Source organism: Prinia subflava, chromosome 1 (genome assembly GCF_021018805.1).
Source record: "Prinia subflava isolate CZ2003 ecotype Zambia chromosome 1, Cam_Psub_1.2, whole genome shotgun sequence".
NCBI lineage: Eukaryota > Metazoa > Chordata > Aves > Passeriformes > Cisticolidae > Prinia > Prinia subflava.
The window spans coordinates 7,760,672-7,882,567 of record NC_086247.1 but is presented as its reverse complement, the minus strand read 5'-3'; the positions used below and the strand labels follow the sequence as shown (position 1 = coordinate 7,882,567).

Below are 121,896 nucleotides of genomic sequence, written 5' to 3'. Positions count from 1 at the left end.
TCCTAGAGCAGCTGACTGTCCAGACTGCCACACAAACAAACTGATCTTTTAGAGCTCCCTGGTCCAGCTGGTGTGAAACCATAAAAGTGCCCTTGTCACCCAGTATGAAGGGATGGAAATTGCTGTGTGACCAGGAGTTACTGGAGCAGATTTCTCACCCTCCCCACCCCATCCACTGTCAGGCCCAGCCTTGAGCATTCAGCTGTGCCAAGCCTGCAGAGCAAACCCCACAGAGAACCAGATACTCAGGAGGGCTGGGATAGAATGATAGAATGGTTTGGGTAGGAAGGATTTGATTTTAAAGATCACTTGGTTCCAATCCCCCTTCTGTGGGCAGGGACATCTTCCACTAGACCAGGTTGCTCAGAGCCCCAATCCCCTGGTCTTGAGCACTTCCAGGGATGTGGAATTCATGGTTTCTCAGGAGAACTTGTTACAGTCTCTCACAATTCTCACAGGGAAGGATTCCTTCCCAATACCTAATCTAAATTGAGCCTCTTTCAGCATAAAGATATTTCTCCTCCAGTCACTACATGAAGGCCAAAGAACCCTCCCCTGCTCTCAGGGAGCCCTTTACAGACTGGAAAGTTCTAAAAGGTCTTCTTGGTGCCTTCTCTTCTCCAGGATGACCAGCTTGAACTCTCTCTTCCCTTCCTCACAGGAGAGGTACCCCATCCCTCTGTTCATCTTAGTGGCCTCTTCTGGATTCATTCCAGCAGCTCCCTGTCCTTGTGTTGGATGGCTGCTTGGGGTGAGGGGGTGGGAGTGGCTCCTCCCAACCCCACCTGGCCCACCTGAGTTCCAGGTAACCAAAGCTGAGCAGAAGTTAAGGAAACATCTCAGTCCTAGTTTGGCCATCAGAGTGATTCACCCACCCATCACTGCCCAACCTGTCACATGAAGAAGGTTTGCCTACTTTTAAATTTACCTTGACACTTATATTAGCCCATGAATAAACTCTTACATTTAAAACCTGTGAAGCTGTTTAACAGGGTTTTCCTTACCTTTGCTAGCACTCGTTTTCCTTATAATATTCTATTTCAGTTTAAGGATGAAGGAGACTTTAAATTCCTTCAAATTCAGATTTAGAATGGCTGGGAGGGAATCTATGCCTGTACTTAAGCAAAAGCAGAAAAATACATCAGACGTTTCTCAGCTAAAATCAGAGCATACCTTAGGAGGGATGCAGGTGATCAGAGAGTTTGGGGTGAGGTTTGAGTTCTGGGTGGGGTTTGCACTCCCATGTACCTGGACAATATTTGTCATGCCCACTGCTGGCACAGGATGGAAGTGTAACTGGGCCCAGGGCTGATGCACACTCCTAAAGACTGAAATCATGGCAGGGATGTGCAGCATGGCAGGGGATCCTGTGAGCCAGGGTTGCTCTGTAAAGAGAGGAGTCCCAAAGGAGTCGTCAGACTGCTTCCCACAGGGTGTGCAGGACAAATGTCTTTTTGCTCTTCAAATGAAGTCGCTCTTTTAAAAACACCAAACAAATCAAACATCTGTGAATAATTCTATACGTTTCATGTCATTGATTGTAACCAGCAAAGCCAGATCAAACGTTTCGTGCTGTACTGGCTGCATTGCAAGAGTCAGAACGCCTTCAGCACCAGGAGGATGAGCCCTGAGCTCTCGGAGCTGTGCTGAAATCGCAGCTTTCCCTTTAAGAGCCCTTTGGCTCACGGCGATGCACTGAAATGCAGGAGGTGGGACAACACCACACACAAAAATGAAGACGTGAAGGCAGGAAAAGTTTCTCCAGAGGAAAAATGCAGGGCTTGTCCTTCAGCGTGACGTCAGATCTGTCTTTAATAAAATCCCCAAAGAGCCAAGAGAAAAAGGCAGAGTGCCTAGGCTAGGTTGCCAGTTCAGGATTGCTCTGCATTCCCCAAAGTGGTGTTTTTGTTCAAAACGGCTCTAAATCTGGGTTCAATCAAATGCATTTAATCCCGGCTTCCAGGGATGAGGTGGCTTTTGCCCTGGATTCTAGCAGCAAGCAGCATTTTGCAGGTGAGTTTGGAAACTGCCGGCGAGAGCCGTGTTCTGCAAAGACACCTGGGTTCATTGCAGGGTGGGCTGGGAGAGCCCGGTGCGTGTGGGAAGGGGGCACTGGGAAAAACTGAGGAGAGGAGAGGAGAGGAGAGGAGAGGAGAGGAGAGGAGAGGAGAGGAGAGGAGAGGAGAGGAGAGGAGAGGAGAGGAGAGGAGAGGAGAGGAGAGGAGAGGAGAGGAGAGGAGAGGAGAGGAGAGGAGAGGAGAGGAGAGGAGAGGAGAGGAGAGGAGAGGAGAGGAGAGGAGAGGAGAGGAGAGGAGAGGAGAGGAGAGAGGATGCAGAAGTGTCTCAGAGTTGAGCCCTTCTCAGCATCCAGGTAGACCAGCACAGGCAACTGTAAGATTTTAATTTTTTTTCTTTGTATTGTTAATATTTGTGCCAGGAAGCAAAAGAAGGATGAGGAGATCGCGCTCTGCTGCCTGAAGCAGCACGGCTGAGGCTGTCAGGGGACCGGGATGGAGGGGAAGGAGCAGGTTCGGACGGGCGCGGTGCCCGGGAGTGCCGGTCCCGAGGCAGGGCGGGTGCGGGTGCCGGGACCGGGCCGGGCGGAGCCGGGACGGAACCGGGCCCGGGCTCAGGTCCCGGAGGTGCCGCCGGCCGCTCCCTCAGGTGCCGCCGCTGCCCCGGGGCGCGGGAGGAGGGTTTGATCCCGTCCCGATCTCTTGGAGCTGCTGCTCCACGCAGCAGCAGCCGCCGCTTTTCTGCCCGTCCTCTTCGGAAAAACCGGTCCGGGGAAGCCGCTTATTCCCCGAAGGTGCCGGAGTTTTGCTTTGCTTTTCCCGGTGAATTCCCGGGCGGGAGGGCTGGGTGGGAACAGCGGTGGGAAGCGGTGAGGTCCGGCGGGAGGAGCAGCGCCTGTCCTCGGAGAGGAGCGGTCCCTGTGCCCATCCCAGCGCTGCGCTCGGGGCTCAGGGAGCCTTGGGGACCCTGGGAGTGAGTGCGATGTTAGAGACCCGTTTGGGCCACCCAGCTTGAGGAGGGGTGTTCCCGGCGGCAGACACGTGTCAGCCGTGTCTGAGCATCCCTGAGCCGGGAGCGGGGTGACATCAGCTGCCCTGCACCAGGGGGGTTGGCTGCTGGCATCAGGGGCTGGCTCGTGTTTCGTGGGATACAGCGGCGCTTTAAACCAGGGCAGCAGCACCCGTGGCGCCAGGCACACCTGTGTGACAGCAGAGGGCACCGAGATAAGTCCTGCGTGGATGCTGAGAACAGGGCCTCTTCTGTAAAATAAAACACAGCACAAAACTGACAAGAAGCAAACTGCGCCTCTTGCACTTCTGCGGGGAGCTGGTTCTGACCACAGCTGAGTTTTGTTCAGCAAGGAAAAAATCAGAGGGACGTGCCTCCCACCCCCCAAACACTGCCACCAGAGGAGATCTGTGCGAGCCTTGTGAATTGTGCAGTGGTTGTCCTGGGTTCCCTTGGTATCAAAGATTTTTGTAAAACGCTGCTATGGCATGAAAATCTGTGTGAGTGCGTGCAGGCACATGCGCTTGCTGAGGGGGAAGGCAAGTGAGTCCAGATATTGCTAGCAGCATGTTTGGTCAAAAGATTATCTAAAAAGTGTTCAAAACAGTATAAAAAGACCCTAAGAAATCTCCAAGGTCTCAACAGTTCCAGCTCAGGCTCTCCATTGAACTGAGCAGGTGAAGCTGCTCCTTGGAGCATTCAGGGACACTGTCACCTCCTGGACACACCCATGGGGTTGGAATTTGAAAGGCTGTCCTTAGAAACCTCTGAGTGGGGATAACTTCTCCCCAATAATGAACTGGCTTTCTCTGGACCCTCTCCATGCCTGAACTGGGATGTGATTTGGGATTGGTAGGCTGGTGAAAAGTGGGTTTCTGTTTGTCATATCCAAGGGAGTGGGGAAACAGGGATGAAAAAAGTGAACAGCATGGATCAGTGAGGGGGGTGGGAAGAGCATCTGAGAGGGAGGATTAGCCTATGTAGTATTGGAAGGACTTTTGGAGGCAGAGAAAGCTTAGTTTGGTCTGATTAAGGGTGCTGTATGGAGAAACAAGGAATATTGCAATTATTTTGGGGTATTGTGAATATTTAGCTGGCATGGCCACCCTGCTCATGAAATATTTTAGTTAAGTCATGAGAGTCATAGCAGATGAGTCCTGGTAAAGCTCCTACACTGCCCCACCTCATCATCCATGGTTTTTGTCTTTGCTGGCATAATGACAGGAATAATAAAGATCTTTCTGACTGCAGAGACATCCATGGAGTGGTAGCAGCAGGCAGGTCACTGTGCACAGTGTGCAGAGCCCTGTGGTCTCCCTGGTGACCTGTCACTCTTCACATGTAGGAAGAACTATGCACAGAAAAAGATCTTCCACTGGGAAAGAAGAGGGCTGACCCTCTGGGTTAGATATAACATTGTTCCAGGGAGAAAGGCAGAGGAGGTAATATATAAAGGTCAGGCAAGTCTCAGAGGCATTTCAGATGGCAGCTCTCAGGTTCTGCATCCCCTAGGACTGTTTGAAACTACAAGCAGTTATTGAGTTCTCAAACAGCTTTGTCAACAGGAGGTTTTATTAGAGCAAAGCTGCACAGGTGATGGGCTTGTGAAGAGAAAAAATAACTAAACATAGCTGGAATTTTAGGCATAAGTTTTGAAAATTTTCTTTAAATTTTTTTTTTCTTTTTTTAACATAGATATAAGGACAGAGACCATGGGATCCTAAGTCCTTCAACCAGGCTGAGATTCCTCAGTGTCTGAGTCATTTTTGCAGCAAGGATTTTAGAACTGGATGTGTTGGCTCCTTTCAGTGATGCACATTGAGGAGGCAGAGCCAGCATCTTCAGTCTCTAGTCCTGATGACTCAGAAGTGTGAGACCACTTATTCAGAAAGGACAAAATGTCCCAAACCAGGGTGATGATTAAAGAAAATATTTTGCACTTCGTAGAAAATTAGTAAAGAAGTTTTTGTATGAAGAACAGCACTGGCAGTTTCTAAAACATTTGAGGTGGAGGAATGGGTGGTGTGTGGATCTGACAACCTAAAATAAAAAAAATAATATGGTGAATGCAGACCTGAAGACTTCTCAAATAGAGAAAGAAAGCAAAGAATCAAGTTGTTCTTCATCACATTTAGAAGTAGGCAGGTATTGATTTATCTGACGTGATGGCAGTCACGGTACACAAACACAAAGCTTTTGGCTTTGAAGGATGGGAAGGAGGAGAGAGATGCTCAAAGGTGGTTTTACTTTGCACCATCTCTTTTGTGGACACCTTTTTCACTACAAAGTAACTGACAATGACTCAGGCTCAGGGCTGCCTCAGGCAGTGTGTTAAGAACCAAAATGTGTCCTTTTCCCTTCTTTTATGGATTTATCTTACAGCTATAAAGCCAAGAATTTAATCTTTAAAATATATGGATTTGGTAGCAGGAAAAAAAAATTAAATTTCTTTAGGCTCTTCCAAGAAAAAAAACTCACATTCTGACCAAACATAAAAACAAAACAAAACAAAAAACCAAAAACCAAAAACCAAAAAACAAAACAAAAAACAAAAAACAAAAACAAAAACAAAAAAACAAAACAACAAAAAACAAAACAAAACAACAAAAAGACAACAACAAAAAAAAAAAAAAAACAAAAAACCCAAAAAACCAAAAACAAAACCAAAAATAACCCCCAAAAAACCAAAAACCAAACCAAACCAAAAAAACCAAAAAAAAAAGGAGAAAAAAAGTGACACCTTTATTCTTCCCTGCAAAAATGCCATGGCTCTCCAGGAAGGATGAGCTGAGGTTTACCTCTTAAGTGCTTCTTAACAGAAGGCTCCTGGATTGCACCATGGCTAAGGATGCACAGATAATCTCAGGCAGCACAGGTTCAAAGTTGCTGTGCCTTGTCCTTCTAACCTTCCCACTATTCCCTGTTGCTTGACAACGTCTGGTTACCAGAGATAGACTGGATACACTTGTCTGTAGAGGGGCTCTTATCCTACACTTCCACAAATTGTAGATGACAATTAGAGTTGCTCTGGATTCAGCTGTGAAAATGAACATCCCGAGGCTGGGGCTGGCAGACACAGCTCCCATGGGCACGGCTGCAGTGTGCACGGGGCCTTCCCCAAGCTGATCCTTCCTTTGGCAGCCCCCCCTCACACACCCACCTGCAGAATGAAATCAGTGCTAAGGCAACGTCCTGAAGGCAGCACTGAATGTTCTTCACACGGATCGGGGCCCACAGCCATGTCTGGGTCTGAGGAGGATGCTCCCTAAGTACACACAGACAGACAGACAGAGAGAGACAGACACACAGACACACAGACACAGACACAGACACAGACACAGAGACACACACAGACACACAGACACATGCAGACACATACACACAGACAGACACACAGACACACAGACACACAGAGACAGACACAGACACACAGACACACACAGACAGACACACACAGACAGACACACACAGACACATACAGACACACAGACACACACAGACACACAGACACACAGACACACAGACACACAGACAGACACAGAGACACACAGAGACACACAGAGACACACACACAGACACACACAGACACATAGACACAAACACACAGACACACACACAAACACACCCACACACACACAGACAGACACAGACACACAGACACAGACACAGACACACAGACACACAGACACAGACACACAGACACACAGACATAGACATACGCACAGACACACAGACACACAGACACACACACACACACACACACACACACAAACACACACACAGACACACACACATACAAACACAGAGTTTCTGCTGAGAGAAGCAGGGCCTGATGCATTTTCTTTCATAATTTCTCCTATAAGTGTCTGAATTTGCTTTGGTAGTGTGAAACAATTGCTTTTCCAGCATCAACAACAGAGCTGTGGACAGGGATTGGCTTCCTCACCCTCCTCACAGTTGTGCCACTGCCTGTTTATGTCCCCTGAGTCAGGTCTTTTCCCCATTCCACACTGCAGCAGTCCTGCCCTCAGGTGAGGCTTCTCCAGGAGAAGGCATTAGTTAAAAGTGATAGCCATGGATTTTAGCAAAAGTGTGAGATCTATATGATGATTCTGTGTGTCTGTCCTTTCAAAGTTTCATGCATGTTTAGTTTCTCCTGCCTTCCCCAGGTGCTATGGTCAAAAATTTCAGAAGTCCTCTATACCCATACGGGACATTTGTCTTCTCTCTTCAGAAGTTCTGGGTTCCCATTATAGGATGTTAAGAGTTGCTTCAGCATCTTGCCAGGGCTCAGCTTACTGAGAGCTGCTCTTTTTGGATGTCTCAGTGTCCCAGAGGGGTCTTGAGCATTCCTGTCTGGACAGCCCTGGCTCTCATGCATGACTGGGATTGAAGCTGTTTATAAACCCAAGAAATAATATCATGTATGTGAACTTTGGCAGCCGTGGCTGGCAAAAGATGGACACCCACAGCTTCAGCTGAAGATACATTTAAATATTAAATCTGACACTGTCTCATGGTGTGGGCCAGAAAGCAGGGTGAGATTTTACTCAGTCTTTCAGATTTGTCAGCAGGAGGTTTGTGTGGGTATCCTGGATTAAGTTCTTCCTCCTGCTCTTCCCCCTTAGCTTTCATGTGATATAGTACAAGCATCGTCATTCTTATGGTCCTTATTTTAAAAGCACAGTTTTCCCTTTCTGTTGGGTAGAAACACTGACTGGTAGTTGATAGGTTCAAAGAACTTCTACCTCTTTGTTTCCTTTCTGTGTTCTGATGTCCACCAAGTTGGACTGGTCTTCAGTATCCAATTTCCCTCTCCCTGTGTTGAGCCACCCAGGGTTTGCTGCATCCTGAGGTGAGTTATCTTTGGCTTCCCATGGCTGCAGGTCAGCAGATCACAGATCTGATTTTTACAGATGTGCTGCAGGGTCAAGGGGCTCTCACTGCTGCTTTAGGAGCTCTGTGCAGGTATTCTCCAGTGCTGCTCTGAATTTTCTACCTATGGGTGAGGATCACGGGTTCTCTTACAGCCTGGTGGTCTCCCAGCTTTGGGATGTGTCTCTGCTGGTGCTCTGTTATTTATTGCATCCATACTGAAACCTTATGTGTGTTCTGGCATCCTGGGGGAAGCTTCTGAAATCCTTTTAATCCCTTGTATCTTCTCATAGACTGCTGCTGGGCTTTGCAATCCTTGCATCTGGGCTAGGTGTGGGAAAGTAAAAGGGAAGAAAGCATTTTTACCTCTGTGGGTGCCAGCCACTGGCTCTGTCCCACAAGCAAATATCCTCGTGGTTGGGGAAGGGAAGGAGAGCCTTTAGGCTGAAACAGCTGTGGAAGAAGATAACACTTAAGCTGAGCTTTGTGGCACAACTCAAATAATGAATTTCTAATACTTGGGTTGGTAATACATTCCAGGACTGTGTGGTCATCTCAGTTCCTCTTCTCTTTCTCAATAGCTCCCACGTTGTTCTTCTGTTTTATTAGTCTGGGTCTGTCATTCCACTTAACCTATAAAGCAAATGAGAGATGAGCGAGTTGGAGGGCCAAGTTTCATGGAATCCAGGCTGGTGTGCAATGAGCCCAAAAGGAAACCTGAGAGGTATTTGCAGAAATAATTGTGGGCTCATCCACGGAGGATTATAAGTGACCTGCACAGTTAAGCCTTTGCTGTCACAGAGCAATTCCAGCACTGCAAGAGGACCTTATCCTATGAGCTTGCCTTGCAAACTCACAGCTTTTCCTAGAAAAAAAAAACAACAAAAAAAACAAACCCTCATGCTTGGTGATAGGAAGGCACAGCAAGATCTCTTGGTCCAGCATTTCACTGACACTCAAATGTAGAGAACTCACAGCACCTGCAGTGTTTGACTGCTTTTATAATTTTGCTTAGAGCTGAAACAAACTTCTCCTACTCAAAGTAAACTTGCCCTTTTCCTTCCAAACATATTGAAATAATCTCCAGTGAAATTCTTCCAGGTAGGATGGTTGGTTTTATTATTACATCTCTAACATGAAACTGTGTAGCTTGACTCAGTTAGTATTAATATTAGATTCAGAAATATTTAAATATCATGTGTAGTCATAGAGTTATAGAATGGTTTGGGTTGGACAGAACTTTTAAAGGTGATACTGTCCAACCCTGCTGCAATGAGCAGAGGAATATTCAGCTTAACCAGGTGGCTCAGAGCCCTCCAATCTGACCTTCAGTGTTATCAGGGATGGAGCATCCACCACTTTTCTGGAAAACCAGTGTCAGTGTTCAACCATCCCTCCAAAAATCTTCCTTATGTCTAATCCAAATTTACCCTCCTTCAGTTAAAAACCACTACCCCTTGAACCCTTGCAGTATCTGTATATAAGAGACAGAACTCAGTAAAGTCAGGAGTGGTAGCCAACTTTGCAATTCTGTACAATACCTGACAGAAAATTACCTATATGCCACCAGGAACAGTGCAGCCCACACAGGCCTCACAGCTTCGACCAAAATTGCTCTGAATGACTCACAGACTATCATTATTAAACACTTCATTTTTATTTTCATTAGAAGGTAACAATAATTTATAGCTGCATGAACTGTTGCACTTTCCCTTTTCTAGGATTTGTAAATGCAACTTACACTTTTATTTCTGAGTGGCTCAAAAGTTTTGATTTTTTCCCACACTTCACCTGTTTTCCACTTTATAATCAGGCTTTCTCTTTTTTTTTTGTTTTCTTGCTGAAGTTTTTTGAATTACAAGTGATAGCAGGATGGGTAGGGGGTTGTTTTTTTCTCTTGCTGAAGTTTCCTCTTCTCCACACACATATCCTTGGCCTATCAAAATAAGAATATAGTGAAAAAAATGGAGCATGGCTTTGCTGAAACACAGTTTGATGCCTTTTGGGGACAACACTAACCATCCAAAATAATGATTCTGTGAACTTGTTTTATCCATGTAGGGACCAGCCTTCTTGGACTGGGTGAACAATAATATACCAGGGCCCTGCAGAGAGACTGAGAACTTCCCCAGAAAGTGCCATGGCTGTCCTACAGCATCCTACAGCATCTCCTGGCTGTGCCCTACACCCTGTGCCACTATCACTGCTGTGCCTGATGTGTCCTTGGCATTCTCATAGCTGTGGGTACATGAGGTCAACTCTGTACATGAGGATTTTGGACTTGCAAATCCTCCTTTCTGTTTTTTCCAAGTCCACCAGTATATTCCTGGGTGTATGTGATGACCAGGCAGGCTGTAGGTCACATTTATTGTGATCACCAACTTGTAGCGGCTGTGACAAAGGGAACTCTCTGTATCTGGGCTGGTGAGGAGGCAAAGACATTGAGATCCATATGGGGAGAATTAAGTTCTCCTCTGAATGGCTGGAACATGTTTCTGGCTGCCCCCAGGCTACCACGTCCCTGGGTAGTAGCTGGGTCATTTTAGCTGTTCAGCAAGGAAGAACCAAACCACAAAGACTGCAGCCAGTGCTAAGGATCTGCAAGTGGATTACACTATAAAACTCTTGGGTTACATTTTAATGAGGGGGGGAAAAGGGTGGGAAACAACAATTGGGAAAATATCCAGGTTTATTTAACTAGTTTGGCCATTCAGCACGTGATTCATTGATAAGTACCTCTGGCAATATTTCCTTCTGGATCTTTGACTTACAAGAATGGATCGTACCCACAGCATCTGTGTGTGGGCTGATAAACATTGATGCAAGGGAATGAGGGCAAATTCATTTGGCTCCTTTCTGTGAGTTTTATTTCCACATTTGACCCTAGCAGTTAAATATAAAATGACATTCCTGCTATTTAACACTGCAGTTCATTTACAGAGTCTGTTCCCTATGAATTTTCACTATTCTAGTAGAGTCCCAAGGGCACATTTTTAAAATTACATTTATTAGAACATTTCTGTGAGGCACAGCAGTCCATGAGCCTGACAAAGGGGTCACAGACAGTGGAATTCTGGAGGTTGCTTGACTTATATTTCCAGATTTTGCATCAAAACTTTTGCTAATTTTGCTCATTGCACTGTGGTTCTCCACAGAGGGGGTGTGATCCTGCTTATGAAGGCTGGTGAATTCCTTGCCCACCAAAGCTGCTTGGGTGTGGGTGAGCTCCTTGGGTTCGTGGTGGAACAATGCATTACATGCCTAGTTTCATGCTCATTAAAGATGCTATGTTTAATTCTGGGTGGTTTACATGTGTGTATATATATCTATATGGTACTTATATGAATATACTCGCCCCCTACCCCTTTGTATTTTCTTGGTTTGTGTCAGTTTTTCCATACATATCATACAGAGGGTCTGCTTTCACTTGAGGAGGTGCTTGTGCCATATTTTTCACTGTCTCTCCCTGTCCCAGCTCTGTTAAATTGCTTCCCAGAGTATCATCTGGGAGGCTGGAATATTTGATTAGAGGAGTAAATGGATACTACAGCTGCAAGGTTGAGATTCTTTTAAATTCCAGAGATTCCTCTGCATCCTCGATACCTAACATTTTATAGAGTAATTATTATATAATTGAATTTGTTTCATTCCCCTGTGACTATATGACTACAGAGGGGTTGATTGTGGTTTCATTGTTCACCCTCTAACATACAAGGGAATCTTCCTTAGTAAAACTGCTTCTGACAGGGTATAAATATCTTGGCTTAACACCTCCCTCCCCCTCTTCTACGCTTCTCAAATGTGTTTTTTCTGGTACAAAAGGTGTTTTTTCCCTGGGGCAGCCTTGGCCCGGGGGATGCTCGGGAGAAGCTGGGCTCTGTGCAGCGCTGCTGGGGAGCGTCATTTGTGCACCAACACTGCCCTCGCGTGTCGGGGCTGTGGGAGACCGAAATGTTAGTAACGAGGTAATTAGCAATTCATCTTTATCATCCCAGAGACAAACCACAGCGCCGGTGTCCCCCTCTGTGGATCGGAGCAGCAGCGTTAACTGTTTAAGGGCTGGGATGCTGCTGCTTTCCAGGCTGGCATTGCTCGGGATGGGGAGGTGGCAGCAATCCCGTGGCTTGAGCCAAGTTCTATTTTGTTTTGCTTTGTTTGGTTCTGTGTTATGCCATTCAGGGTGTCAGCAGGTCTCTGGATCACAAACAGAAATTTTGTCACCTGCTTGGTTTAGCTCTGGGTTCCAGCAGTATCACAGCTGCCTGGAAGCAAGAGGGAATTGTGTGAAAGATCCATTTCATCACTTTGCACAGAGCTATAAACTGCTGATCACCACCGATGTGTGGGATTTGAAGGTGTTGGAGAGGTTCTGCCCTTTTGCAGGCATCAGGAGCATGTGAGGGTTGAAAGCCAAACACTTAGAAACAGGCTTTGCTGAGCTGACAGCACCTGGGAGGCAGCTCAGTGGAACCATTGCTTTTTAGCATCCAGTAAGAACTCAGTGATTTAGTTTGTTAGCTGTGTGCAGGAGGAGGGAACATGGTATGGTTACAGTGTAGGAACAAGAACTCTAAATGGTGTTTCTGGCTCTGCCACAGATATCCTGTGTTCCTTTGGGACAGTCATTTCACCTCTGGGACCCCAGATTAAAACAGGACCATTTAATAATATCACCCTCATGAAAGCTGCTTCTTTGCACCATGACTAATCCCTCCTAGAAACAGAATGTGACACACTCTTTTTGCTTGTGCATGTGATGTGTGTGCATCCCAAGTTGGAGAGCTGACACCTTTAAGTACATCAGCCTTCATATTTAATTCTTGCAGCTTTTTAGGTTCATTTTCTGACATCTCTTTTTACCAAAGTTCTGAATTTCAATTCTGTTTCCACTGACCTTGGGATCCAGGAGTTTTAATTCTCCAGCTCGATTCATCTTTTTTCTATATTTATAATTTCACCCCTTTTCATTTTTTCTTAGTGAATTTGTGCCAGCAAGTGTTCTTTTTTCCTTACTTGTGGTTTCCACTGTAATTCAAAAGCTATGGTTTTACCCCCAAAGTCCTGTAAAAGTCAAAGCCTCTCTCTATTTTGTTCCTTCCACATTTGCAATGTATCAGTTTTTGTTAGGGGTGGTACAGCTTTTGTTTGGAAGGTACAGCTGCTTTTTGGGGCTTTCTGTTATGTATTAAAAGAGGATCTGAGCCTCAAGCATCTCTGGAATAAAATCTGTAGTGCAAAACCCAGGCTGGCTCAGGAGCTGGCTCTGACTTCTTCTAAGCTCCCTCATTCCCACTCCCTAGATTTGCTCTTTTTGCTGTTTCCAGCTCAGATCTTCAGGCACAGCCTGTTCTCTCTGTCCAGGGTCTCATCACCTCTGCTCTCTTCTCTTTCACTGCACATGGAACAAGGTGCTCCTGTAGCCGTAACTCTGCTGACTGCTCCTCCAGAGCAGCTCTCACTAAAAAGAAAAAAATATCCCTTAGAAAAATGCTTTGGATCAGCCCATCTGCCAGGCCCCACTCAGTGGGAGACTTGTCCAGGTGATTTTTCTCCAAGCTCCCTTTGGCTGTGTCTCCCTGCTGGCTTCTCATCCTCCATGCCCTGCTCAGCTGCTGCTCTGGGCAGCCAAAACGTGGCTGAGAGAAGCCCCTGGTGTTGTCCTGTCAGCACCAGGGACTCTTTGTGTCCCAGGGCCACCCTGTGGGGCTGCCAAGGCAGATAAACCCCAGTCAGGGATTTATCTGGGGGCCTGGGCACCCACAGCCCCACGTGGCCCCACCTTGATTCAGAGCTGCCACAATGCAGTGGCCCTGAGCTGACACGAGGCCTTAACCAGCTTTATCCAAGCCTCACATGCCAAATATTCTCAGCCAAGTGCTGCTGGTTTTCAGAAAGGGAAAGGGTTCTCTTCCTAGCCATGAGGGAGCAGCCAAGAGAAGGAGCTTTCCCCTGCCAGGTCTGTTGAATTTAAAAAGTGAGCTGAATGGAAATTCAGACCAACACAGACCAGATGTGGAGAAATTGCCCATGACAAAGTAAGGAAACTTTAAAAATCTGAGAGAACATCAAGGTGAAAATTTTGAATTCAAGGTTTTCTTTAAAGAATGCTATCAAATAGCCAAACTATTAAAAAGAGATTTCCCTTAAACCTGAGATGCAGAGACAATCTCAGAACATCTGTTGATGGGAACTTCCTCATGAACCCCGGTTCAGTGCTGAGGAAGCACTGCTTTGGAACAAAACCATTCTTTTATTCCCTTCTCACGAACATTGAATAAATCTTTCTGAGATATTTGAATAGCAGACATTCCAAATGATCTTAGTGTTATGTACATACCTGCTGCCTCCTGGCAGTTGCCCTGGATTTTCAGCCTCTGCCTGTGGAAAGCCCTGGTGCTTTTTGGTGTTTTTTAAATCTCATTTTATGATCATCTTATTTCCCTTTGATGCTATTAAAGTATAAGACAGTTGCTTCTTTTTCTTTTTTTTTTTCGGTTTTGTGGGTTTTTTTGGTGTTTTTTTGTTTGTTTGTTTGTGGGTTTGTTTTTTTTTTTTTTTTCTTTGGTTTTGTATGTTTGGGTTTGGTCAATCTATGTGCATTATTTGATGCTATTAAAATCTATGGCATGAAAAGATACATGACCATTTAACCTGAGCTGAGTAATTACCTGAAATAAACTCCCCAAACAAACAGGATATGGATTCAAATCCCTCTTAATGATTGAAAATAAGGTAAAAAGGTAGCAGAGTGAATGTGAAACCCAGGCATCCTTTCTCCAGGGTCACTACCAAGCAGGCAGTGTCTGTTTTCTCCTCTGAACTGGAGGGTTGATGGTTGTGGGCTCTGTGAACATGAGGGCTGAGACTCTGGTCCCCAAAGGTCAGCCTTAAACTCCCCCAGCCACCATGCAGTTTGTAGCAGAGTTGAAATTATGAGTTCTTGGCTTGCAAAATGAGTGTATTTGGAAAAAGAAAATGTTTTTCCTTCTCATTTTGCATCAGTCTCTTTGCAACAGGTTGGCTTGCTGGTGTGTCTGTGGTTTGCTTTTTCTAATAAAAGAGCCTGAGTAGGAAGGGCACTCCAAGTGCTGTTTAACAAAATTTGCAGTTTTTTACTCACCTTCTGATAAAAATGCAAATGCACTTCCTGCCATTTTTGTAGAGATCTGATGAACTGTATCAGAAGTGGGGGGTGGGGAAAGAGGGGGAACAGGAAGAAAAGTCCTTTTGTATTGCAGTTAAAATGCTGAATTCAACTGTTTTCTTGGAAAGCTAATGGGAGCTCTGTGCAGGGTCAGGAACCTGAGACAGGTCCACACCAATGTTCTAACATCTCTTTATTTTTCTCTACTTTGTGTCTGAGTTTTATATTGAAACCAATGAGAGTTGGACACTCCTCTGAAGCTTGGCTGAAGGAATTGAGAAATAGGAAATTGAAACTATAACTTCTTAAGGCTATTCAAGCACAGAGAGTATGGGAGAGAGGAGAAAAGTGGCCTGGAGACCAGGCAAAATGTGGGGGTGTGTGCTGAGAGATGGACAATCACAGAGGTCTGGTCCACAGCCCTTTGGCTGCTTCTGGCTCAGCTCGACCCAAGGGCCTGTCAGTCATCCTCATGTCAGTAAATTCCCATCATGTGAGAGTTCCTTGAGCCTTGAATAGGCTTCATGTCTTCATGGTGGGCTGGAAAGTGGATGCTATTGCTGATAAGTGCTGTGCCAGCACTCTGGAACCTGCTCTCTCCCCTCTCTGTCCTTTGTTGCTGCAGAGTTTGCACACTTGAGGTCTTTTATGAGTTAAATCTCCACTGGTAATCTCCTTGGTAGGTTTGAGAAAGAAAAGGACAAGTTTAAAAATGCACTTCTGACTCCAGATTCTGCTTCCTGTTGATACAGCTGTGTTTCCTTCTGGATGGCTTTGTAAACACAGTTTAACCCTTCAGATCTTGCAGTTATGTTGCTTCAGCATCACCAGTTTCTCTCCTTAAAGGAAATTTCCTACCTTCTGTGTCCAGAGCATCCTTTTTTTTTCTCCTTCTTTTTGTACATCCCCACACATTACACATCCTGCTGTAGCTTAACACTTCATTCCAAAGGAGCAGGATTTGCTCTTGCTGTTGGTGAAAACATTTCTGTCCTTCACAATCCCCACTTTGTCATGTTGTTTTTTGTGGAGATGAAATCATTACATCTTCCAAGTTTAATCCACAGTAACTGAAATAATTAAATTCCCTGGCATGAGCATCAGCAGAAAACCAATGTACCAGAATTCTGTAGAGAGAAATTTTAGTGCATGAGTTGAGAAAGCCTCTAGTAGACCTCAGCTTGGGATAAATTACATTCCAGGGGTGTTTCAGCCCTTCATACCAGAATAAAATCTTCACCTGTGGCTTTTCATTCTTGGTCTGCACAGTATTCCATAGATGGCATTGGAGGTACCACACCCTATTTAACTGATGGCATTGCTGATATCATACCCACTGGTGAGGGCCTGGTTGCATCTGACTGTGCCCTCCTGAGTGAAACCTCTCTGCTACAGGAGCTACAGGCATATCCATCCTCAGGAATATGCTGGCTGCCAGATGATTGTTCTTATGTGGACAAAATGGAGAAACTCTCTTTTTTCTAAAGTAGATTTCATGAAGCTGCTCAGCTGTGGTGCTCCACCATGTTTGAACTCTTCCAGACATATCTGAAAGTCATATTCAGAAAAATTCATATGCTAAAAGCTGAATAAGGATATTTCTGTGGGTGAGTGGACAGAAATTTGTTCTTTCCAGGCACAGCATCAGCAAAGCCCTGGGGTTAGAGCCCTTGCAGCAGCTCTGGGTTTCCCACCTCTCCCTATCCAAAATGACACCTTGGTGAGGAACTCTTGGGATCTCCCTTGCCCGTGTTCATTGCCTTCTCCCTGGCAGCTGCATATTCCTCCATGGTCTGGCAGCTCACAAACTTCAGAGGTTGTTCCTTGTAGCAAAAGAATTGTTACCACTCCTCTTCTGCAGACACAGAGAGGTTAAAGCTGAGTTCAAATAGAAAAGTCGTGCCCTACTCTTCCAATGTAGAGTTTATGTTCTCTGCCTTTGGCTGCATTAAAATCAGGCATTTTAGGTAGAGTTACCAAGTCTCCTGAGGGGTCAGTGCAGTGATCCCTGCATGGAGCAGAGAGGGGCCCAGGGTTTGCACCCAGCTGCTGTGGGTGCAGCTCCTTGTTCAGAGAAGCTGAGGACAGTGGGTGGGGTTTGACACATAATTTCACCAGTGCCAAAGATCCCAGTGATCTACTGAGTGTCTCACAAGTGTGGTCACTGCTTATAACCAAACCTGAAATCTTCCACAGCACTGCACAGAGAGCTGGTGACCTGCTCTAGTACATTTTTGGAGCTAAGATGCTCATACATTTGACTGCCAGGGGGATTTATCTTGTGGGCAAGATCAAATTAATCTGTCTGTGCAAATTATCTGATTTTTATTAGCATAAATATTCTTTTAAGGCATTGATGTTTTAGTCATGCTGTTGTGCCTGTCATTTACCCTTTGCAGTGACTATGAGAAGTGAACAAGGTGCATCCATGTGCAACAACCACACGGCTTTGTGGTCTACATTAGAAAAGGAACTCTCTTTTGTAGTTTTATTTGTTACTATGTCTCACTGCATGGGAATCTCACTGCATGGGAATCTCCAGGTCCCAATCAAAACTGATTTCCTCCCTTTCTCCTCCTCTCTCCAGCTCTGTGTCTCCAGCTGAAAGATTTTGGATTGTTCAGCCTGGAGAAGAGAAAGCTTCAGATTGGAGTCCTTTTGGCCTTCTATTGCTTATAAAAAAGAGAGACAGAGACTTTTTACATGGGCAGATAGTGACAGGACAAGGGGGAACAGTTTTAAATCAGAAGAGGAGACATTTATGTTAGATATTGCAAAGAAATCCTTTACTGTAAGGGTGGTAAGGCACTGACTCTGTTGCCCAGAGAAGTTTTGGATGCACTGCCTCTGGAAGTGTTCAAGGCCAGGCTGGATGGGGCTCTGAGCAACCTGGTCTAGTGGATTCTTGACTTTTCTGAGGGAAATCTGGTCAGAGATCCTCTTGGATGTGTAAGAAATTAGTAGCTTCTACACTCACAGAGAAGAAAAATGTTTATTTTCTACCTTTAATGGGATAAATTAACCCTCAAATGATTTGTGAGCCCCAAAACTTTTCCCTTCTGATAGGCTTGTTCTTGAAAACAGATTTTCTTTTCCTTTCTTAACAAGAAAGTGGAGGTTGGTTTGCCTGTGGTTGGGCTTCTAGCTCACATGAAGTTTATGACACTATTAAGAAAATTAGTAATATGTAAAAACAACTCATGTTTACATTAGATGCTCTCTTGGAAATGCAGTGCTGATGTTGGTTTCTGGCATGATCCCCAGATTGGTTAAAGCCTGTTATGAAGAAATTACCTCTCTCAGATTGGTGCCAGCTTTAAGGCATGAGTTTCATTCTAGATGGCTCAGTCTGTGGGCTTCTGCTGTCCCCTTGCATATCTGTAAATTCAGGTACTGTACAGCATTTCACACCTGACCACCACTGAGACTGAGCTGAGCAGCTGGGTAAGAATATCACTGGATCTGTTTTCCTAGATTTCAAAGAAAGAGGATGCTTCTTTCTGACATTGTCTGTTTTGGTAGACTACAAACTACCTGTGCAGGTTTGTAACAGATCATAAAACACTGAGCACAGGGCTGCCCTGGATCTGGTACATCTGGAGATGAGTATATCGAGTATCTGAAATTTACAGTCTCCTCCTTTCTGCTTACACAACCTTTACTCCAATCTACTTCAGTGTCTCAACTACCATCTAGAAAAGTTAACAAATGACAGATTTTTTATAGTGTTCCTTTTCATCTTTATAGCTTTAGGCCTAATGCTCTTTGATATCATCATTGGGAAGAGTCATTGTGTACAAGTTTTGGCACATAATGTCTCTCCTCCACATGTTGAGCTAGTAAATGTCTTCAGATAGGCTGGGCTTGTTCCAGGGATTTAGTCAGATAAGCTCAGAAAAGCTTGGGAAAAGCAGGCCTCTAGCTAATCACTGCTCCTGCTAAATGATCTCATCATAAAATTGTTTGTGCTGATCTCGGTTTAACTTCTAATACGAGCTTAGAGCAATTCATCATTTCTCTGGCTTCTGGACCACCCTGTGTCTGGCTTGCTGCCTACCTGCTGTGCATGGCTGCAGACTCCCCTCCAGCCATGGTCTTCTGTACATTTGATCTCGTGCAGAGCTAGAAGCTACATTTATACTGAATTTACTGGCTTTGTTTAAAAGTACTAAGTCTATTTTTGCATGTGTGTGTGTTGTTGTTTTGTAGATTTTTGCTTTTCAAGTCAGAAGAAAAAATGCCTGTGTTAGCATCCTGCTGCTTGCTCCTGTTTAGGCATCAGGTGTCACTGCAGCAAAGGACTTCAGATTTCCTTTGGAGAACCTTTTCTGCACATTCTAAAGCACTGTGACAAAATACATAATTAAATCTGTCGGGTGGATTTTAAGAGGCAGTTGTTTGACATTGCTACCCTGTGATATGGCTAAAAGCTTGATACCAGCCTTAGGAAGAAAACAGATTAGGAAGATAAAGTCTCCCCAGGGAATTCTCTACTTCAGTTCCTCAAGGATGTGATTTAAAGCAGCATCTGCTCTGTGCTGTGTATCCTTTTATATTTTCCTTCAGATCCCTGAACTGAAGTTTGTTTAGATATGTGTCTGAGTGAATCATTTTACACCACAGTATTGAGAAATGTCATGGGAATACTGCCTGGGACTTTGAAAGAGGCAAAAGGGACTTACATGGTGTCCCACCCTTCAAAGAAAGGAGAGCACCCAAGATTCTTAGGTATTCATGTTGGAAAACAATGACAAAAGTCAAAGGGTCCATGAAGCTGGCAAAGTTTATTGGTAAGTTACTCACTTTGCATGAAATTGGTGTAAGTTAGTCCCTGTTCTCCTCATGTAAGCACACTGCAGCAGGGTTTGGGTAAAGGGATAGGGTGATAGAGAAAAGAGAGAGATGGATTGGATTAAAGAAGGGGGGAGAGAGAGAAAAGGAGAGAGGAGGGAAGAGCGACATCAGCAGTCTGATAGGGTGTCCAGGTTCCTGGGGGCCACACACACCAGGGCTTCATGGGGGTACTGTTTTATTGATAAATCTTCCCTGCCCTGGAGATAAGTTTCTCATCTTCTTTGGAAATTATTTAGCACACACAGACAATCTGTTCTTCTGTCTCCTGACTTTTCTGGAAATGGTTCAGAAGGCTTTGGGGGTATTTAGTGGTCTTGATTCCCCCTAGAGTCCATGCCTGTTCCTCAGCCTCATCCCTGCCTTTGTGCTAAGCTCCAGGAGCCAGAACAAGGATATTTATCCCAGAAATGTACTATGATCCCTTCTCCAGCCACATCCTGTTCTTTCTCAGAGTATATTATTACCAAGACCCTTGGTTGGCTCCACAGCTATTTGGCTGTTGGTGTTTTAGATATCCACATTATCCCCTTTATCTTCTGTGATTCTCTGACTTATCTAACAGTGCAGGCAGAAAACATAACCCTTGGAAGCAGCACAGACCATGGTGCTGTTTCTGTCCTGCTGTCAGTGTGATCAGATGTCCCCAGAGGGTGATGGGGGAAAAGGCAGAAGGTGTTCAGTTCCCCTTTTCCTCTTTCTTTCCTCTTAACTGGACACCCCAGTTACCTCATGTTCTTGGTTTGTCCCTCACCCTGCCTTAACCATGTTATATGACTTCAACTCACAGGGAGGTTTTGTGGTTTGTCTTCTGTGTGAATCTCTTTTTCCCCTGCACCCTCAGTGTGATGACAACATTCATTCACTTCCAGATGTCTTAGCACTGCCATGGTCCTGTTTTCAGGGATTTCCAGAGGCCTGGTGCTTGTTCACAACACCAGTCAAACCTCTTGGTGTCTGGATGCATCTTCAAATTGTGTTTCCCTTCTTTAATTTAAATACAATTCCATTTGATCTTTGGAATTTAATCTCTTCTTTTCCCAGAGGAGCGCATGGTGGGGGATATCAGCTGAATTTTTCACAATACAGATGTGAAAGTATCACAAGTTGAGCTGAGCTATGGTGGAGACCAAGGTGCAAGTCCTGTCCTTGCAAGCACAACACAGCAACCACGTGGATGGGGGTTGTCATTGCTGGTACTTACAATTGCACTCTTGCCATTATTGTTTTCCCCTGCTAGCTGTAAGATGAAATCTGATTATACTCCTCTCCCACTCTGTGTTTCGCTGCTTTCTGGATTTGGTTTTCTAAAAAGAGCCACAGGTGCTGGTTAAGTTTGGCTGAACGTTTGGATTCCATGATTCTGTGAAGAGAAGCTGCTTTCCTCACAGAAGTATGGCCAGACCACACCCAGATCAGGAGACCATCCACTGTGCTGTGGATGCCTTTGCTTCAAATGTACAAATGCTGCTCTCCTGATCCTTTTGCACGCACAGAACCTGCTCACTTCAGCTGCTACAAGACTTCTGCTATGATTTTGCCTGGCAAAGGGTGAGGTAACACACACCACTGCAAGCTGGATCATCATCTTCTGCAATCAGATTCTGGATTAGTTTCAGTTCCTCAGGTCTGGCATCTCCTTTTGGCCCTAGGGATGTTGCTGACCTATGTCTTTTATCTGTATTCTCCATCTAGCAGATCTCAGAACACACCATGAGCCACAGTTACCAAAATATGCCACACTTGGCACAAAATATCCTTTCATGGTGGGACTCTATATCTGGAAATGCTGCTGTTTATTCAGACAAGTTGTAGGCTCCATCTGTTTTTTTACTTAACCACAGGGATGAAGCAGTGCAAAGACTGCTCATCTCATAGAGAGTCTAGAGGTGGCTTTGATATAATAATACAAGCTTTGATATAATGATATAACACTGTCTTAAATGGCAGCTGTGTTTCTTTGGATGAAGCCATGCATGCCGTGTGTTCCAAAGGGGCCATTAAAGCAGCAGTAGCAGCAACTTCCCTTCTGTTATCTTGAAATCATCCAGCCACAAAACCAGATTTATGGTAAGTTTCCTGTTATCAAATAAAATAATAATAATCTGTCAAATAGCTTTTGGTTGGCTGGGCTTATGATAGGAGATGGGATGGTCCTGAAAAATAGAATTCTTTTGCATTATATGCTCCATTTAACAAATAGATCAGTTTTTATTCCCTGAGCCAGATGCAGATTTTAGGTGGCACAATGCAGAACTGAACTGGGGAAGATGCCCTGTAGGTGGTTTGGATTTGTGGGCATTTCCCACACGTGGATTTGGCAAGGTGGGCATGCACAGGCTGCCAGGAATGCTGGCTGTCCGTGCCCCCGGAGGTCTGAGTGCTCACATGGGGATGGAGAATCCAGAGCCTCCCTGGATGACCTGTCCTGGTGCTGCATTGCTGTGCTAGAAGTTGTGTTCAGAACCTCCTCAGCTATTCTGTGGGTTCTTCCCATTGTTTTACCCTCTGCCACCACTGGGAAGGGTGGACTGAGAGCAGCCCAGGTCCCCCAGTGTCCTCTCCTTTCAGTCTCTGACCATCCTGGCTGCCAGGCTCTAGACTGCAAATCCCAGATACACCATTTGAAGTGAGGGTTCAAGACTTGTAGTCCAGGAAATTAGGTGGTCTATTGATACCTCACCAAGACCAGATTATTTTCCATATTGCATCTAAATGAACTTATTAAAATAACAATTCCAAAATGAGAGCACTTAATATGGATTTCAAGAAGGAAGAAACTTTGATAGATGGAAAATAAAGTGGCTAACTCAGAAATTCAGAGCTAGAGAGAAACATTTGTGGAAACTCCATATGGAGGGAAAATTCCTATTTAAGGGACATAGAAATGCATGACTTCAGTTAATTAGCAACTCCAGGGAAGAGCAGATATTAGGTTAAGCAAAATATTTCAGAATAGAGAATTTAAATAACATTGAAATTTAAAAATGAAAAGTCATTTTAAGTCAAAGTTCTCTGCTTTGGAACAGAAACAGAAAATTTAGGATACTTAAAAATGCAAATTTATATTTTTTATTTTTAAAAAATCATGAAAACCAAGATGATTTTGAAGAACTTAATGAAATCTGCCCTGTTCTTGCCATGGGAAAAATAACACCACAACCAAACAAACAAATAAGTGGAGCTTTAAAATTTTTCTTTACTTTTTATGCACAGCGTGGAAGAATGTCCCCAAGGGGGTGAGAAGATGAAAAGTATCTTCCTTTTGATTTCAAAGCCATGAGTGCAAAGGAGATAAGCAAGTGCAGAACAAGGCCACTTGTAAAGTAAAGCTGTGCCATGGCAGTCTGCTCTTGTCTGGCAGCTGGAACTGATACTGGTTTTGCTATCCAGCTTGTGGCTGATACAGCCAGATCTTGTGCTGTACAGTTTTAGGGTGGTTTCAAAGTCTATAATCTTGGATGGTCCACATGCATTTGCCCTTTCCTAAGTCTGAAGTCTGTCTGCTTTTACCTTCTGGAGACATTTCCCATTGCTCCTCCAGATGTTCCCTGTTACTTTGCAAACTCCAGTTCCAGCTTGTTTCACGGGATGAGCTCATTGCAGCACAAGACACTAAAATGCTCTTGGAGCACAGAAATTATGCTGTTTAATATCTCTATTTGTCAGTGGTGACAGTGTCAATTAGTTAATGATGCCCAAACATTTTTAGGTCACTCTATTTCTAAGTGCTTCCACCAGGGCAACAGTTATAAAACACCAGGTTGCTTTCTAACAGGGCAGGTTTTTTTCCCTCTGACTACTCCATGGAAAAATATGAAGAAAATGTGAGGTCACACTGAGTTTGCCAGAATAAGCAATTTTTTGGCAAAGAGATGAATGTATGTAATCTTTACTCTGTAATTGTCTAAACTGACTTAGAAAAGACTATTCCAAACATCTGTCTACATTCTTCCCACAGATACATTTCCCAAAATAAAGTTATGGGAAGTTGATTGCTCATCATTCATGGATCCACAGACATATAATGGTTAGCTCACTGGGGATATTTTATTTTCTTAGGCTATTGAATGTTTTGCTTCATGCAGAATGTTCTTTTCTGCTCAACCTTCCATGCACAGAAAGAATGAATCCAGCTGGCACCTGACATCTTTAAAACTGTCTTATATTTCCTGGGTTCAAAGTCTGTTATTTCACAATATGTCCAGGAGATTTCATGTCTGGGATCAATTTCAGTGAGGTATCTAGAACCTGATGCATGGGGAAACTGAGCCGTGCATAATCATATTTTCCTCTGACCATTAAATTATGTGTACTGCAAAATCTGATTTATATGTCTGCCCTGATGCTACTTGTCCCTAGCATTAGCTTGTGAGAATTTATGACCATTCATGGGGACTTAGGGATTTGTTGCAAGAGTTTAACAGTGAGGAAGTCCTGATGGTACTGTGATTACTGCTGATCTCCCTGTAAGAACTGGCTCTCTGTTAACCCATCTGTTTTGGGTATAATAATAATACAAATATTCAGAAATATTCAGCACAGAAGTTTCAGCTGAGCAAAATCAAGAACAAACTTCTACCCTGAGGGTCTGATTTAAGCCCACAGATGTAAGCCAGGTCCTGTTTTACATTGCCATCTCTCTGACAAGCATTATGAGTTTTTAACTTCTGTCAGTTCTGGGATGAAACTAAGGCAATCTCTGTGCTTGCCCAGAAATACAAATGAGGGATGGAAGGGTATGTGGCTTTATTTAATGGACTGTTTATATTTCATTTTGTCTTTTCATTTTTAACTTATTTATTTGGCTCCAGATGCTGTATTCCCCTGGGAATGTGCTACATCAGGTTGGTGTTAGAAACTCTGGGAATGTGCGTGAGTCTCCTGGGGTGCCTTTAAAACAGTTCTGGATAATGGGAATACTTAGGGTGGTTCTTGGAACTGGAATTGACTCTACAGGCATTTCTGCTTGTGCTGTCTCAATAGTTCAGCCAGTAGGTGGAACCCGGGGAAAGCAGATGTGTTCTATGTACAAATGCTCAGCCCTTTCCTAGGACGTGCATCCCAAAGTGTCTGTATAAAACTGTGTTTTAACTTCAGTGCTCTTGTTTAGAACAGTCAAACTCCAAATCTGGAGTTACTTCTAAACAGTGACAGGATGACGTTAGACCTTGTAGTACAGAGAATGCTTTAAAATTTCCTCACTAATCATTTTCACTTGTGAATATGTCAGAGACAGAGAATGGGATAATCCAGATGACATCGTATCCCTCCATCAGCAACATCTGGCATTTGTTCAGAAAGGCAGTATCAGAAATGTAGGTTAAAAATATTTCTTTAATGTGTTCTACTGCGAGAAATTGAACAACACGTATCCTGCAAAACAGCTTGGGCAGCTCTAACTGAAATAAAAAGTTCTCCTTTGAGATTAATTACCACCAAGGAGAAAACAGTGGAAGCTGATAAAGTACTAAGATTTCTGCTACTATGGAATCACTTTTCCAGCTCTCTTGGCAGCCAGAGGAATCTGATTGAGAAGTCATCCTGTCTGAACATTTCCCATCGATAAACTGGAAGGGAGGAACAGGGGTAGCTCTTCCCTACCTCCACCCAGCTGACTAGAAAAATACATGAATGAAAAAGGTTTTAAGGGTAAGATCTTGCAGCACTGAACCAATACAATCAATACGCATTCATATATTTTTAAACATCTGTAAAAGCTGGGAGTAAAGGAGTATATTGTGGCTCTTTGCTGCTTTAAAGCAAAGATATAGACTTCTCATGTATTGTGTAAAAGTGCTGCAATAAATCTGCCTAGATCATAGTTTGCATACACTTCTATGATTTCAACACCATAGCTTGGTTCTTCCAGTTTTCAAAACTAAAACTTACTTATAATTGCAGTATTTTTCAACAGATTGAAAATATATGTTGTCAGTAGGAAGAATGTGCTGCTAAAATGCTGCTATCCATTTTGTATCTTGAAACTTGATAGTTATTAAAAATACTGAGTTTGTGGCTATGGCAGCCAGTGGGTGATTCTTTTCTTTTCTTTTCTTTTCTTTTCTTTTCTTTTCTTTTCTTTTCTTTTCTTTTCTTTTCTTTTCTTTTCTTTTCTTTTCTTTTCTTTTCTTTTCTTTTCTTTTCTTTTCTTTTCTTTTCTTTTTTTTCTTTTCTTTTCTTTTCTTTTCTTTTCTTTTCTTTTCTTTTCTTTTCTTTTCTTTTCTTTTCTTTTCTTTTCTTTTCTTTTCTTTTCTTTTCTTTTCTTTTCTTTTCTTTTCTTTTCTTTTCTTTTCTTTTCTTTTCTTTTCTTTTCTTTTCTTTTTTCTTTTCTTTTTTCTTCCCTTCCCTTCCCTTCCCTTCCCTTCCCTTCCCTTCCCTTCCCTTCCCTTCCCTTCCCTTCCCTTCCCTTCCCTTCCCTTCCCTTCCCTTCCCTTCCCTTCCCTTCCCTTCCCTTCCCTTCCCTTCCCTTCCCTTCCCTTCCCTTCCCTTCCCTTCCCTTCCCTTCCCTTCCCTTCCCTTCCCTTCCCTTCCCTTCCCTTCCCTTCCCTTCCCTTCCCTTCCCTTCCCTTCCCTTCCCTTCCCTTCCCTTCCCTTCCCTTCCCTTCCCTTCCCTTCCCTTCCCTTCCCTTCCCTTCCCTTCCCTTCCCTTCCCTTCCCTTCCCTTCCCTTCCCTTCCCTTCCCTTCCCTTCCCTTCCCTTCCCTTCCCTTCCCTTCCCTTCCCTTCCCTTCTCACAGAAATTAGCTGGAAATTGTTGCTAGCAATCTGTTCTGCAGATGCAAAAAGAAAGTAATTTTGGAGTTTGCCAAGCATGAATCAGGAGTGACTTTAATAGAGATTTATCAGGCATAGCAGGGTGAGAAAGCCTTCATATTGTTTTAATGAGAATGGGCTTGTATCTCCAAAGGCAGAAAAATTAGAACTCATGAATAATTTTGGTGGAATATTTTCTCCTTGGTACCCAAGATAAAAAATCTGCAGACTCCAAGATTCAAGAATAACTACATGAAACAGGTTAATTACCATTCCTGGGAAAATTGTTTTCCTAACAGGCATATTCTTTTATCCTTCTGACATTTTAAAATAAGCTTGTCAAATCCCCACTACTGTGACTTTTGGTGTTCATTTTGTCTTTGCTCTTATTTCAGATTTCTTACAAAATCATTGTCCTCCTAAGCATTATATTGACCCTACATACATGATTTCTGAAACCTTAAATTACATGGGCAGAATTGTTTGTTTGTTTGGTGTTGTTTTCTAGTGAAGTGGGGCTTTATTTGTTTGTTTAATGTTTTCAGATTTGTTTTGGTTTTTTTTTCTGGCCATTGAGGAAGGCTCTTACAGTGTGATTTCCTATTGATAGTGCTTGTGGAAAGCATTAGTCATGATGATTTGACCAATATACTCATTAAAATGGAAGAGTTTATTTTCTAAAATGTTCTGGGACATTGAAGTAGTAGAGCTGAATTGACTTTTCCAAAGAGACTTAGGTATTCCAGTGACAACAGCTGACTATGGAAATGGGAAACCAAATAATTTTATAAATCTACAGAATGTTTTTTTCCTATAGTGAAGGTCTGAGGGACTTAAGAGGGGAGAGGAGGAAAGCCTGCAAGGCTGTACTGGTTGTCCACTCTTACAGACTTCAGTAGACAGCAGTTTCCAAAGGCTGAGTTTTCTTTGCTAGGACATGATGTCTGCTCCATCCTTCCATGCCATCCCTGTTGGTAAAATCCAGGAGTGATGGAGTGATGACACTTTGATGCCTGCACACACTGGTTATCTGAAGATGCTCATGTAGCCCAGCCAATGGGCTCAGCCACACCACTGGACAATTCAGGCAGCACATCCAAGGACCACAGCAGTTCCTCACTGTAAGGACACTGGAAAGGCTTCCCTGGCCAGCTCAGGTGTCAGACCTGGAGGAAGAGCTGTTGAATAATTTACTCTGAACTCCTGTCGATCACAAACCTCCAAATGTCTCCCAGCGATTCTGTGCTTTACAAGAATTCAGCCTCAGCCCTTCACATGTTAACTAAACCCACAGGAGTAGGAGGGCTCCTCTTTGCTGCCTGTGTTGGCTCACAGACACTTTCACATCTGCACGGGGAGAAGCTTGCTCATGTTGACAATAGAAACAAGGGACGGTGAAAGGATTTACTTACAGGGTTGGGCTGTGGCAATGAGCTCTTTAAATAGCTGTGTGACTTTTGTCTGTATATCTGGATCTGATTATTAAGCACTTTTTTAATGATCAGCAACAAAGTAAATAGGTTTATTGCACTTGAGGAGCCCTCTCTTCTCAAGTGGCAGATTATTGCACCTACTCAAGTGATTGTGAGTGGAATGAAAAATCCTGTGATTAAATGACCAGTGCTTTTCATCAATCTGAATGTTCCTCTTTTAACAGCCTTGACAGCATCAAGGAGCCTTAAAGTGGGGGTAAATTATATTGGTATGTTTTAGTTTAAACAAGATTTTAAAGGTGTTTTTAAGCCAACTTTAAGGCCAACTGTTTGTAAAGGGGGCCTTAATGGAATTGGGAATTATGCCCAGAGCAAACACATTGTCTATTTGGCAGTGATTAGCAACGTGTTCACAATTTAGTATTCTAAATATAGGATAACCAGTTACCAAGATCTTTAAATACACTTTCAGATACAACAGTAGCAGGCTTAGAAATGCACTTTAATAAAATCTGAACCTGGTAACAAAGAAACTGTAAGTGACAGCAGAAGATCTTTGCAGAGATATCCAGATGGATAGCTCACCAGCTGTGGGGTTCTAATTTTTTTCTACAGACTCTTGGGTGAGGCATTTTCTTCATGGAGAGTTTTTGGAGAGTTTTTGGAAAGCCTTTTGTTTGAGACATCTCAAGCTACACAGAGGACAAAACACTGGGAATATAAAGTACAGTACAGGGAAGACAGCAAAGGATGGAATTGCCTTAGCAATTTTATAGTCTGACTTTCCTTGTTTGAAGTTTTTAGGGTTACACACTTATTTTTTTGCAGCACTAGAAAGGGTTTCTAGACCACATGTGCCCAAGTAGTGTTGAGGCCATGTGAATAACTCCATTTGTTTCTGTGCCTGAGATACTGTGCCCTGCTTGACCCCCATGTACAGCACAGGTTCTCTGTGCAGTGATCCTCTTAAAAAAATAAAATCTTTGCTTTGTCACTTGTCTGATTTGCACCTTTCCTGCATCACAAGCATGGCTGGTGCTGGTAAATGTCATCTGAAGTTTGTTGTCCAAGGATCTGAGAGCTCAGAATGCAATGAGCCTCTACCTTCTGTGGGTTTTGAGATGAAGTATGGCATCCCAGTACTCCATGATCTCGGTAACAGTGACCTGGAATCGCATCACTGTCACATGAAATCCCTTTTCTACCTTGATTTTAGCCTTGATCAGGTTTTTTTATCTGATCATCAATTTTTGAATTGACTCGCAGGCTGGTGTTGCCATGAATTTTCCTGGTTTGCTGAGCGTTCATATTAAAGGAGAAACGTGCAGTTTCTCACGCTGGTGAATTGTAAACACAGGACCATGTTTTGTAAATATTGGCAATGTTATGAATACTTTCTCCAAGACAAGGGGAGGTTGAATGACAGCCTCCTGGACCAATGTGACAGGAGAGGTGGCGATACCCTTCTCCAATCCATGGTCACCTTGACACAGATATATAATGGAAAAATAAACTAAGGGCAGGGTCTTCTGCCCTGCTGCTGTTGTTGCACCTGTGTCAGATCTGTGTCCCCAGTCTGTTTTCCTGGTTGGGCTCCACGGTGATAGGCTGGTTTGTTGAAGTTCTTTTCACTCATCATACCTAAAGGGATTTTAACTGAGCGCTCAGCAGCGCCGGGTTTGCCGCCCCCATTTCTCCGTGACGCTCTCCAAGCCGCGTTTCTCTGTTTGCAGGCCACTGCCCAGACCTCCCTCGCCATGCCCAGCAGCGTCCCCGCCACGCCAGAGCCGCCGGCCCGGGCCCAGTACTGCCGCTGGCCCTGCCAGTGCCCGCGGGCCCCGCCGCGCTGCGCGCCCGGCGTCAGCCTGGTGACGGACGGCTGCGCCTGCTGCAAGGCCTGCGCCCGGCAGCGCGGAGAGAGCTGCACCGAGGCCGACACCTGCGACTTCCACAGGGGCCTCTACTGCGACTACAGCCGAGACAGACCTAGGTACGAAATAGGAGTGTGTGCACGTAAGTCACGTACATATATTTTTGACTTAGACACGCGCTGGCGGCTCCTGGCAGGCTGAACAGGGGGTGAGGTTTATCTCATGGTGGATACCTGGCTGCACGCTTATCAGCTCCTCTGTGCGTCCTCTTCCGTTCCCTTGTAGCTGCCTTTGTTCTCAGGGCAGCTGGCTGGATGAGAAATGACATCTGAATTTTGATTTGGCTGCAGCCAAGAGCGAAGACCAACCGGCATTTGAAAGTGTCCCTATGTTGTAATTTAGATTTTAGGGGGGTCCCCAGGAGCCCCCCGGGCTCTAGGGTCGCGGGTGTTCGCATGCTGGCAGGCAAAGAGACTCCAGACGGCTGGTGAGGTGCTGATGAGATGAGGATTTATTTGGATTTCGACCCCGGGAAGGCAGCATGGTCACTGAGGGAGAGGGGGAAGGGAAGGGGAGAGAGGGAAGGGGAGAGAGGGAAGGGGAGAGCAGAGCCTCCGGAGACTTCAAGGGCAAAAGAGGAGAAGCCCTCTCCGTTTGCACCCTTAACAGGGAGGTTCAAAGTGGGCGCGGTAACATTCTACGGCCAATAGAGTTACAGATACACGATACTGCAGGGAGGGTACAGACTTAGGATAAACCACACACTTTCCAGGGGTGAGCCAGAGCAAACCATTTCCATAAAATGCAATTCCACATCCCTATGTGTAAATAGATTACTCTGTACTCCCTGTAACAGGAGGAGGTGCTGTAGTGGGTTGGGGATGAAGGAAGGATGGGCAGGCAGCTGGATTGAAAGACAAACAATATGGGCCCTTACATTGAAACCGATGACATCAAGGGAATACTTTTAGCTAATTCCCTATAGGGGATTGTAGGAAATGGATTTGTAGAGAATTCTCAAAGCCTGATAGAAGGCTCACATAGTATGTATCTGTATGCAAACTCTGAGATAAAAAATGATGACTTAAAAATTCCATGGAATAGGACAGATATTGTTGAGAGAGAAATGGAACTGGAAACAAGTTTCAAATAATGGCCTTGCAAATAAGACTAGATATTTTGGAAAAATAGAACTGTGAAAGATGCATTGTACTAGCAGCCATGATATTTTAGGGGTAATTTTAGATAATTAGCTTTAAGGCACCAGCAGCATTGTGTAGCAAAAGCTGATAGGTCAAGAAACACCTATAATGTATTGTAATTAGGAAATAGTTGGCTTCTGATTGTGGTGGTGTGAATTGTAACATCTGTATTGTCTCACCCTTCATATGAGACTGAAAATGGAATAAAAGTTTTTGAAACACCTCTCAGTTACCCCATCTCTGGGTCAGAAAAGGGGATAGCTTGGAAGGATAGCACGTGGTCTATAGAATACCCTGTCAAGATGGTCAGGAATTAATCATCTCCTATCAGAGCTTGTCAGTTACAAATGGAGGTTTAAGCCTTAATTTGACAATGGTTACAGTCACATTAGCTGTCATGAGGTAGAAGAATTTCTTCCTGCCTCTCAGCACAAACTCTTGGTTCCATGACACTGGAATGCTTTTCAAGAAGTGCAAAAAGAAATTAGCTAGTGTTCTATGTATTAAGAGTATATTCACTTCTTCTGAGTTCCAGAACATGAGGAGGAATCTGATCCTCTCATAAAAGTCAGAAATTATTGAAAATTATGAATGATTAAAAGTGAAAGGATCATGAGCACAACCACACAGATGCAGATCTGAAAGGCTGCTTTTTAGTAAGTTATTAGAACATATGGTCATGGCTTTAGGTTCATAAACAGGAAAAAGCCATTTAAATGGAGGGACTTCTGGGCTGGAAGATACAAACAGATGATCTAAGAGAAAATGTAAAGGTGAAACGAAACCTGGAGGAGAACTGACTGTGAGATGGACTGATAGAATAACTGATCCACAGAAGAGGAAAAAGCTCCCAAACTGTGGGCTTCAATAAACCTAGAATACAGAGCAGAGGTTACACAAGGGACAGGTCTGAGGAGTTAGGAAGTTCAGTGTAAGCTGGCAGATTCTCACAGAATTGATACTAGGTGTTGCTCTTCCTCAGCAGAAGGGTGGGAAGTCTCATAAGAAATGACCTTCGCTTTTTGCACTGGCTGAGACATTAAAAAAGAAAAAAAAAAGAAAAAAGAAAAAAAAAAAAGGAAAGAAAGAAAAAAAAAGTGCTGTCCAACAAGATTTTTGTAGGATAAAGGCAAAACAACAACAAGAGAAGTTACGTGCTAGGAGCTGTAAGCTTAAACAGTGATTTTCAAGATTAGAAAAGATTAAGGTTAAGAAAGGAGGATATGAGATCATTTAAATGTATTGTCTGGAGTGTGTGTAGAACATTGATGAGAGGTCTGCAAGAGCGGGTTAGACAAACACTGTCAAGAATAACATCATTACAGCTGGGAGAGGAAAAGAGGCTGGATGTTGTCTCAAAGCTATCAGCCTTCCTAGGCCTCTTTAAAGGCCCTCGTGTTGCTTTGCATTTGTTTATTTGTTTAAATGGTTGTTTTCTTACTTGGATATCTTTTGTTTTTTGCAGTGCTCCCACACGTCACAGGCACTCGGTGTACCATGACAGTACACTCCCTATTATGTGACATTTATGGTCATTTGGTGGGGGGCATTGTGGTGTGCACAGCTGAAGGGAAAAAGAGGAAAGACTTTCCATGGTTAGGATGTGAGGGAGATTGACTCAGGTAGAGGTACAGGACAGGGTGTGCTGCTGTGTTCTACATAGGCTGCATCAGCCCACCCTGAGCCCACCAGCTTCTGTCCTGACCTGGTGACTGAAAGCTCCTGGGAGTGGGAATCCTGTGCTGGGTGTTGGGGACTAAGTGCTGTGAGGAGCTGCATAGGGGGAGGCTGCATAGAACTGCATAGAACTGAGGCTTTGCATAGGGATGCTTTCAGCTAGATCTAGAGAATCCAGGGCACAAAGGCCCACAGGAACAACATAATTTATGAAAACTAAAGACCCTGAAAGAGTTAGGAATATGTGTTGGGAAAGGGAGTGGGGTCAAATAGGGGGAAATTCAGGCTGTATCTGGACTGCCATGCTGAGGTGTGCCCAGGATCTAACCTCACAGATATCAAATGAGAACCTGCTGGGAGTCACTGCAGCTCTGCTTTTGTTGTTGGCTTTTCTCTGCAGCAGAGCAGAGGCAGCAGAGTGCTGAGCAGAGGCCCGGGGGTGAGGCAGGTGTTGTCCATGTGGGGCTGGGAATAAAGTTGTGCCTCCAAGTCTCTTTATTTTGATGCAGACTCAGAAAGGTTCTTCATGGAGGCATTCAACAGCCCTTTTGTCTGTGTTTGGGGATGTTTTCACGGTGAACCTCTTGGTTTATGAGACCTGCAGGGGACTAAGGTAACATAGTCCAGGAGAAATATACTCATAGGAAAACACCAGGAGATACAGCATTTTTTAAAACTGTCATAATCTGTGTGCATACCTAAAAGTCTCTCTGAATTCTCAGGTCCAGCTCCAGCACTGAGTGGTTGCCTTTTCAGTACAAAGGCTTAGGCATTACAAAAATTGGAGCTGAGCATGAACTGGAGATCTAGATCTGTGCTTGAAATTCCAACAGCTCTCATTTTTGTGCAGAGGAAGGGATTTGTGCTTGATGTTTTCATTCAGCTCATTCTAAAAATAGGAAGCCCTTGCTGAATTTTAATCCAGCATTTCAATTTGTGTTCTCCTGAAGCAGCTCAATGTCTGACCAGACTCAAAACATAAGCAATTCAACCAATGCGTGTGCAGTGCCTCCATGTGACCAAACAAGAAACTAAAGTTTGATTTTCCACTGCAAGTCACTGCTTCCAAATAACTGTCTATAATTTGAAACAAACAAACAAAAAATGCTGCTCTGTGATTCCTGCTCATGAGCAATCAAAAGCCTTGAGTTTTAAAAGTAATTTTATATTAAAAATTATACATCAAATATTTATTTTCGTGGCTTTATAACATGTACTTCATTTTCCAAGAAAACGGCTCTGTGATAAACTGGGCAAGATCCAGTTTCCTAAACAGAGGAATTCAGTGTCATTTAGGTGCTCCTTTTGCTACATTGTTTGTCCTCCCCTTTTGCTTCAGATATACACAGGTGTTGTGAACAGCTGTGTCATTTGTACGACTCCATGAAGTCCCCTCATGTGTCTCTGAAAACCTAAAATTTCACTAAATATCTTTTTTCATTGCTTTGATTTCTTCCCCTGTGAGTAATTCCTACAACTATGTTGTGAAATTTTTTTGGGTTTTTTTTTAAGTAAGCATTTGTGGATAAAACTTGTTTTATTTTTTAACATTTTTTCATGGAAGCATTAAAAGGTTCTTTTTTTTTTTTTTTTTTTGCTATGATTTAGAGTGGAAACAGTTTCCTAGATGGTGTGACTACACTTGGCACAGCATCAGGCTGAACATGTCCCTCCGCAGCACTGCCAGCACAGGGATCAGCTTGGGGAAAGAGCACATTGGAGCTGTTTGTTGCCAGCATTATTTTAATGGTGCTCTGTGTGGTTTTCTCTCTTTTTCTTTCTTTTCAGAGATTGTTGGTGTAGGATGTGTCCTCAATGGAGTCAGGTATAAGAACGGGGAGACATTTCAGCCCAACTGCAAATACAACTGCACGTGCATTAATGGGGCTGTGGGTTGTGTTCCCATGTGCACAAACTCACGTCCTCCACTTGTCTGGTGCCCAAACCCAAAGCTGATTAAGATGGCAGGGAAGTGCTGCGAGCAGTGGGTTTGTGATGACTCCAGGAAAATCAGGAAGACATCTCCACGTCACATCTCCTCTGCAGGTATGGTGAGAATGAGGCAGATCTCTCCTTTGCCATCTGGCAGCATCTACAAGCAAAGTATCAGCTTGTACTGCCAGACCTGGCAGATGTCCAACCTTTGTGAGGGACACAGAACCTCCCACACAGCACGTGCTGAAGGACAGGACAGGCCAACACCAGTGGAACTCATTAGTAGCAACACGGGTTTGGATGCCCCATCCCTGGAGGTGTTCAAGGCTGTAGCAATGTATCTGCTCAACTTAGGTCATTCTGTGTGCCAGCCAAACTGTTTGTAAGTATTTTCATCAAACCACCTGTGATTATTGTTATCAAGACTCTCAGGAATTCCTCAAAGTTACTAAGACAAAAACAGGGCTAAATTAAGAATGAAGAGCCTAAGAAACCAAAAACCAAGAATACAAAACCTAGATAAAGGAGGCCTAACATGATGCTAAACAGTGACCAGTTAGGTGTCTTGAAGGATGCATGCTGGCTGCATAGACAAGATAAAACCACCAATCAAGTGTTGCGTGACCACATGAACAAACAACCTTAGAATGTATAATTTTAGCTTAATGTAAACAATAAACAGCTTCTTCTCCATCATACTAGTAATTGTTCAAATGTCCCGTTCTCCTGCACAAGGCCAGGCTGGATGGGCCCCTGAGCAGCCTGATCTAGTGGGTGCTATCCCTGCCCATGGCAGGGGAGTTTGATTGAGATGATCTTTAAGGTCCTTTCCAACCCAAACCATTCCATGATTCTGTGAATATGATAGTCATCAAACAGGCTTGTGCAACCATTCTGGAATTCTGTGTGCTAAAGCCCCCTTTGAAGGACACATCTGCTGCAGCTTTGAAGATGTCAAAAGCCCTTTCTAATTCTTTTTTTTTTTTTTCCTCAGTCTGGACCCTCTGGGAAAGAGAATGGACTCAGTTTAATTTGAGACTGAGGCTTTCTGTCCAGGGTATATTGCTATTGTAGTGCAATATTAAAGCCCCTGTATCTTAGGAGTCTCAAACTTACACAACACCTTGAAGGCAGTTATTGTGTTGAAATTTCACTGTGAGCTGAGCTAAGTTGTCTGTGGTAGTACAACTTTTCATCAGTTCTGAACTGATGGCATCATTAAATGTTCTGTCCTCACACTCCCATTTATAGTAATGATCATATGGCCCACTGCACAGAGGTGGTATCATTTGCCTCAAACATGGTCTCAAATGCTTAAGATGGACTCAACTTGCCATATGTCTTAAATTTATTGTCAAAATGTCCTGTGACACACTGTAGTAACGTTAGCCACATTAGCTCCATGTTTTAGACCATCTCACAAAAGCAAAGATCAAGGAGAAATAGGATTGTTGTAAACAAAGATTTTGGCTCCTTGGTGGTAAGAGTTTTTTCCCAACCTTGGTCTGTACTTTTGCTGCACAAAAAACCCCCTCGGTCTTAATTTGTGAGTTAAAACCACCAGAGCTTAGCCCTCACTTCCCTGTCCCCGATAGCTCTGAAATGTGTAGGTCTAAATTCAAAATATCTACTACTGAAACTGGCCTTATGTCTTCATGGCCTATGCCCCAAAATGGGCAAAACACAGCTTTGCTTTCCAGACTTTCCTCCTGTAAGAAGAAGTCTTATAGAAATCAGGCTAGAATTTATTATATTTAATATAATAATTAATATAAATAATAAATGCAACAGTGAGCAAACCCGATGTAGCAGTTTCTATCAGAATTTTGCCTGTGGACTGTCCTGTGAGCTGTAAAGTGGTGGGGACTTTGGCTGAGCCTGGGACAGAACCATAACTGGGGCTGTTGTTGGTGCTGTTGTTGGCTGCTTTCAAAACAGAGCCCACCCTTTCTTCAAATGGCTGCAGAGCTCTCTGAGAGCTATTGAAGCTGTTCTTCCTCCCAGTGAAAGGCTGTGGCTGCTTCCCAAGCCCTCTGCCATCCAGCAGAGACTGTTGACCACTTTCTGCTACAGGGAATCAATTGAATGGGCTCAGAAATAAACCTTCATGGTGAGATCAGATCTCATCCCCTTTCTCCACCCGCTGGCTCAGGCTTCTGTAATTGTTTATATTGTGGCAGCACCTGGGGGTCTCAGACAAGGACCCCCTTGTGTGAGGCTGTGAAGAGGAATAAAGGAATGAGCCCCTGCCCCGAGCTATGGAGAGTCTGACACAAGTAGGTCAGCACAAAGGGGGTGGGATGAGGGAGTTCACAGGAATGCTGAGCCACTTCGCTGTGGTTTAATTATTTGGGTTAGTGGCCTGAATGTGCAATGAGCTGGGGAGAGGGTGTTTAATATGTAAAGCTGCCCAGGATGAATAATGTGGGGTTAATCCATGTCCACAGCGTACGAAGGAGAGGATGAAGCCTGGCAGAGGAACTGCATTGTGCACACCTCACCCTGGAGCCCCTGCTCAAGGACCTGTGGGCTGGGCATCTCCACCAGGATTTCCAATGACAACGACCAGTGCCAGCTCCTGAAGGAAAGCCGCCTGTGCAACATGAGGCCCTGCGAGGTGGATATCACCCAGCACATCAAGGTGGGGACTCTTTCTTTGTGCACCCCTTCAGCTGGGCACTTCAGCCTTTGTTTGGCAGCATTCAGGCCTTGTGAGTCTGCACTTGTACATGAACTCACTGTGCTGCACAGAGTTCCAAAATGTGTCCTGCCTGTGCTGGTATGAAAACCTTTCTGTGAAAGTTTTAGCTCCAGCCAAAAGGTCCTTGCAAGGAAAGCCAAGCCAAGCCAAGCCTGCTGTGCTCAGACAGCCCTGTACTCAGCTGGCAGAAAAGCAGTGCTGCATGTCTGGCCATGGCTATAAACTCTATTACACAAGTATTCTACCTGCAGTCTGGGTTCAAAAAAACCCTACTTTTGGGTTCATATGTCTAAACATGTAAATCTTTCACACTGCCTAGGTCAGCGCTGTAAAGGTCTTCCTAACAGTACAAATCCCTTTAAACATCGGAATCATAGAATAATAGAATCTCTAAAGTTGGAAAGGATGCCCAAGATCAGTAAGCCCAACCTTCTTCTACTGAATGCCACCATGCTTGATAAACCACACTGCAAAGTGCCACATCTGTTTGGTTTTTGAATACTTCCAGAGACGGTGACTCCATCACTTCCCCAGGGCAGCTTTTTTAAATACTTAACCTCTCTTTCAGTGAAGAAATTTTTCCTGATATCTGACCTGAACCTCTCATGGCACAATTTGAGGCCCTTTCTCTTTGTCTTATCACTGTTTACCAGGTAGAAGAGGCTAAGCCCCCCCATCCTCCAATTTCCCCTTCCTTGCCACAGCATCCTTTCGGGTGGTTGTATAGAGCAAGGTGGGTTTTATGTCCTACCTGTATCAGCACTGAATATTAACCTCTTTGGTTTCATTTTCTTCTCTGATTTAGCCTGGGAAGAAATGCTTGGCTGTGTACAGGGCGAATGAAGCCATGAACTACACCATCTCTGGATGTGTGAGCAAAAGTCCATACAGGCCCAAATACTGTGGGGTCTGCACAGACAACAGGTGCTGCACACCCTACAAGTCCAAGACTATTGAAGTGAGGTTCCAGTGTCCAGATGGAGCTGAGTTTTCCTGGAAAGTTATGTGGATCAATGCTTGTTTTTGCAACTTGAACTGCAGGAACCCCAATGACATCTTTGCTGACTTGGCTCATTACTATGATTACTCTGAAATTGCTAATTAAATTGGCTGAATGCTGGAATTGACCCTTTGCTCTGATTTTACAGAGGTTTTAAAATAAAAGGAGAATCTTCATCCACTGCCAATGTGCAGTTTGCTTTTTTCCCAGCTTAGGATGTTGATGCATTGAGAGGCTATTTAGAACAGAGGCTAGACAGTGTTAAAGGAATAAAGTAGATATTTATTAAAAAAGCCTTCAAAGGATACACCTTGGGTGGTACAAGAGCCTGGCCAAGGCTACACCCAAGATGGACCATGGGTCACACATTTTCATGCTTTTATAAGTTTTGGCCCATTTACATACTGGGGTTAGTTGTCCAATTACAGCCTCAGGTCATGAAGTCCCATCCTCCCAGATTCCTCTCCTCAGTTCCCTGTGGTTTATACTTCTGGGGCCTGAAGCTGCAATGGTATCCTTGATTCTGGAGCTGGAAAGGGATTGTTTTGTCTAACTACTCTGTGAAGAGAACTTGCTAACACTTTATATGAAGTTCAGAGTTATATACTAATGCAGTACAAAATCTGGAAAATATGAAAGCTAAAACTTAAGGCATTAATGTAAAATCTCTTTGTTTTGCCACACTGTTTTTGAAGAGGCCTTGAACAAACAAGATTTTTAACTTTATCTTCATCCATTAACAGCCAGAAATTCCTTTATGCACAAATGCTGGGATTTAAATGACACTTCTGTTGGCACTGCCATTTACTAGGCCAGCAGTTTAATTGCCCATAGAGAAGAACAGTACACTAGTATGACAGCAAAAATATGGGTGTCATTAGCTTAGACATGAGATACAGACATCCTTATTGCAATTTCTTGAATGTTATTGTCTAAGCTGGAAAACTGACATATATGTTTTATATTCAACATTACACACCAGGATTTGATGACCTCTGACCCTTGGAGCTAAAGTCTAGCATCTGAGATCAGTCCTAGAATCACCTGTCATTCTCAGTCAGATTCTAATCCATGGTGAATTTCATGGGAAAAGCCTAAGGAGAAGAATGTTTCTCCTGAAATCTCTGTGTGATGTTTCCATCTCTCACTGCATTAGGCTAGGTCCAAGAACTTCTGTGTCCTACTCTCCTTGGACTCATCTCAGTCTCTTTAAGTATCTTATACCAGGAACATTTTCATAGTTCTCTGCCTTCTCTGATCTTGAATAGCCTGAGTGAATCCAAAACAGCCACCCCAGAGCTCATGTTTTCAGGATAAGCCATCTAATCCTCAGGTGATATACTGCTCCAAGGCTGTCTCTGCAGATGAAATGTAGAGAGCCAGATCAGAGGTGAAGGACAAGACCTCATGCATCCATTTATTTCTACAGAAATAGAAATTGTGTGGCCTGTGCTTGAGGACCACCACCACCTCCTGCTCCCCACAGTGTTACCAGCACACACGTGCCTCCTCACACTGCCACCTGGCCAGTAACACAAATCATTGTTTTATGTGACTGGGGTAGAGGAAAGGAGATGTGTTAAATGAGAAAACAGGCATTAGGCTTCACGTCAGCTCTGAAAATACGGGGATGCAGAAAGAGAGGCAACCCTTGGCATAGCTTGTGGTTCATTAATGCCAGCTGGGCTCATGCTTAGAGTAAACATAAATGTAAACATTTTCTACAGAAGTGGTTTCACATGCAAATGTCAGCAAAGAGTAGAAAAAAAAAACCCTGTCATTGCCTTTCCAGGTAAGAAATTTATCATCATTGAAGGATGTTGAAGCCAGTTTTTTTCTCCAATAAACTGTCAGTACAGCAGCCACACCCCATGGCCTCGTTTGCCGTTCTTGGGAGAGCCGAATTGTGTTTCTGTATGAAAAAGAGAACTGTAGTATCCATTTCAAAAATCTGTGGTGGCACAGTAGAACTGCTGAGTGACACATGATCTGGAGATCTGACCAGTACAGGCTGAACTTGGGATGACACAGTTTATTTTGCTTTCGTTTCAGCTGGGAAATTGTCCGTCTTCATCCTGATAACCCAGCAGAAGCTTGATTAGTTTCTGGAAGACAAAAAATTTTCTGGCTATAATGAATTAAAAATTCTTGTGAGTGAGCTGAAAATAATGCTATGCCTGTGTAAAAACAATTAGGAAAAAGGCTGTCTATCTTCAAAAGCCGTTAACACAAATAGTATCTTAATTTGTATGCAAGGATTTGGCCCATGTATTCTTTACAGACCTAGGTAATTCCTGAATTAAAAGCTCCATTTCTTTTTCGAAACTTCCATGAAATCTCTAGTGGCAGAAAGGAAGGGTGATCCCTGCTCAGATGTTCCAATGAAGGTGCAAAGCCCCTCTTCTCTTTGTTTCTCTGGTGATAAGGAACCTGAGCCCACCAGGATTTTGCAAGATTCAGCCTCATGACTGCCTTGGCCTGGGTGATGTGAGAGGTCATACCTGCCCTATCTGCCTCCAGTTAAATGAGACCTCAGCACTTGCAACCCTGAGACTGTTACATTTCTAACTCCATCCCTTGGTAAAAAAGTTCCATGTGAACATACAAAAAGAGGCTGTGGTCAAGAATTTGAGAATGTTTTCCAAAAGGGAAAATGGTTTGCATTAAGAAGTTGTAGGGAAGACATACTAGGACCTCTCTCTTGATCAGGTCCCCTAAATATGACTTGGAACCCTGTGTTCTAATTCTTGCCCATCTTAAAATACTATATGTATGCATGTGTGTATATATGTGCATGTATATACATGCAGGTATATGCACATATAAAAATAAATACATATATACACATTGATATGTAGATGTATACACACCTATAAAATATTCCGTGCAGGCGTCTATATAATGTTGTATATAATATATTTAAAACCATATGGAAACTTGCCTGTGAATATATATGTGTATGTATATTCCTATGGTGCATAAAATCAGTGCATGTATGTTTACAGTGTGTGTTTAAAATGTGTGATTATAAGGAGAGACAGTCTTTCTCGGTCTTACAGGTACACATAAGGAAGCAAGAAAACAGAACTAGATCATGTATTAAAAACTCCATCCCTTAACTGGCTTGCTCTGCTTTGCAATTAGTTAATGCTGTAACCACAGCAATCAAATGCTGCAGTGGCTGTAACACAAGGCTTTCATTGACAGATAAAAGAAGCTATTGAAAGCTAATGCATGACCAGCAGCTCCAGTGTGTGTCAGTGTTTAGTGAAGTGAAAGCCTGGAAACCACAGATCTTGCCCAACGCACCCAGAATGTTTCTGTCTCTAGGCTGGTTTCCTAAGGAAACCGAGTGTATGCAGCCATACTGTTCATTTGTTTGTCTGTCAGGCAGCCCCTTTGTGGGAAGTGTCAAACAAAGCAGGCAGAAGTGTAAAGATCTCAGAAGCACTGCAATTCCTGCAGTGAAACATTGACTCAAAGAGCAGGGCAGGGATGAGGTTGACCGTCTTGTCCCTGTCAAGCCCATGCCCACCTGCCAGGTAGTCACTGCACCCAACACGTCTGCAGTGTGGCCCAGCCACCCCAGCAGCAGCATAAAGGGGTTTTAAACAGATTTGCCAGCTGGAAACAAGTAGCCATGGAGGAGGCAGAGCTGAAGGAATCACAGATGGGGAACAGTGGTTATTAAACTGCTGTAAAGGAGTTTTGTGGGGACATTGGACACAAATCTGTAGGAAACCAAGTGCTGTTAGTTCTATGACTCTGCTTGTGCCACTGGTTGTCTGTCCAGTGGCTCTGAATGTGGAAGAGCATCACTTGTAGCCAATTAATTTGATCTGCAGTCTGTGATGTATTTGAGATCCTTTGTTTTAATGGATGTTTACAAGCAGATTAGCCCTAGGACAAAGGCAACCGTCCAGCTTTAGATTCAATCCCCTGGCTCCCTCTGAGCCTGGGCAAATCATGTATCTTTTACAGAAGTACTTTTGTGGTTACTGTTTTAATTCATTGAAGATCTAGATCCCCAAAGGCTTTCATGGATCCAGCCCTTTGCTTCACTTTTCCTTGGGATTTCAGAGTCAGAACAACAAGGCCCTACTGTTCATAGCCTCTGTTGAGAGTGAAAACTCCTCCAGCAGGAACTGATGCTCATTGTACATTTGTGCAATGGGCCCAGGCCTCTGCTGGGACCTGAAAGTGATGCCACCATCCAAGGAAGAACAATTACAGCATTGAGGAGACACCAGGATCAGATCCCTCTGCTGCAAGGGGCAAGTGAAAGGCTAAAGAAAGGATGAGAGAGCCAATTTTGCAATCCACATAAGCCAAGACAGTTTGCCACACATTCAGCTCATGACAATCATCCTGTTGGTCCTGTAAGCTGAGTCAAGGATGAAGGGTGGGATTTAGAAGGTCTGGTCATGCTGGTATGAACAGCAAGCCTCCAGCTATCCCCAGTGACCATAGCCATTAGCCTTCTGTGAAGGCTTCACCAGAGTAAAGACAGTAGCTCAAGCAACCTTGTTTGGGAATCCCAAAAAACAGGATATCTACTCACCAAAGAAGCAGGCATGAAGCTTTTTAAAATGTCTTTCCATGGAGTGTTGGCTGGAGTTTAAAACACTATTTTGGTGTGCATGCAGCTGGGAACAGGGGGTAGTGCAGTTGCCAGGTTTTTGATATGTTCACTAGGGTTGTGCTGTGTACATGTAATATTCCAGGAAAACCACAACATTTAGAAAGGCTGTGTCATTTTGTAAATTAAACCCTGGGATTTTTTTTGTCCCAGCTTTCTTGAAGGAAATTTAAAACTGATAGAGACAGTGTTTTCACTATCAGAGGCACATGTTCATGCATTTACCTTCTCGAGTTGTGACTTTCCAGTTTTAACATTTCTATAGAGTTATTTCTATAAGTCTCATATACTGAAATATATGGGCAAACCAGATTGGTTTGGCAGTCTGAGTTACACCAGCTATTTGGTGTAACATTACTTGTTTGTAAAGCAACATGGTGAGGTCTTTTAAGATGGCATGTTGCTACTGTGGTTTAAAGATATTAAATAAGTCGGAAATGGTTAATGAATCTATGACTGACACCTTGTTTAGAAGTTTAGGCAAGCAAATGAAGGTGAAATGTATCTGTGACTGATATTTCTGATCTTCTTGCCTGGCCAGTGTCAAGGGGGAATTTGCAATCTGTGACAAAGCCATGAACTGGAGGACATATAAAAGTAAAGAGACTGTACTGTAATGTGGTAAAAAAGGATGATCTGAGAGCATCTCCTTCATTTTGAATATTTTGGCAGATTGGAAAAGCCAGTTGTTTCCCAACTTACATTTCTTTGCTGGTCTGATTCTGGCTGAATATTTGGAGTTTTTTTCTGCCACACTCTTATTGGACTTGGGTCTAGAGTCTTTAAGCAAAGTGGAGTTTATTATTCAACCTGCCTGAGCATGTCTTCATTATTGGCTCTCTTGAGAAGTTGCAGAAGTAACCTCTTTGCCACAGCCATACTTACTGAAATTATTCAAACATGGTTATTAAAGATGTGGGGAAAAACCTTTAAATTAAAAAAACCCCACTGTTTTCTGTACCTTCATTTACATACCCCCTGAGCTCACCCAAGTAAGGATCCTACCTTTTAATTTAAAAAAAAATACCTGTAGTGTTTTCCCACAAACCGAGCTTGCCTTCCAGCCTGAAGTATGTTACTTGCCTTGATAGGAACTTAAAACACTTTGAGTGGCCTCCTGTCCTACTGCACCTCTGGCAATAGTTTTCAACAAAGGTATCATATTTCCCTGCTGTCTCTACAGAAGTCCCATCTGGCCTCTGCGACCTCTGCTCACCCATGTGGCAGCTGCCCAGAACACAATCTTGCATGAAGGGCTTCCTGGCTGCTTTCACTAGTCTGGGAGTGCCATCATCTCCTCAGTACTTTGCCCTTCCAAATGAAGTGCTGACCCTTTACAAGGCTCCACTTCTGTAGGATCTCCTCTGCCCCAAACACACATGAGCAGCAGAGAAGGAATCAGCACAGGATCAGATCAGTGTTTAACATCAGCAGCTGGTGATAAAGAACTAAGATTTTTTTTTATTTGGCCATATTATCATTAAAAACAAATGAAAACATATTGCAGTCATTCAGTAAATGACAATTTCCTGGCTGAGGGGATCTGTGTGGGTCTCAGGTCCAGCAGGTCGGTCAGACACTGCATCTCACCGCTGTGTGAGGGGCTGGGTGGCACCTTGGAACAGGGTGGGCTTGCCAAACCCTAAAGGCAGATTGGCTTTTCCCTGTGGCACTGCCAGGACCAACGGGTGGGGCAGACCCACAGCTCAGCAGCCCAATCTTCCCTGCCCATCTGCAGTGGGGAGTGCTGAGCCTTGTGCACACAGGGGGTGCATACACACACAGAGCCAGGGGAGGGAAAGCCCAGGTTGGTGCCATGCCCTGCTCTTTTCTGAGTGCCCTGGCTCGTGTAGGCTTTGCCTAGAGCTGCCTCAGCCCTTCTCCAGTACGGCTGCCCAGCAAACAACCCTGCCCTCTCCCAACCCCCTCCTCGCACTGACCTTGACCTGAATACCATAATCCAGCCATAAGCAATTGCAGAGAGTGGCAGGTCACCCAAGGATACTTTTTACAGCCATACTGCAGGTCACAGCTCACTATGGTGCAGCTGCTTGTGAAGGAAAACTGCCTGCTCTCCCCTTTCCCAACCCTTGGGCTCTCTGGACGCACCCAGTGATGTCTGTCTGTCTGCATGATGCACATGATGTCTGTGTTTGATGCACATCCCGCCAGTGCCAAAATATGTCAGGGTGTATGGGATGTGGGGCTGCCTCTTTAATGACATCAAAGTAATAACTCTCCTCCAGCCCAGAGGAGTGCTGGGTAAGCGAATAATCCCCACGCTGAATTGCAGAGAACAGACATTGAACTGTCTGGCAGTTGCAATCAGAAGCTTTTTTTTTTAACCTTTTTCTTCCCTCCCAACACTGGTCAGCAGCTGTGTTGTTTATAAAATGAATGGAGCCCTTAATGAAGCAATAGATAGAAACTGTGAGAGGCTGTGTCTGTCTGTTACAAAGGGCTGAGGGGGAAGGGTTGAGCTCTTAAAATACCCTGACATCCTTTCTGTCAGTTATTTAAACATTAGGCATAGCAGTGATCAGCTACCAACATAAAGTCTCTGTTTGGCTCAGTGGAAACGCCATATCCACACATCAGAACAGCTGTTCATATAGACAGAGAGAGGCTTTCTGTGAATGTGAAATAGTGCAAAATAGTGCAAAGAAAGAAAAGAAGCCGACAGCATGTGGGAAAGGGGAGGGCCAAGCTGCAAGCAGCACTGCTCAATGTGTTGTGTTGGTGGATGCAACAGACCCCATCACAGGCACATTGAGGATTGCAGCAGATACTCTGCCCAAGATGCAAAAGCTGACAGGGAGAGGATTCCAGCACTGGAGAGAAAAAATAAGCAGCTTTTCTATAAACAGTTTTCACTCCAGCTCAGTCCATCACTCACAACACATGACATTAATCATAAACCTCGAAAACACATCTAGGTTAAAGTTTCCAGCTGTTCAGTCAACAGAGAGACTTTTAAAGAGGAAAGCAGCAGCATCCTTCAGCACAAAAGTCCTGCTGCCACAGGACGTGGTATTGGCACATCCTCTCCCCCTCCCCCTCTGCAAAGACAGGGAGGGGGAAAGAGAACATGAAGCTTAGCCAGATTTTTGTACAGTAGATGTCGAGGCCCAGGCAGAGGTGGAAATAATTTGGATTTCAGCAATGACATCCCTTCTAATAGTGGTTTTGAAGAGTAGCACTGCAGCAAATTTTGGCATTGAGATACACTAATGCAATCAGGAAGCCTCATGGTCCCTGGGAGCCCATCCTGTTTTCTTTCTTTATAGCCCCAAAAGCACGATGAGGGGTGAACTGGTTATTTTCCGGAAAACTCTTGTTACCCAGTCAGAATTTCCTCTATGCCACAGTAGCTTCTTGCTCCCTGGTGGCCATTCACACTTGGAAAAAAGTGAAACCCCAGCTCCTGTTTTCCAGGTTAATGACTCTACAATATCAAGGCTAATTTTGTCTCCAACTCTAATGCAGAAATCAGCTTTTGCAGGTCTGCAAAGGGTTTTTATAAAAATTTCTAATAAATCTGCAAGCCACTTGCATCTTTTCAGTTACAACACAAGTTAAAGACGCCAGGAGATCGGTACTGCAGGGAAAGAGGAGCCCTAACACCTTGTAAAAGGTGAGCCACCAGTCCTCTGTGCTGCCCTCCAGCTTTTATGCACAGGAACACAGCGTTCTGTGCCAAATGAACACTTGTGATTGCAAAGCTGACATTTACAGTGATCCTAGCAACTCCTTGCATCCCAGAAGTGCTCACAGATCCCTTTGTGCTGCAATAAGGCTTGGATGCATTCTTCCCCATTAAACCAAAATAAACTGCCTAGGCTTGACAGGCACACCAGTGTCCTTGTGGAAGGAATGATTAGCCATTCCCAGAAAAAGCTCAGCAAAGAATGTAACTTTGCCCTTCTTTTGTAAGATGAGCTGGCATGGAGGTTCCTCCTGTTTTCACTGGCACTGGCTGTCAAGCCCTTTGCTGGTATCAGTCCAGTCCTGACTGCTGAATCATCACATCTAGCAGAGCCTTGGCTCAGATATGACAAATATTTGCTTTTGCATCTTTCTATCACAGAATTTTTTGAGATACAGGAGGAATGAGCAGCCCAAAATAGACCCAGCAAAGTCATCAAAGCACCTGTCCCTGAAAACTCCAGTATGTTAAGTAAGTCACTAGGTTAATCTTTGCTTTCCTGAAGTTACATTCTTGTCAGAACTCCAAAAAGAACCACCTTTAGAAAATCCACTGGCATCTGCAATTTCAGTCAGGAGACTGAAATATGCCAGCTATTCATGGGGAACTCATCATGTCAATGGATTTAAAGATAAGAAAGGATGCAAGGAGAGTGGCACCAACCCCAGTGAGGAGGTCAGACCCCAGATCTGTGCACTGGACAGTACTTTATCCAGGGAGACAGAAAACATTGAAACAGCAAATAGTACTCTGTATCACAGCTCAATATTTTTCTATATTTCTATACCTTTTAGTACTAAAATAGTAAACAACTATGCTAAGTGTGTTTTCTTAGAATAGCAGGCTGTAGGAGGGAAACCTCTGAGCACAAAATAGGGAATGAGAGCTCTGAGCAAAATCAAAAAAACTTCATTGATACAAAGGGATGACAAGAATATATTTGGACTGAAAAAGATTATTGTACTCCTGGTAAAATATGAAGACACCAGACATTGCAAAGTTACAAATTTATTTGTTTTGAAATAAATACAAATACTTCATTAAGAAACTTTTCTTGATAGACTTTACACAATAGCTTTATTCTTTCTGGAAATTGTCTGTTCTTCCCACAAAATGTTATGGATATTCTACACAAGAGCTGAAGTTAGTCAATAGAAAGGAACCTAGATGATGTTCTTCTGAACAAGCAATCCCAAAGTATTAACATTTGCCATTTAAGTGCTCGGCCTTTGAGCTTTTTGTCTGTGTGAGGACTGCAATTCAGCAGGTATGCACTGGAGCTCTGGAAATCCTGTCCCACTAGCTATGGAAGGACAAGCTTAAGAACACCCAACTGTGACATTCTGAGTGGCAGAAAGGTATCAAGCCACTAGCTTCAAAGAAAGCAACCCAAGGAGGCTATGCAAAGATGCAGAACCAGCAGATCATGACATTTACAAAGTCATTAGACACTGTATTTCAGAGTTACAGTGTTGCTGCTCCACCACTTCGTGGAATACACTTTTCAGCACCAGTGAGATCGCATCAGTTTCAAATCTAGTAATTAGTGGCAGTTGAATGTACAGTATCTAATTACATGCCCATCCCACAGTCATTCATCTCTCCTGACAAAGAACAGCTGGATCTGTCCTTGCTTACAGAATTCCAAATTTATCACAATTGAGCTGGACACAAAAAAACTTGAGCCGCAAAGATAAGAAGCTTTCCGAAGGAAATATCAAGCTGCTTCTGTTTACCTGGCCTGTACAGCTACCCTACTCATCACAACTATACCAGCTCCTGCAGTTTGGTAAACCCTTTGGCCCAAGTTCCCAAACAGGAAATCCTACCTTGCTTACCAAATTTAAATCCTATCCTCATTTGGCTAAGCAGGTTTTAGGGGCTAGGAGGCAAGGGGAAGGAAAGGAAGACTGAAACTAAATTTCAAAAAAGTGAAATGAAAAACCTTAAAGATTTAGTTCATCTCAAAGTCACATTAAAATTGCCTATTTTAGTAGTATATTATTGTACATAGGAAAACAGGCTTGAATACTAATGAATTAGAAGGCCTATAAATGCACGATACGTTAACTTCTCTATCATTTGAAGTCAAGCTATATACAATGAATTCAACTCCAGCTTCAACATGAGGCCATAACACATTTGTTTCATTTCCTCTTCTTAAAGTCATCCTTAGAAGTTATTTTTTTCTCCCCTGCTCTGAAACTCATCTCAAATTGTGCCAGTTTACTTCAAGAGAATAAGAGATAAAGGGGCCTGTAACAGCTTTGATTTTAAAGGAGGGTATTGAGCAATTCTGGTTTGACTCTGAAGTGTTTACAACCACATCAGCTTTTGGCAAGTATCCTTTAGAATTTGGCATCCACTGAAGGAGGGCACAATAGCAGCAGCTGTCTGAGATACAAGAATAATGATAGAGCAAATGAGATGCTTCTTTTCTTTGGTCCCTCTCAGACCCCGGTGAACAGAGTTCATCCTACAGAATAGCTAGAGATCAATACCAGTTACATTTTTGTGATACACAGGGGGCATCCATTGCTTTTTCACACTGTGACCAGTTTAAAACCTCCCACAGCCATCTAACAGGACACTTCCATGGACTTGGGGCTGGATTGTTCAGCGTTGCTGGCCGAGTTGGGTGTGAGCTCGATGCGCGTGTCCGTGTGGGAGCGGTTCCTGGAGCCGTCCCCGGTGTGGGAGCGGCTCCTCGTGCCCTCCCCGGTGTGGGAGCGGCTCCTGGTGCCCTCCCCGGTGTGGGAGCGGCTCCTCTGTCCTTCCAGAGAGGTCACGCTGGAGCCAGAGGCCGTGCGGGACCTCATCAGCCGGGTCATGCTGGCCGAGGGCACTGCAAGAAGAGTCCTGGGTTAAGCCCTCGCTGCGCGGGCTTGAGAAGCCCCTGCCCTCCTCTGGGCCTCAACCACCCCTGGAGGAGCCCTCACGGCTGGACAGGCGCTTTTCAGGGAACAGGCAAAGTACCTCCCCTGCTCCAGGCACGCAGTGAAGGAGACCAAATTACTGCAGTGGAATTAGTGGCCAGGGCTGAGGGATTCAAGGGACTCTAGGGCACACTGCTGTGGCTGCAAGGATCCAGACAGAAACTGGAGAGATTCATCAGCCCTCCCATTACAGTCCAATATTCAACCTTTGCTGGCAGCCCAGGCTCACAGTGCATCCTCACAGCAGCTGTGTGAAAAACAAACAGCCACAGCTCAAAGGAGTCTCTGAGCCAAATAAGGTTTTAAATGTTGTGTCCAGTAGGTGAACCACATCCTTTGATGCCATGAGGGGACACTTACAAATAGCCACCTTAAAAACACTGAGATAAAGTAAAAGAGGTATTGGTGGGTATAAGCTCTTTACAAAGCTCTCTACTATTTAATAACATCACTTGGTCCAAAAACCCTTTGCCTAGATACAGCATGTGTTTTTTCCCCTTGCCAATGCATATCCAAAAGGGAAGAGGTGACATATCTGGGATCAGAGACTCTCTGGGTGCTTAGATGCCCAATTAAATTCAGTTGCAAGATCAGCCATTCAATAAAACCGATACTTACTGTATCCCATTCCCTGAACAAAGTATTTGAAAGCTTCAGCAAGCTTGGCAGGCTGCAAAAGAGAGACCGAGTTATCGTAGGCAGTGCTCAGTAGGTGATATTACAATGTTACAGATTCCAAAGATGCCCTATCTTAACAGGGATGTATTAAATATTCTCTGGGTTCTATTGACGGCATGAAAACTTCATTTATAAGAAAATTCCACCATTCCCATGCCTAGTTGTCTCCCCATTATTTTACAAAATGGATACATGCGTTTGAGTTCCAGGGAGCACAAGTGGTCTAAACCTGGCTCAAAACTTGACTTGTGCAGTTACTGAGGCAGGTGAACCAAAGTAAAACCACTGGCCTCACAAAATGTACAAGGTAGTTCATACAAGACTAGCAACTGAGTAACTCCTAATCAGTAGAGAACAAATTCAGCTACTCAGAGCTGATAGTTGTTTGTATAGGGCAAGAAAGCTCACCAGGAATACACAAGCACAACTGCCTATAATTGACATTCTTGCAGTGAGGCACTCCCTGTTTTTCTCCTCTGCTAACAGTGTCCACATAAGCTTCCCAGTCTCAATTATCTCACATGAAATATTTTTTGCATAATTCTCTGAACCACTGCAAAGAATGGACTCTCTATAAGAAGAGCAATGCACATACTACCATTTAGCTTTAAAAAAGCCTTTTCCCAATTCCCACTATTGCAGCATACACTGCCTGTACAGGGACTTTAAATTACAAATTTAGCTTTTCCTGAAGTTCACAAACACCACTTTATATTGCTTAGAAATCTGTTTACATGGGAGATCACATTCCAAAGCTGATTTACAAATCAGCTCTTTTGGTGAGGCAACACAAGGGCATAGGTGAATTTTAACTTTGCCAGCCTGGCTCTATTAGCAGCTTGGAAGTTATGCCTAAATGTGTTTTAGAAACTCCAGTTCATCAAGCTGAGCCAGTGCATGCAATAACCTAGCATTGTTATTTCCTGCCTCCCACTTTCCTGATGTATACTATAAATAGTCCAAGTAAGAATATTGTTAAAATGTCAGTGGCTCAAGCCTTAATCCACATTTTCTTAGTAAACAGGCATAAAATAATACCTCTGCATTCCCATCTCAGTTCTTTACTTGGTTAAGACTCTATTAGTGAAAAGAATATCCCCTCCTAATGTTAATTTTGCGCTTCATTGCTCTTTAAAATAAAAAGGAAGCTCAGATGACCAACTGACATCATTACTCATGAAATCATAACCATCCTTTTGGCTGACATTTGGGAACAGCAAGTACCCTACAGGAAAACACCCATTTTTTGCAGCCTGACATGCTGCAGAACACAATTAGTGGGATTTCCACCAGCCAAATCCTACCTGGGAAACTTGGGGGAGCCCACCACAGTCAGCCATCTGAAAGAGGATGAGAACAGCCAGTTAGCCTCATGCCAGAGGAACTCACTCATGCTCAGGATATATTGAAATGACCTTTTCAGCTATCTGGCAGAAAAAACACTTCCTTTTGTTGTGTGAGTAACATACACGTGGATAAACGTATCAAAGCAAGCTGTTAAATGTTTATGAAAGCTACAACTGCACCCCAGAAAACCACAAAGTGTCCTGATGCTCAGGGAAAGCATCAGCTGGAGCTACAAATGCTTTTTGCTGAGCAGCAATTACCAGTCTCTTAGAAACCAGTCTACTAGTCCTGGTTACAAGTTCAGCTCTGAATTACAATAATATGACTGTGTATTGACCTGGATGACAAACAAGGTGGAGAAAACAAACACCTAAAGCTCAGAGGTGAGAGGGGAAAAGCTATTTGCTGAGATTGCTGCTGGCAAGCATCAGCTTGACTTGCCAATGGAAGCAGGGAAAACCAAATGAGAAAAGCTATCTTGAGTGCATGAAATATTTTTGGAGCCTTTCATTTTTCCTGCCACTCCACCCCTCAAAGTCAACCCAACAAAAACAGTCCTGTTCCAAGGAACACTACAAGCTGAAAACAGTAAAGCCGTAAATTACAGGAAACCCCAAATCCTACCTAGGATTAGTTAGCAGCAAAACAGGCCTGCAGCAGGATATCCCTGGACTGAGCAAAGGCTGGCCACTGATACAAGGTCTGAGACAGTGTCAAACTTTCTTAGGGTGCCTGCCACACCCACATTATAGGGCAGCAGTGTAACTCCTCAATGTTAGAAGGAAAAAAAAAAACACCTTTATTATAATTTTCACTGACCAGTTCACTAAAGAGAGATGAAGTAGAAGCTCTTGGCAAAGCACAACCAAACTTGTTTCACTCTGCCTGCTATTACTTCATCAGTAACAAGCTGAAGATTGCACTCATACTCTGAATGCCAAATATCAGCCAAAGCATTTGCATGGTGTTCTGCTGTTTGTACGTGCATTTTATCAGTTTTTCTGGAAAACAGCAGTAAGATGTCCTGGACTGTACCCTCATAAAAGGCAGATTGACCAAACTGTGGCTGATAGATCAGCTGTTGATTCACCTGACACTACTGCTGAGAGGCAAGCACAGGAGCAGAATGAACTGATTTGCACTCCTACTCTGTTCACAGCTTTTCAAACCTTTCAAAATATCTCAAGATCAGCTTTGCCAGCTCTAGTCAAATTCATTATGGGTATGTGAAATACTGAACATTTCAACTCTCATCCCTACTGTTCCAAAATAGAGGAGCTGAGAAATTCCCTGCTGAAATTCTGACAAGAAGCCCCTAGTCTTGTTTATCCCACTAAAATACTCTCACCCTGAAGGGACTATATTTTTAAATCAGAACTGGATTCTCACAGTATTATCAGTATTGCAACACATCACTCTAGTTCTGCTTTTTTAGCTAATCCAACTGGTTTAATGTGAGAGGAATGTTTATTTTTAAAAGCACAGTTTTTGTTATTACCTTCAGAAGTGTGGTCCTTGTTGGATCCAGCTTGGAGTTGCATTCAACCTACAGAAAAGAATAGCAGCATAAGGCATTGCACACAAAATTTTAAGTATGAACTCTTGTATGAAAACAGATCCAACACCTTGTTTTGTGGCTTAATACAGACTAAAATGAGTGTCTTGTGATTCTGTGTGAAGACTATGTATATATACATCTTTAATCCCAAGTAAATCAGCTCACATTTTTAACTGCATTTTTTTTCCATGTACAAACCCATAGTTGGGAACAGGAGACTTTTTTTTGCCATCTGTTTCTGGGACTTCAGTGGCAACAAGTGTTGTTTATCTTGTGATTTGGGGTCATCTGGTAGCGTCCCAAGTGGTGAGCAGCCATGTGGCCACGGGCCAGCAGACTGGGCATGCCCATTAAGGCACAACATTTGAAGTCATCCAGTCATCTGGGGAGAGTTATAATGGTCAAAAAGGAGCTCTTCACTTCCAGAGTGACCCAGGGCACTGCTCCAGCACCACACAGCAAGTTAAAATACCAGCAGCAGATTCCTCTCTAAAGGAAAATATTTGCGGTTCAGTGGAACTGCTGTGGTGATTGTTCCTACCGTGGTAGCTATTAAATAATAGTGCACAGGCAGAGGGGACAAACAGCGTGGAATTAATGGCAGCTCTCCTGCGGTCTGGGAGAGGAGAGCCCCTGGGCTGGATTGCTAGCCAGCAGGGCTGCTGTGTGCCAGGGGCTCTGCTGTGTGCCAGGGGCTCTGCTGCCTCTGGCAGCCCCTGGGCTCGCCCACCATCCTCAGCAGGGTGGCAAGGCTGGCTTGAGGTACCCACCACAGCATCCACGGCTGGGGAGCTGTCACCCACCACCAGGAGGACAGGACACCTGCAAAGAAGCACAGAGAGTGCTGTTACCTCTGCCACCCAGCCCAGACTTGCCCTGAGCTGCATTTTATGTCCCTGGAAGGGTGAGATATTTAAGTGTGCAGAAATGACTCAGTTTGTATTCCAGACACCTTATAGATACATCAAATCCTGCATTAGCTGCAGATCTACTGACATGCTCTGATTCCTTGCCTGAGAACCCTTTCTTTTCCCCAGCTGGCAGCAAATCAGCCCTTGCCAGTGCTCTTATTCCTTCCTTGCTTTGTAAAAAATTGAATATGGGCATCAGCATCAGTCTCACACCTACCAGCCCCCAGGCCCCTGAGCTCCAACTTTTGGATCTGTCCATCCAATTCCGCGAAGATTCTCAGAGGAACAGAGTCTCCTGTGTACAACCATCAGCAGCTGAGCTAGGAAGGACTTTGCAACTAATGCTGCACAAGTAGCTTTGCATAAACAAAAGGCAGATCTGACAGTCAGTCATTCCCATACCTTTCTGAAGGTTTTTGCTCTTTGGTTGATTTTCTAAATGGTTTTAGGCTGGGGTTTTTTGCTCATATAAGCACAGCTCAAGGGCCCTCAGAGCTATAGTTTCCATTAACTATAACATAATTCTGCATGAATCTAAATACACTAACTTTTCAAGTACTTTGTAAGCCCAAATTTTCAAATTCACAGTGACAGGAACTACGTAACTCTCAATTTCATTATGTTTGCCAGGTCTGAAGAAAGGAGTTCTTCCTAATGGCAGTGCCTGACTTGCAGTAAGCTCTCCAATAAAATACTTACTGAAGGGTGACAACATTCACTCCGGGAACAGGGCGCTCAATCTCTAGATCTCGCCGACTAAAACAAAATAGAGAGGACAAAGGCCTTTGACACACTGGAATTTTATAGATACTTCTATATGCTTCCAGTTTGGAGAAAGCACGGACACATGTTAATTTAATCTGACATATGTTGTGGCCTCCATAACTGCCACAGAGCCACATTTAGACTGAAGAATCAGTGCCATAGTTCAGTTCCCTGTGTAGAACCTTTCACCCCACAAATGCACAAGGTCCTTCTCCAATAAGCAAACCACCTGAGATCTCTAAAGGCACTATTAAGCAGAACTTCATACTGGGGGAACACATGTAATCCCACCACACAAGAAATACTGTGTCTAAAGAGCTGGACATCCTCTTAAAAGTTTCCAGTTAGAAATCAGGTAAATGTATTTACCTGTTGTAAGAGTTGACAAAGAGATGAAGGTTGGTTTGATTCATATCATTAATGATATGCTGACGGTAAGTATGGATCAGGTCATGGTTGCTGTGAATCTCTTCCTAAAGTGGAGACAGAATTGTTCAGAACAGGGGCTATTTTCTGAAAGGATCTGAAGACATGGCACAGTAGTTGTGTATCAGACTCACATCTGCACAACAGGAGTGCTCCTTGAGGGAAGGGCTTTTAGCACCCAGTGAAATCAGCCAGAATTAATATTAGCTTCTGATTGCAGGACCACAATTTTCACTTTAAAACTCAAGTATGTTGTAATGTTAAAATCTCACAATTGCAAAACACATTATAGTGCAGATGGTTACAGTCAGACAAGTGTGAGGTTTTAAAACAAACAAAACAAAGAAGATCCAGTGTAAGAAGCCTAATAACTGTTTCCAGGGTAAAGCAGATGTTGAAAGCTTACAGACATGTAATGTGGAACTCAATTTCACAATAGTAAATAACTAAGCTTTGAGGACTTCAATCAGTAACATTTTCAAACAGTTGGGTTCTAAAGTCTTTATAGATTAGATCCTTGCTCTGCTGGAATGGAGTTTTCCATTGTATTTACTAACAGTTTCAAGCACTGCAAAGCAGCCTCAGAAAACAGTCCAGCACTTTGCATTAGGCTTGCACTGGAGAGCACCATTAATACTAATAAGCACCATTAATACTAATAACCAACTGTCATAGAGTTGCAAGTACATTATATTAAAATAAATCTGTGGGGTTTTTCAGCTCAGAACACGAGCATATACAACTCTCCTACTCGTGTTTAAGTGTTGGCTGCCTAGACAGGGAGCTACCCCTATTAGAGTTGTCACAACTGAGATGCACTTGAGTACTTAGGACACAGAAAACCCCATGGCAGAATACTGCCCAAAATGCTGGGGACACAAGTATGAATCCTATCTCACAGTTTATCTTTTGTTGTTTAACTGAAAGCTTCCACACTCTTCCAAGCCCCAGGAGCTAAATACAGATGACTGAATACATCAGAGGAATCTTTTGAACATTACCTTTCCAAATAGATGTGAAATGACCATGTCTGGCAAAGCATTTGTCCAACCTGAAATCTGAACAGCAAGATTACCTAAGTATCTGCTATTAACACAGCCCCTGAACAAATAACACCTTTCAATTACCCATAAATAGACCAATGGATGTTTCTCTGGTCTTTGTACATGTAAAATACCCTAAAGTGATATTTCCCCCCTCAATCCAACTAGAACACCATTAGATGTTTATGTTTGACTCATCCCCATCAGATGTCTTCACTGATGCAGTTTTACAGGGAATAAATACACTGCTAGGGGGATAGGTGTGTAGGGAATCACTCCCTGCAGGAGCACCAAGCAAACCCCCCTGCCAACTCTCCTCCCTAACCACCCACCCTGACAATGCAATGGAACTGGCACCAGAAGCTCATAACCCACAGTAAATGCTCCTGCTTTGGAAGGACACAAGAACATAAGGCACCTGCAGTGCTCCTGAAGTGAGCAATTGTCACCTTGAGAGGTGAAATGCATGGAAGATATGGGAGAATTTAATGCACTGAGGCAGTGGGTGAGAATCAAAATGGGTCAGGAGGTTCATTTCAGCACAGAGAAGTTACTACATTTCATTTAAATAAGTTTGTCTATCAGTTTATTTTGATAAGTTTGATATGGGAATATATTTAGTAACTAAGCCTTGAAAGAATGTTACATCCTGGCTCTGCAAGTTTCTCCTAGGAGTTTCTTTTATGTCAACATTTTCTGGTTGTATGAACAATCTGTAGCCAAAGCTTTTTTCTGAGTCCTTTTGGTACCCAAGACTCACAGATGATTGAAACATGGGGAATACTGTTCTGGACATTTTTCTGTGCTCTGCTTCATATTTTGGAGTGTGTTGGTAAACACAGCCATGGACAAGAAAGTACTGAATGCTACACTACACTTGAAGTTTTCTTGAAAGACGTTCCCTGAACTACCATGTCCAGGTAAACTGTTCTCCCCAGCAGTTACAAGCTCTTAAGAATTGTCCCAGTAGCTCCACTGTGCCCCATGAATCTATTTTCTCAAAGAACCTATTTTTATCACTAGCCCTGTATGAAGTATTTTTGCAAATGGAAGAATAAACCCCAAAGGAATCAGGACACCCAGGATGTTTAGTATCTGCAGCCATGCCTTGACATACAAGACTGCCAAGTTCCTCATGTCCCACAGGCTTAAAATAAAATTTATTTTTCTAACTTGAAGATTTTTACCTTAGTTGCTGCCCAGTCCATCCAGCCTTCAGCACAAGGGTTTACATTAATGAGAACTAATCCCTCTACCATCTCTGCATGATTTAACTGCAAAAGAAAAGATCTAAGATTCATCTTTGCAACTTGACAGTCAGCAAAAAAATAAATTAGCAGGTTATGCCACAGGGAAGAAAGTAGTAGGTTTAGTTTTATCTTGCAGAAAAGAAGTATATGTGTGGAAAAAAAAATCCATTAGAGCAATTCAACTGAGCAGCTGGAGAACATTAGAATTTAACTTTTTCTCCACCCTCAGTTTAAATAGAGAACTCCCATTATAAAAACCTTCTGCAAATTAACTGGGTAGAGCCCAGGCCTTAAAATGGAAAATCTAGGTCTTCTGGATTAGCTATCCTGCAGATTGTGGTATTTCACTTAAAAGCCTGGCTTGTATACTTAACAGGGCACAGCAGAACAGGAATTCTCCATGCATGCTATGGGGACAACAACGTGCAAGGGAAATCAGGTTTGAGGCTCTGGGAAAGCTCCACAAAACTTACAGCAAATCTGGTTAAAATGTAGGCACCAGCTCCAGTTCCCATTCCTATGATGGTCTTCAGCCTGCACAGCAATAAAACAGAAGAGACAAATGAGGAAGAGTGCTGAAAATAAACCTCACCCGTAGCCTTCCTCTTTCACACTCCAGTGTGTGTCTGCAGAAGGGTGGGCTCAGCTTGGGCAAGCTGTGGAGCCTCAGCAATGTCAGTAACATTTGCAGGACCCTGGTCTTCATGCATTGCAGGGCAGCAGCTATCCTCACTTATCTTTAAGTAAATATATTGAGTAACCACAGCATTGTTCTGATCCTGGGAAGAAATTATTAGTCTCTGCCAGAAAAACTTACAAGATACAGACCTGAAAGCTGCAGCCTAAATCCAAAGCTCCCCCCTCCCCATCACTGCTATCCAGCTGGGGCACTGGTTCCTCTCTAACAGGAGGCTGGCAGGGAAACATCTCCTGCTATCCAGTCACTGGGGTGATGAAGTTTAAACTTCATAACCAAACAGGGCAGAGACAAACCAAATATTTGCATTAACTGAAATCAGGTTGAAAGCATCACCTACAAGGTCATAGAAAATACATGGAAGGGGAGGCTAGACAAAACCACTGAGAAAAACAGGTTATTCAATGCTTTTAGGAAAATACCTGATGACAGTTTTGATTCTCATTAGCAATATTAAATCAAGACTTTGTAAATACACTTCAGTTTAATTGATTTTCAAGGTACTGATGTTATTGGTCACTTTTTTTTTTTTTTGGTGCAGGGCAACAGAACTGATGACATTAGGCAGGTCAAAAAAAACACACTCCCCAAGGAGGTAGTGAGGTAAACTGGTCCACAGCACTGTAAGAGCTGGTGATAACTGTGCAATGCCAAAACTGGGGAGATGCTCCAGCCTGTGTTTTCCAAAGCTGCCTAATCCTGAATGCCAAGTTGTCTCTGCTTGTTCTAAAAACCCCTTGGAGGTGTCTACCTGCCCTCTCCACTGTGTACCAGGAGCATCAGCTCCAAAGAAAAGGAACCTTTCTCAGCTACAGCTCCTGCTAAAGCTGAACTTTAAGGGAGCACAAATCCCCAAACGTGGTGCAGGTAGACAACCCAGGCACACTGCCACTAAGTCTTTCAACACTGGTAAGCTGGGTCTGCACTTGGTAGTAGAAGAGGCTCAGGAGGTCAGACTGACCCCCCAGAACACTGAAACCACGGAAGCAAAACAGTAAATGTCTTCAGATGGGACTGATTTTGTTTTTCCTGCTTAACCACACAGGAAAACGTGGGTTGTTACAGTGGGAAGAACAGATTGTCTGTGCCCTGCCCCTGTGAGGGCGATGCACAGAGAAAAACTGGAGGAAGCCCCTAAATTAGGCACATGGGATTTCTCCTAAGTTGCTTCCTGTTTAAAAATAAACAGACATCTCAAAAAGGGCCAAAAAAAAAAAAAAGCTCTTTCAGAAACCAAGGCAAAAGCAATCCATCTATAACAGAGGAATCCAAAACAACCACAAGTGTAGTTCTAGGAAACAAAATGCCAGACAGCCAGGCCAAAGCAAAGCCCTGCTCTTTGTGTGAGCCACGCAGAGAGAACGAGAAAAAGAACTAAACAATTCTGCACTCACCCAAACTGTTTCAGGATTCCAGGAATCATTTCAGCCAGCTGATCCATGGAGGGATACACATACCTAAAACAAGCATGTTTTTGAGGAGTTACTACACCACAGGAGTGTACACTGGCATATTTAGAGACACATTGATCACTGCAGAGCAGTGACCAAATGTGGTCATCATGAGACCACTGAGTGTATGAGCTGAATTTTAGTCAGGAGAAAGCACAAGTCATTTTGCAGAAATATTAGCATCTACATATATATTCTATATGTTACAGGACAATAGATGTCTAAGAACAAAATAGACCACAATGAACTTTTCCCAAGGAAAGTTAGCATTTAGAACTTATGAAAAAGTTTGAATAAGAGAGATGAGTTTCCTACCACAATCAATGTTTGTATTTCTAGTCCACCAAAAAAGAAGTTTCCCAGTATTGCATAATCAGAGACTACAGAAACGAGTTCTAGATATTTGGCAAAAAAACTTACTTGCCTGTTTTTAGGGGCACAAACATTATCAGAGGATAAATGAGAACAGCTTCCCATTAATATTGATGGAGAAAATGAAGGCATAAGAAAGGCTGTGAAGCTGATGAAGAAGGCTCAATAAAAACAGCTGTTTGTTAATGCGCCTCTTCTTAAAAGCAGAAATGAAACTTTGAGAGAAGGAGATTCTGAACAAAATCTCAACTGAGTAGCATGTGGAAAAAAATCTATCCAGAGTAGAGCTGGAAAACATCTGCCTAGGATGTATTTAAATCTCTGTTTCCCATCAGAATTACGCCTAATTAATCTCTAGTTTAGCCTCCAAAATATAACCAAAAAAACACCAAGGACTGCAAAATATTTTATTTTCTTAGATTTTCTTGTTGGGAAATTAAACCTTAACATGACAAAAGCTGATGTCACTGCAACAGCTTTGGTCTGGGAGACTTTACTGCAGCCTTTTAGTACTTAAAGAAGACCTATAAGAAAGAGGACAAACTTTTCAGCAGGGCCAGTTGTGACAGGAAAAGGGGTAATGGTTTTAAACTAAAAGGGGGTAGATTTAAATTAGGTCTAAGGAAGAAGTTTTTTCTACAATGAGTGTGATAAACCCTGAAACAGGTTCCCCAGAGAGGTGGAGGATGTCCCATCCCTGCAAACATTCAAGATAAGGTTGGGGACATGGCTCTGAGCAATCTGATCAAATTGTCCCTGCTCACTGCAGAGGGACTAGGTAACCTGCAAGTTTCCCTTCTAAACCAAACCATGATTCTATTACTGAATTTGGGCATGCTGGTCTCCCAGTTGAAAGGCAGGTAGAGATAATACAGCTTCTTACACGGCCACCATGATTTTATCAAGTCCTTGCTAGCCACAGATCATGATGGTTGCCCTCTGCAGCTGACAACTCAGGAGTGTTAACACTTGTTCAGGACATGAGGGCTAAGGCACTTAAAAGCTCATGATTTAAACAAATGCAAAGACAGGGTGACTGAAATAGCTTTGTAGGCTGCCCTGGTAGACAACTGGGCCATTGCAGCTAACAACAGCATCAGACCAGCTTAAAAATTAAGCAGGGAAATAGACTGGCTCATGCACTAAGGGTACTTATAAGCTCCTTAATACGTAGTTCTTACAGAACAACTGGTCCTTGCCTTGTATCCTTCCCTTGGCTTGTTGGCTGGTCCCTTCCTCAGCCAAGCTGATTCTTGTCCAAGGGGCATCTCAAGGTAAACCTGCCTCATTTGACCTAAACATGTAAAGCATTTTGGCAATGACAGTGCTCATGGCACACAAGGTTGCAGCATCGTACATGGCACAGTCAGGAGTACACAGCTATCCACAACCTTCTGGGGGGATTAACCAGTTTGTAACTGCCCAAAAACCTGGATTTTCCAGGCAGGTTATCAACTGAACATCGACCATGCTGCCATTTCATAAAGACCACAGATTTATGAGGGAACGTAGAGGTTAATGCCTGTCTTGTTTATAGTAATAATTTAGTTTTCATTTAGTACTTATATTCAGGATGTCATTACAAAACAAGCTAACTCGATATTTAAATTGACAAGATGTAGATATCTGTCAAGGAACTGCTTTACAAGCAGTCTAGTTATCAGAGCTAAAACACAAAATTGCAGCCCCAAAGTCTACTGTGAACAGGCACAACAAAACAGAGCTAGCTAAAGTCCAGTACTTTAGAAATAGTGTCAGGATTTAAGTCCAAAAACCAACTATTGTGCTTGGTGCAAGTACTTTTTAATGAAATTGCATTTTTTACCAAAAAGAGGTAACTCTGAAGGCGTGGGCTGTTTCCCTGACCACTCACCCAGCCTGGAAAGAGGGTGCTCCATCCTGCTGACCAGGTGCATCCACATGGCAGACTGCAAAGTGCTGGGTGATTTCCTGCATGTCCTCAAAGTTGAAGAGAGGATTGAAGCAAGTTTTATCTTGGGAAGGAAAAGAAAATATGAAATAATTATGCTGAAGGAAATCCTAAGTTTGCAGCTACAAAAATAATTTATTAATCTATCCTGCAGATTAATGAAAAACTGAATCAATCAGGTCAGCTAAGTTTTTCATCTTATTTTTGTACCTATGAGAAGTACTTGCTTGGTACACCTAATTCCTCAAAAAATTATTCTTTATGCAAAGTTAAAATACCAAAAAAATTTAGCCAAGGGTATTCATCCCAGGTTTTGTCTTGGATTAAATTATCCATTTCCTTGTCAGTTTTCTTTTTTTTGTCCTTTAACTGTGTCAAGACAAATGGAGGAAAAATAATATTCAAGGCTAAGACTGTGACTTGTGCTTTTGCCCAAATATTACAAGTTAAACATTATGTGATCAACTGCTGCAGACAAGTCAAGAGAAAAGCATCTTTTTGGGATACTCAGTGCTGTAGGCTCCAAGGCTTGAGGTGATCTGATTTCTGATTTTTGAGAAATATTAATACAGGGAAAGGATTGGCGTATTTTCCTTTTGGTGTGAAAAGCACCATCTTTGAGATGCCTAGAAAATGGTTCAATACTCTCTGTGTTTCTCACAAGACACACATGCAAAATCTTGGCAGAATATAAAATACTTTTAGTTCAAATCAACTTTAGAAGAATATGCAAGTCCGGAACAACTTCGTAACTCTGGGAAAAAAAGTTTAAATTAAAGTTCTAGATTTTTTCTGCCCTGTTTCACTGAAAATCAAAATTTAAAACACTTCCATGAAACACAGGCAAGAAAGCACTTTTTGTCTTAATAGGAATATTCATCCCCTTACAATAGCCAGCCTGTAAAGATCAGCAAGTATTTTTAAGTATTGATAACTGATTAAGAAGCCATGAAGCATGTGCAACAAATAGGACTGACAAAAGAACAAACTAGAGCAGGTCTGGATATTAACTCATTATAAGACAGATAAGATAAAAGGCATCTTTTTAACTAATGCTGGCTAAGGACACAAAGCCAGCACTCATTTCATACTCACTTGACATGTAATTCATATAAAACCCCAGCAGCACAAGGCTGCTTGTCAGACAGGACCCAAAGCCCCAGCAGAGTTTTTTTCCTGTCCTGTTGGCAGCACACCATCAGCCTCCCCTTGAGATTTTTTACAGAATTCATACCCAGTCACTGTGAACTACCAGAGATCTCTTGCCCTTTCAATTGAAGTATTCCAATTATTTACTGAGCAAAGATATAAAATTTGAGAATTACATTTGCCACAAGAGAAGACTTAGGTGCCATCTAACCGCTTCCAATGCCCACAGGGAAGCAAGGACGTGGGAAGGGTTTCCCAAGCACTGCTGCTTTCCCAGCTCAGGTTCTGGCAGGGCTGTCCCAGGGCTGTGCTGGAGGGAGGAGAACACTTACGGTTCAGGCCGATGTCGTGGTAGGTGAGGATGGCCGGGCGGTTCCCGCGGGGAGTGCCGCACATGGTGACGCGCACCGAGCCGTGCACAGTCTCCACATCCTGCTCCTGGGGACAGCAGCAAGAATCTGTCAGGGATGGTCTAAGTGCTCCACAGCTGCTGCAGCAGACCCTGAGCACAGGTCCTGCCCCAGCCCAGGGGCAGTCCCATCCTGACACTTCCCCCCATGGTGGGGACTCTGTGCTGACATTCTACATTTGACTGTCACCTCCTCCGGTCCACAGACAATTACAGAAGCACTCAAGCTGCTAGCTCTAACCAGATGCTGAGGGGAATAGTTAAACAGTTTTTAACCACATTAAAAAGGCAGGTTAAGAGAACAAAGAAAGCAGTTTTGTTGGAATAACACCTAGAATAACAGGCGCTTACAGCTATAAATCTCAACGTCTACAAATGTACAAGTCATCATGATAAAATATTTCTGATTTCTAGAAAAAGAACTCTAGCTGAGAAAAGAACCACTATTCCCCAAAGAAAGCAGCATTAAGTAGCTTGTACATGCTTATTTGCCATAAGAATTTATTTGTGATTGCAGTAGTCTTCTCCAATAAAATGAGCAGCCGCATGTGTTTATTTTATGGCTTGTGATGTACAGACCTGAGCATAAACCCAACAATCTAAAGTTTGCTAACAGAACAAATATAATCACAACATTATTGTGGTGATTATCAGAAAAACAACATTTAGAAGTAAACTGCTATTATTTGGCATAACAGGAACTTATACTGCTTACTGATCTTAAAGCCAAGGACACCTTCATTAACAAACCAAAGTCCCCCTGAGCACCATCTTTTGGATCTCTAAGTTAGATGTGACTTACACAAAAGATGGAACAGTTTTTTTGTTTCCTTTCCACTTGAACTTCAGATGGGTATAAACAATTTGGTATTTTGCCAACATGTATAAAAGGAGCCACAAACCAACAGTTATTTCTGACACTTATTTGCAGTATGGTTACACTCACATAACAAGCAAAGAATTATACAGGCAGTAGCCAGTGTTGCACCCCACCAGAATCCTTTATTTACTGCACAGGACAGATATGAGCCATGTCATTCAGTGCAGCCTCCTGCTGCAGGGCTTGCTTGACTTGTTCCATGCATTAACACTTAGATGCAAAGTTCAAGTTAAATTCAAATCTATCAAAAATGATGCAGTAGAAATCAGAGGTGTACAGCCTCTGCAAACACCTTTTAAAAAGGTTTGATTACCTTCCAATATCTGAGGTAATAATTCAATTGAAATCTCAGCTTTTTATTTGATACAAGGAACACACTGCATATTTTGTTGCAAATAAGGGTTCTAGGCAACACCATTCTACATTTCATCTATTTTCATTTTCATTACACAATTACATCAGTTTTAAGTTACAGCTGAGGCAATGAATCAAGATCTATCCCCCCTTGTACACAGGAGAAGTCAGACATCTCTGCTCTCTGCACCATACTCCATCAAAACTAATTCTCAGCTTCTACATCTCCTTCAAGACTCCTTCCTCTGCATACTCACTGCATTACTTATCAGGTAAGCTGTATCTTCCACATCTAGGACCATCCTTAGGCAAAACAGGGTGACAAATCCAGAGAGTCAAACACAGGACGGGTGGCAGGTTTGACTTTGTCCCAGCAGGAAACTGGGTTATATAGACAAGCTGCTCTCCTATATAGGCTTAGGACTCCCATAATGCCCAGCTGGGAAAACCAAAACAGACTAATTCAAGAGGATGTCACTCTTAAATAGGATTTGAGCCAGGTTTGACCAGGGCAAGAATGTACTCAACAGAGGTCAGACATCAAAGATGAACTTAGTCCTTGCCACACACAGTGTACCAAGTGCCAAATTTCAAACCTAGAATGATTTAGCAGTCTTTCCTGTTGCTGTTTCCATCAGGTTTTGAGAAGTTTAGCTTCATTTCATGTTTTGTTATCTGAAATGCTGAAACACCCCAAACTTATGCTAAATTAAATCAGAATTGAGTTCTTTCCTAAAAAACAGGAGTAAAGTTTCCAGTAAACACAACTGAAAAATTACTGTAAGTCACAATGATTCTGAATGAAAAAACAAGGCCTTTTAAATGTTTGATATCTATTATTTCCAAAGTAGATAGGAAGATTTACTTTAAAGGATTCCTACATCACCACACATGTCACTAAGTTCAGCTTTTGGTGGAAAATATGGTATTGTACATTATACATTGGGTATATCATTAATACATACTATTAAAATATAACTATAGAAAGGCTTGGGTTGGAGGGGATGTTAAAGATCATCTAATTCCAACCCCCTACTGTGGGCAGGGATTCCACCCACTAAATCAGATTGCTCAGGGCCCCAATAACATTCTGTATCATTAATATATATTTGGGCACTGTCGTTATACAATACTCCTGAAGAGATTTGCAGTGCCATTACATAGCAATTAATAATAGCTAAAATTAATAATGATGGCAGTTAATATTTTCCACATTCTACTCTTTTACGCCTAGCTAATTTAAAAAAAATAATAATTTGGCAACCTGAGCACTGTAATGAGAGTAAGCATTATTGCATAACACACCTCCTGCTGAGTCTGGAATATTGAAATTATTTTCTCCTCAGTTAGAGACTAATAGGCATTTCATATAATCAGATTTCTATTGCTAGAGCTTTCCAGTAACAACAGTGAAAATCCAGAACCTGTTTTCTTTGCAGAGAGCACCTTCAAGATTTGGGATCATCCTCCTTCATGCATGAAAGAAAAAGTCTGTTCATGGCAGATAAAACCAAACCCTTGAACTTGCACATCCCACTGACCGCCACAGATAACTCTTCCAGAACTGGAAACCTGAGTCTGGTTCAAGCTCAGTGTCAGCTAAAAATAGCTCAGAGACAACAGGTGACCACGCTCCAAATAAGTGGCATAACACAGTCAGTTTTACAATTGACATAATTCCTCATTATTGTCACAATGTGGGTCCCCTAATTCAGTAGGGTTCTGCTATCTTCCTGTATTATAAGTTCTTAACAGGAAATGCACACAAGGTTCCAAAAAAACAATCAATTCAAACCAGTTTGTTTGGTGACATCAACAACTTCACATCCCTATTGATCCTATTAAAGATCAAGAGATTTGTCTACGTGATGTAGGGATGGATGTTTTCAAAATGCAGAGCACTGAAAACAGATGGCAGCACATCCCAATCAACATCAACATTATAGTAAGAGGCTCTTCACCAACTGATTTGTATTAAAACACTATCTTGGAAAAAAAATCCAAGGTACACTAATCCGATAGAAGGATAAAGACAAACACACCATCTGTTCACATCTCTCACTTTAACAGAGGTGCAGTCTTATCTTAGTGCACTAAACACACACAGGAAAATACTTTCAATATGTGCAATTTAAGAGAGGCTGTCTCAGTTTGGAGGAGCTGGTAGATTCTAAAATAGATTTTATTTTTGCTTCAAGTGACCTTTTTATTTTTTCATGAGGTTAGAAAGGGAAGACAACTTGTTATCACACAGGAGGGCTCATTTATTCCTTTCCCTCTCTACCCTGGGTAAGTAAGACGTGGATTGAGAAACATGTTTATGAACAAGTTGTTTTCTGAAGTACGGAATATGCAACCAAAATATCTCAGATATCTAAAAAGGAAAACTAACCCGCACACTGAACATTTTGCTAAATACGTCATGTTTTATATTTTAAATAAAATACTGCATTCCATCAAGATTATTTTAAAGCTTTCAAATATACTTAATCCTCAATTACAATCTCATGCTTTTATTTTAATTCATAATATTATGACTGTTAAATACACCTCCCTTCTCTTGCCTTAGAACTGAGGGAAAAGCTTCGGAGCTTTTAAAGAAGATTTAAGTAGCTTTTAAATTTCTAGGAGATAGTACATTTTAAATTCATATCACTTAAGAAATTTATTATAGTAATACCTGCATAAGCTATTTTTTCATTTTTCTTTTTAAATTTCTTAGAGATTAAAAATATTTGAGCTTTTAATGTGCTATTTCAATGTTGAGTTTCAAACCCCCTTTGCCCTGAAGTTCTTTAACATTTTCTCCTTTTATAATCTAAAATAGCATTTCAATTCATCTTATGCTTGTTATTTCCTAAATCCCCAATGCCCTGCATTTCCCCTTTTTTAAAAAAATTGTTAACATTTCTATTCTAAATTAGCAGTATTAAGAAAAAGGTTCCCCAAGTCAGGTTGGGAGGCAGGTACATTAATAGGGATGATGATTTCAGATGTCAGGGTAAGTGACCCTGCCAAGGTGGAAGCCAAGAACAGAACCTCGGCTGCAGGAACTGACGCAGGTTATTGCGATGGCTCTGCCCAGGGATCCTTCCCAGTCTGATTAGCACTGGGTCACCCTGCCCTGCTGAGCACAAAACCACAGCCACTCCCATCCCTTTCCTTCAGTGTCCCCAAGGATGAGGAAACCCACAGAGCCCACTGCACCACCCCAGACCCTACTGGGAATCCCATCCCATCCCACCCCTCCTGCCACGTGCACCAGCTGCTTCATCTCCCCTTGCAGGGCAGCTCTTCCCTGCCCCCTGAACAGGTAGGAGGAAGCAAAGCAGAAAGGGATTTCTCATGCCTATGGATACAGATGGCCACGAGCCAGGAATTGCAAGGGACAAACTCATCTCTGCCCCCTACAGCTGCCACACAGCTCCAAGTTTCGCTGAGTTACTGAGAAAGCAGAGTGCTGATGGACTGAAACACAGAGCTGGGAGGATAAACATGCACAGTGATGAGGAGCCAGGGCTCCAATCGCTCCAAAGCTACTGAGCTAGAGAATACACACATATATCAAACTGGAAATGCAATTAAAATGTGCTTGGCACAAAGACAGCAAAGCCACCCAGGGCACAGTGCCCTGCACCAGTTTATCACCAATTATCCTAAACCAGGTTTGGCTCAGGAACTCCACTTCTTGAGCCACAGGAGACCTTTACTTCAATTTTCAGGTGGGTGCCACAGACAGACATAGTAACAGACAAATTGGTGGCTAGAGGCAGCTCAGAGCTGTCAGTTCTTTCATCTCATGTTTTGGCCACCCCCTGGTAGCTTCACAAAGATTTTCCTCCAGAGAATAACCATGCACATGTCCTGCAATATGTGCTTTCAGAAAGGCAATATACCACTATACAGTGGCTTACTTTAAAAATGGAAAGCTATGTTAAACTCCAGTCTGTCTAGAACTGCATGTGAAGTAAAAATCTATTTTTTTTTTCCCAAATCTGAGTAACTAGATAAAGTTTACTCTTGGAAGGAAAACACCTCACAGACAGCTCTTTTCACTAGTGGCAGAAACAAAGTCATTAACTGAACACTGCTTAACTTGTTCCCAGAAGGATGGAGAAACTTGCAGTGGATGTGGTAGACACCCACATCCATACACAGGCATTAAATAAGCCCCATCCTGCCAAGCATCAGTAATTTCCTTCCCTGGCCATGTCCATCCTCTTTCTAAGTAGTTTATGGGAGAGGTTGCTCACTAAGAGCACACTTCAGCTTCCATCCTGAGTAACCTGGGTCCTCTAGGGCCACACATGAATTACTCTAATGAACCAAGCAGTCAAATCTCTCACAGCAGTTGCAAACCACTTTTTCCACAAATCAACCACAAAATAACTTAAAGAAACACAAGGAAGGTACTTGTGGCTTTAAGAACCAAAGCTAAGTCTCCTTTGTAGTCACAATAATTAACAAAATGCATTGAAACTGTTCTTCCACATTTTTCCTGAACTAGAACAACTAAAGATTAAACTCCTAACAAAGATAGATCATTTTAAAAAGTAAGAGCTGGCAGAACAGGGCTAAATGACAAGAACCACTGCTCTGGATTAGCGACAGTTAATCCAAAACATGGAGAAAAAAAAAGCAAAAAGGCTTAGGGAATTTGATCTTGCAAGTTAAAAAATCTATATATACACATGGTTTACAAACCAAGCAATTTATTCCAAGAATAGAAATGAAATATAGGTCACTTCTGGATTCTTAATCAAAATACTGTAGTATTCCTGTTAGCAGACTTAATCTGGGATTCAATTCATTTAGACCAAGTGATCAATCTGGAGCAAACAGAAAGCTTCTCCCATGCTGTGCACAGTCCTGCAAGAAGCTGTATGGTGACAATCTTAACTTACATTTATCAAGACTTCAAGCAGTAGATTTCATTAGAAAAAATGAGGGGGAAGCTGCAGGATTAGTGTAAACTACAGCTTTGCTATAGAATTGAAAGATGAAAAAAAAGTCCAAGATAGCTGTCTCATTTGGTTTCCAAGGAAAATGCTTGAATTAGTGCTGTATTTTTAAGCAATTAGCACAATATTGAATACAAATATATAGGCAGGTGCTAATAAAGTGCAACATGCAATAAAGTAGAGAAGAGTTATTTCCTTCTATAGAAGGAAACAACCTGAACAGAGGAAATTTCCTGAACAGAGACTGGCACAATTTAATACCTTTCCCTAGTACTGCACAGTCTGCTTCCATTTCTGCACACCCTGACAAAAACGAGACACCCTCTGAGCCTCTTTTCCCAGTACACAACCCTTGTGCTCAGCAGTGGGCAAACACCACTCCCACTGTTCACCAAGGCAGGTGCACCCGCCCTGATCTCCGTCCCAGTTCAGTCCAGCCTGGCTCCTGCAGGCACACAATTCCTCAGTCTCAGCTAAGAACCAGCAAGGACAAACTTCTCAGTCAAAAGCCCAAATGGCAATAAAATAAGGGGAGCCAGGAGAGTGACCAAGTCATCTCTCAAAAGTATGACACTCGGGGAAAGTGAAGGGCCACCATCTGACCTAGTGCTGTGCTACAGACTTCTATGTTCTGTCTCTAAATAAAAATATAGAAATGCCATCACTCCTATTACTGACAGTACTGATTGCTCAGCACCTTCCATCACCCCACAGGCTTCAGGAATATTTTGGAAAGTTTCAACAGCACAATGAGATGCAACCAGAGGAACATTTCGTCTGAAGTAATGCATGCACACTGCTAAGGAAAGCAAATTAACTGGGGAAAGTGTGTGCCCATGTGGGAGGGGAATATATTGTTGTCACTACCACTGCTGAAGATTCTCATTCTCTTAGCAGGAACAGAACTGCTTGCAAACCAGCCACCCCCTTTGACTGAAACTTTCTCAGCTCCAGCCTGAAAAGGCTCCCTGTGGTCCCCTTGACATGGCTACAGCACAGCCCCATTCAGAGCCCTCTCCACAGTGACAGCATTCCTGGCAAGCAGGCAGTCCCTTCTGGTCACATCTTGCTGCTTTCTCAAATGTCAAGTCTCCCCCTTGTGCAAAAAGAAAAAGGAAAAGGAAAAAAAAACCCAAAGAATAATAGCTTTACTTGCCTGAACATCGAAGTCTGGAAGGAGGCGAGTGATGGCCTGTGAAGAGATTTGAAGGCATTAATAGAAGTAACTTGCATCTATGGAAATGGTGCTTGGATATGTGTTCTAGCCCCCCCCCAGTTCTGCAGCTGAGAGCTCTCTGTCCATTCAATGAGAGCTTTTCTGATGAGCATCAAAATTCACTCAAGAGCTTTTAAATCCACTAGTCTTCATGGAGAAATGAAAGCAGTAAAATACTAGATTACAGACCAGCAAAATGAAGGACAAAAGCTGGTGCATCCTCAGTTATGTTTAAATCTCTGAGCAATACACTCACAAGGAGCAGTAAAAGTGAATTTTCCTGCATCACCTCTTGTAGCCATGGGACAGCAGACAGCCCCAGTCCTGCCCAGGATGGGAAGTCTCTATTCAAGAATGCACTGAACACTTGCAACTCAGTTCAGCAAGCATTACTGGGACTTGGTTACATGAGGTGGAAGATGGGAAGGGTCTTATTCCAGCCAAATTTAGTCTTTGCAGTGTTTGGGAGGCTGGCTGGGCACAGAGAGGTCCATTCCAACCTGGCACCTCCATAGCTGCTACTGAAAATCTCCTGCACCTGTCGAGGGTCTCGACCAGGAAAGGAGTTGGGTGACAACCTTCCCACCTCCAATAGCCTACAAGGCTCACAGCTTCAAAGGAGGAAATATCTGTAGTTATCTCCTTTTTTTAAGGGACAAGTCAAACTCTTATTTCCACTGCAGGGCTGAAAACAGAGGGAGAAACAGCCAAGCAAACACTTTATACTCAAAGTGCAAAAGAGGCTTGACAAATAATATGGAGATAAAAAGGAAAACTTAGCATCCTGGCAAGGAGATCCTTCAGCCTCAGAAGCCCTGGTAAATTAAGGACAGATGTCAGAAACCATAGCTGCTTTCTTAGGGGACCCTCAAAGCACTGCAGTACAACCTGTAATTCTCACAGCTGTGACTTTTAAGCACCTAGGCACAGTCTTGGACATGCAAACAACTACCTAAGATCTGACTCAGCAGAAATAATTTTGCACAGCTTTAGCTTTAGACAATATGCTGTGTTTTACTGTATTGTTGGTCTCGTGACCCCTCAAACACAGCATTTCAGCCACTGTTGTTCCAGTGGGACCCAGAGCTGAAAGAAATAAGTATATTTGGCATCTGTACCAACAGCATATGAAATAAGGGTGGTCACTGCCCAGGAACAAAGACTTGGCTGTGGCAGAAACCCAAGCACAACAAGATAGGACCTAATTCCAGAGAGCCTCATCCAATAACCAACTCAAAACCAGCTCCACTGTCCATCTCAATATGTGCTGGGCATCCTTCAGGGCAACCTTTTCCACTTTCACAAAATACATTAACATCCTTCATGTATGTTACAACGGCACAGAGGAAATCAAACTCTGTCCTAGCTTCCCCCATGCATACAAAATTTAAGGTAACATCATGAACAAAAGCATATAGGGCTCATTGTCAAGATTCCAACTTTTGACCTATGTGCTACCAAAACCCAGGAAGTTAATATTGTTAAGATATTTCTGAACTTTGAAGCAAAACTATTCCAGTATCAACAGGACTTCTGCTTAGAATCTCCTTTGCTTTGGTAGTTCTGAACAATATGGGCATTAAAAAGAAGTCTTAGTTTCTGAAAAGTTTGAGTGCTGCATTCAGTGGTATCCAAACAAGCTCTGCTTTCATGCAATGTCCTTGGCAAAGGAGCTGTGTTTAAAGTTTCTCTAGCCATTCCACCGCAGTCACAAGTGGAAATTATTTTCTGAAGTGTTTACGTAAAAGAGGGAGGGAATAAAAAAGAAAGCAGATAGAGCAATGAATTCTAGTGTATAAGACCAGAAAGAAACCCAACACATTTATATACATCACAGTCAAGAAAAAATGTCATTGGGAACAAGAGAAAAAGTCTTAGTTTTGTTCCAAGAAAATGCTGAGATGTTTCTTCACGTATTACAGTGAATTTTTTGCCATGAACATACCAAAGCACAGAGTATGGCTACCACTGAAGAGTCAGATAGCCACTGAATCCAGATGTTAGGGTGATAGGGTTGTTTCATTTTTTTTTTTTTACAAGTCCAATTAAGAGTGGATAGTAGTATAACAAGGTTAAAAAAAAACAAACAAAAAACTAGGATGTTTCTGTGCAGCAGCTCCAGTGGCTGCAACAGGCTGTGGGTTGTACACAGCCAGCTGGCTGTAACTCATGGCTCAGAGAGGACAAGAAAGGGCTCAGCCCTACCTCTGGACTCAGCTTGCCCAAAGGAAATGTAAAAGCTGTCTCTGTGAGAGGCAGCTGACAGAGCAAAGCCTGTCTTTACATTGAGAAGTGTGTAGCTATAGAGGCATGTACACGAGAGTGCCCACCTGGCATGATTTGATACAGATAAAGACACCCAGAGCTGTCATTATTCAGATAAGAAAAAATGTCACCATCATATTAAAAGAACAAAACCAAACAAGAACAAATAATTAAGGTCAGGTTTGCATTATTTAAAAAAAACAACCCAATGAACTATTCTTATTCCATCTCCAGTTTCTTTTCTCCTTCTGTACACTATGTTCAAAATAATCTAAAAACACATGTACAGTTCCAAAAGCAGTCCTGACAGAAAACACAGAAGCTCCAAAATGCTTTAAAACAATTACCTCCTCCTTCTCCACCAGAGGTTTCACCTCTGCAAGGTGAGCATCCTGGAACTCTGTTGACATGGTCAGTAGCTGATATCTGCAAAGAGGAAAAGAGATTTGTTCTCAGCATCAAAGATTAAATACAGGAACAAGTAAAGATCCTGCTCCACCCAGCCCCCACAATGACCCACTCTTTCAGGTTATAGTTTAAAAGACCTCTGCAAGAAGGTTATAAATCTCTTGTAAAATGCCTCCCTGGTTTATTTATATACACAATCCTGCACAATATGAGATTAAAAAAATATTAAGGCTGCAAGATCAAACAGAAGTTTAGCAGCTTCAGAGCAGAGAATGCTGAAGCAAACAGGGCAGGGACAGCAGAGAGAACCATGGAAACTGTCATCCCACGGGTAAAAGAAGGCATAGCCAAATCTACACACCTACCTACTGAAATTTGATTGAGCAGTTGTATCTGAAAACTGTTTATTTTTTTTTTTTCAGTGTATGCAAGGCTCTCTCACTATCCCCCAGACTATTACAGTGAGAAAAATCAAACTGGACACACATTAGCATCATTTTATTGTCAGATTGATGTGCTCCACTCTTCAGGACAGATAAAAATCAGATACTCCTTTAAGTGGACACCAAGAAGGTTCATGCAATAATGCTATTTTCAAAACTGTCAGAGGAAGGAACAAGACCTGCTGTATCCTGCGTTGTGATGTCCAACCCTCAGCTGCAGGAAGCTTAACTGGGAACACAGACACAGCAAACCCCAGGAGAGGTGACTGCCAAGGCAAACAGAGTCAGAGGCCGTGGCTCAGGTGCAGAGCACCTTCTTCACTGGTCCAGACTGGAAGCTGAGAACATCTTCCCACTCCCTCGACAGAGATAAGGTACAGGAGTCAGGGCAGCTCCCTGTGAAGCTCTAATGAATGACTAGAAACAGTTCTCAAAAGAGATCCTAGAAGCACTGCAGCAGCAAATTCAGAAGCCAAAGTCGTTTTATTACATATCCTTCAGCCTGCTGGAGAAATGCATATCATGCGGGGTTTGGGCATCTTTAATAAGTTTCCAGTTTTGTCCATCTGCACAGTTATAAAACAATATTTACTTTTTAAGATACTTTTAGTCTCAAGTAAAACATAGGAGTAAGAACACTCAAAGCAAGCCAAAACCTGAAAGATATTTAGGAATTATTGATTAGGTCTAACTGAACACATTTTAATTATTTTCTGAAGATAAGCACAGAACTACAGATCACAATTTACATTGATTCTTTAAAGCATGGTTCCCTGCCTCCTGACTTAAATCTGATTTAAGCCCATCATGCTGTCTACATAAATGATCTGATGGCTCAGGAAGGGCTGTGAAGCCCACAGGAGCATCCAGGCAGTGGCAGCAGCATTATTTTTCACTCTGCCCCATGGGTTAACTCGATGCACTTGTCCCTGGGCAAAGATGCTCTGGTGACAGTCTGCAGGACAGCTGGATGCTGCAGAAAGCTACAAAGGGACACACTCAGACCAAAAGTTAATGCTGGAAAAATGTGTGTGTCCATTCACATTCAAATAGCTTTGGATTTTTGGAACTATTCTTGCTAGCTATGCAACTGGGGGGAATTTTGGTAATAATTAGACTGTGGATTTTAAGTTTAGAGAAATTTTTCATTAATATTTTACACCACCAGTTGAGGCATGAAGACAGGACCAAAACTAACCCCATTGTCAGTGCTTTGTCCTTCAAATTTACAAGATGATATCAGAGGTTCTTGAATAGTCAGGAGACTCAAGTGACTCTGATTCACCCTTTTCTCCAGGTTTTCCATTGTGTTTTGTCTGTTACAAATTTTAATCAAAGAATCAGCAGGAAAAAAGTTGCAAAATTTTTAGAAACTGCAAGTGACATTTTAGCAAATGTTACATGTTTTTGTGATTACAGCCATCTATGTAGTCTGCCATTCTACACAGTGAGCCATTGGGCATGGCAGAGAGGAAAAAGAAATGCTATTGCAATATTTGGAGGTGGAAATACTCATATGCAACTGCACCTATGAACTTTTTTTTTTTAAATTCAGCAAGTTCTATTAAGACAAATACCTTAATATAGCACCTAATTCTGCAATAGGGACTAGAAATGCAAGATATTTTTCTCTTGTTTGCCCATAGGTGATGAGAGCAAGAAGCCAGGTCCTCTGCAGTTTTTCAGTAAGAAGTGGCTCAGGGAACAAAGCCACAGGCACTGTTTGTGGAATAGAAATGTTTATATGGGATAGTTTCAGGTTTTCAGGGACTCAGAGCATTGACTACAAATAAGTGAAAAAATCGTGCCAAAAAAGAACAAGATGGATATTTTTATAGCCTTAAAAACAATCTTGTTTTCATAACAGTTCAAAGTTGCTGCTGTGTGTTTCCGAAGGAGCGGCGTTAGGAAGTGCTGACCAGCAGACTGCACGACTGCCACCAAGCCTGCTGAACAAGAGCCCTGCCCTCACCCAGTTCTCACTTTTGGGAAGATACCATATCTTGGAGCCACAGTGTTTTCAGAGCAGACATTTCCAAGCTCTGGGCTTTCCTTCTGTGCATCAGGAATACCTGAAACCTTCCCACCAAGCGGCAACCTTGCGTTAAGGCGGGATAATGCCACTGTTTGTTCACAAGAGCTGGCAAACAAAGCCCCTGTATCTGACACCACTGCAAAAAACATCTTATTTTCCAAGGAGAAAGACAGGGAAGTGGCTTTGTACCATCCTTGTTCAGCACAAATTTTATACTTTCTAAATAGGTGCTTTGTGCTGCCCTCTGTTGTGTGACAGGGCAGCTCAAAGCTAATGTATCTGCAGAACTCTCCTAAACAGATAACCATACAAGCATCCCTTTATACACATTTCAAAGCACTTGCCTCACAGATGCCTTCCAAAGACAAAGTTCATTTATATCTGCAAGCAGCAGCGTAAAGTTGCCAACTTGGAGAAAAACAACCTTTTTTCACTCTGCTTGGCCAATTCAGCCTGCTGAGGGGTCCCAAGTTCTCTTCTCCAGGAAAAGCCACTTCCACACAGTGGCCACCCACCACCCTGCACCCAGATACCTGCTGCAATTGCTACTCAGTGGTTTAAGTTCCACAATAATTATACTTCAAAGAGAAAATTAAATCTTTAAGACCCTTCTGAGGTGGAAAAATGCTTTAAAACTGATGGCATATCTTTGCCATGTAGTAGGAAAGGCATCAGACTCTAGGAAGGAAGCAAGGTGTGGGGAAGGGCGAGGTCATCTGTGCAACAGTGTTAATTTAATTCAGAGGCTTTTCTATATCCCTCCCAGCCCAATCCCACTGCTCCAAAACCACTGCAGCAAGTGTCATAACCAAGGCTAATAGCTCAGGAATCTCTATCAGGAGCCTGAGTATTTTGATATTAAAAGTTCAGAATACATCCCCTCTCCCTCTGTATCATTACTGGAGAAATAATCATTGCTGCAGCCTAGTTTTGGTGGCAGAAGGTACAGGATACCTGTGCAGCCTGGCTTTGCATAACAGAGATCCCAGTAAAGAGGCTAAGAAGGCACCCATCAGGCCATCCTCAGCCCCCAGCAATGCTGCAATCATAAATACCAAACATTAGGTAACATGCATATGTGTAACTGAATTCTTCTCATGCACAGAAGCAAACCAAGTTCCAAGATCCCCCATTTCAAAGTTCCTGTTTCTGGAGGCACGTGCAGGGTTGTCCAAGCTTGTGCCATGGGGTGCATAATCAAACACGATGGCCTCACACCCATGAAGGGTTGGGGGCAGTGCTACCAGCTCTACAAGATTTCTCACACCCAACCAATTTCTATTTATGTGCTATCATAGAAAACAAAAGACAACAAAACGCTCCTGCCTGAGCATTTCAGAAATAAGGCAATTTCCTCAAAATTGCTTGTTTAAACACTGGCAGCAGAAATTATTCTCCTTTTGAGTACTGATGTGTAGAAGGGTAAGCAGAACATCCTAATGGCATTTTCATCTCTGCAGGCTGAGCGAGCAGGAGGGATAGCAATCACTCTGCATGTGGGATTAAATACTCATGAGCACCCAATGGTAAAGAGGGAAACAGCTGTGGGCACTGAGGGCCCCAGCTCCCAAGAACTGGTGTTCCCTTAGGAGAAAGGGGGACCATGAAACTTGTTCTCCAGGACCACAGGAGAAAGGTGCTTCCAAGCCAGTCACATCACTCTGACTTTATCCATTGAAAGCTACAGGAGTCTTCAGCACTGTCATGAAAGAAGGTAGGAAGGGCAGGCATGGCAGAGGTTTTGTGCACCTGTAGCAACTCCCAGAACAATTATTCAAGGATGAGATAAGGATGGAGGGAGCTAAAGTGTCTCCAAAGCTCTGAAAAAGTTGATTGACAAATAGCCACAACAACAACAACAAAAAATAACCAAGCATCTCAGGCCTCCGACAATGAAGGAAAGTTACTGGGGTGCTCAAACAGCCTTTGAGACTTCCACAGTCAATTAGACCTCTTCCAGCCATTAACAGTAAATGCTATAAACTTGTCTGACTGCCCCAATATAAACATGGTTACTGCAAACTGGAGGAAAGCTTGAAAAAAAAATTGTCTCCACTAAGCAGAGACTAAACAGAGGCAAGTGACCATCAAGATAAGACAGTTCATAGCACCACTTGCAGTTATGGGCCATAAGGCATCTCTAAGTGCAGTTTACATCTCAGGTATTTTATAACAAAGTAGATGAATTTATTCTTCCCGTTTGTGAATCAAATTATTCATTTGCAAGCATCCAAACAGTTCATGCATAAGCATCTGCCCCCACTCTGCCCTGTTTAAACTACTCTTTGTTACAGGCATTGGTATCACAAGGTCCTTTGTGTACAGTTACTGCTTTTCTCTGACATTGTTCCACACAATAAATTATGAAAGAGGTTTTACAGCAGTTCCTCCCCTTTAAAAAAGGCAAATGACTTTTGACAGTTAAGTAGGATCTGAATAAACAGTCTGAGCAGGAAATGCCAAAAGCTGAAGCCCCTGCACTACCTGGGACACTCCAGGCCTTAGTCTCCAGTTACACATTATCTCCATTTCAAACTCAAAGTTAATAACCTGAGACAAAGGAAGTTTGAAAGTGGAACTCTTAAATAGCCTGAAGTTTCAAATGAGAAAAGGTCAAGAATCAAAGCATTAAATGAAATATTATCAGGGAACTGAAACAGTTCTGCTGCCTGGTGGTCTCTAGTTCACAGATGTCCTGGCAGCTGCTATCACCTAGTCCTCTTCAAGCACAGTACACTGCTGACACTCAAATTCATTACTTTTTTCTAACCATTTTGCTTTTATTTTCTCTCAACCCTCTTTGGGAATTAGTCCACCAGAATGTTTTCATGAAGGCTCTAGTTGAAAATGAGAGCTGGCAGCCAAGAAAAAAAACCCACAAATGAGGGTTATTAGGAGGATAATGTAGCATAACAGTGAATTTTTCAAGCCAAAAAACCAAGAAGAGCCTTAAGTCTTAACCGTTTTTAAGTTTACACTTATGCTACATGCTAATCAATCTGATTAGGAAATCAAAACCTTTCAGCCAAGAACTTGAACCCTGAGCCAAGCAACAGCTGGGTGAAGGCACAGGGAGACAGTGGCAGGGACAGAGCCAGCAGCTGGCCCAGCACAGGGGCACAGCTGGGGGGTCACACACTCCCCCTGCCCCACTGCCAGCAGCTGGGACCCTCTCCTGCAGTGCAGGAGATCTCCAGGCTCAGCTCCAGCCCCCTCCCCTGGCCTGTTTTCACTGTGCCACTGCCCCAGGCCCTGCTGGACACAGCTCAGCTGTGGTGGGATCAGACACAGCCTTTGAGCTGCCAGTGCCTCAGAGCAGGGGCTGCTCACTGCCCACAGGCACAAACCACGCTGGCAGCTGCCCGTGGACAGCAGCACCAGACACAGGGAGCTGGAAGCAGCCCTTCTGTCTGCCCCCCAGATGTTGAGCAAGAAACTGCTGCAATGCAGCTTGCACAACCCTCTCTCTCTGTGGGATGAGATGAAGAACGTTCCTTAGAAAGCTTGAGGTCCTCCCATGCTTGACAGGGGTAGAAGCTGGCTGTGGAAGGGTTGGTGAGCTGGCCAAAGGGTGTGCTTGCTGCTGGACACCCCTGCTGTGTTCCCCTCCCAATATAATGAGCAGCTATCTCTTCCTAGCTGGCAGGGAAATGGCAAGAGTTCAATGCCTTAGGGCTTTTTCCTATTGCAGCAATCCCTAATACTGCCTACACTATAACATCACAGCTCTGTGAGGGACAGATTACAAACCCTAATGCAGGTCTCAAAAATTCATGCTTCTTTAGCATCTGAGCCTGCCTCAGGTCACACCCCTGTGACAAGGGGTTCTGTCTGGCAATGCAAAGTGTTCCAGGCCAGGCTGGATGGGGCTTTGAGCAACCTGGCCTAGTGGAAGAAGGGCTGGAACTAGAGAATTTTAAAAAGACAGATCTGCCCATTCACACTGGTGCCAGTGTTGTGCTTTAGCTTTGAAGGGCTCCAGGCCCTGGGTGGCAGCAGTGGAGGGTGGAAAGGATGAACAGCAATCAGCTGCTTTCCCAGGCTTTGTTTCCTTACACCCACCCCCTCAGCCAGCCCCTCTCCTTCCACTGCCCCAGCCCCCTCCTCTGCATCCTTCCCACTGCCCAGGCACAAAGGTCTGACACAAAGACTGAAGGTGATGCCCTGACACAGGACCTGGCACCTGCTGTGCAGCGTTGGGCTGGGCTTTGGGGCCAGAGGAAATAACAGAGATGTTATGAGGGGGCAGAGATGGATTAGGTATTTCATAACATGGAAGAGACAGCTTCTGCCACAAAGATTACGGTCTAAACAGACAAGAAAAAAGCTATTGTTCCTGCAGCTCACCAGTGTCAGGACATGCTCCCTGCCCCCTCCTATTCTCAATCTGCCATGCTTTAATAGCTCATAGCTGCTGCCCAGCTGCAGCCGCTTCAACAAGTGGGTGGTTCTGCCGAAGTTAGAGGCAAAAACATTCTGAGATTATTCCAGAAAGGAGAGGCTCAGTATACTCAGAGATGAGGAATGTTGTCTGGATCTCTAGGTTGCACCCTTGCAAGAATATAGTGCATTCTTTTTGTATGTTCTGCATTTTCACATTGATGTTGCAATGATGAGGACTTAAGTTACAATGCATCACAGATAAGGTTGATGATGTTTCTTAATTTACATTTATTCATGAGGTTGTACTACAGGGGATGCAGCTTCTGAGTACATAGATTACTTGTTCTACCACCTATTAAAACTGCTTGGTCATTGCTGTTACAAGTTCTCTTTCCCTGCCAAAAAGTCTCGGCTGAAGTTTTCCATGATGAGGGCATGAAGGTTTTTGCTTGTTTGTTGAGGAGAGAAGTATAATTTATGGATATTATTCTGTTCCCATCCATGGCCAGTTCACTTTTCTAGGATGAACTTTAGCCCTCTAGAGCTTAATCAGAACTCAAACTTTACACAAATGGCCATTGTGTTAAGACACATCTTCTTCCCAAGCAAGTCCCTTTATAAAATTACCTGAATTTATGCATTTTCACATGCTGAATTACTCAGGACTACATCTGGGCAGAAATCTTCCACTGCCTACAAGCATCAGCACCCAAACATTCAGTATGATGTTCCCAAGGGCTGAGCACACAGCCTGTACCACAACAGGTGGCACTGGTGGCACAGGGAGTGTCTGAATCAGCTCCATCCAATTCTAGAATACTCCTTGCTCCTGCAAACAAGCTCTTTCAAAACCCTTCAAAGTGGGCAAAAGGCAATTCCCCATCCTCAGCTGACTTATTTCAAAGCCTTACCCATCTACACTCCAGGTTAGTGTCTATCACAGACAGAGAACTTCATTGTCACCTTCCAGGCTGTGTTTACACAAAGAGTTGGAGTTATACATGTCCAAACATTTATATGGCATTGGGATTTTATGTAAAACTTCATAAAATTCATAGTGCTTCACATGGGAAAAAATATGATGCTTTTAAACTGAATCATCTAGGAAAGAAAACATAAAAGGTCATCATAAAATTCTGCAGTGCTTCTACTGCATAATTAGTCCCATAGCCAAAACGCCACAACTTTGTCCAAGGATAAAAATACATCTTAAAATTTAGCAGGGATGTGTTACAGTACATGCAAAGCATGTTTAGAACACTCCAAAACTATGGCAGCAGGAAAATAAGATCATTAGTTTGGTAAGGTGCACAAGAGCTTCCTGAAGGAAGCAACCCACAAACCCACAGCAAGAGCAATCCTTCCTTCCTTTAACAGTGCATTTCCATCTGGATGTCTGCTTACTGTGTTCACAAATAAAAGTTCCTTTGAAAGGTGCATCCTACTTTGCTGATTGCTTTTCCAATACAGCTTATGCCTACCAGTGAACACACTACCAGATGTTACCACTTTTTTGGTTTGAACACCACTGCCTCCAACTACAGAATCTTCATGAGGGCATTAGAGTTTAAGATCTTTATAACTTAGTTTGTGCTTCCTAAAATTCAGAATTTCTTTAAGTCAGGTTGCAAGAGTGGTGAAATGGCAAGGATAGAAAAAGCACACGAGTTAAAATAAGCAAACCCAAGGAATGGTTGAAAGCAAATGGAAAGATTTGTTTTGCAGTGAGTTGGGTTTTCATGCTGCACTAAGTCGTAATGTTTGGTGTTTCCACTAATCTCTGCATCATCTGTACAGATCTAGCAGGCTGGCCTTCCCCATCCATGGTAGAAAATAAGTTGAAAAAGCTGTACTTTTGAAGCTATACTTAGGTCAGGCAGGAAGCAGCCAGTTGATGGCTTAGAAAAGTAGTGAATACCCAGTTTTAAAAACAGGTCTTGAAAAGGAAGATCTATATTGACTAACTTCCAGCTACCAAGAGAAAAAACTTGACAGATGAAAAGGATATATTAAAATTTTGACAACTAACTGAAAGGAAGTCGCCCCAAACCCAAAAGAAACATAGGAAACGTGATCAGCCACACAAAATAAGAGCAGCAAAACTGACACACATCCTGCTTAGGACAAAGAGATACAGCTGTGGAAAATGTCTTCAGCACAGGCAGTCCAGCTGTGCATCAGCAAGCACATCACAGAGCACCTCTGCATGGAGAACACTCCCTCTGACAACAAACTTCTGGGCATTATCCAAAGGCAACACTTGTGCCAGCTGGGAAACAAAATAGGCCTGAACCTGCAGCAGCCTTGAGACAAAACTAAACTCATCATCCTCATCATCCAATATAGGAGCTTACACATTCAAGCCTGACACTTGGACAATTGCAGGCTTTACTTTTTTCTGTACTCCACACTTGCTGCTCTGGATTAAATGCCAAGTTATGGTTCTGATTCACATGGACTCTCAGTGCTGGGTTTAATTATGTCATAATAACACTTCAATGATACATGAACACATATTCAGGAAAAGCTCTGAATGGCTCCTTACTGCTGCTTAAAAACCACAGCCAAAGGAAATTAACAGCAGGAATTACCTCCACTAGCTGTCCCTCCCTGAAGTCACCCAGGGCTCTGAAGTGACACAGATGGGGAAAAAAGCTGCCACCATCTGATAGACACACCAAGTTCAATAGCCATTATATTCACAGCCATTGATTTCCTAGATGTCTAACCCAGATTTCAGTCATCCATAGGAACACACACCACTCAATCTGAAAATGGGTTTGCCTTGCTCTTAGTCTTTGAAACAGTTGCAGAATATTTCCCCTAACTTTCCAGCAGTAACAAGTAATTTACTTGGAACTTTTGGGGCAAAGCAATTGACAGAGGGGTAACTGCTGCTCCTGGACCTGAGCAACCTGACCTAGGCGGGGGGACATCCCTGGATGGCAGAGGGGTTGGAACTAGATTGTTTTTAAGGTCTCTTCCAACCCAAGCCTTTATAACTTTGTGATGAGTTACTGAAACTGGAGATCAGCCCCCACCTAACTGTCCAGGGAAATTCTCCACAGAGGCAGCTTCAGGGACAGCACCATCCTGCTTTAGGTTAACACTCAAATTTGCTTTTAAAGCTGAAGCCAAGGGCAGTCTATAAGTGCAGTGCCATCTTTTTAGCAGAACACTGACAGGAAAAATTGGGGTCTTCTGTATTTCTAGGTGCTGTGACTGAACATGAAAGTTCGATCTAAAAAGTCATCTGGAAGCCTTACTTCATCTCCAGAACCTGTATGTCATCCTTGTCAATGCTAGGCATTAACATTGTTGCATTTCTTCTATTTTGGAAGCTTTTCCTTTCAGGTGATCAAACCAGAGCAGTTAGAGAAAGTCACTTGTATTGTATCTTGCTGCGACTGAACTGATCCAGGCCATTTTTTCCCCAGGCTGTGCTCTGCCTGACAGCAAACAGGCTTCTGCTGCCTTAAGCTTCCAGCTGGGCACATGATGTAAACACTGCTGATCCACCACAATTAGAATCTGTATTATTTTCAAGAGTTTTGCAGTTTCTCCTCGTGTTCAAGCTGAAGAGCTTCAAGCCAGCTTCACTCCTTCTGTATAATTTCTCTTACTCTTTCTCTATTTTGAGACAATAAAAGCAGGAAATGTCTCACTACATATCTGCTCTATGTTTTATGCTCTAATGAGGGAAAATGAAAAAACAGTATTTTCTATGGGAAGCTAGAAGTTCATCAAAATCTCTTAAGCTGGTTATGAGAAGATTCATGTTGTACTTCAGTCAAAGAAATTAATCACTTAGGCTTAAAAATCTGAATCAAAGAATTTTTCTCCCAACACTTCACTACTAATCTCACCTGAACTACAAGAGCAAATTACTTAATTGCTTTATAACTACCTCTAAGGACTAGGTTCCCTTGCCAAAGAGTTCCAAAAGGTGCCTTGTAATCTCCCCCTATAATTGTCATAGTCCAAAAAGGAATATCCAAAGAGCAGGGTACCTCCCACTGGAGGAAAGACAATAGGAGAATCCTGCTGGTTTTACTGAGCATTCATACAGTCTACCCAGATGGCTTGTCACAGTTTTAATGTTCCTTTTATTTTGGCAAGAATAAAAATAGCCATTGTGGAATTCTGGTAGCCCAGGTGCTGGTTCCCAAACCAGGCCGCACATGTGGCAGCCCTGCCTCAGCAGAGGGTGACACTTCTTTGGCTACTGCCTAATTCTCTGGACACCTGATGCTTTGACATCTCTGTCTTGCTGTCATCTTGGTAAAGAGGCCAATGAATGCAGGAAATAACTACAAAACCCTTCTTTCTAAGGGAAACAAATGAAAACCCTAGCTTTCATTTCCTAGTCTAGACCCTCCTTCACCAGTCTGATTCAAGATCAATCACTTTGCAGTGCCCATTCTCAGGAAAAGAACTGATCTTTTTACAAGGGCATGCAATGACAGCACAAAGGGTTTAAACTGAAAGTAGGTCCATTTTAGCCAGACACTGGGGAGAAATTCCCCACTGTGAGGGTGCTGAGGCACTGCCACACGGTGCCCAGAGAACCTGTGGCAGCCCCATCCTTGAAAGTGTTCAAAGCCAGGCTGGATGGGGCTTTGAGCAACCTGATCTGGTGGAAGGTGTCCCTGTCCATGGCAGGGGAGTTTGACTAGATAATCTTTCAACAAAAAAAAACACTCTATGATCTCTTAGTTCCATAATTGTAGAAATTCCTGTTCAAAGTTTTCAAAGTTGAAATCAAATCCATTCAGTTATCTGCTACACAAGGAACTCAGATTCAGAAGCTGAGGCCTCCAGGCCCCCAAACCATTATGCTGTGGCATCTGTTCAGTTTTTACTGAAAAATATTAGGTACAAAAACCAAACACTAAGGAGTCTCTCATTACTACATTAAAACCTGCTTTCACTGCATCTGTGTTTTCCATAGCAAAACACACACCAGTCCCTCCTGAACACATTCATGAGTTACTCTTCTTAGAGGGTCTGGGCCTCATTAGTACCCTGGGAACTGTACAAGGCTTTAAGAATCACTGTGTGAGCTGCATCTACTCTGAGCTTTAGCATTTCATCCAAAGTCATTAAATTCTTGCTGTGCACAGAACATCATACAGCATTAGCTGCCTGCTGTTTACTCAAGTACTTCTGATAAAAACACAGTCACTCTGTCAAACTACATTAGACTCTGGTTAAAAGACCACAAAATCAAAACAACAAAAAAAAATCCACACAAAAAGAAACCCCCTAATGAAAATATCAAAAACAAACCAAAACAAAAAAGCCCCCACCAAAAAAAAAAAAACCAACCAAAAACCAAAACAAAACACAAAAACCAACCACCAAACATGTTCCCAAAGCCAAGTTCAAAGTGCACTGCTTAATGCCACTGGCTGAAGTTTTGATGTAAATTATACCTGTAACAGCCAAAGCTAAAAACAGCAAGGCAAGCTTCTCAGATGTTTACCTGAGGCACTTGATAGCTCCTCTTTACAGGTTATTTCCATTGCTTACCCTCAACACTGATTTTTACAGCAGCTGTGTATCTTTGACACACTTGGATACACAAAAAAGTTGATAAAAAGCCAGAAGAAAGCAAAACAATCAAAACACCATGCAGAGAACCTGGACCTGGAAGCTTCAGGTTGTCTTTGACTTCTTCCATGTCATTACAATTGCACTTTCTAAGTTCATAATACAGTTCCTATTCAAACCAGAGAAAGAAAATCTTCAAAATAACATAGGTGATAAATACTTCTATGTGAAGCGCTGTTCTGGGGATGGGTGCTAAACAGGGCACTAAGATCATTGTGAAGCAGTGAGCACTGCCAGCTTGCAAGTGTTCTACGATGAAAATCATTAACCAAAAGCTCCTCCTTAGCAGAGGCGAAATCCCTCATTCCATCCAGCCCAGTGCGCGGCTGCTCCTACACTGCAAACACTCCTCAAGTGCTCCGAGCCGAGCCGAGCCGTGCCTGCCGTCACACACGGCGACACCAACCCAGAAAGAACTGCCCTCCCCTGTGCTCCAAACCCAGAGCTGCGGGAGCAGAGAAACACAGGCCGTCACCGCTGGTCAACTTCCCTACAGAAAGTGTGTGCTTTGGCTTCACAGCTGCTCTGCAGCCCAGCCCATCCCGCTGCTGCCCGGGTGCAGCATCCCGCGGCCGCCCCCGCTCCCGGGAAGGGCCGGTCCGGCTCGGGGGAACGAGCGCTGCCCCTCCGAGCCCCCCGCACCCGGCAGAGACTGCCCGGAGCGACGGGAAAGGAGCGGGGCTGAGGGAAAAAGGACGGGGTGATGCGAGGATGCTGCGCGCCCGAGGGGACAGCGAGGTCCGCGGGGACGGACGGAAAGACGGACGGAAAGACGGACGGAAAGACGGACGGAAAGACGGACGGAAAGACGGACGGAAAGACGGACGGAAAGACGGACGGAAAGACGGACGGAAAGACGGACGGAAAGACGGACGGAAAGACGGACGGAAAGACGGACGGAAAGACGGACGGGGCTCTCTCTCACCTGCCGCGCTCCCGCAGTCCCCGCGCCGCCTCTGCCGCTCCGGCCGCCGCCCGCGGCCGCGGGGACCCTTTATAGCCCCTGCCCCGCCCGCCGGGCGGTGCCGCCGCCACCGCCGGCTCCTCCCGCCGCCTCCGGGCTCGCCCGTGTGCGGCGGCCGTGCCCCGTGCCCTGCCCCACAGCGGCCCTGGGGAGCAGCGGGGAGCCCCGACGCCCACCCGCAAGCCCGGGTGCCCGCTGCTCCCCGGGCGCGCAGCCCAGCGGGAGCAGGCTCAGCGCTGGCATCGCCTTCCCGGGCGGGCTGCAGAGCAGCCAGCGGCGGGACCCGCGTCCCGCTTCCCCGGGCAGCCGCGGCTTCCAGCGGTGTGGCGAGGAGAAGGGAGTGTGCTCAAGGGCTCGCCCGAGGGCCGAGCAGCAGCCCTGGGAAAGCCGAGCCGAGGGCGGCGACAGCGGGGTGCTGGCACAGGTGGTCCAAGTCCTGCCGACATATTTCTATATAGATATAAAGTGTGTTTACCAGAGTTGCAAAATCCTGTGCTTGCACATTAATATGAGCATTAGGAAGGAACTGTAACTGCAGGAGGGAAATAATGCCTGTGCACATTCCTGGTGAAGTTCAGAGGGTGCAGCGGGTGCTGCAAGTGCTGGGTGAGTTTCCCAGTGAACAGCCCTTTGGCAAGAAGCGCAGCTAATCGTTTATTCCAAAAAAGAGGCCCTTGCCTGCTGAGCAAAGAGTATCTCTGTACACACAGTTCTGTGTGCAGCCGTCTGCTGAGAGGCGAGTTACACTGTCACGGCCTGAGCTGCTTTTTCTGTGACTTTTCTGCAAAACACTTCCCCCAAGTGTGTGATTTCACTTAACAAACTTCACTTTCATGGCATGTTACTGTGACCCAAACACGTGAAATCCACAGCATGTTGTCATTCCCCCTTGTGAAGTGGCCTGAAGAGGAAATCAGAAATTCCTCAAACCCTGAAACTCTGTTAAACTCTCAGCCTCTGTTTTCTCAGCTATATAATAAGGTTATTAAGTCGAGTCCACAAAAGCTTACTTCTGCTCAAATGCATATGAGCTTCTCTCCTCCTAAGTCAGCTTCTGCACCTGTGTCAGAAACTGCTGCTTTTGGGAGTAGAACCCTGGAAGTCTGACTCCTTTTTCCCCACAAAATTATGGGAGATCATGTTGTGCAGCAATAACTGTGAAATATTACCAAGTGTAGAATAAAAGAAATGTCTTGTTTTCTTCCTTTTGATTAGTTAATGTCTGCAAGGATGAAAAGTTTTTCTGACCAATGCGAGAGAGCATTTGTCATCCTAAGACAGCACTGTTCTGTATGTGCTTTCTTTGTTTTTTGAATGATAAAAGGCCTAATCTTTTTCATAATCATTTTAAACTGTGATGCCAGGAAACCAATGAAACCATCACAAATAATTTAATTTGCAACTGAGTGTATTTTGAAGTCATATGTTCAAAATTATGTCATCAGGTCACTGGCATGCTGTGTTTGTTTATGGAAGATTTGTCTAGCTCAGTGTACCAAAGTTATGGAAGAAGTGCAAATGCTAGAACAAGAACAAGGGCTTGACTAATTTTCCAACAGATTAATCCTTCCTTCATCTGATCGTGAAACAATATCCTAGCTCAAAAACATTCAGCTCTTCAGAAAACAGATCTGGGGCAGTGTCTGAATTGTATGATTTGGCCCATCCTCAAGCAGCTTTTCAGTGTGCTGTGCTTGGCTGCTTTTTGGGGAAGGGGCTGAAAGCTTCAGAGATTCAGATGGAATGAACTCTGTTCACTAGATGCAGAGTTTTGCAGTTCGAAAGGAAGTAATGAGTCTGGAATGGACTGGAAAACTGAGATGAAGTGTTTTCTTTTGCTTTGGCCTTGCAGTTTGTTATTTAGATCACATGCGATGCTGAACCTTCAAAAATGCTGAAGACAGACAGGTAGAAGTCCCAAGGAGTAGTTGCTTGGAAAGGCTGGTAATCTGTGCATCCAAACACAGCCTTCACTAGTTCATGCCCTCTTCCCAGCTATTTTGCTACTTGTGGCTGAGAATAACATGGTGATTTACAGTCACTTTTGAGAGTGGATTGCGAAAGAAAATGAAGTAATTCTAAAAATCCAAGTATTTTACTGTGTGAAGATGTAATTGATAAAGTTTGTACTCAGAGATCCAGATTCTGACCTGTGCCAGAAAGGAGCATGGCTGAAAGCTTGGGGAACATCACTCCCCTCTGCTTGAAAAGGTTTGCACAGAAGACAGGTTGGAAAAACAGGAATTTCCAGGCTCAGTTTGCCAGTGCCAGGCTGCAGGACTGCTCTCACTGCATTCCCACAGCAGCTGAAGGGCTCCTGTGGCAGGAGCTGTACGTGTACAGACGTGTGTACTTTAGGAACCACTGTGCTGGGGAGACAATACAAGCTGCCACCCATGTGGGCCCTCTGAAATCCTAATGGGTACTTCTACTGTAAATATTATTTCATTTAATAAACCAGCTCTGTGCAGCTGGCATGCACTTGTCCTTTCAACAAGAGCATCTCTGGAGAGGTGGCTGCCCTGACACCAGTCTGCATTCCCATGCCTGCAAATGAACCTGAAACCTCTCCAGTGCTGCTGGTGGCTTTCACCTGAGATCACAGTGTAGGTCAAGTTATTTAAGAGTAAAGTAAACAAGTCCTTGATTTACTGTTTTGTTTTGTTTTACTAAGTTTGGGTGTTGTAGGTATCCACACAACCAAAGAATGAAAGGCCATAATTCCATGCTAGTGAAAGACCAATCATATGTGCTGAGCAGAAACCTGCCCATGTGTTCCAGTATCTGGCAGTAACAATATTTCAGCATTTAAATAGCACTTTTAAAGCCATTAACTAATCAATGCTAACAAGGCTCCAGGGAAAAGAGTGTGGTGCAAATGAAGAACCACGAGAGTGGAGACCTGATCCAAAGTCCACCAAAGGGTGTTAATTCCATCAATTTTAATGCTATGGAAACACATTTTAATTATGAGACTATTCCTCTTTCCCTTGACATTATATTTCTTGGCATGCCAGCATATATTCAGGAAATTTCAGTGGTTGTGCTGCAACAGCAAAAATGAAAAAAAGAGTTAAGTAAAGTGGGAGTATAGCATTATATTTAGCAAAAAATATTATGCGTTTGTTTAGAAAGATCTCTGCACACTGTTTACATTTAAGCAGTGGTAATATTATTAGTCACTGCAAAAGAAACTGGGTGTTCCCTTGTTCTCGCTAACAATACAGGAGGGATAATTTTGGATTAAGCTACATGTTTTATGAAAAATGTACTTGATGTTTGCTGGTTCATGTTAAAAGAATTCCCTGTGTGACCCATCAAATATCACACCCCATCCACTGGGAATTTTATTCTACTATAGCCTTTTGTTGTTGTCTTTGGATCCCTGGATGATGCTGACATGAAGCCATTTGTCCTTCCAAAAATTATTCAATGCAGCTTTGAACCAAGGGCATTGACCTCAATCAAAAATATAAATAAATAACAACCACAGACTGAAGATTCACATGCCTTTGTCAGAGATTTGCCTGGTATTATTCATATCCCCACTGAAGTACTTATTTCCAGTTTGGAAACTACTTTTGGCAGGTCTAGCTGCTTCAGCAAAAGCATAGCTGGGGGTGAGTCATTTATTTGGTCTTGCATTAGGAACTTCCTGCTATTTGCAAAGGAAGTGGATTTTTTTAAATACATTTCAGAAGATTGAATGGAGGGGCTGGGGGCATTGATCTGTTTGGCTTTGGACAGGTTTGTGCCTTCAGGAGGTTTTGGTGGGGTGTTTTAGCAGGGGGACCTTTCTGTGGGGAGCTCTGTTCCTGGTGTGGATGTGTGAGTGACGCTGCCGAGGGACGCGCCCGCCCAGCCCCGTGTCCAGGCCTTTGGTCCAGTGCACATGGACAAATAAGAGCCTAAGAGCTGGAGGAGTCAACACGATGGCTGGTAAATACTAAAGCTAGCCAAGAGAGACAGAGCCAAGAGAGACAAGGTCTAAAATAGATTTTATGTTTATTTCCACATAAGGTTTCTGGCTGTGAGTTCCCTCTGAGATGAATACCTATGGTCACTGAGAGTTTTCTCCTCACAATCCATAACCCACAGAGGATGCAGGCAGCCAGGGACTTGGTGTCAGATACCACAGTCAGCTGTGTTTGCTGTTAGCACAGTTCTTCTGCTAACCAGGAAAAACTCAGCCACAGCCTGCAGTGTGGGTGTATGTCCATTGCACAATGCTTTGCTTGCAATTCCTCCTGAAGGAGTTAATGCATTTTGTAAAAGTAATGAAAGTTCTTCAAGCCAAACAGGAAAAGGAAGAATTTGGCTCTGCAGCTCACAGATGTCATTGTGAAGGCAGAGAGATAGCTCTATAGCCCTGCTGCAGTTGGAAGGGGAATTGGGATTTGCTGCATACTTTTACTCCTCCAAAAAGAAAAGGCTCCAATTGCAATATCCAGATGAAAACCTGTCTCTCACACCAAGAACTCACAAAGAGAGCCTTCATTTTTGGATCATTCTATTGTGCAAAGCTTAAGCCAGCAGGGATTCTCTGAAACTTGTGCAGGATAAGACAAAAGGAAAGAAATCCCAGCTGGGCTTTTAGTTGGATCTACAGCAACTCCTTTTCCCAAGGTGGCAGTGGTTTCACATCCTGATTTGGTGGCAGCCCAGCTGGGGTTTTAGAGGTTTCAGTGGCACCTGTGTTTCAGACTAGAGGGGCAAATGCAGGGTCCTGCACCTGTGGAAGAATAAGCCTGGGCATCAGTGCATTAGGAGCTGACCTGGTGGAAAGCTGCTCTGTGGAGAAGGACCTGGGAGTCCTGGTGGACAACAAGCTGTCCATGAACCAGGAGTGTCCTTGGGACCAGGAAAGCCAAAGGTATCCTGGGGTGCATCAGGAGGAGCACTGCCAGCAGAGGTGATGCTGCCCCTCTGTCAGCCCTGTGCAGCCTCACCTGGAGTGATGTGTGCATTTCAGGAGTCCTCAGTACAAGAGAGACAGAGAGCTCCTGGAGTGGGTCCAGTGGAGGACCACAAAGATGATTAAAGGACTGGAGCTGTTCTCTTACAAGGAAAGGCTGAGGGAGCTGGGCCTGTTCAGCCTTGAGAAGAGACAGCTGAGAGGGACCTCATCAATGTCTGTCAGTGTCTAAGAGATGTCAGAGGGTGGACCAGGCTCTTCTCAGTGGTGCTCAGCAATAGGACAAGAGGCAATGGGCAGAAACTGATGCCCAGGAAGTTCCACCTAAATATGAGGAAGAACTTGTTTAATGTGGGGGTGACTGAGCACTGGCACAGATTGCCCTGGGAGGGTGTGGAGTCTCCCTCACTGGAGATATCCCAGAACTGTCTGGACATGATCCTGTGCCATGTGCTCTGGGATCACCCTGCTTGAGCAGGGAGGCTGGACCAGATGACCCAGTGTGGTCCCTTCCAGCCGTACCCAGTCTGTGATCCTGTGACTCTGGGATTCTGTGGATCAGAATCAGGGTCAGGCAAATCCACCACAATCAAAGTGTGACACACTGATGTAGTCTCAGTTTGGCTGCTTAGATGGGTTCTTTGTGTATCCTTCTTGGTCAAACTTTGCCACTGTGCAGAAGTTTGAACAGTCCATGCACTGTGGCCCATGAAGATCCCTGTCCTGGCTGATGGCCCCAGCAGGATGTTTGTGGTGATCAGCTCCTCACCTACCCTCTTGTTTGTCCCATGGTCTGAAAGAAAGCTGTTTGGGGCTGCTGGGGGATTAAAGCTTTGGATTTGCACGAGTTTGTTTGCTCCTGCTGGAGGAATGTCATACCCTTCAGACCTGTCCACCTGTTAAACACACATGTACACGCCTGTGTGGACAATTGTATAGAGTTTGTTGTTTAGTGATCTACACTAAACATACACAATCAATTCCTTACAGATGTAGAGCTGGCATGAGATATTATTTTTTTTTTATTCATGTTGATTCTTTTTGTGGTCAACTATGGGCAGGTAAGGAGGTACAGAAACCTATTTTAACTGTGAGATAAAGACTTTAAATATGGGTGGATTTTTCTGAGCTCTCTCAGAGATGAGTGGCTATCTCTATCCCATCCCCAATGAAAAAGTTTGTGTTTGTCAGACAGAGTTTCCTCTTCTTAAAGAAAGCCAATTAGAAAGTACTGCTTTTCAGCATTAACATTTAGCCCTTGACATTTCTTCCCCTTGAACTTTTCTTTTCAAAACTACCTACAAGAAGACAAGCTGAACAGACCACTAATTAAACTTCTGAAGTATTGAGAGATTTTAACAGAGCCCAGCTAATGCTCACAATTAGTCATCTACAACTCCTTGCATCTGTAATCCTCCCTCAGACTGCCTGGCCAAAACCTCGGGGTGCCAGGACTCCAACCCCATTCACTCGATGATTCTTGTGGGTCCTTTCAAGTGAGTGCATCCTGTGGTTCTGTGATTCTGTGATTTTCTCAGTGAGAAACTGACTGACCATCCACAGCAAATACTGTCCTGTGCTGCAAATTCAACAGCAAATTTAAAGTATTACCTGTAAGTTGTAATTGTCTTTTCTTGAAAGCTGCTTTCACATACCAGAAAGGGTGGATTCTAGGTACTTGACCATCATGAACCCTGCTGACATCCTCCCTGGAGGCACAGTGGTAGGGATGTTCAAACAGAGCTCAACTGGGGACTGCACAAGCAACTTGAAGGGGACTTTTAAAGTCATTTATGTAACATAAACTTTGCATCAACTTTTTCTTTAGCAGGAAGGTGTGGCCAGGGAGGTGTTGTGTGTGAGTCTGTGCTCTGATAAATTAGGCTATTAGAAGGATTAGGCTATTGGAAGCCACCAGGAAATCTCCTGATTTCAAACACCTCAGTGCAGGTCACTTTAGCTGAGATGCCTGCAATTCCTATACTGACCAAGGCAGAAGGCAACAAATGCAATTTGGCATCTTTTTTGATTCTCTGTGGTCATTATGTGTTTGAGCAAAATCACTCCAAAACTGAAGTACAATTGCTCCCCTCTCTCCCTTCAGCCCCCATCTTTAGCTGTTATATTTTTAAAGAAGTTCCTCTACTGGCTAGAATTCTGGAAAATACTTCTTTCCCCCCTCACCTCTTCCTCCCACTCAGTCTGGCTGAGGCATTGCTGTACACACAAACACATAGCCACGGGTTCATCTGTGTGTACCAGAATCCTTCCCATTCCATTTTTCACAGCCTCGCTGAGGGAACATCCAACTCACATCCCAGCTGAACTTTTGAACTCATCCAGGCTGAGACAGCTCAAAATCAAGCAGAACAGGCTGAAGGGTGCCTATCAGTTTGAGGAGCAGCTAAGCAAGTGCAAGTCAGAATCCTGTCCTCACAGATGTCTGATAAGGAGGAGCTGGTAAAAGGCCTGATGGTTGTCTAATCTGCCTCACATAGAAACATCATGTGTCCTCTGCTTGAAAGTGCACTGAAGAGTGTGTGTCCTTTTGCCCTGAGCATCACATTTACAGAGCAGTAACAGGGCTGAGCAATTCACCATAAGACAGTCTGGTCCTTCAAGACCCTAAATGACGTGTGTCACTTGTGATTAGTTGGATGGCTACTGCTTTTTTCTGAAGTTATAGGTCATCAATGCTGGTCCTAGAACTTTGAACACAGAATCAAGGAAACACAAAGTAATATTGTTGGTTGGCATTGTATACTCAGGGCTGACCACACCAGCAGGACTGGGACCATGTTCACGTTCTTGGACTCCTGGGCATAAAACACAAACCCCTATGAAAGAGATGCCTGAGGTCTCTTCCCTGACTTCTGTCCAGCTAGAGGAGACAAGGGTTGAATGGTTTCTTAGAAAAGTTTCAAGGAAGAAGATGAGAGGACAGATAGGACACAAGCAGCAGTTTCTGATTGCAATCTGTTTAAAAGACTTCTTTTAACAAAGACTGGATAGTCTTAAGACAAAGTAATGGAGGGAGTAGGGACAGGAGAAGAGAGCAATAGGTAAGCTGATTGCAGCTCTTGCAGCAAAACTGGACATGCTCTTTTTGCCAGCCATTGCAAAACAGTTGCTCAGAATCAAACAGGCAGCTCTAAACCAGCAGTTCATTCATTTAATAGCTTTTAGAGGCTGTTCCCTATTAAACAAGACATGGTAAATCTGTTTCAGATTAGCAGAGCAAATGAGTCACCAAAAAATCCCACTCTGGTGTTAAGTTTTGGCCTGTACAAGCTGCATCTCAAACAGATGCTGTTCCATTCTGCTAAATATAAAATGGTCAGACCCCAGTGTCTGGCCTTGACACCAAGTGACGTGTCCTGACTTCAGTCTTTGGTGAGCCCCCTGTGTCAGACTGACCCCACAAGTTGTGTTGCATTTGGCCCTGGCTCCCTTCTGTGCTGCAAGTGGTGTCCCCTTGGTCCTAAGATTTATCTTTATTTCTCTGCTGTGTTTTTGAGTTCAAAGGCTCTGGAAGAATCTGGGGGCTGTGTTGCAACCCACAAGAGTGAGGTTTTTATGGCCTGAAGCTGAAGGGGTGTGTTGCATCCCCCAGGGTGTGCATGGGGCTCTGCAGGAGGATGGGACAGCCTTGGGAGGCTTCACAGGCTGGAGTGTGGTCATGCACACACTGCTTGGAGGCAGCTCTTGGGAAGAGGGAGCAAAACAGAAATCCAGCATGTGGGCAGGCAAGGGTCTGGGTATCGAGCTCACACCCTGTCCCTTTTACCCTCCACACATGCCAAGGAACCGAGCGGGCTCCTCTCTGTGTTTTGTTATCTCATGCATCCACCTGGAGTTAAACACTGAGCACAGAACAGCCCCTGCATACCCCTCAAGCCCTCAGTGCTCCTCAAAACCTTCTCACTAACCAAGAATTGCAGCAGGTGAAGCAAAGCGTCTGCTGACAGCCTCTGGAAAGGTGGAAAACACTGGGAAATTTCAGCTGTATTTCAGCTTCTATCTGCCTGAAATTGGGTGCCAAAAGAAAGGCAGTATTCCTCACAGCAACTGAAATTTTTGATGTGTTTAACAGATTTCAGTTAACTCAAGAACAGCTCTGAAAAGTTTTTTAACGGAATACAGACACTCCCATAAATAAAACATAACTGCTGTATTTTTATCAGAAAACAAATGTAAAAGTAAAATGAAGAATTTCTGAAGATACCACAGAATAGAGATATTTGCAATCCAAATCATACCTCCAGGAAAGCTTTCCTCAGCCTAAGGCAAAAAGAAGGAGCAAGGTTCTTTGCTGTAGGAGCCATCCAGCTAGTAAAACCATCAAGGATGAGTGATTGCCAGGTTGATGTCTACCACCTGCAAGGCATCATGTCATTTAGGGGAGGTTCCTGACATTTGTCCTTGGAAAAAGGACAGCTGGTGGAAAGACTGGCTATGTGAACAAAGAGACAGTGGAGAATATATCCTGTCTCAGGTAAAATTTTTGACACTGTCACCCACAGCATTCTTATTTTCAAGTTGAGAAAGTACTGGAGGATGCATGAGTGTGCTTGAAAAGTGGTTGTGATGCCAGGCCTAAAGTGTGTCATAGTCAGTGGCTTCACATCCAGCTGAAGGCCAGTAACAAATGGAGTATTGAGGACCTCCAGGATTTTTTAATGTCTTCATCAGTTATTTGGATGATGAGACAAAGCGTGCACACCCTGCAGCAAATTCCAGATGATGCTTAGTGAGGGAAAAGGATTGACCCCATGTGACAAAGCTTTAGCCCAGAAGGACTTTGAGAAATGTGAAAACTGCACTAAGAACTTCCTGAAATTCAGCAGGGAGAAGTGTCAGGTTCTGTGTTTGGTGTGGAATAACCCCACACATCAGCACAGGCTGGGAACTGAATGGCTGAGGCTTTATAAAAGGGAATCTGGGTGCCAAAATGTGTAAGGAGGCAACAATCTGCTCTCATTACAGGTGGTGCAAACAGCACATGGAGTTATATCAGGAGAAGCAGATTCAGGGAAATTATTACCTCCTTTGTTCATCCCTGGTGGGACCAGTTTTGGACCCACCAGGATGTCAGGAATCTTAAAATCTCAGCTGAGGGCTGCGAAGACAGTTATGGTAGGGCAGATATCTTCAAGGAGAAGGTTGGGGAGCTGAGCTTGTTTGTCCTGCAAGAGGAGACACAGGGAGGGTCCAACACCAGCCTGCATCTGTGTGAGAGCAAACTGGAAGGGTGATGAAGACAAACCCTTTTTGGAAGAGAATATAATGGGGATCTCCACTACAAAACAGAGTGAACAGTGAAGGGTGCCAAGAGTGCTTAAAAAGGTGAACTCTGGAGGCTCCACCTACTTGAAAAAATAAGCAGTTTCTGGACAGAAATTCTACTGTGCAGCATGTCCTCTGGATATGGGAGGAAGGCTTAGAGTTTCAAAAACCCAAAAAGGCAAAAATTAAAGAGGCAGAAGGTCTCTGTTAATTTTGGAAGAAAAATGGTTATTTCTGACCCACTTCTTAAAGTTGAGAACAAGAATCTAATAGAGCAAACACCTGAGGGTTGGTGTGAGCAGGTCAACGTAACTTAAAACCTGTAAACATCATATTTGTTTTTGGAACAAATCAGTGGTCAACATTGGCAGTACTACTGCTAAAGATGAGCTTTAGATCAGAAAACACTGGTTAGAGAAAACAGATCAGAAAACATTGTTAGGAGGCAGCTGCACTGCCTTTTTCCAGCTCCAGTTGTCACAGGCAAGATAAGAGCTCACTCTAAATAAAACTTGATTCAGAGGCATCAAACTGCAGAGCACCAGCAGGAGCAGGAAAGAATTCCAGTGAAAATGCTGAGGACAAGGATGTCACAAGTGGGAACTTTCAGGGCTGTGTTGGAGGGTATCCAATGAACAGATAGAAAAATCCCAAGGCCTGCCTTACTTACACAAAGTTCAGGCCAAACAGAGTAACAAGGAACAACCAAAGCAGTGTTAACAGCAGCTGGAAAAATTGCATCTTAAAGGGCTACTTATATTCATTTTCTAGGAAGCACAGTCCTTTCAGCTTGTACCCTAAATGGCCCTGGTGGAAGATTCAGTACTCAGACACATCATTTCTCTTCACTTCACAGCTCATTTCACAGCTGGTGCTGCCCAGCAGTGAGCACAGCCCGGGGGACAGGAGCTCCCACAGCCTGCAGTGAGTGACAGATGCACAGGATGCTGCTGCTGCTGCTGCTTCCTGCATCCTCACTGCAGTGGACTGATCACCAGTGGTGCTAAGAGGAAAAAGCAGCTTTTCAGGAAGTGTGGGTTGATCCCTGTCACCTCACTGAACTTTCTAATTGTCTGCCAGCATTGCTGAGGATTAAATTTAGCTTTTCATCACTCAGAGCTGAGACACAACATCCATGGGTGCAAGGCCACAGGTGTTCAGTAGTGTGTAGCAAAGCTTTACAAGCATGGCTAATTGTTATTCACTAATTTTGGTATTGCTACAGAGCTAAGATTAGGTTAAGGTTGGTTTACTAAGTTGAGGCTGTTTGTTAAATTACGGTTAATTTAGTAAGTTAAGGTTAATTTACTAAGTTAAGGTTGTTTTACTAAAAATTAATCTTGAGAGACATTTTTTGGCAAGAATTACTATTGAAGTGGTGAGGAAATTCCCTATCCTTTTCTGCTTGAGAACCAAGGCCAGAATGTAAGACTTGAATACTTGGAGGTTAAGGGTAATCACAAGTATCAGGGCTAGCACAAATATTAGTGTTGTGGGATGAGCAGGTCCTGGGTGCAGGCTCTGTGTAAAGCCTGAGTGTTGTCATCCACCCACACACGGTCTGTGGTACTGGGCAGCCTTGCAAAAAGAGAGAATCCATCCCAGCAAAGAGCACCGTGTGTCATGGAGCTTGGGCACAGCTGAGCCATGAGAGCAGAGGTCTGAGCAGGATGATTAATACAGCAGCACCCTGGGAGAGTAATGTGAACACGCTGAAACAAAATATTTCATGCTTAAAGGCCCTGTATCTGAAAAGACTGCCTGTACCACACTTTGTGTCCTTTCAGCTCTGAAAGATCCTGAGCAAACTGATAAGGGAATAATTAAGAATATTTGTTACTGAATATAAGATTTCCTGTTAGTGAGCTTTCCCTGATGGAATTCATTTATGGCTTTGTTTGTCCCACACATTGTAGGTTATTTATAACTCAGAAAAAGCTCTTTAAAAGTTATCAGAGTTTAAAAGATGGCAAAAATCTGTTGCAGCTTTTACTGTCAATTTTCAAACATGATATCTCAAGTTATATTTGGACAGAACTTCAAACCCATCTTGTTAGAAACTTAAATAAGTCCTGAAAACAATTCTTAAGTCAGAAAGGAAGCTTTGACCATAACTAGTTAATGTATTTTGAAAATCATAAAGATCTGTCTCCAGCACTATTTTAAACTGGGAATTAGAGTAAAATGGAGAACACGCTTTAAAAATTCTTTTAAGGTAGCATGGAAATAATCAAAAATCTTTAATTAGATTTTTTGACTGCAAGACCAGATATGCCATATCTGATTCTTCCTGCTGGGTTATCACTGTCATTAGTTCCAGGACAGAAAAGCCCACAGAAGCCAAATTTAATCTTGGGTTCTTCCTGTGGCATTTGATCCAGGCTGGGAGAAGGGACAGCTCTTGCCCCAGATCCTGAGCAGCTGTGAAGCTGCTTTACAGCAGTTTATTCTCAATGGTGGAAGGAAATTTTCTAGATCTTTTCTGTCTGTCACTATTAGAAACTCAAGACAAAGGCTGAAAGCAGACTCGAGCTGCCTGAGACTCATTATTGATTTGCTTTCATCAGGTTTTAGCTTAATCCGGACCTTGGCCATGCTGAAAGCTCCAGATGCAGACATGAAAGCCAGACAACATCCATTTCTTCTCTGTGCATATGGTGGTTTTCCAGGAAGGACTTGCAGGAAGCCCTGCCAGGTCTGATCCACCCCCTGTCCATAACCTCAGGCAAGAGCTCAGGTAATGACAAGCTTGAGTGATAAACACCCAGGTGATGGAGGAATCTGGTGGCTTTTATCCCCAGGGGACAAGATTTGTAACCCTATCTGCCTCATGATAAAGTCCTTCAGGGCTTTTTTAGAGGAGACAATCCACATCCTTGGTTTGGACCCTCCTTCATGCAAATTTGGAAGAGTAGATTATCAGAATTTCTGATCTGGGGAAGGTGCTGTGGAAAATGGATCCTCACCCATATCCAAGTGCCTTCAAAGGAGTGTCCAGCTCTTGGGAGCCAGCCCCTGCCAGTGCTGCAGGGTAACTTGTGTTCTCTGCCAGGGTCATCACAGAGAACCAGCAGCTCTCTAAAAGCCCAAGCAGGAAAAAAGCCCAAACAATGTCTCTCGTGATAGCTGCTGGTACCAAATGTGCCCTGGGTTCTGCAGCTGCCAGTGCCTCTTGTTAGAAGTTTGTCAAAGCAGAACTTTCCTCACCAAAAGCAGAAGTGTCCTTTTTTTCCCCAGCAGCTGCAGTGTACTGAACTAGACATTTTTAGAGCCACATTGTCTGTGTGCCCATTGCCAACATCCAGCAGTTATGTTATGTACTCAAGACTTTTCCTGGCTGAGTATCAAACCTCCCTGCAATAATCTGAAGGGGCCTCAGTTCTTGTGTTCCCTGGTACTGCAGAAAGGCTGAGCCAGGGCACGGAGTGTGATACTGAGTCTGCAGGTCTGGTAAATATTTAAGGTTAGGATTAACCACTATTTTAAAACACCTCTTTCTCATAAACATTCGCTTATGTTGTGACACCCGAAGTCCTTCCTGCAGTTAAATAGTAATGATTCATTGTTGCCATTGATGTGGGTTTCTGTTTGAATACTTAAATCAGTTCCTTAATATAGGAGGTTTGTTTATAAAAGTGGAAAAGGAACAGCATATCTATCCCAGACTGACTGATTGACCAAAGATTTCAGTTGCTTTCCGTTTAAAGGAAAACCTGCACATTGTAGCATGTTCTTTGCTCAATCTTTTTTTTGTTTTTTTTTTACCCCTAGTGGGAACAGATTCCTGTTTTTCTAGTCGTAAGAGGGAGGGATGTAGTAGCAGGAAGCATGAATAAAAAAGGAGTGGGAGGCATCTGGTAGCTGAGGTAAAAGTCAACTTTGTCTTCTTTAGGCTGTTTCTCACTCAAAGGATAAATACATGGCATAGCTGCTGGGTTTTAGAAACTTGAGCTGCATTTAAGATGATTTTAAGTCTAGGAAGCTCCACTGAGGAAGAGGGTAGCCAGGTGGCAAGGGCTTTGGGCAGCATGAGCATACATCACTATACTAAGTAGACAAAACACAAGGAACTCTGGAAGCTGAATATAATTTTTCCTGCTTATTGTTTTGTGCTCAACCCCCTCACAGTGCAAATATTTAATTATTGCATTGTGCCCAGTTTATTAATAGTGTAAATGCTTCAAGAAGAAAAACAGCATAAACATCACCTGAACATGTGGAGAAGGGAGGCTCAGACATCCTGGAAAATGGGATGTGACCCTGCAAAGGACTGAAAGGTTTTCATCCAGCTTCCTATAGAAACAGGATTAGGGAAGCTCAGGCGGTTTCGTGTTTTTGTAACCATTTAAACAGTAAAAAACTTCAGAAAAAAAAAGTACCAGAAGCAATGTAGTGCTGCAAAAAAAAAAAAAGGATTTAAAAAAAAAGATACTAGATGGAAACACTACTGGAAGTACTGACTTACTGTAAACATTTGAAAAAAACAGGCTACTAGCCTTGAAGCTTTGAGTAAAAATCAAGACTTTAGTCTATTGACAGGAAACCAGAGTTGGAAAGAAATTCACAGCAGTTCCAAATACTACTCTTTTTCCCCTTAAAGTGAGAATGCTGCCAGCAGCTCTTAGTGAAAGGAACAGAACATGTATTTTCATATCATATTATATAAAACAAGAGTTGAAGAGAACTCAAAACAGGAATCTGTGCCTCTTTGGAACAAGAGTCAAATGTAACCATTGCTTAGCTACAGTTTTTTAACCTCTTTTAAAATCCTCCAGAAACAGAATTTGGGAGTTCTCTAGGTTCTTCTAAGATACATTAATATAAGAAATTATTTTTCATTTTTTCTTCCTGTTAGTTCTTTCTTATCATAGGCTAAGGGCACTTGAAGAACAAGCTTTCCTTCTAATATGTAACATTCTTGATAACATTTCCAAGTACAGGAAGGCCAGCATTTTCCAGGTTTTCCTTCTCTGTGTGTTTCTGTGGTGTTTCTATTGGTACTTTTCCCCTTTTAGTATCAAAAAGGACAACAAATTTTATTTTTAAGACATTTCCTCATAAGTCCTGTTGCCTAACGGGCTTGCCAGCATCATAGTTTTTTCACTCTCTGTTTTCTTGACATCTCTTTTAGCTTGGGATATCCAAAGCTGGCACTGAAATCTGGAAGTCAGAGGTGCTGAAGGGTCCTCTGGATTTGTTATTCAAAGGGGATAAATGAAGGGCAAAGTTTACCTCCTATGTTTGACTTACAGTAGTCCTGCTAATATGGCCCAGGACGAGGTTTGTTTTATTTCCCAAATAACATCCTCTTTCATATTCAGTTTGTAGAGCCTATTCTCTGATACTGCTGCCTTGAGATGTTCTCCTTTTCCCTTATTAGTCTATGTTTTCTCATTTGTATGTTTTAAATAAATTCACTAATTTAGGCCGTTTCTTCTGCTTAATGAGATCAGTGTGAGTGTTGAACCTGCCTGAACATGTTGATGCCAGTTGCTCATGTAAATTGGATTTCTATTTTAGTGATATAAATCACAGTCTGAAAGGAGCTGTTTCATGTGCCATCTCTGTTGTGTAGCAATTATTGCACCCTGAATGAGTCATATCACTGAGTTTTGTGGTTACATGATGGTATTTTTTTTGTAGACCATCTATCCCAAAGCTTTATTACTAATGCCATGAATTACACCAGATTCTTCCCTGTCACCAGTTGAGCAAGTGTGGTGGATTGACTTGGCTGGCCAGCAAGTGCCCATCAAGCTGCTCCTTCACTCCTTCTTAGCAGGATGAGGGGAGAAAATAAGATGAAAATCTTGTGTTTGGGTTGGGATAACAAGGAGATATACTTACTGCCAAGGGCAAAGACCTGACTGGGTGAAAATTAGTTTAGTTTATTGTTAATTAGTAACAGTAAGAAATGAAAGAAAAACTAAAAGCACTTTCCCTCCATCCTCCTTCCCAGGCTCAGTTTCACTGCTGACTCCTCTACCTCATGCTCCTCCAGAAACACAGGAGATCAGGAATGGAGGCTGCAGCCAATTCATCAACCCTCCTCCTTATGCTCTTCTCCAGCTCCAGGGTGGACCCCAGTTCCACAATCCTTCATGGACTGTTCCAGCATGGAACAGCCTGCAGCCCTTCAGGGTCAGACTGCTCCAGTGTGGGCTCCCCTCCCTGGGCCACAGGTCCTGCTGGAAGCCTGCTCCAGCCTGGGCTCCTCACAGGCTTCAGCTTCCACCAGGACACATCCCCTTGCTCTGGCAGAGGTTCTCCATGAGCTGCAGGTGGATCTGAGCTCCATCACAGCCCTCCATGAGCTACAGGTGGATCTGTGCTCCATCACAGCCCTCCATGAGCTACAGGTGGATCTGTGCTCCATCACAGCCCTCCATGGGCTGCAGGTGGATCTGAGCTCCATCACAGCCCTCCATGAGCTACAGGTGGATCTGAGCTCCATCACAGCCCTCCATGAGCTGCAGGTGGATCTGTGCTCCATCACAGCTCTCCATGAGCTGCAGGTGGATCTGTGCTCCATCACAGCTCTCCATGAGCTGCAGGTGGATCTGTGCTCCCCATGGACCTCCACGGGCTGCAGGTGGATCTGTGCTCCATCACAGCTCTCCATGAGCTGCAGGTGGATCTGAGCTCCATCACAGCTCTCCACAGGCTGCAGGTGGATCTGTGCTCCATCACAGCCCTCCATGAGCTGCAGGTGGATCTGTGCTCCATCACAGCTCTCCATGAGCTGCAGGTGGATCTGAGCTCCCCATGGACCTCCACGGGCTGCAGGGGCAGAGCTGCCTCACCAAGTCTGAGCTTCTGGTGACTCTTTGCTCCAGTGACTGGAGCACCTCTCCCCATTCTTCTCCATAACCTGGATTTCTGCAGGACTGTTTTTTCACACATTCTTGCTCCTCTTTCTTCTGGCTGCTGTTGCACAGAGGATTTTTTCCCCATTTTTCAGTTCATTATCCCAGAGGTGCTACCAGTGGTGCTGGTGGTGGGTCTGTCTGGGAGCTGGCTGGCACTGGCTCTGTTGGACATGTGGGAATTTTCTGGCACCTTCTCACAGAAGCCTCTCCTGTAAACTTTGTACTACGAAAACCTGACCACATGAACCCTGCACAGTGAGTTACCATGTCAGAGAAGGAACTAAATTCCATTAAAATGCTTTACTCTTGACAAAACCATTTTGCTGGCCATTTCTGAGAGCTGTATTTTCTTCCAACTGCTCACAGACCATTTAATAATTTATTCCAAGAGCTTTCCACATTCAGCTGAGTTCCTTGGATTTGTTCCTCTTCCTTACTTCCACCTCCTTAAATGCAGATAGGACACTCACCCTCACTAGAGCTTACTGCAGTCAGCCTTTAAAGGCTCCCTCGTTTAGGGATTTATTTTGCAAAAACAAGTAAAAAAGAGCACAGTTGGTGACACGCTTGCTCCTGCTGGACATCTCTGTGTTCCTCATTCTTCCTAAGATTTTTATTTGGCTGGAGTTTATGAGTTGTCTCTTTCTCCAATCTAGACAATGCCTGTCCCACACTGGAATTCTGAAAAAGGAGTCAGAGTTTTTGGCACATGCTTGATTGATTTTTGATAACACAGCTCCTGCTGTAACAATCTGACATTTTTCATAACCATTCAGTGAGCAACAAAAGGTCTCTGTTAAATGCTTAATGCCAGGCATGATCCCAGCAATCAGGGCTGGTAGACTTAGAAGATTATGAAATATATGAGGCAGGAAGAAGACAGAGGAAAAAATCTCAAGAGAAAATCTGGAGTTATTATCTGGGTTCTGTATAAATATAGCTGGATGCTTTATTATCTTTAAAAGTGGAAGATTTTTTTCCTTAGTAATAAAAATGAGAAATCTAATGAGTATGAATATTCCACTTAGTAAAATAAAAAACTGCAAATCACAAATATCTTTTATTTTACTCTCCATAAATATGCTTGATTCAAAACAATCAGCCATACCCTAGAAAAGTTCCATGTAAAAAGAATCAATTATAACAAACCTATTGGTTTAAAATTAACTTTTTTTATTGGAAGGCAACATTGGCAACAACAGTGACATTTTTTCTACAGTACTTCTGTTTTGCAGAACAGAATAAAATTCCACTGCAGGCCAGAGTCATCTGCTCTCCTTCTTCATCTGTTTGCCTTAAAAGTTTCATAAAAACCATATAATGAAACTTGATTTATAGACATGTTTTTTGTTTGGTTGGGATATTTATTTGGGAGGGATGGGCACATTTGGAACATATTGCTGTCTCAGTCTGGAAAATAATCATCATTGACTCTCCAAAGATATAAAAATGTGGAAAAATGTTCAGTGCTTTGAGTTAATCTGAAGGAGCCCTTTAAAGCTGCAGCATGCCTAATAAGTGTGGTACAGATAACTTGCAAATAATGAAAAATAAAATCCTTGAATCAAAGCTGAGGTGAAAAGTCTTCAAATTTAAATTCTTACAACCCAAATGCCAGTGAAGTGTGGAAGCCATTAGCATAAAACCTCACTTCAGAGGAATTAGAACTGTAAATAGTGCCCAGTAAATAGCAGCAGTTTATGTTTGTATCACTAAATTGTGCAACTGAGTTCAGCAACTGATGGAAACCTATACTGTCCAAGAAAAAGCAAAATTCCCTTTAAAATTCTATTATTGCTCAACCAAGTCTTATTTAAACTAATTCTCTTCCCAAAGGAATAAGATTTTGTGACCTTTTCAGGACATCATATTAAAGTGTGCTTTGTTTATTGAGTGTTTTTGAAACAGCTTGGACTAAAATGCAGTTTTGCTCTAATAAAATGTAGCTGGAGCAGTTCCATTTCCTTCCCACTCTCTGAAGCCCACAGGACTAAATGGGTGTAACAAAATGAAGTATTTGGCCACTGATCTGCAAGTCCAGTGACTCACACTGGGTCACATAGAACTGTTTCCCAGTTAGAGGCTGTGACAGAGGACTGCTGCTGACCCTGAGCTCCCCTGCCACCACAGAGTGTGAGGCTTCAGGGGAAGGGATCTTTCCTGTGGATTCACAGAATCCCAGATGATGGTGGGGCAGGAGGGAGTTTCCAGAGGTCACCTGTTGCACCCTCCTGCTCAAGCAGGAGCACCTAGAGCTGGTTGCCCAGGATCATTTCTGGTTGGCTTTTTGTTAGGGAGAGAGACTCCACCACTGCCCTGTGCCAGTGCCCAGTCTCCTGCATGGGAAGGAAGTGTTTCCTGGTGTCCAGTTGAATTCTCCTCTCTTTCAGTTTGTGCCAATTGCCTCTGCTCCTGCCAGAACTGAGGAGAGGAGGAGAAGTGAGAAGAAGAAGGCTTGGAGACTAGAAAGGCCATGTAGAATTGCCAGCTGACTTCTCCTCCAAATCCAGCATCCAGGCTTCATACTTCTGGAGTTTTCCCTGTGACAGAGTCCTTGCTTGTGGGGCTGGAAAGGCTGTGGGAGTTTTGATTAGAGGCTCTCAAGATCTATCAAGCTGGATCAGTATGGAGCTCCCTGGTTTTTCAGATTCCCAACCCACAATGCAGAGACATATAGAAAAATCTGCACCTGGGCAGTTGTGCCAGGGTCTCATCCCATACCATAAGAGCCTGACTGGATGCTCCAGCAGATGAGCTATTCTGCTATGGGAAGGGGGGAAGAGGAGGGATATCTGAGGTGAAATCTATCCCTATGTTAGTCTGCCTGCATTTTTGTGATATTCTCATTTCCATTTCCTTCTGAGATCCTCTCACCTGGGCTGTGTGGAAGAACAGTCCCTCTCCATTCACAAGAGCAGAGAATACTGTATGACCCCATACATTTTATTTTAGGATTTGAGGATTGCACTACATATGAGGACTGTCTAATCCAACACATCAACCAGCCAAATTAGCCAAGCATGTTACTGGCGGGGCTTTCTGATTTTGCTCAACCAGGGAGCTAAATGTTTTCTCTGCCTGGAAAAATTATCAAGAAATATTGTTTCAGAGAAAATGTTTTGGAAGCATCATCCCAAGTGGGGATTAGACTTGTTTTAACTAGGGTAATCTGGAAGTGGAAAGCTGCACAGACATCTAAGAGTGCCTGGTGACATGTAGAAGTGAAAAGGTGAGACTGACTCATAGAAGTGCTCTTGGGGCTGTTTTACAAGAGCAATTCACAGAGCATCTGATCCAAAACAAAGCAGGATTTGCTTGCCCGCAGGGATCACTGTGTATATACAGAGGAAACAAAGGGCTTACATCTTTCAACACAAGATATTTCTGTATAAATAGCTCACAGGAACGCAGCTAATCTCTAAGGCCTTCTGTCAACCAGCTGCAGAAGAGGGAGGAAAGGAAAATCTTTTAGGGAAGGGCATCTTCAACATGAAGGGTGGGCTTTTTTGTAGCCAAAAGGCCCATGCTTGGTGCTTGGTTTCTGAATCTAAGAATTGTGAGGGGTGATTACTTTAAGCAGGAGAACCTCATTCAAAAACCAGGGACTGTTTCTTCTCTGTCCTTGAGACAGAGGACTGAAATATGGGTTCTGAGCAGTTTGGTCTTCCACCTGCGCTCTGGGATTGTATCTGCCCTGCCAAATGAAAATCATCCTGGGAAGAAACTGATGCAGCTCAAACTCTGACTGCCCACACTGCAAAACCACTTCTTCTTTCCCAGGAACTGTTAGAGACCAGCCCAACCAGCTCTGCCCAAGACAAAAGCTTGGCATGGAGGAGTTCCTCCTCCCCCAAGTGGCCTTCCCCAGTGGCAGTGAAGGTGAGACCAAACCAGATGCCTTACATTGCCTTTATCATCATCCCTGCTGTCTTTGAATCCCCAGGCTCTTGTGCTTCCCCCTGAGAATGCACCCTCAGGTTCAGATTATAAACTCACCACCCTGGTGCAGCTTGTGACAGGAGACAAGGATCAGTTCCTAGAGGAAATGAGTTTTTAATGCCTCACAGGGCAGCACAGCTGATTGCCTGATGAATGGGTTACTTTGCAGTGACACTGTGGCATTTGAGAAGTACTAAGACAAATTCTAACTGTCCATCTGCTGTCAGCCATAGAAGGTTGTCTAGGAGTCATGCAAGGAAGAGAACTGTCTAAAAGTCAAACAAAGGCACCCAGGTAGTGTGGCCTTTGTGTGTATGCACCTTTAAGGGGCACAGCCTTGTAAGTACAGCCTAACATTTCCATTCAAACATAAAACAGAATTCTGGAAAGCATGTAAGCACAAATTTGAGAGCTAACCTCATAGCCTCATTCTTATGTTAGGTTAACAAGGTGTACAGATCTGAGGTTAGCTCCTTAGGTTACTCAAACCAGGTGACTGAAAAATCTCAGAGTATTGAACTTCTGATTTCAAACGTCTGTGGAAAAAAAATGGAAATCAGAGACGGATTTCCACAGGCATGGGGAAGAAGAAGGAACAGACTAGTTTGGGGGGGTTTGCCTGTTTGCTAGATACATGTGCAGACCACATGCTTTTCTCAGCATTGCTTCAAGACCATTTAATTGACAACATGTTAGCCTGGGAAAGAAGAGCAGCTTGCAGAGAGTTTAGAAACTCCCATTCCCATGGATACCTTGGCTCATGGTGCTGCTGTTGGGCAGGTTAGCAGTGCCATGTCACTGTGGCCCAGAGATCTCAGCATTTGCTGGTGTAGAGTCAAGGCTGGGGACACCCTGGCAGTCAGGTGGGTTGGTCTCAGCCCTTTTCTTCTAGCAGGACTGTCACTGCTCTGTGCAATGCAAGGAGCCCAGCCCATTCCTCAGGTGGGCAGCAAAAGGAAGGAGGTGCTGTTCATGCCACAGTGACCGTGTGACTGCTGTGGTGATGGCTGCAAGCAAGACTAATTGCCCAGGAGAGGTATGGAATTGTGAAAGATGGTTTCTGCTAGTTTAGCTTGTCTCTCTGTGATATGCACACACCCTGAGGTGGTGGGCAGGGATGCCTGCCTTTGAGGAAAGGCCAGGAATAGGTTGTTGGTTTGTTTAGTATCTCAACTGCACAGGTGCAAGGACTGTTCTACACACAGCAGAAATATTGTGGAAAGTAACTGACTAATCACACACAGAGATTTGCTCTGCTTTTACTTGAATTCCAGTGTTTTCCCCATCAAAGACATGATGTTCTGTGGTGGGATTCTGTGTTTAACCCTGGTGTTTCACACAAGGAAGCAAAAGCACATTTCACCATGCAGTGAGAGGTGACCCTGCAACAAAACAAACCACTCTTAGGAGACCTGTGGCCAGACATTGGTCTCAGGAATGCCAAGGCTTTACATACACAACCCTCACAATGAAGTCCAGAGATAAGATTCCATGAACAGTTTATAAACATGATCTAAACATCCAACACAAGCACTGGCTACCTGACAGCAACATGAAGTGCATGGGTTTGCTGCATTGCTGTCCTACCCCGGATTTATGTACCTGAAGCAGAAGAGAAATGGAGTTACCACTGTGTGCTGAGCATGGAGAGGCTTCTCCTGAGAGCTGATGACTCCTGTGTATGGGCTTTCCTTTTGGACCCAGGCATCTCCTGGTCTTGGCTGTACCCTAACCCACACTCCAGAGCAGCACTGGAGCAGTGTCCCATTCAAAAATGCCTGCCACTTATTTTAGGGTACTTTACAGACAGGCAGAGGATGTCCTACACAAAAGGTGTTCCATATGAAGGATATGTGTCATTCATGAGGTAGCAGTGCTTCTGGGCAAACAAGAGTCAAGCAGAAGAGCTATGAAACAGTCTGGGAGAGATTCTGCCTGCATGTCCTGTCTTTCCACCGTGGCCCAAATGGAACTTGGAGTGTCCTTGTACCCACCTGACCTCTAGATCACAGGCATCATCCTCCCCTTGCTGTGTCAATTATCAAGGCTCACCACTCACAGCTTGGTGCACAAGGCTCTAGGGAGCTGCACTTGTTAAACAAAGTGAGGGAATAAAAGGTTTCTAGCTTTGGCTGGTGGTTTTATATATTTTTGAGATCTTGTTGGACTCTGCTGTCTCCACCTTCCCTCCCTGCTATCCTGGCTGTCAATGACTGCCAGCCCCCCTACAGGCAGAGCAGTACATGGCAGCACTCTTCAGTCAGCTGCTCATGGAAATCAGCCCAGGCCAACAAGCTGAAGGATGAAACCAATTCAGCTGATTTTCCACAAGGAAAAGAAACAACAGTCCCACAAGTGCATTACCCAGTAGATTGGCAGTGGCAAACATCTAGAAGGAGTAACCCCTGATACAAGTACATCCCAGAAACACGTCTAACTAGATGGACATTTCTGCTTGGGTCTCTATCAACCTGTCCTCTGCCTAAATGGGAGTGTTTCCAGGAGAAGCAAAACCTAAAACAGATCAGAGATCCTTTCCTGCCTATGCATTTGTTACTCAAACACTTCCAAAAGAGATCTGTTTCAGTTGAGATATTTTCTACAGATCATCTGTCCAGGACAAGACTCTTTCAGAGAGTTTGCTTTGCATGTTGATTTGAATCATCTCCTAACTGCTCTTATGCCATTGCACTCACTTAGGAAACTGATCCCTAAACATTCCAGCTCCTGGTCAGTTGACAGGACATTTCTTTCAGTTCCCTTTTAAACACGCACATATGTTCTTCTCCTTGGAGTCTGCACAAAGCCCTGCATTGTGGGCTGTACTGGATACTAAAACTAGCACAGTTGGCTTAAACTAGCCCTTTTCAAAGATTTGCCCTGCTTCTTTTGAGCAAAACAAAGCCTTTTGTATTTTTGAGGACAAAATGGTTGAAGAAGGGGAACCACAAGGCATTAAGAGCACTCAGCTCCTCTCCCATTGCAATTTGGAATCCATTTCCCAGCCCAGTGTGAACACAAGGGACAATCATATGGAACTGTCCTGCATAATTTGCTTCAAGAGCATTGCAGAAGAGAGTATCTGAGAGCAGAGATAAATGTTCATGCCAGTTCTGCCAGTCTCCAGAGCTGGTAGAAGAGTAGGTTTCTTTCCCCTTCCCATGATGAAGGATTCCTGTAACATCAGCACTGTTACTCCTGTAACATCAGGTTTACCCTCTGAGCCTCCAACATCTTCATGAGTTTCCTAAAGGCTTTTGGTAATGAGAAAGTGAATACACTGGAACAAGAAAAATCCTTTAGAATTCAAGATGTGATTGGTGACGTTTCTCTGGAAATGAAACAATAGAGGTTTGCTGAGGGAGGGAGCAGGACAAGAAGTGAAAAATGCATTAAAAATATGATGCAGAGAAGAGAAGGTCAGGGAGGTGGTGTTGCCTCAAGATTGTGCCAAACAGACACAAACAGATGCCTGTAGTAGCAATGTTTTGCTTTCTGAACCACCCAGACCACAGAACTAGCTCAGTGGCTGGTCCCTGTGAAAGGCAAGCACAGAGGCTGTAAAGAACCAGGTCCCTATCAACAATTGGTACCAGCAGCAACACTCACCCCGTCCTGGTGAAACACAAAGGCAGCCCTGGCAGTCCATGGAGGCAGGACATGAACTAGCAAGGAAGGCTCTTATCACAGTATTGAGTAAGAAAGCACATGAAGTTCCAGTCATGCCTCTTCAGCTGCCTGGCACCTTGCCTTGAAACCAGTCCTTCTAATCTGCCCTGGATCCCAGCCAAGCCAAGAGGTGTTTCCCTTTGCAGCAGAGATTTTCAGTACAGAAAACCTCTAGCAGAGAGCCTCCTGCTCCCCTGTGGCATGGGAGGACATGCTCCACTGCTCATGGTGGTCCAGGAGGTACATCAAAGACAACAGCACAGTCACAGGTAGTGACTCATCCCCAAGGGTGCAAGCAAAGATTCAACACGTGACCTGAGCTTGCCAAAAGGTGAGAAACATTTCCCTTATTTGTGTCCTGACAAGATGTCAATTTACAAAATGTGTAAATTCTGTCCCTGTTCTGTGTGTATGCATGTAACTGTGGTGTTGCACAAGAAGTGTGCAGCTTGGGGGGCTAACCCATCACTTCCCTAGGGACAAGTTATAGAGTGGTTAAAGTAAAGCAGAGCTTAAGGGTTTAAATTTTTGTGGGACATGCGAGGCTGAGCTCTGTGCCAGTTCATCTAAGAAAAAATAAAAATAGTCATGACTTTGCTGCAGAAAGGCAGCAGCAAGTGCCCCAGACACGGAGGAGGTGCTGGGGCAGCAGCAGGACCTCCTTGGTGCTGGCTCACTGCCCCCTGCTCTGCAGAGCTGCCTCAGCCCCGTGGCTGTCACAGCTGCCCACGGCTCCTCTGACTGCCCTGGGCAGCCCCTCCAGGGCACAGCCCCTCTCTCATGGGGTTGTGGTGTGCTGGGAGGCAACATCAGGCTTTTGGGAAAAGGGTGGCAAGAGGGAGCTGGAGCAGACCCTGAAGGAGGCCAAGCCACAGTGATGATCTGACCTAAAGCTTTGCCCTTACAGGGGCAGCAGCCAGGCTTGATGCTGAACTCCCAGAAGTGTCCCCCAGGAAAGAGTTCTCCAGCCTTCATGACTGCTGATGAATAGCTGACAAATTTGGGACAAGTACCTCTGTCTGCATAAGGTGGCATTAGAAGGTCCAGGTCATTAATGAGGCTGGAAATGTCAGGTTTGCTGACAAAGCTGAATCACCAACTGTTGTCACTGCAGAGTGTTGTACCAGGTCGTATGGCTGAATACAAATTATAGTTGTTTGTTTGCTTGATTGTTTTTTAATCCATTCTATACTTAGACTATAAATAGATAGGTTGTGATTGAAAGCTTTTATATCCTCCATTTATCTATTAAAGTCATATTCCGTAACTTGGAGAAAAAACCTCACTGCAATGCAATGACTAATACACTCCTTTCAAAACACTTTACCATGTCTGTGCATTTCTCAGCTGGGAAAATATATTATTCACCCATGGTATGGTTAGATAACCTAGGGCACACGATTGCAAAGGAACTAGTCCATTCTGAACGAGTACGTCTCCTAACTGGAAACACCTTAGCCTAATAAAACAGACTCATGAAACTATAGCCTTATGATTTACCCTAATTAGCCAGTGACAAACCCTCTGGCCTTTGGTTAGATTGCTCTTTACAGCTGAGCTTTCATTTGGTTCATGCTGGGTGCTGTGTAGACATTCATTTTCAGTGAATCAGTGAGAGAACCATAAGTCATGCAGGATGACTGACTCACAGTCCCGTGATTTTTAGCAACAGACATAGTGGATGGTTTTAAATACGTCTAGTAGCACCATTTCACTGGCATCAACATTTTAGAAAAAAACAGATCAATTGCTCAGAGATATTCCACACATTAATCAGTGCAACAGAGTCAAGTCTCATTCACCAGACAGTAAGACCAGCTAGTTACCTGAATCCCTTTGATTGGCAGGTCAGCTATAAAAACCTTTAAATCAAATTAAATCATTTTTCTCTAGGCTTTTTGCTTGAAATAGCTTTAAAGCACAAGATACAATTCATCCTAAACAATCCTGGGAGAAAGTAACATGCTGTGAATGATTAGCTAACTTGACCTCCACTTCCTAGTGGAACAATGTCTTTTATATGAAGAGTTGGAAAACACCAATGAAACCTGATGTGTGACTGCAATTAGCATTGCTGATTACTGTCGCTGTTTTGCCACCCACATTCTTTAAGAGGTTGCTAGAAAAATTATCCCTTTTCAGAGCTCAGTTAGCACTGCTATCACATGAGGTGCACAGGTCATGGCTTTCACAGTGGCACAGCACACTGAACTTCCCTGCTCTGCAGAATTTTGTGCACAGGCCTGTTTTTTTCCACTTGGGCAGCAGCATGCCAGATTTAGTAATTTGATTTACTCCAGCAAGAGGACCTTCACCCTCTTGGCCACTGCTGGCTGGTAGCATGAAATGCTGTCTGCAGTTGCCAAGGATGAAACGTAAGTGGGAAAGCTCAGTTAGGCAAAGAAGGCCTGGTAAAAAAGGAAAACAGTGGAGATCTGGTGGTAACCTGAAAGCAGTGCTGACATGACGTGGTGCTGATCTGTGTCCTACAAGAGGGAGCTTCCCAGAAGGGCCCTAAAGCTGTGCCTTGTATCAGAAACAGGAGCAGATATCAGGATCAGGGCAGTGATCAACCCCCTGTACTTGACACTGATGAGGTCACAAAGAAACTGTGCTCAGTTTTGGGCTCCTCACTACAAAAAAGATATTGAGCCATTGGAGGGTGTCCAGGGAAGGGCAACAGGGCTGGGGAAGGGTCTGGAGAGTAAATCTTATGAGGAGCACTGCAGGGAGCTGGGGGTGTTCAATCTGGAGAAAAGGAGGCTCAGGGGGGACCTGATCACTTGCTACAACTCCTTGAAAGGAGGCTGTGCTGAGGTGGGAGTTGGCTTGTTCTCCCAAGTAGCAAGCAATAAGACAAGAGGAGGTGGCATCAATTTGCACCAGAAGAGGTTTAGACTGAATATTAGGAACAATTTCTTTGCTTAAGGGGTTGTCAAGCCCTGAAACAGGCTTCCCAGGGAAGGGATTGACTCACCCTCTGTGGGGTGATTTACGATTCCTGTCCCTGAAGGTATTTGACAGATGTGTAGATGTGGCACTTGGGGACGTGGTGTAAAGGTGATCATAGTGGTGCTGGTTAACAGTTGGACTCAATGATCATTCAGGTTTTTCCCAGCCTTAATGATTCTATGATTCAATGATTGTATGACTCAGGTGTCAGGAGATAAAAGGTGGGACAGGGAGAAAAAGAAGGAAAGCATGAGCTAAACAAGAGTGGAGATGCAGGAAAGGCTTTGGGGCAAGGTCAATGAACTGGAGTAAGAGCACGTAGACAGGAGGATGGTGAAAAAGAAGGAATCCTTCAGGCTTTGTCCACTGGCATTATGTGAGGATGTGAATAATTTCTCTGTGTACTTGGGAGTGTGCCACTGGAGATACCTCACATGTTTGGGAATCTGGTAGCTGACACTGGTGGGCAACACAGGGACATATTTTCTCTCCTGGCAGAAAGAGGGTTAATATTTGGACTTTGGGAGGGCTGAGAAAGCGGACTTATGGACAGTGATTTTAGAACGGATGGGGATGTAGCACATAAATAACACTTAGACCGAATAAATGCTCAAAATATTTACACAGCAGTGACACTGCTATGAAGCAAGGGACAAAGTCATATGATCTGGAGGGCACATGCAGTTTGTTCAGTGTTTGTGCAAGACAGACATAAATAAATTAGACATGAATGCAGGAGTTTGTAAGATATTAACTGTTTGTTCTCATAGAGAGCTACTTCAGGGTAAGTGTGGGCACAAGGGACCTCAATCCACATGGAGACCTCACAAACACCTGACCATCAATCACACTGTCCATGGGACTGCAGCAGACCCTGTGCCTCAGCAAAGTAAACAGCATTGAGGCTGCCTGAAGACATATTAAGCCTTCTAAAATCATAGAATCATTTAGACTGGAAAAGACCTGCAAGATCATTGATTCCAATCATTAATCTAACATTGCCAAGTCCATTGCTAAACCATGTCCATAGGTGTCACATCTACATGCCTTTTGAGCATCTCCAGGGATGGTGACTGCTGCTTCCCTGCTCAGCATGTTCCAATGCTTGGCAACCCTTTCAGTGAAGAATTTTCTTCTAATACCCTGTCTAAATCTTGCCTGTTACAACTTGAGGCCATTTCCTCATGTCCTATCACTTGTTATCTGAGAGAAGAAACTGACTCCCACCTGGCTGCAACCTCCTTTCAGGGAATTGGAGAGAGTGAGAAGGTTCTCCTGAGCCTCTTTTTCTCCAGGGTAAATAACTCCAAGAGTTGGATGAGTTTAAAGACCCAGTTAAGGTGTGTCTAACCCTAATCCTCTCTAGCTCCTGCTTCTGCATTTGCACACTGGATGTCTACAGAGCATCCCTGTTGAAGGTACCTGGCACACCCTGAGAAGCAGCCAAACCCAGATGGACACAAACAGCTGATAACTCAGGGAACCTCACCTGGGAAGGTCCAAACACACAATACTAAAGTCAAGTACCTAGAGGCAGTTTTAACCAGCAGAAGGGAATTGCTTAATGACATACTCCAGCTGCTGGTTTTTTTCAGTGATGTGAAGATCTCTGTATATCAAAAACAATAAAGGGATTTTCCCCCTTCCCCCACCTTTCTTTCTTACAAGTGAAAAGAGGGTCTGACATTTTCCCTGTGGAACATAAGTTTGAAAAGAGAGTTGATAGTTTGGCACAACAGAGCCAAGGCAAAAGAAGAGGTCATCAGAGAGATAAATATTTAAGTAAAAATATTTGTCATGCTAAAAACACTACATTTACTGAGAGAAAAACAATTAGGCAATTCACATTTTGCATGATTGCCAGCAAGATCTGCAGCAAAAATAGTAAATCAATTGTTCACCTTTAGTCACTCATGAAGGCCAGGCACAGCTGCTCTTTGCCATATACAGGATTTCTCAATGCAAAAAAGAAGGAATATTAAATCACATCCTTCATGTCCAAAAAGATGCCAACAAGACATCTTTTATTGTATTGTTCTTGTTGCTCAGCTGTTTCCAAACCCTTAAAAGAGAATTATTAATTAAAGGGAGTAATTGTTGCATGGTAGAGCTGATGATTTGGAGAGAGCAGACCCGAAGTCTTTCCCCAGACCTGCTGTTGCCTTTTTCCATCTTTTCTTGGCAAGAAATTCAGTTCTTATGAGTCTCAGCTTGTCTATCTGTAAACAGAGATAACATCTGCACACTAATATATTAAACAAACTTAACTTTTCCTTCCATGTCCATGAACAGCCTGGTTCTGTGTGTGGATCACTTCTGCTCAATAAATGTCTTTACATGTGGTGTTTACAAGCACCGTCTTTCTTATCTAAAACACTGATAATGACAACTATTTTGGCTCACTAGCCCCAGTTTTCTGTAGTTCAAGAATATAACACTAATCCCTCTTGGGCACTCTGAGGATGGGATAGGGTGGGGGAGGGAAGACATTTATAATTTAAAAGGAGGATGTGCCTAACATGAAGAGAACCAAATCCTTTCATTGACATCTTATTTAAAAATATGTCACTAGCATGTCTGCAATGGATTAGTGCTGCTGAATGAGAAACCAGTTAGTTTCTGACTCCAGGGCCACAAGCAAAGCATTTCACCACCACTTTGCTCTGTTCACAGTTCAATCCTAACAGGAAATATCCTAAATGCTCTCCACTCATTTTGAAGAGTAATGATTAAAATCCTAACAGAGATGCAAATCCTACCTTCCTCTGCACAGCAGTGGAAGAATGAATAGTGGCAAATATATGCCATTCTTTCATCCACACTAGCTGGAGACTTTCCAAATCTGGTGCTTAACAGAGGGGTAAGCAGAACATCAGTTAAATAGGACATGGGCACAGTTTGTACACTGTGACTGGAGAGGTCAAGCTCCCAGCCCTGTTCTGAAACTGAATTGCTGTGGTGCATCTTGCAGGCAGTTTCCCATTGTCACCTCACTAGGATAAAAAAGGGAAGATCTCCCTATATTTCTCTGCCTACCTCTGTGTTTGCATTTTGTACTTCCAGTCAAATTTAAGGGCAGTTCATGCTATAGCTTTGGAAGTTGTGAGAGTTACAAACATTCAGTAACAGACTATGTGTTTATTTTGTATTTCTGGGTTAATGGCATTCCTTCTGTAGAGAAGGAAAATTTTTACTACAAGATATTGCAATCTTTCACATTGTCACAGATTTGATCTTTAATGAAGATGTTATTAAAGAAACTGACTGCTAGACTAAAGTTTTAGCAGTAACAACAATGCACCTGTTTGATTTTACCGTACTTCCCACAAAATGCATCTGCAGACTCATACAGGTTGTGCTCTATATTAAATATAGAATGGGTTTTGATCAGAAATGTCTTTTTGTGAATCACTAAAATAACCAAAGTTCAGCTTATTTATTACAGAGGTGTAGAAAATTCATTTCACCCCATTTTAAACTGAGTGTGTTAAACATATCCATAATCACAATAAACTTGCAAGGCCAGAAAATACTGTAATCTCCATTGTATACTTAAAGAAACTGAGGCAAGAACAGTCTATCAACAATATTCCAAAATAGCACTTAGCTCCTCAAGAGAGAACTTAGGCAGAAATCGTGTGTTAAACCCAAGGAGATATCCACAAATAACCACTAGGTAACTCTGATAAATAGGAGCCCAGAATTTCCATGACATTGTCTTCAAACCTGTGGACTGCAGCTCTGAGGGTGTCTGCAGCAGGCAGTAGGCACCCAAGTCATCACAGCCCACTGCTCCTACACCAGCACTGCTGAGCCCCTGCTGAGACAAGCTGCTGAGATAGTTTGTCTCAGCACCAAGCTGGACATGAACAAGTCCACGTTTTGCCCAATAACCAGTGTGAGAGTGTGCAGAGGGACCCATGAGCACCCCTGCTCCTCTAGCCCAAGGGGACCCTACTGTCCCTGGTGGGGAGGGCAGGCTCATGGGAGGAGGCATTAAAGCTGGGACCAAGAAACAAAGAAAAGTGAGTAAAACAGTCTCTGCCCTCCCTGTGAGGATGTATTGCCTAAAATGAAGGATTCAGGGAGCAACAGAGAGTGTTAAGAGAGAGCAAGATACTCAAGCCAGTAAGAAAGGTTAGTATCCCTAAGCAGACAAACTAGTTTTCCATTTGCTTCTTGGATGTTTATGCATTTTTCGTTAAAAAAGTCATTGGGGGAAAAAGTGGTAGTGAACGCGCAAGACCAATAAAAATTATTTCCAGGGAAAACCTGGAATAAAAGTCACAGGGGGATGGGAGGGAAAAGAGAAACCTCAGTAGAATTTTGTCATTAAGACACCAAATCACCCAGTTTATATTCAACCACAAAATATATTGTGGCAAGAAGGTTGTGTCCCAGGGAAAGTCGTGCCTCTGAGGGCCTTTGTACAGCCACAGTAGTATTTTACCCCACCCTGAGTAAGAAGGCTTCAAGCTTTCCTTACGTGGCTGGTGGCAGTGTCCCAAGTCAACTGGAGGCCTCTAAGTTCAAAACAAAACAGAACAATCCCTTCCCATCAAGCATTTTTGTGAAGAATCCAACCTCTCCTGAGAGATCTGGCAGTCAAAATCCAGAAAGCAAATATACAAATGCTTCCTCTGCCCTTCTCAAGCTCCTTGGCTGCTCTGCTGAGGAGGCTGTTTTATTGTGACTTCTTGGGGAGGGCAACAAATCTCCTGGCCATCAGTCCATAATTCCCAGGCCTCTTTAGGCCAGCAAAAGAAAGCTTTGACATAATTTTAAGCTGTCATGAGGCCAGAGTTTTCTCTTGACCATGGATGGCCAGCTAGGGACTGATTCTTCTGATTTCTTGTTTGCCTCTTGTTGAGCCCCTCATCTTACAGAGCCAGCTCACAGAGCCATGAGTACCTCAAGGGGCTTGCACACAAGATCTTTACCCCTAAAGCATCCTCCTGGGGAGGGAACTGCAGTGAAGCATGGGGTAGGTTCAGTGATGGCCACCACAACAGCCTTGCTGATTCAGGGGATGGAAGCTGGCTTTCAGCTCTAGAAGATGGCTTGGTTAAACCATGTGCACAGGCAGGGATGGTTTCTTTTGTGTTTCAAGCAGGAGGTCTGACCTCCGTTCTCCATTCCCTAAAGTCAATTTGTTTCCCAGGACACTGCAGGGGAAGGAAACCAGCCCTGCCAAGGGCAACCAAGTCTGTCCCTGCACTCTCTCTGGGGCAGGGACACAGGAGGTTCTGTGGAAGAGGAGCTGGTTCTTGTTTGGCTCCTCTGTCAAGCTGAGAGGCAACTTCTGTGCTGACCAAGGGGAAACCTTACAGCTCTGAAACTGCTGGGATCACCATAAAACTGGAATAGCCAGGGGTTCTAAAATTGCTGCACATCACAAACACAGCCTTCTGTTATGACTGGTTCTGTTGTGATTTCTGTTACCTCCTATTTTTGACTCTGACTGCTTTAATCTTTTGCTGTCTATAAATGGTGGCAACAGGCATGGGTGAAATTCCAGCTCTCAGCTCACTCTGAATCCGGGAGAACAATATCCCTCATGTGACTGGTAGGTGAGCTTAGAGGATTTCACAGAATGTTCAAGAATGTTTGTCCCTTATACCTGTCACACAATGGGAGTTGCATAACATCAATCAAAACACTCCAAAAAACTGCACACAAAGAACTGCAGAGACCTGTATGGCAGGCCTTTGTTCACCTGCCTGCCCACCTGCTTCTGCTGGGAATGTTGGGTCTCCACAACTTATCCACCATCCTAGTGGCTTCCAGGATTTTGGAATACCACTTATCCTTTAACCAGCATTGTCCTTTAGGAGCTTGTATTTAGTTGGCAAGAAAAATAACCTGGTTTAGACCCATTAGTCTGACTGCTTATGAGGTCACAATTGTGAAAATTATTTATGTTGAAATTATAGTTTAAAGAAATTGAAAACTTATGAAGACAATGAAGACCTCATTTTTCAAAATATTCATATTTGTTCCTTTCAGTTCTAAGTATATACATGTCTGCTCAGGGTGTGCATGGGTGTATATTATATGGGCACGTAATTTAGTACACATAAATAAATCCCTGTGTGCTTTGCGCTGTGCAGAGTGCAACAGCCGAATCTATTTCTGAATGAGGAGCAATGCTGTCACTCTGCCTTGGAAGAGTCTGAGCAGGTCATTGCAGTGAACGTCCTGTGGACATAACTTCTGCCCCTTGCAAGGTCTTTGAATAGCTGAGACTGAAGCAAAGTCTCAACTTGCACACTTTTCTGAGTTTCATGGCCCATTATCCAAGGGTCTACAGTGCCCCATTTAGATCTTAACACTGGATTTTATGCACACATTTCTGCATCTACAGATATTTTTCAATCAAGTCTATGTACCAAGCTGAAGCTCTTACAAAGAGTGGAACTTAGTCAAGCCAGGAGCCTGTCTGCAGTGCAATGTTTCATCTATCTGCCCTGCTCTGAGATTGGTGTTAGAAAATCATCTCATTGTGATTAGAACGTGGAGGAAAAAGGGATCTATGGAGCAACTTCAGGTTGTTTGAAGAAAAGTACTCTGGGGAGCCTCTTAAGAGTTCTTTGTTTGGCTCGCAGATATATTTTGTCTTTTTAAAAAGTTCTGTTCTTTCTGCCACAGAGATGTTTTTTAACAATGGCTGCTGTATTCTTTTTTCTGACATTATAATTATGTTAGCATTGCATACTGAAGATTTAATCCAAACTTTTTTTTTTTTTTTTTTTTTTTTTTTTTTTTTTTTTTTTTTTTTTTTTTTAATACAGGCAATGTTATATCCAAAGATCATTTCTTGGCTTCACTCATAGCTCTCTAATCTATGGGTCATATTTTCAACAGATATTTTTTACTGATTTACACCTGCTGAATAGCATGGTCACTGCATTTAACAAGCTGAGGCCTAAACTAATTGGCAATGTTTCATTAGCCAACTGCACAGACAACCCAGTCCCAGTGGATTTACATGTTTGCACAGGTCTTGAAA

At 43.5% G+C, this 121,896-nt stretch overlaps 2 protein-coding genes across 2 annotated transcripts; one reads left to right on the top strand and one right to left on the bottom strand.

Moving 5' to 3' along the window:
• The first annotated feature begins 1,760 nt into the window (after window positions 1-1,760).
• Window positions 1,761-43,991, top strand: CCN4 (cellular communication network factor 4). Its single transcript, XM_063409215.1, has 5 exons — window positions 1,761-2,013; window positions 29,816-30,095; window positions 34,621-34,878; window positions 37,215-37,408; window positions 38,274-43,991. Exons 1-5 carry the CDS (start codon window positions 1,966-1,968, stop codon window positions 38,571-38,573), a joined length of 1,080 nt encoding a protein of 359 aa, XP_063265285.1. The 5' UTR covers window positions 1,761-1,965; the 3' UTR covers window positions 38,574-43,991.
• Window positions 43,992-47,805: 3,814 nt separating this feature from the next.
• On the bottom strand, window positions 47,806-87,297 carry NDRG1 (N-myc downstream regulated 1). Its single transcript, XM_063409085.1, has 16 exons — window positions 87,219-87,297; window positions 73,759-73,837; window positions 71,087-71,122; window positions 63,659-63,764; window positions 62,121-62,241; window positions 59,819-59,881; window positions 58,201-58,261; window positions 57,665-57,751; window positions 56,436-56,492; window positions 55,378-55,481; window positions 54,943-54,999; window positions 54,103-54,154; window positions 53,273-53,320; window positions 51,732-51,767; window positions 50,368-50,419; window positions 47,806-49,658 (listed from the first exon to the last, which is right to left on the bottom strand). Exons 2-16 carry the CDS (start codon window positions 73,819-73,821, stop codon window positions 49,393-49,395), a joined length of 1,209 nt encoding a protein of 402 aa, XP_063265155.1. The 5' UTR covers window positions 73,822-73,837; window positions 87,219-87,297; the 3' UTR covers window positions 47,806-49,392.
• Window positions 87,298-121,896: the final 34,599 nt, after the last annotated feature.

Bases quoted from the DNA above. Each gene is read 5' to 3' on its own strand.
- NDRG1 (XM_063409085.1), bottom strand. From the start codon at position 73,821: ATGTCAACAGAGTTCCAGGATGCTCACCTTGCAGAGGTGAAACCTCTG. The intron at 57,752-58,200 runs GTAAGTTTTGTG...TTTCTTTTGCAG, and splicing joins ACATTTTAACCAGATTTGCT to TTAAATCATGCAGAGATGGT. The intron at 50,420-51,731 runs GTAGGATTTGGC...TCTCTTTTGCAG, and splicing joins GGCTCCCCCAAGTTTCCCAG to CCTGCCAAGCTTGCTGAAGC.
- CCN4 (XM_063409215.1), top strand. From the start codon at position 1,966: ATGAGGTGGCTTTTGCCCTGGATTCTAGCAGCAAGCAGCATTTTGCAG. The intron at 30,096-34,620 runs GTAAGTCACGTA...CTTTCTTTTCAG, and splicing joins CGAAATAGGAGTGTGTGCAC to AGATTGTTGGTGTAGGATGT. The intron at 37,409-38,273 runs GTGGGGACTCTT...TCTCTGATTTAG, and splicing joins ATATCACCCAGCACATCAAG to CCTGGGAAGAAATGCTTGGC.